The 119162-nt window shown below is 37.1% G+C and overlaps 4 protein-coding genes and 2 long non-coding RNA genes across 12 annotated transcripts; 4 read left to right on the top strand and 2 right to left on the bottom strand.

Annotated features, from left to right (window-relative positions):
* The first annotated feature begins 20203 nt into the window (after nucleotides 1-20203).
* Nucleotides 20204-21562, top strand: LOC131304622 (uncharacterized). The gene is made up of 2 exons (XR_009192443.1): nucleotides 20204-20479; nucleotides 21246-21562. It is a non-coding gene; the product is annotated as an uncharacterized LOC131304622 (long non-coding RNA).
* Nucleotides 21563-36671: 15109 nt separating this feature from the next.
* On the top strand, nucleotides 36672-38699 carry LOC131304621 (uncharacterized). The gene is made up of 2 exons (XR_009192442.1): nucleotides 36672-37536; nucleotides 38298-38699. It is a non-coding gene; the product is annotated as an uncharacterized LOC131304621 (long non-coding RNA).
* Nucleotides 38700-42490: 3791 nt separating this feature from the next.
* Nucleotides 42491-82783, bottom strand: LOC131304620 (protein SWEETIE-like). Of its 6 annotated transcripts, none has more exons than XM_058331934.1 (48): nucleotides 82619-82783; nucleotides 82311-82518; nucleotides 80592-80698; nucleotides 79835-80071; nucleotides 79669-79758; nucleotides 79477-79561; nucleotides 77485-77549; nucleotides 76625-76729; nucleotides 73553-73642; nucleotides 73360-73440; nucleotides 72314-72382; nucleotides 70268-70393; nucleotides 69191-69294; nucleotides 68763-68895; nucleotides 68583-68689; nucleotides 67642-67752; nucleotides 67309-67476; nucleotides 67087-67176; nucleotides 66762-66855; nucleotides 66176-66244; nucleotides 65949-66071; nucleotides 65790-65858; nucleotides 65584-65688; nucleotides 65018-65106; nucleotides 64670-64826; nucleotides 64079-64228; nucleotides 63917-63966; nucleotides 63541-63640; nucleotides 63405-63461; nucleotides 62651-62718; nucleotides 59093-59186; nucleotides 56661-56857; nucleotides 56299-56443; nucleotides 56137-56205; nucleotides 54833-54889; nucleotides 52510-52596; nucleotides 52293-52421; nucleotides 51835-52038; nucleotides 51247-51705; nucleotides 50023-50088; nucleotides 49395-49492; nucleotides 49190-49286; nucleotides 48913-49048; nucleotides 45254-45564; nucleotides 45028-45162; nucleotides 44773-44940; nucleotides 44567-44692; nucleotides 42491-43675 (listed from the first exon to the last, which is right to left on the bottom strand). In XM_058331934.1, exons 1-48 carry the CDS (start codon nucleotides 82781-82783, stop codon nucleotides 42863-42865), a joined length of 6663 nt encoding a protein of 2220 aa, XP_058187917.1. In that variant the 3' UTR covers nucleotides 42491-42862. The 6 variants fall into 6 exon arrangements, with proteins under 6 accessions (XP_058187917.1, XP_058187919.1, XP_058187918.1 ...); XM_058331936.1 differs by having other exon boundaries at nucleotides 44776-44940; XM_058331935.1 differs by having other exon boundaries at nucleotides 67087-67173.
* Nucleotides 82784-88610: 5827 nt separating this feature from the next.
* On the top strand, nucleotides 88611-96229 carry LOC131304619 (T-complex protein 1 subunit zeta 1). 2 transcript variants are annotated; one of them, XM_058331933.1, is made up of 16 exons: nucleotides 88611-88824; nucleotides 89213-89353; nucleotides 89795-89858; nucleotides 91063-91198; nucleotides 91482-91633; nucleotides 91743-91790; nucleotides 92011-92103; nucleotides 92446-92552; nucleotides 93026-93140; nucleotides 93232-93318; nucleotides 94065-94269; nucleotides 94436-94530; nucleotides 95249-95317; nucleotides 95427-95534; nucleotides 95624-95742; nucleotides 95932-96229. In XM_058331933.1, the coding sequence occupies exons 2-16, from the start codon at nucleotides 89220-89222 to the stop codon at nucleotides 96005-96007; spliced, it is 1608 nt and encodes a 535-aa protein (XP_058187916.1). In that variant the 5' UTR covers nucleotides 88611-88824; nucleotides 89213-89219; the 3' UTR covers nucleotides 96008-96229. The 2 variants fall into 2 exon arrangements, with proteins under 2 accessions (XP_058187916.1, XP_058187914.1); XM_058331931.1 differs by having other exon boundaries at nucleotides 88662-88824; nucleotides 89210-89353.
* Nucleotides 96230-99992: 3763 nt separating this feature from the next.
* Nucleotides 99993-101997, top strand: LOC131304618 (putative pentatricopeptide repeat-containing protein At5g43820). The gene has a single exon (XM_058331930.1). The coding sequence runs from the start codon at nucleotides 100043-100045 to the stop codon at nucleotides 101726-101728; it is 1686 nt and encodes a 561-aa protein (XP_058187913.1). The 5' UTR covers nucleotides 99993-100042; the 3' UTR covers nucleotides 101729-101997.
* Nucleotides 101998-108814: 6817 nt separating this feature from the next.
* Nucleotides 108815-112923, bottom strand: LOC131304617 (uncharacterized). Its single transcript, XM_058331929.1, has 3 exons — nucleotides 112731-112923; nucleotides 110651-110798; nucleotides 108815-109184 (listed from the first exon to the last, which is right to left on the bottom strand). Exons 1-3 carry the CDS (start codon nucleotides 112783-112785, stop codon nucleotides 109115-109117), a joined length of 273 nt encoding a protein of 90 aa, XP_058187912.1. The 5' UTR covers nucleotides 112786-112923; the 3' UTR covers nucleotides 108815-109114.
* Between the last annotated feature and the right edge of the window lie 6239 nt (nucleotides 112924-119162).

The raw sequence follows: 119162 nt of genomic DNA, 5'->3' as shown, positions 1-119162 counted from the left end.
TTCAATCCTTGCATAAAGGTTTGCACGTGCATGTGGATAATATAGTACACATTTACTTGGGAAATAACTCAATATTAGTCCGGTTGATTGGTGGGTTTAATTTTCACACAATTGATATTGAGCGGATCGATTCATGTGGTTAGATCTCAAGAAAAAGTAATTTCTTGTGAATTCTTTAGTTCCGACATGGATTCCTACTTTAACCATAACAAACTTCTTTAACTTTTAATGCTCGATATGTGTTTGGGTTATTTAAACGTGGATGAAGATATGGACAACGTATTTTGGGGTTAAAGTGTAATGAGTTGATAGTTATGGGAGTTGATAAGTTGCCGAGTGTAAGTGTTATTTGGTATAAATATACTCCCTCCGTTCCAAAATGTTTGTCCGGTCTGTAAAATAAGGACGTAAAAATAATACAATTTTTGAAAAAAAAATTTAAAAAAATTCAACAACTCACTAGATATCGATGAGTTCTTTTAATTTATGAAAAAAATTTAATTTTTTCTTAAAAGAAATGGATTATTTTTGAGTCATCGTTTGGCTGATTAGACAAATATTTTGAGACAAAGGTAGTACATGAATGGTCACGAGGGGAATTTCAATCTTATCCTCCCTACCTATCACGTTACACACTCTCTCTCCTTACGTCTCTCTCTCGGCTCATCTCTCCTCTCTCTTGGATCTTGCTACAACACCTCAAATTCGTGAGAACCTAATTCGATATCAATATATTTGAGCGCTCTAGACTCTCAACCTTGGTGGGCTTCGTCGAATCTAGTTTGAAGGAGGTGTAATTGGTGGATTTCAAGTTTGGAGCTTAGGGCTTGCTTGGATCTTGGGTGTTTCGCTCAAAACCATTTAATAGGAATTTCTCCTCTCTCTCTACAAGAGGTAAATATGTAATTTACTAAAGTTTAGAGACAAAACTATAATTACCAAAGTTTAGGGGCAAATCTATAATTTTCTAAAGTTTAGGGGTTTGTAATTTAATTAGGTTTAGGGTGAACATGTCATTTATAATCTAGTAGGACCTAAATGTTAGGCTTAATGATCAAGGTTCCCATTTTGTAATTTGTACATAGATTAGAAAAAATAATTATTCTCTCGTCCCAAATTGCTTGTCCCTTTTGGAGAAGTTATATATTAGATGACAGGTAATGATTGCACCAAATTCAAATTGTGATGCATGACTTTATTACATTGTCCATGCATTCTATCTATTCAACACAATGATAACTACTTTATAGAGACAATTTTTTGTAGTTTGACTTTTCAAAGGGACTAATACTCTGAGACATCCAAAAAAGGAAAGAAGAACCAACAATTTGGGACAGAGGAAGTATTATTTATCGTCTTGGAATCCTTAAACTATATTTTTCTTATTAAAAATAATAATGCTAATTTTTCTCTCACCCAAAATTTAGATATTCTTTTTATTTATAAAAGATACCTTTATTTTCATAATTCCACCTTTACCTATACATGACTATATTTTACAACAAAATAATATGAAGACCATTATTGTTAGTTTATTACTATTACTATATTTCTAGTAAATAACTATTTATCCCTTGTAAGTAGTGTTCAAAATATTGTACTCCTATTAGCACAAGTTTGAGTAATTTCTTAAAACTCACTTTTCCTTCAAAATAAATTAGCGTTATGCGATGCACAAGACAAACAAAAAATTATAGTGGTGATTTTTCTGGTCCCGTATCAAACGAGTTGAATGCTAATTGATAAAAAAAAATAGTTTAATATTTTTCCGGCCCCGTCACAATATCATATTTCCATTTTATGCATGGGAAACAAAAATCTGTTTTGAATTAAAATTTTAAAGTGCAAATAAAATAAATTCAATAATTAAAAAGCCTATATTTATTTATCTTTGCTGTCTAATAAAACTTACTTTCTTATTTCCCCTTAACAATCTCTCTCTCTCTCTCTCTCTCTCTCTCTCTCTCTCTCTCTCTCTCTCTCTCTCTCTCAAAATAAAAAAAAAAATCAAAACTCTAGAAAATTAAGATTAGGAGTTTGGAGGCTCGGGAGGCACACACACATTTGCATAGGATATTGATAGATAGATATTGTAGTTTCTCCTAAAAAATTTCGTATTTCCCAATCATACATTGCACTAGCATTTTATTAAATCTCCTACCCTTCATTTACAATAAAAATCAACTTTAATTAAACAGTAACTAGGATCATGTCTAAATAACAAACAAAATGGAATATAACATAACCGAAAACACCAACACGTATAAAACACAAAATGCAAGGTTTTGTATTCTGGTCCAACTTGCAGAATGCAAGGTAGTTCCAAAATCCACTTTTCTTCCTCTCTCTAGAAATTCTCCTTCTCTCTCCTGAAATAGACTTACAGACTCAGCTTGCTTTCTGATTTTTTTTTACTTTTTTTTTGGTTTTTGTTATTAAATGACTGTGTTCATCAAGTGTTGGATATCACAAATTCGTTTACTATTGTTTATCAATTTTAACTGATTTGTAGTTGATGTAGCTTTTTGCTCTGTTTTCTACGCTGTCATGACTAATGACTACAAGAGAACGAATAAAAAATGGAGAACTAACGTTCTCTTTTTTTATTTGTTATCGAAATTGTTTATAAACGATCCCGTTTTACCATTTTTGGGAACTCTTTGCCGTTGATAATTTCCTTCATTGTCCTTACTGTCCTCCCCTACTATTGAAGCCATGGAATCATACTATGCGGAAGAGGACTCAGCCTTCCATTACATGGTTCTTCCTGACACAAGATCACTTCAAGTTGAAGAAAAGGAGTCAATCCCTAGAAAATCGTTTCAGACAATTGAACCTTCTCGAACTATTTCTTTTTAAGAATCAAGAAGATTTGTGCCAAAACAACAGATGCTAAGAAGAATAAAAGGCCGACCTTGAAGACGTAATAGATCTTGAAGTACTATTTTTGCATCTCCCTGACCAAATCCGCCTACATTAGGATTACTCGTTAATGGTTGATCAAATTTGATAGATTCCCCTTCGGAAACAAGAGGTTAGCAAGACCGTTATTCAATCTTTTTTGCATTTGTTGATTTCGAGTCAATTTTTTGTGGACTATTAGTTTGTCTCGACAATATAACTATCAAAAAAAAAACAGTAAAGAATCACGATCGAAACTCAAAGTAACATCGATAAACGGCTCGATGTTCATTCCTATCCGAGAAGTGATGTTTCTAAACATAATCAACTTAACTATCACAGACCTGAGCATTGCTTGACCCAAACTGAAGTGCAATGAATTGAAATAAAAGTGGAAGCTCTCATCCCCGTTCTACTTAAAATGGAGAACACCAGGCGGCCGAAGCTCTCGATTTTTCGGTAAATCGTCCTCTCTTTCGCCAAAAAGTTAATGAGATAGATTCAGAAGTATTATGCGAATCAAGCATACCTAATCGTGTTTCTCCTCAATTTAACCACATTTTCATTCCCAAAAAAAAAAAATAGAAAAAATCCCAAAACGATGAATGCCCTGGACAAATTTTTCCAAATTAATCGAAATTCCGATACCAAAGACTGTATACTGAACGTGAACAACAATAGTGTTTTTCCAGCCAAATTTATCTAATTAATGTCTTGCACAATTGGTGGGTAGTACTACACACAGTGGCAGGGCCAGGATTCGCCTAGGGGGTGGCATTGTAACTTATTCATACAAGTATAAAATTGACGTGTTAATTTGTGAATTCAATTTATATGTCAATACACACCACACTATAATTCGTAAAGAAACATGAAATAAAAATACCAAACTTAAAGGAAAAGATCTAATGTCCAAATGGGTTACATTCCTCGCCAATTAGTGAAAAGAATACAAACCTTGTTGGGATCCTACCATGCAAACGGTTGGGATCCTACCATGCAAACGGAGCTCTTCACTCAATGTCCAAGGTTATCTAAACCTCAATGGTTCACTGGAAAAACTAGCAACGGTTACAATGTGTGACCACATACAGTGGATGAGAGAGAAAAGTGGAAAAATAATATCGTAAGAGTTATTAAGCTTGAAAGAGAACATATAAGGAGGCAAACATATAGATACTAGTGCTAGCCCGTGCCTACGGCACTACGCATTCCAGTTGGAAGGGGATGGCAGTTGTATGATTTAGATGAAAACTATGGGCACTTAACCGGGGAGTGGGAGGATGCACTATAGCCTTTGGATCAAATGAATCTAAGTTGTTCCAACAACTTGTCCCCACACTCTTCTGTTTTATAATTGGTGATCTATCCAAATGCAACCAGACCCAATCTTTAAATGCTCATATCACAAAATAGTACAAATTCATATTAGCTCATTATTGTATTGTATATCATTTCCCCATATAATGGCTCTCATCTGTACTGATTAAGATGAACGTAAATAGAAAAACAAATCCAAATCTCAAAATGAGTTTTTGGGCTTCTTATTTTCAGCAAAAAGATCCTTGTTTAAACTGAAATTACATAGACTAAACCAAATGTATTGATCTGCCAAAAACATAGCATTGAATCATGAAAACGGACAACCAATGTCGGTTATTTCGAAGGGAACAACAAGCATTTCCAGTACACTGTCCCAGTTGTAGGCAGCAAAACCACCAATTGTCTTCGGGAGACTACCAAGTATCATCAAGTCTTTAACCGGGGTTGCAACTTTGGAAAGTGCTTTTGTGACACCTGTCTTTAACCAGCTGGGGTTGCAACCTTGGAAAGTGCTTTTGTGACACCTGTCTTTAACCGGGGTTGCATCTCGGAAGGAGAAACAAACCGTATTCGAATCACACCCACAAAACAAGGCAAAACAAAATTGAAATCCATCGTTTAACCAAAAAGCTAACCTAGATTACATATGCAATATTGGACAGATAGCATTATATGTGTCTAATAGGAGTTTCTATAGTTTAGTTGGACAAGATTTTTGAAAGGGAGAATACTAAAGACAAGAGTGAAAAATGAGAGTATTTGTATTAGACTTGAACTCAAACTTTTGTTTGGCTTGGTACAAAAAGGCTAGAACTCATCCTTATTTATACTACTTTATGGAAGGCTCTAGTACAAACATATTTTCATACAAGATAATTTTTGAGATTATTCTAGAATTACACATATGACTAATTCTAACAAAAATCTCTAGATATTTCAAAAGAATATTCTAAAGCTAGATATTTTAAAATTTCTGAAAACTAGATATTTATATCTTCTTTAATAATATCTTTCATCTTTGGATTTTGCCAATGGATCCATTTAGAGCCATTTTTGAGGCCAACATTGCTAACTTTGTAAACATGTTGCTTTTGGTTATGCTATTGAGGATGCTCTAAAATAAACAGAAGCATTGGAGAGCCATTAGCCTATTACTATTCCAGGACCACTTAGACATTGGGCCTTGTTACAGCGTTAAGGCCCACTATGATTATTCATTTCAGTCCATAAATGTCCAACTTTGTATATTTATGAGGCCCTTAGCCTTTGTTGCAGTTTCAATACGCCTAGATGGGCTCATTAGGCCTTATTATTGGCCCACATAACTAAGGCCCCGTTCCAGAACTTGAATAAGTTCTTATTTTTTGTTCAATAATAAGGCTTGTTCCACAAAATAAGAAGTAAATACTTATTTTTTGGTTAAGGCAATTTTAAGCTCAAAAATCATGTGTTTACGCAAATAATTTTCCTATCAATATGGATCTTATTTGATAGATTTCATTGAGATTTTTAATACGGTGAAAAAAAATTGAAAAATTATTTTTCATTTACGTTATTTTTGAGTTTGAAAATGTGAAATAAGCTGCTTATTTGAGTTTTCTGGAACAACCCTTCTTATTTTTCTTTGAGAAGTTCCAAAATAAGTACTTATTTTTTAAGAAGGTTTCTGGAACGGAGCCTAAACCAATTTGATCAGCCGCACACATGCTCTCCCTCATGGTCTATACAATCGCAGAAAATCAAATTTGTATTTTTTTTTTAATCAGCAAAAGTAATATTTTATTAGGGAAAGAGAAATGGAGTCCAACCAAAAGTTGTTACTGAACAGCCTGGACAAAGCCCAATATAACACCTGAGAGTCTAAACTGCCCAGATAAAAACAATGAAAATCATAAACAACCCAAAAGGCCTAAAAAGCCCATATACAAAAACAAACCCTGGCCCGAAGAAAACCCAAAACCTACACCGCTTAACCACATACTTTCACGCACATGGGTAGGGTTCGATTTCCGTAAACACTCATCATTTCCCCAAGTCTCTTAAAAATAGAGTATATTAAGTTTAACAAATGGAAAAAAAAAAAAAAAAACAGGAGACAAGGAAAGGTTCATGGTGGACCTTAACTTTTTGTTAGTCTTTCTTCGGCCCAGTCAATTCTGGCAACCCAATTGGTGTTTTGCCTTTTCCGAAGTCCGGCCATTTTTTTTTTCAATTCCTAAATTGTTCTTGCGGTTCCATTACTCTTAGTTCAACTTTAAGGGCAAAATTATACACACCAACACAATTCTACACAATAACTGTTTTACGCAAAGAACTACCACAATAAACTGCTATACTCTCTCTCTCTCTCTCTCTCTCTGTACAAACAGATGAGTGCTCTTTGATTCCGACTTCCCTAGAGCCTCTAGTAGCACATTAGCTACTGCTTTCGATAAGCCAAATTTGCGTACTGGTATATAACTCAGATCCTCTTTTCGAACACAGTAAAACAGCAAACTTTTTTATTCATTGCAACCCACTGTATATAAACTAATAAACCCTATGAAAAATGATGCACACACATGCTATGTGCGCCACCTTCTAGTCTTTCCTCTAATTGTGCGGCTCCTAATAAAAATTAAATACTGTACTAACCGACTTTTTCCTTAACTAAAGTAGACAAAAATAAATGAATCAGTCACATATTCTCTTGCCACGGCTTCGACAAATTTACTTGGTAGCTTAGTAATACCACCCAACAAACCAACTGATTCATAAATCAATCTCGGCTCACTAGTAAGGGGCAAAATTATATCCGGAGCAAAGTCTCCTGCCTAGGGTTGTAAATAAACTGAGCTGTTCGTGAGCTGTTCGAGACTCGACTCGGTAAAAGCTTGTCCGAGTTCGATTCGTCTACTAATGAACTAAACTTGAGTCTCAATTTTAGGCTCGTTTAAGAAACGAGCCGAACATCAACGTAACAGTATTTGGCTCGATTAGGCTTACGAACCTGGAGTATATGTATATCATGGGAGTTTAATATAGTTACACTGTGAAAATTTTAGAACTTGTACAAGTCTAAACATTTACATTTACTACAAACTTACTTATGTATATGTTTTTATCATTTTTTATATGTATATGAACGTATTTATGTAAATACTAAAAACTTTATTTGCAGATTTAGACCTGTATAAAAGTATAAATAAATATATGATACCAGTGTTTGTCCGTGCCTGAAGGCACAACTCGAATGCTCAATTAAAGTTCTGCCATATATGAGTTTTACTTCCATAACAAATAAAATCAACATGGATTGTGCCGACTACCATATATATATATATATATATATATATATATATATATATATATATATATATATATATATATATCAATTAAAGTAACAAATAAAATCAAAATCAGTCCTTTTAGATAAGTGTTTGGGGAATTGATCTTAGTCATTGGTAGCAAAACATAGATGGTCTAGATTTATAGAAACTCTTAATACTTGCTAATCATAGGATTTAGAAAGGAAAATGATATTGATACTCCAAAAATTAATGCAGGCACTCCAAAATCAGTGTAATTCCAAAACCACTTTTCTTTATTTTTTGGAGTGCCTGCATTAATTTTTAGAGTGTCAATAATGAAGGGTCTAGATTTATAACTACGTATATAAGATTCAAAAACTGAGCTCCATTATTATATAGATTATTAGGTCGTTAAGGCTCGTAAATAAGCTCGAGTTCGTCTCAAAACAAGGCAAGCTTGGTTTGAGTTCGGCTTGTCATAATTTTCATTGAGCTCGTCAAAAACTGAGCTCCATTGCATTTTTGGACGGTTCGGATTTGAAGAAAGAAAAATGAGAGAGAAAATGTTAGGATAAGAGAAGAGTGAAGGGTTCAATCCGAGTCGTCCAAAAATATATTAAACCGCCCGAATATACCGGACGGACACCCCCGGATGTACACCCATCCAACACCGAAACATTTCTCCTCCATGGGCGATAACATGCTATATCGGCTAACCTTTTCAATGTGGATGTGGGCCATATCCCTCGTATAAAGCCCCGAAAACGAAACCCACCCGAGAGTTCACGACAGACGTTTCACGTGGCGTAACATAGCTCTGGCCCACCTCGTTGGATCGTCTGCAATTCACGCTAACGTAAGTTGACAGGAAAACGTTTTTCTTTTTCTTTTTCGTGACGAAAGAAAAATTATACAAATCACTCACTCACACCCTAATGTGACGGGGTGGGTGCTGTGCAGGCTGTAGTACCATCCGAGCTATCTATTCGGTAATTTAATGGTTCAGATTTCATCTCAATAATGAATGGTTCTGATGCAATAAGGTGAAGATGATATTTGGACTATTGAATTGTCGAACGAACGACCACATTTATCCTCACAACTGGTTGCTTTCGCTGTCAATTCTCACTTAACGTTTCTGCTGTAAATTGAAAGTGATGCATAAAGAGAGAGGAGAGAAGAGTCTGCTAGTGGACAACAGGTCTAATATAGAATAAAGACGAAAAGATTGGCTTATTTCTATCTTTATTTTTAAAAAATTGGGTTTCAATCGTTTTTTTTTTTACTTTTTAGATTATTCTCATCATGACGAAGCAATAATTCTCAAAATATTGACGAAAAATTAACAAATGCTAATTTTTTTTGAATAAAAAAAACATTTGACTTATTAGGCCAAACAACTCTTAGGAAATTTCCGTTTGACAAAAAAATATAAAAAAAAATTCCTAGGATGATTTCACAGCTAAAGCCACAAATGAGAATTTCTTACTACTTAATCCCAAACTTTACATTTAACGAGTACCCGTAGTATTGACATATTTGCAAGCGTAACAAATTTATCGTACTTTTTTTTCGCTACAGTAATAGCATTAGCGCGCTAGACGCTAGTGATTATTTAGATACAATTGCTAGCAGACAAATATTGCTCCATCAATTCGGACCGGAGACTTCACCCACAGACAATTATATAAAGATCCTCTAAGATCCTTTTTTGATTTTTTGGAGAGTCATGGTTGGGGCCGGCCTATGGCCAAGGCAGAAAAAGCCTGTGCTTCCGGCCCCCCAAAAAAGTTTAAAACGAGGGCCCAAAATTTTAGAATCCCTATATATATATACGGGGCGGTTTAAGAGATATCCAAAAAAACACTTCAAATCTCAATCTTATAGTTTCCGATCAAATTTTTATGATCCAAACCATTCAATGTGTGTAGAATATGATTTTAAGGGTGCTCGCAAGAAATTAGCCAAAAAAATGATCGGGAAAGGCTTGATTTGAGCAGTTTTTATTTGAACCGTTCAGTAAAAAACTGTTCGAAACTGTTCGAATCAAGCCCTTCCCGGTCATTTTTTTTGCTGATTTCTCGCGGGTACCCTTAAAATCTTGTTTTGATCACATTGAGCTGCTCGGATCATCAAAACTTAATCGGGAAATATGAGGTATTTTTTTAGGTGTTCCCGAAACCGCCCCGATATATATGGAGCGGTTCAAGAGACACCCAAAAAAATACCTAAAAAAACACCCCAAATTTCAATCTCATAGTTCCCGATCAAATTTTTATGATCTGAACCATTCAATGTGTGCAAAATGTGATTTTAAGGGTACCCACGAGAAATTAGCCAAAAAAATGACCAGAAAATGTTTGATTTGAGAGTTTTTATTTGAACCGTTCAATAAAAAATTGTTTGAAATTGTTCGGATTGAGTCCTTCCCGGTTATTTTTTTTGCTGATTTCTCGCGTGTACCTTAAAATCACGTTTTGATCACATTGAGCGGCTCGGATGATCAAATTTTGATCGGAAACTATGAGGTATTTTTTTAGGTGTCTTCGAAACCGCCCTGATATATGTGTGTGTGTCCCAAAAAAAATTTGCACCAGCCTCCTTTACACAAAATATGCACAATTGAAATTTAGAAGCTACAAAATAGCCCCAAATGATGGAATTACTCATTAGAAACACAAAAGCGTTAAAAAAAATAATTAAAGGACAGTAAGAAGATATATTGCGCGGCCAATAAAAAAAAGAAGAAGAAAAAAACGTAGCAAGCTGCAAATGCTTCATGCTTCACGCTTGAGGAGTCGAAGGGAAGGGAAGACAATGACCGACGACCATGGATGGCAAACACTTGCATACGGAATTTCTTGAGACCCCATTCAAGAGGTTCGCTTCCGGCCTCTAAAACTTATGAGCCAGCCCCGGTCATGGTGTCTTAATAAAGAAGGTTGAAAGATAAGGAAAATTTCCCTCAAGGTGGAGAGAGAGCAAAGTCCTCCTATTGTATTTGTACGTGTGTTTACAAATAATGAATGATTAGGACGATTACAACAGTGGTGTTACGAAAATCGACCGACTAAAAAAAATTCAAAAAAAATCAATCGATCGGTTCGGTTTTTGATTAGGGGTGATGGCGGAATTTTTTCGGACTGGACCCAAAATCGGTTTGGTCTCGATTTCCTGAAATTTTCACAAGACTGAACTGACCGACTATATATTTTACAATAAACGAAAAAGAAAATATGTGGCGATTCTGACCTTCCATAGATAAGTGAGGATTGAGATTACCCAGATTTTTTGCCGACTGATAAGATTGATTTTTCCTTATTAGCTTCCACTTGACTGGTTGTGATTTGTGCTCCAATATTCTTTTATGTGCATTTCGATTAATTTCTTTTCTGGTTTGGTCGAATGTAGCACATTCATGCTAGAACTAGAGAAAATTCATAAGAAATTCTTGCAACCTAGCCCGCAATCGAATCCGCCCAGGTTAATTGTACGGAGAGTAAATCCACCGATCTAACCCCGGAGGAGATCCAAGAAATAACGTTGTACTTTGATGTGACAGGACGGAGAGAAAAAACAAAACAGGTGTCGTTGTGGTTAATTGGACACAACAAGAGAGAGAAAATAACATTGTACGGAGTCCTGTACATTTTTGTTCTGAAGAACAATCAAAAATTATACTATGCCCTTGGGGCATGGTCATGTGGTGCCTCAGATACTCTCTGCACCACCAAATATGTGGTGCAGAAAGCCCCTGAGGCATTACATGACCATGCCTCGTAGGCATAGAATAATTTCTCGAAGAACAATGATAGTACTAGAAACAACGTTGTACGGAGTGTATGGATTGAATGCTAATCTACACGGCATGGCGGAGGGTTACTTTTAGTGGGCCCAATGGATAGCCTAGGCTCCGTTCCGGTACTCAAAAAAAGCCCTTATTTTTTAAGAAGGCAATTTCAAGTTCAAAAATGAGGGGCTTAGTGAAATCTAAAAATATGCACTATGGATCTTATTTGAAAGATCTCATTGAGATCTTTTATACGATGCAAAAAAAATTTAAAAATTATTTTTCATTTACATTATTTTTGAGTTTAAAAATATGAAATAAGCTGCTTATTTTTCAAAAAGGTTTCTGGAACGGGGCCTATTTTTTTTGAAAAAGTTTCCTGACTAGTTCAGAGAAATTTAGAGAAAAAAGATGTTTACCTAAGAGCATGTACACCAGTTGGGAGCAAAAATGCCTATGAACAGTATTCAATATTTACTTTACCGATTCATTTTCTTCTCCCACACTGCACCAGTCTTCCTATTTTACCTACACTGCACACAATTGTTGACAACCTAGTCACAGGGAGGGAGAGAGAGATAGAGACAGAGGAGAGAGAAACAATAGTGTTTTACTTATACCTGTGCTACAGTACATCGCCAAAACTACGGAGCAAAAATTTCAAATGTATTTTACCTTTCTTTTTACCTAGTCTGTTGTACCCTCATTTTCTCATTTTGCATAGGTAAAATACCTAAAATTGGGTGTTTAACTAGTCTTGTGTACATGCTCTAAGTGGACAATTTTAACCTTCATTTTTCCAACCATTAACAAATCTCCAATACTAAAAAGGATCCAATTTTAGATGTGGTGGGCGATTTTCCCTTTAACCTGTCATTTTGCTTTTAGGATACGTACAAACTATTTTCTTCTTTGGCTTAGTTTGATGGGAAATTTAGTTTAGTTTAATTTTGGTAGTGGATAAGAAGAGAAATAGAGTAATGATTGAAGAGAAAGGTAATGATTACAGAGATGAGAAAATAATAATTAAAAAAATGGATAATAATTAGAAAAAAAAGAGGAATAATGATTATAAAACAAAACTAAAACTAAACTAAACTGATAACCGAATAAAGCCTTACTTTTCTACTTTACTTTCCACTGCTTACCATTTTAACCCGCCTCCCATTTTCAACTTGAAGAAGAACTGGGGAGATTTGGAGAGTTTTGTCCCTATTTTAGAGTTTTTTTGGGGGGAATTTATATAATGCCAAAGACACTTTTTTTTTTTTTGGTTAACCTAAAATCTTCTTTTGTTTTTTATTTGATAATTAGGTGTCCGGGTCATTTTATGCACAAGTCAACTAATTTTAGAAGATCATATATTCATCGTGTACTAGCGGGGACCCCACTTGAAGTTGGGGCAAATGATTCGTATGTACTGACTCCAATAGAGTAAATAACACCTAAAAGGTTTTGAACCTTGAGTTTTTGAAGGAAAGAAATCCCTAACTCCTAGGTAGGGCAGTAAACGAGCCGAGCTGAGTTTTGTCGACCTCGAGCTTGGCTCGTTTACTAAACGAGCCCAAAATTTGAGTTCGAGCTCGGCTCGAGCCTTAAGGAGCCGAGCCCTTATCGAGCCGAGCTGAGTCATTTACTAAATTAACGAGCCTCTTTAATCGAGCCAAGCCACCCTTAACGAGCCAAGCTTCTGTCAAACGAGCTAAAAGCTCAAGCTCGAGCTCGACTCATTTACGAGCCGAACCGAGCCTTAACGAGCCAAGCTCGCGAGCTGCTTGGTTCATTTACTGCCCTACTCCTATGCCTTGATCACCAGATTGAAATATTCCCTTGTTCCTATTTTTTAGTCTTGGGCTTCATAAATTTTTCGTTCAATTTTGTAACAGAAAATTAAACAAAGAATTGATCAAGTTCTTACCGATATCCAGCTGAGCTAACTTTAACAGGAATCCCACAAAGTGCAACTCCCATAATGATTATCTCTACAAGAGGAATCGAAAAAATAAATTTTTTTTACTTTTACGAAAATATTTGGGAATATCTACTTTTCATCAAAAAAGTAAAAAAATAATTAACTTTTTTGATTTAGAATTGAATATTTTCAAAAATGTTTAGGTCAAAGTAAAAATTACATTTTTGATTTTTTTCATCAAGACGAATCAAATTTACAAAAGTTTGACGTAAAATTAATGAGTTTATTTTTTTTAATAAGGACAAAATCTAAAAAAAAATGCTAAAAGTTAGGCAGAACTAAGCCTATTTTCCTTTTGATGCAGCGCACTTTGTTCGAGAAAAAGATGTGGTGGTATCAGTTACGCAAATAAAAACAGTAGGAAACTGATAATCGCGCTCTACTTTTTACTGATGGCGCTCAACTTTTAACATGAAGTACTAAAATAAAGTGGAACGTCATCAGTAAAAAGTTGAGAGCGAATATCAAATTCCAAAGGGTAAATTTGGAACAAAAAATTGCAAGACAGACAATGAATATTTTACAAAGTTAGCAGTCAGAATGGTAGGTACGACGATAATACAATTCCTCCATTAAAGAGAAAGACAATTCTTAGCATTCGCTTATTAGGCCATCCATAGTGGTATAATAAAAAATGGATGATCAAAAGTTGACACATCAGCTTTTTATTATTCATTTAAGAGGTTGCTAAGCTTGCTAATGTTGAAGTTCACAATAGTCGCTTCTAGTCCATAACCAAAATAAGAGGTCCACAATAATTTCACACTCTCTCTCCCCCTCTGTTTCCTGCCATTCACTTCTCTTCATTTACGTTTTTTTTTTGGCTACATCAAATCCTTCCCTTAATTTTGCAGAAAAATCGGTGACTTCCTTCCCTCCTATTATGAATTTTCTTTTGGGAGAAAAAATAGAAACGAAAAAGAAGAGTGAAATACCTTAATCCGGCGTCGACGAGTTGAATTGTAGATGATCGAGAGATGTGAACTTCACTTTTGGAGAGAAAAAAGAGAAATAGTTTTGTGGGTAAAGTAGAGAAGATATAGAGTTGGCGAAAAAAAGAAGAATAAAATACCAATTCAAATATGCATGTATACGAATTTTAGAATTAGTTAACTTATGTGATGTGGGGTCAACAAATTTTGATTATTGAAAAATATTGCTAGTTTTGGTTATCCAAAATCTAAAATTTGATTATTTCTAAGAATGTTGCTAAGTTTGATTATACAATTGTGAGCCATTTTTTGCACATATATTATTAACTTTAAAAATAATTGACTTTTGATTATACCACTATGGATAGCTTTAGAACATCTCATGGTAATAAGCAAATGAATGTGAATAAGCAAATTTAATAATAGTACTCAAAAAACGTCCACATCGTAATAAGCAAAGTTACAAGTCTTTTAGTAAACAAACAAATTTCATTCATTCCATAACCAAATCTTAACAACTTTTACCAATAACCAAATTCAAAATTCAATAACTCAAAAATATCTCACTCGGAATCGTCTCATCGAGACGAATAATTTAATGTGGTCGAGTGCGTGATTAAAACTTGTTCACGATTGGACAAATGTGCATTGTGTATTGTGATTTTTTTTTGTTAGGGATGCAAAAATAATCAATGTGGAGGTAAGGGTTGTTAAATTTCATTATGAACTAAATGGATAATCAAATGCTGATGTGGCACATTTTAATTATTGATTTTGATTATTACCATTACATAAACCTTCTTAAGAAATAAGTACTTATTTTGAAACTTCTCAAAGAAAAATAAGAAGGGTTATTACACAAAATCCAAACAAGCAACTTTACATTTTCAAACTCAAAAAAAATGTAAATAAAAAATAAATTTTTAAATTTTTTTTGTACATTATTAAAGATCTCAATGAGATCTATCAAATAAGATCCTTATTGATAGCAAAATTATTTGCGTAAGCACATGATTTTTGAGCTTGAATTATCTTCTTAAAAAAAGTATTTATTCACCATTTTATGGAATATACCTTATTATTAAACAAAAAATAAGTTCTTAAACTCATTCTGGAACGGGCCTTGGGCGGATAAATAACATTGTACTTTTAACATGACTAGACAAGAGGAAGTAATGACAACCACTGCTTAGTGCAGTTGGTTAGTCATTGCCTCCCTTTTGTGAAAAGTCTTGGGTTCGCGCCCCACAGAGAGCAAGCCCTTTAGGGAACCAGGGCTATGGATAGCTTCTGGTATTTCCATGCTAACTCTATCACCCCCACTAACACCCGCTGATGTATATCGCCGTGGCAAAAAATAAATGGCTATGGATAGCTTCTGGTATTTCCATGCTAACTCTATCACTCCCACTAACCCCCACTGATGTATATCGCCGTGACAAAAAATAAATAGAACAAGAGGGAGTAACTTGATAAAGACAAGAGGGAGTCAAAAACGACACAGGTAATTATGCAACCATAAAACTATGAGAAATGTTAGGTACAAAAAAAATTTACTCAGAAAGTATCCCGAAAAAAGCAATTAGTGGTTGAGAATCACTTTGATGTGTGCGATTCAATCATCAAAATGATTCTCAACCACTAATTGCTTTTTTCAAGATACTTTATGGGTAAGTTTTATAGGGATCAACCGGTCCCCAACCGAAATCGTATTGACGGCCGCGCTGGGCCGTCTCCAGAGCCACCGGACGGCCGATCAAGTCGTCCAAAAATTCTATAAAAAAAAAACGAGGGGGCTAACGTGAAAATCAACGACATCCAATGAGTATAAGGTGCTTAATCCAAAAGTCGCGCGATTTTGGTCGTCCGTTTCGGCTTTGAATGGTCTGAATTCTAATGAAATTTTTCCGGGGAAGAGAAATTCGACGGGTCTGGATTTTAATAAAACTTTTCCGAGTAAACTCTCCATCGGAAAATTTTCATTAGAATCCAACTGTTCAAAACACTTTGGACACTCAAGATTCACCCCGTAAGCAAATTCATAGAAGGCTTTGTGAAAAGTTTTTCTTATGTAAGTTGAGGCAGTGTTGGCAGGTTTCGGTTTTTTAAGGCAAAAGAAACTTTTTTAATCATTAAAGTAATCATAAAGATTTAAAAAGAACAAGAATGAGACGACATCATATTCTTAACCAAGTTATGAAACAAATTCTTAAGGGGGAATTGCATTTCAGTGGTAAGAGAGGCAAAAAACTCCCCACTCATGGACCAGTTTTTCGGAATTCCCAAGTCATGGGAAGGAAAACAATAATTCCCAAGACATGGTATTGAAGACAAAAATATCCCTCCCTCCTGTCTTGAATCAGGGGCAACTTCGGTATATACACAGGGCAATTTAGGTTCATACACGGGCAATTTAGGTTCATAAACGAGACAACTTCTGGAGTAACTTAGTTTCATATATAGGGCAACTTATGTTTATACACGAGACAACTTCTGGGGCAATTTAGGTTCATAAACCGGGCAATTTAGGTTCATACACGGGGCATGTTACAGCCTAGCATTTTTATTTATTTAATTAACGACGTAGCCATTTATTATATGTGTGTTATGGTTGGGTCCCAAATAATTATTTTGCGAGTGTTATGGGTATTGTTGTCATGATTGTAATCTTTGTAGTATGTAATTGATTTTGGATAAATACTGGTACTGGAAGGTAATTCTATAAATTGGTATTAGTTGGATGGCCGTATATATAAGAAAACATATTTTGCCTTTTATATACGTAAATTCTAATTAACTAATCAGCTAAAATTTAAGGTGCCACGTTGCTAGTGGGAAGTTTATAAGAGGGTTTACTTAGACCAATATTCATAAGTTTGATTAGGGTTACTTTTAAGAGAACGTTGAGAAGGAAAGACAAAGGTTTCGAGGTCGCCCTTGTACTCGTCTTCAATCGTGGTAAGTTTCGAATTAATCTTATTGCTTCACTACTCAGAGTTTGGTTCAGTAGCAAGATAATTGGATGAAAATTATTCTATGATGATTTGGTGGGTGCCAGCTAGAGAAAGACAGTGCGAGTGTGCACGGTTTGTGACGGTAAAAGTTATGAATGGAGATCAGGATGAGTGGTGTGTTGTACGCACGTGGTTTGGGTGCATGAAGTTGGGATTTGTAGGTGGTGGTTACCGATGGTTTGGAATTGAAAATAAGGTTTGATAATTTGGTGGCTAATTATAGTAATTTAGGATTTGGGGTGGGATTAAGAATTTAATTGATCTGCTATTCTTAGTTTGTCGAGTCAGTACTAAGCTTTGATTAGTTTGTCATTTCGTATTGTTCTATTGTTCAGGTTAGCTTTCTTGTTGGTGTTCGATTGCATTTGCTTTGGACCCAAGTGAGTGGTTAAGCATATTACGTACTTTCGAACTTCCCTGCGTCCCTTAAATTGTTGTTTTGGAAAATTTACTATTAAAATTGGAAACACATATTTGTTTATATTTGATTATATTAAATTGGCTTGCGGTATCGGTGAAACCATTTGTTGTTCGAATAATTTTTTGGTGAGAATTTTGTGGATATCGATGGGAACATATTTTGGAAGTCCAAGGAAATTAATCCTTTGTGTGTGGGTGACTCTGGCCATTAGGGAAGAAGCCGGATTAGGCCGGTGACCCTAATGCTCAACGGTTGTTATTGACCGTATCATTCTTTGGGAAAAGTTCCACGGGCTGCCTATTCATGGTGACTCTAAGATTCGATAGTGGATCCAATTATGAAACATTTATTCACTGGCACTTGGTACTATTGATTTTGGTTGTGGTTCCCCATTGTTGTTGGAGGTTGTACGGTGATTATCATTGAAACTTATTTCAGATGAATCATTAATTGGATTAATTGATTATTTTGTTATTCACTTGTATGCCAAATTTATATTGACATAGTAAATTATTTTGATCCCTGTTTCAAAATTTTATTCTAATATACATGTTTGGCCATTCATTGAGCTCGTCAGCTGACGGGTTTATTCTAACTTCTTTTTCAGGCAAGTTAGAGAGTTAGGAAAAGACTTTGGCGGCATCTTGGGGACTTCTTTTAGTTTGACCTCCTTAGGGTGTCTTATCATACTTTTATTTTATTAATCGTTTCCGCATTTGAAACATTTGTCGGTTATTGAATTCTTTTTATTATTGGTGGATCACTTGGTATTATTTGGTTCGTGGGATGTTTGTGCCCCATGCTTTTGTCTAAACCTTTTTGGCTGACACTATTTTGAATAAAATTTACTCAGTGATTCAAAGTTTTGGCATTTAATTTATTTTCTTTTTAGGCTGCGTGTTCTATGGGTTAGTCTCATGGTTCACGGCCGGTCACTTACCATTTTGGGGTGTGACAGGGCAACTTAGGTTCATACACGAGACAACTTCTGGGGCAATTTGGGTTCATACAAGGGGCAACTTTGGTTCATACACGGGGCAACTTAGGTTCATACACGAGAAAACTTATGGGGCAACTTAGGTTCATAAACAGAGTAACTTAGATTCATACATGGGATAAATTTTTTATATTATCGAAAACCCACTTCACCGAAGTCAAGTCTCTCTGTCTGATCGTCAGGGCCGGAAGACTTCAATAATTGACTACGGTTCTCAGATCACATCCCATTTTCTTCCCTTATTTCTTCAATTTCTTGTTTGTTTTAATTTTTTTGGGACTTGAAGAAATACAGAAAAAGTACGGGGCTAAAGATATCCTTGTCTCTGCAATCTTAAACCCCCAAAAGTCTATCTCGTCTCTGTATTCAGTCCATGTGAGATTTTGATATCTTGGCAAAGGCTGAAAATAGAGTCCTAATAAATTAACATGAGAGATCTGTAAGGAGAAAAAGGGGTCTTGCCATTTGAATTAGAAATTGAAGAGTTAATGTCGACAAAACAGGGAATATAATCAATTAATCACTTCAAATAGAGGTAGGTTTGTTCCAGATTGATAATGGCGGCCCAATTTCTATGTTCGAATTTGAAGGACCCATTTATTTTTGCAAGCTATGAGAGAGAGAGAGAGAGAGAGAGAGAGAGAGAGAGAGATTGGGTCGCTGGAGATGAGAGCTGCCGGAGATGGTGTCGCTGGAGATGGCGTCGCCGGCGTGGGGAGGGGAGGGGAGGGGAGGGGAGGCAATCGGCTAGTTGTTTTTGATGAGGGTAGAGAAAGAGAATGAGGGTGTAATAGTCATTTTAGGTGGTTCTCTCCATGTATTGAAAATTACTTTTATCATTTTCATATTTAGATGAATTTCTGAAAAAGTTATTCATGAATTGAGCATTTTTTGTCCCTTTGTCCACCGAAAAGCAATTTCTCTAATTCTTTTAAACAAGCTAACAACTCAACCACTGGTTGTAGTTGATTGGATGTGACACTGAAAAGCAATTTCCCCAATTCTTAAACAAGCTAACAACTCAACCACTGGTTGTAGTTGATTGGATGTGACACGTGTATAGATTTTTCAATAATGCTACATTGATAACAATTCAAACACAATACCATTCAAACACCTCATAGACACGTTGAGTCCACACATTAGTGCATGTGGGCCTCACATGTGTGTGAGGGTTGTGAATAATGCTGTATTTGGATTGTTGTGTAGATTTTTGTTTTGGAGAACAACCTATCATGGTGGAGTAATTATTTAGTGGTTTTGTGTACCTCGCATCCCTCGTTCACTATACGTTTGTATAAGGTTCATACACAAAATTCTGAATCCTAAAAAATGTGTGATTTAGATAGAAATTAGAGCGAGTGCATAAAATGAAGAATTATGCTACCTATGATTTGTTACTAGACTTGCACTTCTTGGAGAAAATAACGAAGGCATAAAGAAAGAAGTAAAAAAAAAATGGAAATTAGAAGAAACAAAAAGAATTGATTTTCACTCTTTTTTCCTCCAAATGCACCTTTTTTTTTAGTGATGTGAAATTCCATGATTACCCTTTTCATGTGTGAAGGAAAAAATGCATGAAGGGTAGTTTACTAGTTTTGTAATTTTGCATGGATGAAGACAAAAAAAAAGAGTGCACTCGAACAAAAGAGGAGTGTGAAAATCAATTTTAAAAAAAAGAAGAAGAATAGTGGAGTACAATTCACCCCAACCCCTATAAATAGAAGCCCAAGGCACATATTCTAAAACATGGAAGGAGAGCATCATAAAGCATATGGCATTTATATACAAGAAGGGAGAAGATTACCAAGCAAGAATACCATGGTGGAAACATTTCAGGTGTCCTATTTTTCCAAAAACTTTTTTTTTTGTAATTTTTTTTTTTTTTGCGGGGGGAAAAAGGAATTCTCCACGTTGTATCATGATAAGTCAATCTAAGAAAACAAAAGCTTTTCACAATATCAGTCACAAAAAATATATATCAAACGACAAGTATTGTAAGATTTATTTATGGACTTGCTTAACTTCAGAAAATCTCGCTCATCTGCGCATATTTTCTATGAGGCGTTCCGCGCGGTTAGTTAATTTTATTTTTTTTTTGGGGTCAACAGTGCTTGAATTAAATGTAAGATTGTTAACACGGATATCTCGGATGAGTACTGGTATGAGTACCGACCGGTGCCGTAGAGTAATCGTACCGACGGCCGCGCCAGGCCGTCTCCGGCCACCGGATATACATATATACATGAAAAATATGGTGTTTAGATCAAGCACCTACACACATCGGATGCCGTTGATTCCCGTGAAGGCCCCCTCGGTTTTTTTTTAAGAATTTTTGGACGGCTCGGATCGGCCGTCCGGTGGCCGGAGACAGCCCGACGCAGCTGTCGGTACGATTTCCCTACGTTTTGGTCGGCACGTATATCATTTTCGATCTGGGATGACTGGATGAGCAATATAACAAAGCATGGAAGTGAAAGCTAAAGTTTTAATTTGGTGTAGAGATGAAACTAGCTTCGTATTTTTTACATGGAAAATGCTCTGTATGTTCTTTATTGATTCCATCTTATATAACACTGAAACACCTACTTGGATGGTATTGCAGGGTATGAAGGTTAAAGAACGCGTGGAATACTCATTTGAGCAAGAAAACAAACTTAAATAGTGATTTAGAAGAAGGACGAGGTTAGATGGTCTTAGGGCCTCGACCTCGGACCTTCACCATGGCTAGGTCATGGCCATTAAACACTTGTTGGTTCTTAGGGCCTCGACATCGAACCTTCGCCATGTTCAGATCCGTGAAAATACTAGCTGATGTCTGATCCAATTACTTAGATGCTAGCTAAGTTTTTGTGATGTATGCTGATCTAAGTGTATGCATGTGTACGGAACTTAATAAATATGCTCAAGTTTGATCTAAAAGTTCAGCCGAGAGGCTTAGTTTGACAGTAGTTTGATGCTGTGATAATTTCGTGTTCTTTCCAAATTGAAGCAAGCAAAACACTCTCATGAGTCACGGCTGTAGCTCAACGCAGATGACTAATGATATACAAACAAAGAAAATTTGCACATAATGTCTGTACAAGATGATGTGGCTCAATGTAAATGTCGTTGTGGCTGATCAACGGCCGTGTAGCGCTCTTTTGAAGTGTGAAGTCTAATGTTCGACTCCTACGAATAAGAGGATGGCAATCAAAATAATCTAACAAATACTGACATATTAGTGATCGATGTAATACAACCTGAAGAAGAAATGGAGCCAACTTGCTATGCACACCACAGCCCCTATTGTGACTCTTCTTTTGGGCTCTTCATCGAATCAACGTTATGACTAAAGTCGTTCATTTTATTTGTCTCATAGACATCATCATCCATAGAGTAAAGTTGATCGGGCATCGTTAACCATAATGACTAAAACACATTTATCTCACCACATAGCAAACCCCATTATACACTACCTAATGTCCAATTAGACTAGCTAGCTAATTTTTTGTTGGACAATTAAATCGACAAATCTAAAAAGTAAAGAATCTAAAATTAAAGATCTCTGATCAATTGAATGGTCTATAGTGAGCCCATCTCACCTCAGAAGGTGGAGTAATTATTCTGTTCTTCTGGACCACCGTCATGTAGCTCTACACGGTCTTTTTTTCACCACATATTTTGTGATGACTAGGCAAATTTGTGGTGCAAAATGCCACTGTAGCGACACATGACGTTACTTCAAGAGTAATAATTGCCCCATGACGTTGCTTCAGGAGTAATAATTTTGCCAGAAGGTGACCTGCATCCATGTAAAACGTGGACAGCAATTTCATATGCATACATCTGTTTATTTCCGCAGAGGAAAATTATTTGGTGGTTTTGGGGCACTGTTTATGTGGTGCCCTAACACCCCTTAGCACTATACTTTTTTGTAGAGCTCAACACTAATTAAGTGTATGAACTCAGCAAAAATATGTGATATTGAGGAACGTTGAGGCACTTGGCGGCGTCCGAGGACCACTGAACAATTACTCACGTACCTATTGCAGAAGAAGGCTGCAGCACAAATTTCCATTGTTTTTCCTCCCAACACGACTAAGCCCCACACTCAAAACCTTGGGTTTATCTACAGTGTCTGGTCACAAATAGACCACGTCCAATTTCTCCCAATTTTTGAAAAAATGGCCACGTACAGCCACACTCAATGAATGTGCAGGACTATAATCCTAGGAAGACAAATATATCTTTGTTGATTTTTTTCTGGATGATATGACTTTGAGAATACAAACATACTTTTGATCATATCACTATCGACGTCCAATATGATGGTATTGCATGTGCTACCCAATTAAAATGAGTGGTTCAGATCAAACTAATGAGCCCAGAATGGACGTGAATAGACCCCACAACAGCCTGTTCTGTCCTGGCATCCGTCCAACTTTTACCCCATAAAAAAGCTTATTCCCTATTACTACGACTGATGCCAAAACGCTGGGTGCATGTGGCTTTTCACGACAATTTTTCTTCAGTGCTCGAGGGGCTTCCGCCACCACACATTCACATAGAGTTCATACATTTAGTACTAGGCCATGTGTAAATATGTGGTGGTAAGGCCTTTAGAGCACTACGTGGCTCGAAGAGCATTTAATAATTTTTCTTGGATGATGCTATGGTGTCCCCGGTCATTTTGGGGACACCGTAATTTTTGGCATAATTTTACCATTATGAGCATAACTAAAACCCATTACAAGCATAACCAAACCCAAACAAGGTATAACCAAGGAATATCCAAAAAAACCAACCAAGGCATAACCATACCCAACCAAGGCATAACAGACAAGTTATGCTTTGCTATGGTTCTGTTATGCTCATAATGGTTTTGGTTATGCTCATGATAGGTTTTAGTTATACTCATAATGGTTTTGTTATGCAAAAAGTTACGGTGTCCCCAAAATGACCGGGGACACCGAAGTCATTCCCTCCATAGGTAATGATCAATTTACTATCCTATGGCTTGACAATTGGCACTCCTACGGGCCTCTCAAAACCTAGTTTGGTGATAGAATGGATAACAATTTGCTTCTTCTTCATTTTTAAAGGCGGTTTTTTTTAGGGATGATACTATGGTGTCCCCGGTCATTTTGGGGACACCGTAATTTTTGGCATAACTTCACCATTACGAGCATAACTAAAACCCATTACAAGTATAACAAAACCCAAACAAGAAATAATCAAGGAATATCCAAAAAACCAACCAAGGCGTAACCAAACCCAACCAAGGCATAACAAACAACTTATGTCTTGTTAAGGTTTTGTTAAGCTTGTAATGAGTTTTGGTTATGCTCATAATGGTTTTGTTATGCCAAAAATTACGGTGTTCCCAAAATGACCAAGGACACCAAAGTCATCCCCCTTTTTTTTTTGGGAATGACTTCGGTGTCCCCGGTCATTTTGGGAACACCGTAACTTTTGGCATAACAAAACCATTATGAGGATAACCAAAACCCATTATGAGCATAACAAAAACCATTATGAGCATAATAGAACCATAGCAAGACATAACTTGTTTGTTATGCCTTGGTTGGGTTTGGTTATGCCTTGGTTGGTTTTTTGGATATTCCTAATTATACCTTGTTTGGGTTCTGTTATGCTTGTAATGGGTTTTAGTTATGCTCATAATGGTGAAGTTATGTCAAAAATTATGGTGTCCCCAAAATGACCGGGGACACCATAGCATCATCCTTTTTTTTTATTATTATTAATCCTTGAAATTGTTACAAGATTAAAAGGATAAGGAATTATGGCATCAAATCCTAAGCAAAGCTAAGAACTATCATCTGCCCACCCGAGACCCAAAACCTAGGTTAGCAAGAAACCAACCCAGGAAAATACCCATTGAGAACAAAGTCCCATTACACCATTGGACAACAATTTGCTTAGGACTCTGCACTCCAAGGTTGCCTCTGTTATTAGAAATAACACTTGGTGTGTTAGGCCAGAAGGAGGAGGACTATGTTTTATTTTTATTTAGAATTGGATGTCCAAGTCAGCTTGCTCGCATATTGACTAATTCTGGGGCCCTGAATTTAACGATCGAGCAAACCCTTCAGTGGCCCTATGGTTTCAATGTTTGGCCTCTGTGAGATTCGAACATATGACCTCATGGAGGACAAGCTCAGAAGGACTCTGTTACTTGGTCTTTGAATGCCAATGGAGGTTGTTCTATAAAACCAGCTTGGCAAGCCATCAGACCTCATTTACCAGAAGTTATTTTGCACAAACTAGTTTGGTTCAAGCATTATGTGCCAAGGTGGGCTATATACTTCAATGGATGGTTATTTGGGGGAGGCTTTCTACAAAGGATAGAACGCATTCCTCGGAGTAATTTGCTGATGACAATTGTGTGCTATGTGATGGTGAAATGGAGAAGTCGGAAGCCATGATTATTTGTTCTTTGCTTGTCTATACTCTTCTCGAGCGTGGGTTCAGTTGTTACAACGGAACAATATCGATGAAGTCCCTGGAAGTCTGTTGCAGGAGCTGGAAAGGATTGGTCAACAACATTGGGGGTGAGGGCCTGCTGCATACCATCTACAAACTCTCACCTGCAGCCATTCTGTATCATTTGTGGAGGGAACGAAATGCTAGGATATTTCAGGATAAGAAGGGGTGGAAGTGGTGCAGAAAATCATCATTGATACAAAATACTACATCAGTTCTTGGAGGAATTTCAAGAGATCTTCCATCTATCAGCACTTGCGTCTGGTTTAGAATATTTCACGCAAACTTTTTGCTGTACCATGAATCCTAGGTTGTTTGCAGACCTTAGAAAAAGGCTGCTATTGGTTATGTTGTTTTTTCCTGGCTTCGGTTGGAGCTTAGGGTTCCCCGTGCCTGCAGTGTTAGTAGTGAAAACAGGCCTAGTAGTTTGCTTCTGGATCTGGTTCGTCTCTGGTGTTTGATTCTTTCTAGTGGTGTCAGTTGGTTAGGGTGCTTTGTTTTGCTGTTTTACAGGGGCAGTGATCATGTCCTCTATTTTGTTTCAACAAAATTTAACTTACCACACACACACACACACACAAAACCAGAATAACCAAGATTTCAGTAAATCAGGACCCCAGAACCAACAAATAATTGTACTCTCCAGCAATGCGATACATACACATCTGTAGATTATCTAGAATGTCTGGAAAATGCAAAGGTGAGCTCATAGTTGTATGCTCTTTATGTATAAGTCAAAATCTAGTACAAACATATTTTCGTACAAGATAATTTTTGAGATTATTCTAGAATTACACATGTGACTAATTCTAACAAAAATCTCTAAATATTTCACAAGAATATTCTAGAGCTAGATATTTTAGAATTTCTAAAAACTAGATATTTATATCTTTTTTAATAATATCTTTCATCTTTGGATTTTGTCAATGGATCCATTTATAGCCATTTTTTAAGCCAACATTGCTAACTTTGTAAACATATTGCTTTTGGTTATGCTATTGAGGATGCTCTAAAATAAACAGAAGCTTTGGAGAGCCATTAGCCTATTATTATTCCAGGACCACTTAGACATTGGGCCTTGTTACAGCGTTAAGGACCACTATGATTATTCATTTCAGTGCATAAATGTCCAACTTTGTATATTTATGAAGGCCCTTAGCCTTTGTTGCAGTTTCAATACGCCTAGATGGGCTCATTGGCCTTATTATTGGCCCACATAACTAAAACAATTTGATCAGCCCCACACATGCTCTCCCTCATGGTTTATACAATCGCAGAAAATCAAATTTGTATTTTTTTTTAATCAGCAAAAGTAACATTTTATTAGGGAAAGAGAAATGGAGTCCAACCAAAAGTTGTTACTGAACAGCCTGGGCAAAGCCCAATATAACACCTGAGGGTCTAAACTGCCTAGATAAAAACAATGAAAATCATAAACAACCCAAAAGGCCTAAAAAGCCCATATACAAAAACAAACCCCGGCCCGAAGAAAACCCCAAACCTATGCCTCTTAACCACATGCTTTCACGCACATGGGCAGGGTTCGATTTTCGTAAACACTCATCATTTCCCCAAGTCTCCTAAAAATAGAGTATATTAAGTTTAACGAATGAAAAAAAAAAAAAAAAAAACAGGAGACAAGGAAAGGTTCATGGCGGACCTTAACTTTTTGTTAGTCTTTCTTCGGCCCAGTCAATTCTGGCAACCCATTTGGTGTTTTCCTTTTTCGAAGTCCGGCCATTTTTTTTTTCAATTCCTAAATTGTTCTTGCGGTTCCATTACTCTTAGTTCAACTTTAAGGGCAAAATTATACACACCAACACAATTCTACACAATAACTGTTTTACGTAAAGAACTACCACAATAAACTGCTACTCTCTTTCTCTCTCTCCCTCTCTATACAAACAGATGAGTGCTCTTTGATTCCGACTTCCCTAGAGCCTCCAGTAGCACATTAGCTACTGCTTTCGATAAGCCAAATTTGTGTACTGGTATATAACTCGGATCCCCTTTTCGAACACAGTAAAACAGCAAACTTTTTTCTTCATTGCAACCCACTATATATAAACCCTATGAAAAATGATGCACACACATGCTATGTGCGCCACCTTCCAGTCTTTTCTCTAATTGTGCGGCTCCTAATAAAAATTAAATACTGTACTAACCGACTTTTTCCTTAACTCAAGTAGACAAATAAATGAATCAGTCGCATATTCTCTTGCCACGGCTTCGACAAATTTACTTGGTAGCTTCGTAATACCACCCAACAAACCAACTGATTCATAAATCAATCTCGGCTCACTAGTAAGGGGCAAAATTATATCCGGAGCAAAGTTTCCTGCCTAGAATTGTAAATGAACTGAGCTGTTCGTGAGCTGTTCGAGACTCGACTGGTAAAAGCTCGTCCGAGTTCGATTCGTCTACTAAATGAACTGAACTTGAGCCTCAATTTTAGGCTCGTTTCTTAAACGAGCCAAACATCAACGTAACAGTATTTGGCTCGATTAGGCTCACGAACCTGGAGTATATGTATATCATGGGAGTTTAATATAGTTACACTGTGAAAATTTTAGAACTTGTACAAGTCTAAACATTTACAATTACTACAAACTTACTTATGTATATGTTTTTATCATTTTTTATATGTATATGAACGTATTTATGTACATACTAAAAACTTTATTTGTATCTTTAGACCTGTATGAGAGTATAAATATATGATACCAGTGTTTGTCCGTGCCTGAAGGTAGGGGTGGGCATGCCTGACACGAAAAACAAAATAAATTCATATAATTGAGCTAAAAATAAATATTTTTATGGGTAATTCTATACATTGGACATTAGTTTGATGAACTACCAACTAAAAAAAATAAAAATTTAGCGAAAAGTAGGACTTTTTGACATGACAACACTACTCGAAAATGACACGATCCGAAATGACATGAAAGATTTGTTGATAAGTTGAAAAATATTGTGGAATTTTATAAATAAGATTTTGATATATAACACGAAAATGACACGAAATTACCTGTTACCCACCCCTACCTGAAGGCACAACTCGAATGCTCAATTAATGTTCTGCCATATATGAGTTTTACTTCCATAACAAATAAAATCAACATGGATTGTGTCGACTACCACATATATATATATATATATATATATCAATTAAAGTAACAAATAAAATCAAAATCATTCCTTTTAGATAAGTGTTTGGGGAATTGATCTTAGCCATTGATAGCAAAACATTGATGGTCTAGATTTATAGAAACTCTTTAACACTTGCTAATCATAGGATTTAGAAAGGAAAATGATATCGGTACTCCAAAAATTAATGCAGACACTCTAAAATCAGTGTAATTCCAAAACAACTTTTCTTTGTTTTTTGAAGTACCTGCATTAATTTTTGGATTGCCAATAATTAAGGGTCTAGATTTATAACTACGTATATAAAATTTAAAAACTGAGCTCCATTATTATATAGATTATTGGGTCGTTAAGGCTTGTGAATAAGCTCGTTCGTCTCAAAACAAGGCAAGCTTGGTTTGAGTTCGGCTCGTCATAATTTTCATTGAGCTCGTCAAAAACTGAGCTTCATTGCATTTTTGGACGGCTCGGATTTGAAGAGAAAAAGTATTAGGGTAAGAGAAGAGTGAAGGGTTCAATCCGAAGCGTTCAAAAATATATTGAACAGCCCAAATATACCGGACGGACGCTCCCTGGGATATACCCCCATCCAACACCGAAAAATTTCTCCTCAATTGGCAATAACATGCCATATCGGCTAACCTTTTCAATGTGGACGTGGGCCATATCCCTCGTACAATGCCCCGGAAACGAAACCCACCCGAGAGTTCACGACAGACGTTTCACGTGGCGTAACATAGCTCTGGCCCACCTCGTTGAATCGTACGCAATTCACGCTAACGTAAGTTGAAACAAAAACGTTTTTCTTTTTCTTTTTCTTTTTGGTGACGAAAGAAAAATAATACTGTACAGTAAATCACTCACTCACACCCTAATGTGACGGGGTGGGTGCTGTGCAGGCTGCAGTAACATCCAAGCTGTCTATTCGGTAATTCAATGGTCCAAATTCCATCTCAACAATGAATGGTTCGGATGTAATGCGATGAAGAAGATATATGGACTATTGAATTGTCGAACGAACGACCACATTTATCCTCACGACTGGTTGCTTCGCTGTCAATTCTCACTTAACTTTTCTGCTGTAAATTGAAAGTGAAAGCATAAAGAGAGAAGAGAGAAGAGTCCGCTAGTGGACAACAGGTCTGATATAGAATAAAGACGAAAAGATTGGTTTATTTTTATTTTTATTAAAAAAGATTGGGTTTCGATCATATTTTTTTTACTTTTTAGATTCCTCTCATCATGGCGAAGCAATAATTCTCAAAAAATTGACGAAAAATTAACAAATGCTAATTTTTTTTGAATAAAAACAAACAAAAAAAAAACATTTGACTTATTAGACCAAACAACTCTTAAGAAATTTCCGTTTGACCAAAAAATATATATATATTCCTAGGATGATTTCACAGCTAAAGCCACAAATGAGAATTTCTTACTACTTAATCCCAAACTTTACATTTAACGAGTACCCGTAGTATTGACATATTTGCAAGCGTAAAAAATTCATCGTACTTTTTTTTTTTGCTACGGAAATAGCATTAGCGCGCTAGACGCTAGTGATTATTTAGTTACAATTGCTAGCAGACAGATGCTGCTCCATCAATTAGGACCAGAGACTTCACCCACGGACAATTACATAAAGATCCTCTAAGATCCTTTTTTGATTTTTTTTGGAGGGTCATGGTCGGGGCCGGCTTATGGCCAAGGTAGGGAAAGCCTATGCTTACAGCCCCTCAAAAAAGTTAAAAATGAGTGCCTAAAATTTTAGAATCCCTATATATATATATATATATATATATATATATATATATGTGTGTGTGTGTGTGTGTGTGTGTGTGTGTACGTCTGTATGTGTCCCAAAAAAAAATTGCACCAGCCTCCTTTACATAAAATATGCACAATTGAAATTTAGAAGCTACAAAATAGCCCTAAATGATGGAATTACTCATTAGAAACACAAAAACGTTAACAAAAATAATTAAGGGACAGCAAGAAGATAGATTGCACGGCCGATAAAAAGAAGAAGAAGAAAGAAACGTAGCAAGCTGCAAACGCTTCATGCTTCACGCTTGAGGAGTCGAAGGGAAGGGAAGACAATGACCGACGACCATGGACGGCAAATATTTGCATACAGAAATTCTTGAGGCCTCATTCAAGAGATTCGTTTCCGGCCTCTAAAACTTATGAGCCGGCCCCGGTCATGATGTCTGAATAAAGAAGGTTGAAAGATTAGGAAAATTTCTCTCAAGGTGGAGAGAGAGCAAAGTCCTCCTATTGTGTTTGTAAGAGTGTTTACAAATAAGGAATGATTAGGACGATTACAATAGGGGTGTTACGAAAACTGACAGACCGAAAAAAAAACCTTAAAAAATAGATCGTTCGGTTCGATTTTTGGTTAGGGGTGATGGCGGAATTTTTTCGGACTCGACCTGAAATTGATTTCCTGAAATTTTCACAGGACTGAACTGATCGACTATATATTTTACAATATATATGTTACAATAAACGAAAAAGAAAATATGTGGCGATTCTGACCTTCCATAGATAAGTGAGGATTGAGATTACCCAGATTTTCTGCCAACTGAAAAGATTGATTTTTCCTTATTAGCCTCCACTTCGACTGGTTGTGATTTGTGCTCCAATATCCGTTTATGCGCATCTCGATTAATTTCTTCTTTGGTTTGGTCGAATGCAACACATTCATGCTAAAACTAGAGAGAATTCATAAGAAATTAAATTTCTTTCTTGTGACTTATGCTTTGTATGGTTTGTGTTTTGAAAATTTTTAAAAAAAATAGTGGAGATAATAAGTGGAGAGAGATAGAGAGAGAGAAATATTAAAAGTAGAGAGAATTTTTTGAAAAGGAAAAAGAACAAAGCATTAGCCAACATAATCGAATCCGGCCAAGTCTGTACAGAGAGCAAACTCAACGATCTAACACCGGAGGAGATCTAAGAAATAACGTCGTACTTTGATGTGACAGGACAGAGAGAAAAAACAAAACACGTGTCGTGGTTAATTTGGACACAACAAGAGGGAGAAAAATAACGTTGTACTTTGATGTGACAGGAGGGAGAGAAAAAACAAAACAGGTGTCGTGGTTAATTGGACACAACAAGAGGGAGAAAATAACGTTGTACGGAGTATATACCGTAGATTTTTGTTCTGAAGAACAATGATAGTACTAGAGACAACGTTGTACGGAGTGTATAGATTGAATGCTAATCTCCACGGTCCGGCGGAGGGTTAGTGAAAAAGTTTTCTGACTAGTTTAGAGTAATTTGAGTTTGAGCTCGGCTCAAGTCTTAACTAACCGAGTCCTTATCGAGTCGAGCTGAGTCATTTAGTTTTTATCAAGCCGAGATGAATCATTTACTAAACGAACCTCTTTAATCGAGCCGAGTCACCTTTAACGAGCCAAGCTTCTGTCAAACAAGCTAAAAGTTCGAGCTTGACTCATTTACGAGCCGATCCGAGCCTTAACGAGCTAAGCTCGCGGGCTGCTTGGTTCATTTACTGCCCTACTCCTAGGCCTTGATCACCAGATTGAAATATTCATTTGTTCCTATTTTTTAGTCTTGGGCTTCATCAATTTTTCGTTCAATTTTGTAACAGAAAATTAAACAAAAAATTGATCAAGTTCTTACCGATATCCAGCTGAGTTAACTTTAACAGCGATCCCACAAAATGCAACTCTCATAATGATTCGTCTCTACAAGAGGAATCAAAAAAGTAAAAAAATTTTACTTTTACGAAAATATTTGAGAATATCTACTTTTCAGCAAAAAAGAAAAAAAAAATTAGCTTTTTTGACTTAAAATTGAATATTTTCAAAAATATTTAGGTAAAAGGATAAATTATTTTTTTGATTTCTTTCATCAAGACGAATCAAATTTACAAAAAATTGATGTAAAATTAATGAGCTCATTTTTTAATAAGGACAAAATCTAAAAAAAATGCTAAAAGTTAGGCAGAACTAAACCTATTTTCCTTTTGATGTAGTGCACTTTGTTCGAGAAAAATATGTGGTGGTATCAGTTACACAAATAAAAATAATAGGAAACTGATATTCATGCTTTACTTTTTAGTTTTTACTGATGGCGCTCAACTTTTAACATGAAGTACTAAAATAAAGTGAAACGTCATCAGTAAAAAGTTGACCGCGAATATCAAATTTCAATAGTAAAAAGGGTTGTTTTCGACTTACAGAGAGTTTCAGCAACAATAATTGAATAAAGGGTAAATTTGGAACAAAAAATTGCAAGACAAACAATGAATATTTTACAAAGTTAGCAGTCCGAATGGTAGTTACGGCGGTAATACAATTTCTCGATTAAAGAGAAAGGCAATTCTTAGCGTTCGCCTATTAGGCCATCCATAGTGTTATAATAAAAAATGGATAATCAAAAGTTGACACATCAGCTTTTGATTATTCATTTAAAAGGTTGCTAAGCTTGTCAATGTTGAGATTCACAATAGTTGCTTTTAGTCCATAATCAAAATAAGGGGTCCACAATAATTTCACACTTTCTCTCCCTCTTTGTTTCCCGTCATTCAGTTTTCTTCATTTACGTTTTTTTTTTTGGTTATATCAATTTCTTCCTTTAATTTTGGAGAAAAATCGATGACTTCTTTCCCTCCTATTATGATTTTTTTTTGGGAGAAAAACAGAAACGGGAAAGAAGAGTAAAATACCTTAATCCAGCGACGATGAGTTGAATTGTAGATGATCGAGAGATGTGAACTTCACTTTTGGAGAAAAAAAAGAAAAATAGTTTGTGAGTAAAGTGAAGAAGATATAGAATTGGCGAAGAAGAGAAGAAAAAAATACGAATTGAAATATGCGTGTATATGAATTTTAGAACTAGTTAACTTATGTGATGTAAGGTCAACAAATTTTGATTATTGAAAAATATTGCTAATTTTGGTTATCCAAAATCTAAAATTTGATTATTTCTAAAGATGTTGCTAAATTTAATTATACAATTGTGAGAGCATCCACAGTGGAATAAGAAAAACAAAAAATTGTTCAAGTTAGCAATGTTTGATCAAAAAAATACTCACATTGGAATAACCAAACCTAACAACCTCTTAACAACTCATTAAATTTTGGCTCTTCAATAATCAAAGCTAGCAATATTTTGTCAATATCCAAATTTTATCTCTCAATTAACTATACCAACATTACACAAAAACCTTCTCTCTCTCTCTCTCTCTCTCTCTCTCTCTCAAGAATGTTTTCAAAAAATAATTTTCAAAAACTGTAACTTTCAGATTTTTTTTTCTGTTTTTTTCAGAAACTTTTTTTTTACAAAAATTTTAAAAACTATAAATAAATAAAGTGTGTTTTTCAAAAATCTATTTTTGAAATTTCAAAACTCTTTTATAGAAAACTATTTTTTACACAAAATCTGTTTTTAAAAAACTGTATTTATAGTTTTTAAAATTTCAAAACTATTTGTCTAAATATAATTCTTTCAAAATTTCTCAAAATTGTATTTACAGTTTTTAAGTGAACAAAGTGTTTTTTGAATTTTTTTTTATTTCAAAAAACTAATTTTTTTTAACTGTTTCTAACATAACATGTTTTTTTTTCTTCAAAAATTTCTTTTTCAAAAAATATGCGTGAAATGAAGGAAAAAAGTTTGGAGGGACCATTGGTTTTGATTATGGGCAAAAAATAACCAATGTGAGATTTGACATTGCTAACTTTAGTAACCTTTAAATGGATAATCAAAAACTGATCATGTGGTATGTTTTGATTATTCATATTTGCTTATTCCACTGTTGATACTCTGAGTCATCTTTTGCACAAATATTGTTAACTTTAAAAACAATTGACTTTTAATTATACCACTATGGATAGCCTTAGAATATCCCATTGTAATAAGCAAATGAGTGTGAATAAGCAAATTTAATAATAATGCTTAAAAAATACCCCACATCGTAATAATCAAAGTTACAAGTTTTTTAGCAAATAAACAAATTTCACTCATTCCATGACCAAACTTAATAACTTTTACCCATAACTAAAACTCAATAACCAAACTCAAAACTCAATAACTCAAAAACATCTCACTTGGAATCATCTAATTGAGATGAATAATTTAGTGTGGTCGGGTGCATGATTGAAACTTGTTTGCGATTGGACAAATGTGCATTGTGTATTATGAATTTTTTTTCCGTTCGGGATGCAAAAATAATCAATGTGGAGGTAAATGTTGTTAAAATTTCATTATGAACTAAATGAATAATCAAATGCTAATGTGACACATTTTGGTTATTAATTTTGATTATTACCATTGCGCAAACCTTCTTAAAAATCAGTACTTATTTCGGAACTTCTCAAAGAAAAACAAGAAAGGTTGTTCCACAAAACCTAAATAAGCAGTTTATTTCACATTTTCAAACTCAAAAAGAATGTAAATGAAAAATAAATTTTTAAATTTTTTTGTACTGTATTAAAGATCTCAATGAGATCTATCAAATAAGATCCTTATTAATAGCAAAATTATTTGCGTAAGCACGTGATTTTTGAGTTTGAATTGCCTTCTTAAAAAAAGTATTTATTCACCATTTTATGAAACATACCTTATTATTAAACAAAAAATAAGTTCTTAAACCCGTTCTGAAACGGGCCTTGGGCGGATAAATAACGTTGTACTTTTAACATGATTAGACAAGAGAGAGTAAGGTTCCATTCCGAAAACCTTCTTAAAAAATAAGTACTTATTTTGGCACTTCTCATTCAAAAATAAGAAGGGTCATTCCACAAAATCCAAATAAAAAGTTCCTTTCACATTTTCAAACTAAAAAATAATGTAAATGAAAAAAAGATTCAATTTTTTTTGCACCTTATTAAATATCTCAATGAGATCTATCAAACAAGATCCATAGTGGTAGGAAAATTATTTGCGTAAATACATAATTTTTAAGCTTGAGATTGCCTTATACAAAAAATAAGACTGTTGCTATGATAATGGGCGTCGGCGGAGGGAAATCGTACCAGCGGCTGCGCCGGGCCGTCTCCTGCCACCGGACAGCCGATCCGAGCCGTTCAAAAATTCTAAATAAAAAAAGGGGGCCTATGCGGGAATCAACGGTATTCAAGGTGTGTAGGGTGTTTGATCCGAGCACTTCTTTTCCGTGAATATATGATCAAGCACCCTACACGAAAAAGGAGTGCTCAGATCAAACACTCTACACACTTCGGATGTCATTAATTCCCGCAATGGCCCCCTCCGTTTTTTTTATAGAATTTCTGGACTGCTCGGATTAGCCGTTCGGTGGCCGGAGACTGCCCGGCTCGACCGTCGGTACGATTTTCCTCCCTGGCGCCCATTAGTACCTATGTAAATTCTGAAAAAATAAGTACCACCTTCTTATTTTTTTGGAACAACCCTTATTATTGGACAAAAAATAAGTTCTTATTTGTTTTCTGAAACGGACTCTACCTTGATAAGACAAGAGAGAGTAAAAAATGACACAGGTAATTATGTAACCATAAAGCTATGAGGAATGATAGGTACAAAAAAAATTTACCCAGAAAGTATCTCGAAAAAAGTAATTAGTGGTTGAGAATCACTTTGATGTGTGTGACCCAATTATCAAAGTGATTCTCAACCACTAATTATTTTTTTGGGGATACTTTATGGGTAAGTTTTATAGGGACCAACCGGTCCCCAACCGAAATTGTACCAACGGTTGTGCTGCGCCGTCTCCAGCTACCGGACGGCCGATCGAGCCGTCCAAAAATTCTAAAAAAGAAAACGCGGGGGCTAACGCGGGAATCAACGACATCCGATGAGTGTAGGGTGTTTGATCCAAACATCCTATTTTTCGTTTATATATGTATATATGTGATACCGTTGATTCCAGTGTGGGTCCCCTAATTTTTTTTTTTATAGAATTTTTAGACTGCTCTGATCGACCATTCAATGGTCGGAGACGGCCCGGCGCAGCCGTCAGTACGATTTTGGTAGGGGACGTCGGTTCCTACAGGGACTCATTATGTAAGGAGATAGAATTATTCACGGAACTGTTGTAAACAGGCTGTTTACGGAGTCGCGCAATTTGATCGTCCGTTTCGGCTTTGAACGGTCTGGATTCTAATGAAACTTTTCCAGGAAAGAGAAATTCGACGGGTCTGAATTTTAATAAAACTTTTCCGAGTAACTTCTCCATCAGAAATTTTTTTTTAGAATCCAAACTGTCCAAAACACTTTGTACACTCAAGATTCACCTTGTAAGCAAATTCACAGAAGGCTTTGTGAAAAGTTTTTCTTATGTAAGTTGAGACAGTGTTGGCAGGTTTCGATTTTTTAAGGGCAAAAGAAACTTTTTTAATCTTTAAAGTAATTATAAAGATTTAAAAAGAACAATAATTAAAAACATATTCTTAACTAAGTTAAGAAACATATTCTTAAACAAGCTAACAACTCAACCACTGGTTGTAGTTGATTGGATGTGACACGTGTATAGATTTTTCAATAATGCTACATTGATAACAATTCAAACTCAATACCATTCATAACACCTCACAGACATGTGGGGTCTACACACCAGTGCATGTGGGCTCCACATGTATGTGAGGGGTTGTAAATGATGTTGTGTTTGGATTGTTGTGTAGATTTTTGTTTTGGAGAACAACCTATCATGGTAGAGTAATTATTTAGTGATTTTGTGCACCTCGCGTCCCTCATGCATTATACATTTGTATAAGGTTCATACACTTAGTTCTGAATCCTACAAAAATATGTGATTTAGATAGAAATTAGAGCGAGTGCATAAAATGAAGAATTATGCTACCTACGATTTGTCACTAGACTTGCACTTCTTGGAGAAAATAACGAAGGCATAAGTAAAGAAAAAAAGAGAGGAAATTATAGAAGAAACAAAAAGAATTGATTTTCACACTCTGTTTTCCTCCAAATGAACCTCTCTCTTTTTTAGTGATGTAAAATTTCATGATTACCCTTTTCATGTGTGAAGGAAAAAATGCATGAAGGGTAGTTTACTAGTTTTGTAATTTTACATGGATAAAGACAAGAAATAGAGTGCACTTGGACAAAAAAGGAGTATGAAAATCAATTTAAAAAAAGAGAGAAAGAATAGTGGAGTACAATTCGCCCCAACCCCTATAAATAGAAGCCCAAGGCACATATTCTAAAACATGGAAGGAGAGCATCATAAAGCATATGGCATTTATATACAACAAGGGAGAAGATTACCAAGCAAGAATACCATGGTGGAAACATTTCAGGTGTCCTATTTTTCCAAAAACATTTTTTTTTTGTAATATTTTTTTTTTGCGAGGGGAAAAAAGAATTCTCCGCGTTGTATCATGAATAAGTCAATCTAAGAAAACAAAAGCTTTTCACAATATCAGTCACAAAAAAATATATCAAACGAGTATTGTAAGATTTATTTATGGACTTACTTAACTTTAGAAAATCTCGCTCATCTGCGCATATTTTCTATGAGGCGTCCCGCGCGGTTAGTTAGTTTTTTTTTTTTGGATTAACAGTGCTTGAATTAAATGTAAGATTGTTAACACGGATATCTGGGATGAGTACTGGTATGAGTACCGACTGGTGCTGTATAGAAATCGTACCGACGGCCGCGCCGGGCTGTCTCCGGCCACCGGATATACATATATACATGAAAAATAGGGTGTTTAGATCAAGCACCCTACACACATCGGATGCCGTTGATTCCCGCGTAAGCCCCCTCGGTATTTTTTTTATAGAATTTTTGGACGGCTCGGATCAGCCGTCCGGTGGCCGGAGATGGCCCGGCGCGGCTGTCGGTACAATTTCCCTACGTTTTGGTTGGTACGTATATTATTTTCGATCTGGGATGACTGGATGAGCAATATAACAAAGCATGGAAGTGAAAGCTAAAGTTTTAATTTGGTGTAGAGATGAAACTAGCTTCTTATTTTTTACATGGAAAATGCTCTGTATGTTCTTTATTGATTCCATCTTATATAACACTGAAACACCTACTTGGATGGTATTGCAGGGTATGAAGGTTAAAGAACGCGTGGAATACTCATTTAAGCAAGAAAACAAACTTAAATAGTGATTTAGAAGAAGGATGAGGTTAGATGGTCTTAGGGCCTCGACCTCGAACCTTCACCATGGCTAGGTCATGGCCATTAAACACTTGTTGGTTCTTAGGGCCTCGACATCGAACCTTCGCCATGTTTAGATCCGTGAAAATAATAGCTGATGTCTGATTCAATTACTTAGATGCTAGCTAAGTTTTTGTGATGTATGCTGATCTAAGTGTATGCATGCGTGAAAATACTAGCTGATGTCTGATCCAATTACTTAGATGCTAGCTAAGTTTTTGTGATGCATGCTGATCTAAGTGTATGCATGCGTTCAGAAGGCAATATATATGCTCAAGTTTAATCTAAAAGTTCAGCTGAGAGGCTTAGTTTGACAGTAGTTTGATGCTGTGATGATTTCGTGTTCTTTCCAAATTGAAGCTAGCAAAACACTCTCATGAGTCACGGCTGTAGCTCAATGCAGATGACTAATGATATACAAACAAAGAAAATTTGCACATAATGTCTGTACAAGATGATGTGGCTCAATGTAAATGTCGTTGTGGCTGATCAACGGCTGTGTAGCGCTCTTTTGAAATGTGAGGTCTAATGTTTGACTCCTACGAACAAGAGGATGGCACTCGAAATAATCTAACAAGAGGATGGCACTCAAAATAATCTAACAAATACTGACATACTGACATACTAGTGATCGATGTAATACAATCTGAAGAAGAAATGGAGCCAACTTGCTATGCGCACCACAGCCCCTATTCTGACTCTTTTTTCGGGCTCTTCATCGAATCAATGTTATGACTAAAGTCGTTCATTTTATTTGTCTCATAGACATCATCATTCATAGAGTAAAGTTGATCGGGCATCATTAACCATAACGACTAGGACAAATTTATCTCACCACATAGCAAACCCCATTATACACTACCTAATGTCCAATTAGACTAGCAAGCTAATTTTTTGTTGGACAATTAAATCGACAAATCTAAAAAGTAAAGAATCTAAAATTAAAGATCTCTGATCGATTGAATGGTCTATAGTGAGCCCATCTCACCTTAGAAGGTGGAGTAATTATTCTGTTCTTTTGGACCAGCGTTATGTAGCTCTCTGCACGGTCTTTTTTTCACCAAATATTTTGTGATGAAATCCAGGCAAATTTGTGGTGCAAAATGCCACTGTAGCGACACGTGACGTTACTTCAAGAGTAATAATTGCCACATGACGTTGCTTCAGGAGTAATAATTTTGCCAAAAGGTGACCTGCATCCATGTAAAACGTGGACAGCAATTTCATATGCATACATCTGTTTATTTCCGCAGAGAAAAATTATTTGGTGGTTTTGGGGCACTGTTTATGTGGTGCCCTAACACTCCTTAATACCACACATTTTTGTAGAGCTCAACACTAATTAAGTGTATGAACTCAGCAAAAATATGTGATATTGAGGAACGTTGAGGCACTTGGTGGCGTCCGAGGACCACTGAACAATTACTCACGTACCTATTGCAGAAGAAGGCTGCAGCACTAATTTCCATTGTTTTTCCTCCCTACACGACTAAGCCCCACACTCAAACCTTGGGTTTATCTACAGTGTCTGATCACAAATAAACCACGTCCAATTTCTCCCAATTTTTGAAAAAATGGCCACGTACTGCCACACTCAATGAATGTGCAGGACTATAATCCTAGGAAGACAAATATCAAAATCTTTGTTGATTTTTTTCTGGATGATATGACTTTGAGAATACAAACATACTTTTGGTCATATCACTATCCACGTCCAATATGATGTTATTGCATGTGCTACCCAATTAAAATGAGTGATTCAAACCAAACTAATGAGCTCAGAATGGACGTGAATAGACCCCACAACAGCCTGTTCTGTCCTGGCACCCGTCCAACTTTTACCCCATAAAAAGCTTATTCCCTATTACTACGACTGATGCCAAAACGCTGGGTGCATGTGGCTTTTCACGACAATTTTTCTTCAGTGCTCGAGGGACTTCCGCCACCACACATTCACATGGAGTTCATACATTTAGTACTAGGCCATGTGTAAATATATGGTGGTAAGGCCCTTAGAGCACTACGTGGCTCGAAGAGCATTTAATAATTTTTCTTTCACGGGAGGGAAAAAAGTAATCAAGCTCTACAAATGGTCAGCCATAAATGTCCTCTTTTGTGAACAGATTAAGTAATCAAATAAGATGGCTTGCAAATAAAAAAGATAAACGGTTATGACAATGACATTACAAAATCACACGACTGAGCTAGGTTTATTGCTAAGAAGGCTGATACTTAGTAGATTAAATGGTTCCATGAAAATCTTCAGTTTGAGACACTTTGTTCAGCCATTGATTAAATACATCTATATTATAGGTAATGATCAATTTACTATCCTATGGCTTGACAATTGGCACTCCTACGGGCTTCTCAAAACCTAGTTTGGTGATAGAATGGACAACAATTTGCTTCTTCTTCTTTTTTAAAGGCGGTTTTTTTTAGGGATACGATGCTATGGTGTCCCCGGTCATTTTGGAGACACCGTAATTTTTGGCATAACTTCACCATTACGAGCATAACTAAAACCCATTACAAGCATAACAAAACTCAAACAAGGAATAATTAAGGAATATCCAAAAAACCAACCAAGGCGTAACCAAACCCTACCTCGGCATAACAAACAACTTATGTCTTGTTATGGTTTTGTTATGCTTGTAATGAGTTTTGGTTATGCTCATAATGGTTTTGTTATGCCAAAAATTACGGTGTCCCCAAAATGACCGGGGACACCAAAGTCATCCCTTTTTTTTATTAATCCTTGAAATTGTTACAAGATTAAAAGGATAAGGAATTATGGCATCAAATCCTAAGCAAAGCTAAGAACTATCATCTGCCCACCCGAGACCCAAAACCTAGGTTAGCAAGAAACCAACCCAGTAAAACACCCATTGAGAACAAAGTCCCATTACACCATTGGACAACAATTTGCTTAGGACTCTGCACTCCAAGGTTGCCTCTGTTATTAGAAATAACACAAGGTGTGTTAGGCCAGAGGAGGAGGACTATGTTTTATTTTTATTTAGAACTGGATGTCCAAGTCAGCTTGCTCGCATATTGACTAATTCTGAGGCCCTGAATTTAACAATCGAGCAAACCCTTCAATGGCCCTATGGTTTCAATGTTTGGCCTCTGTGAGATTCGAACATATGACCTCATGGAGGACAAGCTCAGAAGGACTCTGTTACTTTGTCTTTGAATGCCAATGGAGGTTGTTCTATAAAACCAGCTTGGCAAGCCATCAGACCTCATTTACCAGAAGTTATTTTGCACAAACTAGTTTGGTTCAAGCATTATGTGCCAAGGTGGGCTATATACTCCAATGGATGGTTATTTGGGGGAGGCTTTCTACAAAGGATAGAACGCATTCCTCGGAGTAATTTGCTGATGACAATTGTGTGCTATGTGATGGTGAAATGGAGGGAAGCCATGATTATTTGTTCTTTGCTTGTCTATACTCTTCTCGAGCGTGGGTTCAGTTGTTACAACGGAACAATATCGATGAGGTCCCTGGAAGTCTGTTGCAGGAGCTGGAAAGGATTGGTCAACAACATGGGGGGTGAGGGCCTGCTGCATACCATCTACAAACTCTCACCTGCAGCCATTCTGTATCATTTGTGGAGGGAACGAAATGCTAGGATATTTCAGAATAAGAAGGGGTGGAAGCGGTGCAGAAAATCATCGTTGATGCAAGATACTACATCAGTTCTTGGAGGAATTTCAAGAGATCTTCCATCTATCAGCACTAGCGTCTGGTTTGGAATATTTCACAGCAAACTTTTTGCTGCACCCTGAATCCTAGGTTGTTTGCAGACCTTAGAAAAAGGCTGCTATTGGTTATGTTGTTTTTTCCTGGCTTCGGTTGGAGCTTAGGGTTCCCCGTGCCTGCAGTGTTAGTAGTGAAAACAGGCCTAGTAGTTTGCTTCTGGATCTGGTTCGTCTCTGGTGTTTGATTCTTTCTAGTGGTGTTAGCTGGTTAGGGTGCTTTGTTTTGCTGTTTTACAGGGGCAGTGATCATGTCCTCTATTTTGTTTCAACAAAATTTAACTTACCACACACACACACACACACACACACAAAACCAGAATAACCAAGATTTCAGTAAATCAGGACCCCAGAACCAACAAATAATTGTACTCTCCAGCAATGCGATACATACACATCTGTAGATTATCTAGAATGTCTGGAAAATGCAAAGGCGAGCTCATAGTTGTATGCTCTTTATGTATAAGTCAAAATCTACTCGACTCACGCCCATAGGCCATATTCACGTATAATAGGAATCTGAAATTCTACCACTCATGCCATGGACACTGGATTATAGACTGCCCCAAATTTGGAACAAAAATTGTATTCAAAGTAACAAATAACTCACCTTTTGGCAGTGTCGCTAACCACTTCCGTTTTTTCAGTCTCATCTTCTGAACCTTCTTCAGTACTCTTGTTGTTGCCTTTTATTTCACTTGGTAATGTCTGCATCATTTTCCGCATTTTGCTTCCTATGTATCCTATCATCTGTTTCCCCGGGGTGTTTGGAAACATCAGAACCTGAAATTTCAGGAAGTGTACTTTCATCGTCTGGAATATAGGTTTGGACAGATCCTTTTGTATCTTCTATCGACACAAGATCAGATGAGGCTGGATCACTTCCTTTGTCAGCGGCAACGGTTCCATCTCTCTCCTGGTGGTGATCGCCTAATTCTTCAGTATATTCGTCGGGATAGGCAACAGGTTTAATATCAGAGACCGGGTCGTTTTCACAGTTTCCTGCTGCTTCAGTTTTCTCCTCATGGTGGTCATTAGATACTTCTGGACAATCAACATGTTCTTCCAGTGGATGTCTTCCACTTAGTGAATCAGTTATCATTTCCGCATCAACAGCTGTTTGATCTTCATCAATGGATTCTGCTATTTTGTTTGGAGGCATAGGACCCATATGCCCTTGGAAGTTGTCGTTTACAGAATCTAAATCAGAAACCAAAGCCTTCTCAACAAAGTCAGGTTCTTCTGAGGCACTTTCAACTTTCGAAATTGACATGACTTCACTTGTAGAGGCAGGGAAAGACTGGAAAGCATCCCAATCATCATCCTCATCTTCTTCTTCCTCCTCTTCTTCACTTCTATGAGCCGCGTGTTCTGTTGGGATTGATGAGGTGGGACCCTTTTGTCTAGCTTCCTCTGTAAGTGCTGGTAACTTTATCTCCAAAGATGGCATAATGGATTTCGTTTGTGGTGTGTCGTGTTCTTGAGTTACTGAAGCACGAATGATACCCTGGAAGTGCAAATTCATAACTTCATATGAACAACTAGTATGAGAACAAGCTAAATGCCAACTCTCTGCTTCTTAAAATTCTCCATGTAGCTCTAAAAGCAAAGGACAAAAGTGGAAAAAAAAAAAAAAAAAAACTTCTGATATATGAACAAAATATGTTTATAACCACTACTAAAATGTAATTCAGATTTCGCTCCTTGAAACTCAAAAGCCAGAAGCTACATAGCTGTGCCTGATCAATGGTTGGGGGTAAGGAGGGATAAGGGAACACTCATAGAAGACTATTTTTATTACAAAAAGAGCAGAACCGATTATCAAATTTTGGTTTAGATTTTAGACCAAGCCATAGCCAACATACAGCATGTTTTTTTGGTTCATCCCAACCAGAAGTAGTCAAATAGCAAGACAATTTTCATGGAAGAAAACACGGTAACCCAAGAGAATATTGCAGAAACTCAACTCCCACAGACTACTACATAGCTTAATTTCTGGAGTTTTCTGACAACGTGCAAAAAGAATGATGATATGATATCCAAGAAGAGATGCGGAGGGTACATGTTAAAGAAGTAAAAGATCTAAATAATCCTTATACGTGGTCAACAAGGAATGGTAAACAAATGTTTCTGCTGCAGGAAGGTGGTGATGTCAACAATGCTAAAAACTCAACTCATTGAAACATGCACCCGCATAAATGGGTAAATTTTCAAAAACATAGGAAGCAAGAATGTAATCTTATTTCAAATTCCTGTCAAGACATCATTACTATTCTCCTAAAAAATCATAACACTAAAGATGATCCCACAGGAAAAAGGTGTTTCTCGAAGATAAAATGAGACTGCAGCTTTAATTCTTTTACTTTTGCCCCCCATAATGAGTTTGAAAGAAAAGCACCTGAAGTTGCTGCCTGTTTGCTGCTGGCATATCTAACAAGACATCCTTCAAATAAACTGCGGAGGAAGGAATTTGAGCAAGTTGAGAGACAAGCTTTCCAGCCATGCTTCTTAAATCTCTGAGTTCCTGTCATTGATACAAATAATCAGCATGATGCTGACAACAAACAAAATTACAAAAGTGAGGTGAAATTTGAAGGTTCGTACTACCAGAGAGAGACCATCATCTGATGATGAAAAAACCATGACAATAGCTTCCAAAAGCAGATTCATCAGACCCTTCTGGCTTTCACTCCCTTTTGACAATGTTTGCAGAATAGCCAAGATTCTCAAACACTCAGTGGCAATAGCCACTGCTTCTCTGTTTATGGGTTTCTGTCATGAACAGCATCGAAGGCTCCTTAAAAGTGACGAACATTGAATTTTAAAACCAAGTGAGAAATTATCTGAAAGAAAGGATACCTTTAACATTTTGTCAAATATGCCGAAAAAGTCTCTAAGAAGCTCCCCACTAAAGAACAATACAAAGTTGTAGCTTTCGGAACTGGTGCCTCTCTGTACCATGCTTTTCAGCACTTGTAACCCAATTGATAGAACCTGCACACAAGAAATCCCCACCAGCTGCCATCTGTACCTGACGAATGGTATATAAAATGGTCCAGATACTGCATGCATACAAATTTCTTACCTGCGTGTTGGTATCAATAAGAACCACGTGGATACATCTAGTGCAGTGTTGGATGACAGTAAATAAGATGGGGCCATTCTCTTGGTTATTTCCCAGACATTCAACTTCGTAAGCCAGCTTAGCCAATGAGTACATTTGTTCGACGGCAAAAGCAAGTTTCATTTGTAGAAGCTTCCCTGAGCCAGATCTTTTCCTTTCCACTTCATGAATACTATCTATACAACCTTGTGTTAAACTAGAAATCACGTCCAAACAAGCTCCAAATATCGTTGTCAGGTAGCAAATGACATCAGCATCTAATTTAGATTCATCTGCAATAAGCCATCAAATTAGATACCTAGTAAAATTTTACGCTTGAAAATGACATCAAACCACTGGAAACAAACTATTGCCAATTATATAGTTCTTCAGCAATATTTCATTCCATGCAATATTTTATTTGTGATCCAACATAGGGAAATACCTAGCAGCGACAACACTTTTTGTGGGTTTGTGAGTTATAAGGTTGAAGAGGAGTGTGAGAGTTTTCAAGTATGCTGTAAGTCTAACCACTTTGGGAGCTGTTGGAAAAATATATGTTATTTAAATTTTCATGTTGGGTTTCAGGACCACCTCCCTCTTGAAGAGAATTCATTTCTTCTCGATTTAGAAGAGCTGGAAACCGGTGTTTGTTTCGGTGGAGTTCTTGTCCCGCTTTGTTCTTTACACTTCTCCTAGCTCTTACGATGAGATTTAATTTGTCACTGACAAACAAAACAAGAAACGCCGTAAAGGTACCATAACCGAAATGAAGCCGGGGTGCTCATTTTCTATCATACAAAAGCTATCTTAGGAGCGGCTAAGCCATTAATCAGCACAATAAGCGTAAACTATGGGAAGTCGATTGATCCATCTTGCATCCAAGCATAGGGCTAGCTCATTGACATCAAAGTATGCCAATGAAAGAGGACAATCTGAAAGTACACATCCATGCCCGAGAAAGTATGGTAAGCAAGATGAAGACGGGGTACTTGTGTTTTCCTATCATATAGCATCCGTCGAAGAAGTGGCTGAGCAATGTCATCGTGAGCAAAAGAAAGGTCCAAGCACAATCGGGCCATCCAATGCCCTATCCAAGCATTGGGCTCCTATGAAGCACCGATAACTCTAGAGGTCGACGTATTGGAGTGTTAAGACGCGGGACACGTATGGGACACATGGCGTATCCCATAATTTAATTTAAATTTTTTGAGGGGGACACGGCGGGGAAACCGATGGGAACACGACGGGGGTCAAAGTGTAATTTTAAAAAAATTGGAGGTCAAACTGTAATTTTTTTAAAAATGGGGGCCAAATGGTAATTTTTTTAAATTTTCAGGGGTCAAACTGTCATATTAAACTTATGGATGTCTTGTTTGAATGGTATTGGAACAATGGATTTTTCGTTTTGAACACATTTTGCCATTTAAACTTGGAAAAAAATTGAAAAAATATATAAATAAATAAATATACACAAAGCGTGTCCCCCGCCGTGTCCGTGTCCCCATTTTTTTTAAAATTCTTGTGTCCCCATGTCCATGTCCATGTCCGTGCATCATAGATTGAGCTTGAACATTTTCATTAAAGCATGGAATCCAAGTTCATTCATCAACTGCATTTTGGTCAACTGGCAGATAAATCAGTAGGCTCTGACAGCATCGACAAAGATAGGGCAGGAGAAATTATACAGCACCCATCGATGTTGTCGGAGCCTACCGATTTATCTTCCAGTTGACCGAAATCCTATTGATGAATGAACTTGTATTCCATAGTTTTAATGAAAATGAACAAGCCCAATGCCTCGATAGGGCATTGGATGACCCAACTGCACTTGGACCTTGCTTTTGCTCACGATGACATTGCTTAGCCACTTCTTCGACGTATGAAACTTTAACGAGTCCGTATCGGTAGTTTTTTTCACTTATTTCTGAAGTTTCTCCTCCTATTTATTAGTCGTTTGCTTCCCCACCAGCTTTGTTCATGAGCCTAGCTTTCCCTTGATGAACGCACATGAGCGCTGTCCCTTCCAAAATACACTGTCACATGCCCCTTTATGACTTCTATTCTTCCTTCTCGTCAAGTGGTCAAGCCTAGCTGTCGTGTGGTCTTGTCCTTTGATATTTGTGCCTAGCCCTTGGTGACCTACTATAGGGCCTCAAGTGCTTTGATGCGAGTAAGACCATGCATTTATCATTCATACCCTTCCCAGATTTGGCATTTCCAGATATGGATTAGGGTAACCTTTTTATTAGTGGCCCAACCACGCCCGCTCGTGGCGTCATGGAGATGGGCCTTGTATTTGAGAGTTTGATAACCCCTATACTCTGTGGAGAGTTGTTTTTTGGCATGGGGGATTTCGGGAAACAATGGGACTAAGTCCATTAAGTGGGGTCAAAGGGTTGGCCGAGTCCATCAAGTGGGGTCACGCGGAATAGGTCTTGGTCCTTCCTCTGAACCTTCTTAATGGGCGCATGAGCCCTTTTTACAGCCGATCGAGGTATGGCATTTCGTCTTGCTTCGGTCTGCCTCAGGCTAGAGGGGAGCAATCTTTCGATGTTCGGGCATTTGGCACTACAGCCGTTGTTGACCGTGCATTGGTCGTCGACCCCTTCTTCCAATCTTGGTCCATCGTCGCCATGCTCTGGAAGCTTCTAACGATCACCTTCAAAGTGCATCCAAACGGTCAGGAGGAATCTGACTAGCCATCTGTCAGTAGCTCCTTGCTAGTAGCATTTTGGCGGTTTCATGAAGGCAAGACTTACCGATGAAGGATCTGTCTGCAATCGATATGACTTATATATTCTAGTACTCTTCTAATTTATGAACTTTTCCCTTGAGATGCTGCTGAGTAATGCATATTGGTCGGCTGTGAGATCTAACCTAATGTCCATTATGATTATTAACGTTCATTACTAATATATCCCTTAACTCTGTGTTTGTGGATCGCGTGTTGTATGGGTATTCTTCAGTTCTGTTAACTTTCAACATTTTCTTAATTTGACCTTTTGACCACTAGACTGCGGTTAGTCAATCATTGACCGATGTGATTTTCGCCTCCCACAGTAGGATTCATCAAATTTCCATAGATGTTACACACAAATATTTATAGCACTTGGTACTACTCTTGTCTTCAAAGCTAAATGGCGTTGACAAGGTGTCATAAAAGATGTCGGGCATAATATGGGAACTTTTTTTCTTTATGCGCAGTCCTAAGACAAAATCAAAGAACTAAATATGCTTCCTAGGTGAATGTTCAAGTTAAAACACCGGAAACATATCCGTACTCTTATCAAAAGGGTCGAGCATTCGACAAGAGTATGTTTATACTTTTGAAGAAGTCCATGTAATATAGTGTAGGAATATGAAAGTAAATCACCCAGAGGAGATGATATCATAATTTCAAATCCTGCACAAATAAAACGCATGCAGCAGTAAAATATTTTACCCTAAAAACAGCTGTAGAAAACATATTCAAGGATTGAGGATCGGTTCCATTACATTCCATTCATTACATCTTACATATTGAAATTTGTCAAAGGTTCGTTGAATAGATACTGAGAGAGAAGGTGAAGTATCGATGTTGCTTCTAAATAAAAAGCATTTATCAGGGCAAAATTAGGTTATTAATCCCAAGAGCTTACCATCAACATGCGTCTTCAATGAAACTCGTGTGCACTGGACAAAGTCATTAGCTTTTGAAAAACACAAGTCTGTTGAAGCTTCTGTAACGCATTTGTAACCAATTAACAGAAATGCCAACATGGATTTGAATTGCCTCTGCATACCACCAACATCAAATTAACACATCAAAAAGAATCTCCACCTTCAAAACTTTAGGAGTAAGAATATCCATCTTGGGTGACAAGAGACTGGGTCAAAGAGGAATAAGAATTCTAAGAGTGAAGTGCTTTAACTTACCTCAGGTCCAAGACGTCTAATGAGTGTCTTTGCAGTGGCAAGTGATACAGAAATCATATTCTCCCAGTTTGAATTATCTGAACAAGTCGCACCACCACTGAGAACAACACAGGGACGATCTTTCAGATTCCATGAAAAGCTTTGGGCCAAGAACTTGTAAATTCTTGTTAAGCAACAGAAACAACCAACGTTTACAAAATGGTACCTCTGAAATACTTTAAAAAGGTAAGCCAAACAAACTTCCACGACCAAAGATGCAAAATTTTCAGTTTCGAGGAAATCTTTGGGGCAGTGCTGCACAATCTGGTAAACAAAAGAAGATTCAATAAATAATCCTAAGGTTTTGACATGCTAAGCATTGAATTGACGTAGAAATATCCACATAATGTTATATTCTGAACAATATCAACCAACAAAGTAAAAAACTTCATAAATGAAAAAAAGCCGTCCAATTATCCCAAAAGCTACTGGAAATGACTCCAACCATTTAATCAAGCTAACACCCTCTTCGCATGAATCTCGTCTCATATGCGAGAGATAAACATACTGACTTGAAAAAGACCCATGAAACTCCAGACCAGAATAGAAAAAAAGCACAATGATAGAGATAATGGGTTAAGAAGAACTGAACCAGGACCTTCTAGCGACAGATACTTCTTCCTGGTAAATGAGAATTTATTGCCAAAAACATTAAGAAAGAAAGAAGATATGCTACCTAAAGGATCTAAAATAAATCATTCTAAACAGATACCAACCTAAATATCAGTATTGCAGATGCTGATTCAGTATTAAATATAAAATGCAAGTCAAACGAAGTTATTTGCAAAATTTGCCTGTGAAAGAACTGAAATTGCAAGACTGTCCCACGCATCCTCCAAGCATATGGAATATGATAAAACCTGCATCCATAGATTAAGAAAAAATGCTTCAAAAAGTGCAATAAGTGTGGGAAAAGAATAGAGCATTTTGATAAAGGTATCCGTTAAAAATCCCAACTCAACCAATTGGGGATGAGTAGAAAAGCCGCCAGGCTCATATATAGTTTTGGAGGTTACGATTCACCAATGTGGGACAAACTCTTACACTACCCCGCACGTGCAACCCTGGACCCGCACACGGAGAGGTAAATGAATGATGTATAACATAGGTATCATAATGAAACAAGGCACACTTAAGGCACAATAATATCAATCAAGAGAGTCTTGTCCAGAAGCCTCCGAAACTAATTGGCAATGAGTGAGAGGCTGCCAGCACAAATACTAGTTTTGAAGGTCACAATTGGCCAATGTGGGAAAAACTCCAACGGTATCCTAGAACAGTCATGGTCAGTGCATTCGACCACTGTTAAAAAGCAAAAGTGCATGGTGAGAATAAAAAACATGGGATCCCGACCTTTCTTCCACCTTTTTCCTTTTCTATTGTTGTTTCCTTCTCTCCTTTTGGAAGGGGTTTGGAAAAAGGTGGAGCGCTCAGGGGTAGTGAGCTGTAAAAGTAAATGTCAGAATCACACTCCTGAGGCTCGATAACTAATCTAGATGATTCATGATTTCAACAAAAGCAAAGGGTGGTAAGACAAGGAAGAGAATAGGTGAACAAAGCAGCAGTTCAGGAGTCTTGCATGGTTTATGGTCAAGACTTATCTTAATGCCCCGTTGCTGATTTGTGTAGCTGGGACAGCTTATTCTGTCCCTTGCAAGGTACTTTGCATTTGACTTGAGCCAAATTACTGAGTGCATATTGTACACATTAAGCCCATAAGGCCATGGTGCTAAATTGAAGTAGAATAACTATCTAGCACATAGGAAAATCCTTTCAATAAATTTCTTAGAAACGTGATATTTGATGACACCTCTGCACTTGATGTTAAACTTGAGAAAGCAAACAAACAGTAGTGACATTCTGACAAGCTGGTGGTCTTGCACAGTGAACAAGTTGAATGAAAGAAACATGAACATTGACATTAGATGAGTTAACAGATGAGATAGACATGAGAGATTAACTGAAAAAATAAGTTCATATACATTAAGCAGGTGAAATAATAGTTCTAGACCACCCACCTGCAGCAATTCTCTACAGATATCCATAGTAAGAAATCCCATGCTGAAAAACCTTTCCATGGAGAGAAACTGGAACACTGGTAGCACAATCTCATATGACTTCAATGTTAGAGGATTTGTATCTTCAACTTGACCATCACCACCTAATTTGGCTTTAGCAGAATCAAGTGGTACCAAAGGCTTATGGAGGACTGGATTTTGCCCCTCAAATAGAACAAGCAGAGCAAAACCCCAGAGAAATCGAAATTCCTCTGGTTTCAGTTGAACCATGCTGTATCCAGAGATGAAGGCATTCTCTGATGTATTCTCAGTTGTTTGGGAAGATAGATTCAATTCAAAATGCAAAGGAACCGCATCCAGTGCAACTGCTTGAAAGATTACTGGCCAGGCTGCTTCTAAACATGGCTGCAACTTCGCTGAAACCAGGGGTGACTGAATGCCGTCAAGGAATGGTTTCCACTGCAAGCAGGGCACATCAAACACAGGAAGTTTACACACAAACTACCATAACATCGCTAGGTGGTATGGTTACGTTTAAGATGGAAGAAGGAAGCAAAAGAGACAATCTTGCATGAGCATTGAGCTTACATTTTGTTTGAGATGCAATCTGAAGCGGACATAACTGTAGTCCTTCAAAGTTGAGATCCAGTACTTCCCTAAAACGCTCGAACTTTCAGAAAATAAAGGTAGTTGAGCTAGATACTCGTCTGGAACACCAGCATGTTGTTTCCTCAAGAAGGCATAGGTATAACATTTGAGAGAGGCATGGGCAGTTAGAAGCCTTACTTTGATCTAGGGAGGGGAAAAGAGTAGCACATGTTAAAACAAATTAAACTCAATTTGCATAGGACAAAAGACGCAGAAGACAGACAGATGGGCCATCTTAAATCAAAACATGCTTTTATAATTCGGGGAAGTGGAAACATATACTTTGCACGATACCCATTCTGCAAATGATGGATAGGACAAAAGACGCAGAAGACAGACAGATGGGCCATCTTAAATCAAAACATGCTTTTATAATTCGGGGAAGTGGAAACATATACCTTGCACGATACCCATTCTGCAAATGATGGATAGTAAAGGTCCTCAAAGTTTTTTAGTGGACGTGAAATCAACGAAAATATTCTCTTAACTGCAACTTGATCTCCACTTATTATACCATTTGTTAGTATCTGAAATTTTAACAAGACACCATTAGCATTAACATGCATCCTTTAAATGGAAATAATAGTAAGACACATTTACGCTATAGTTCTTAACCTTTGTAGCCAGCTGTAAGCCTGTCTCTAACAGAATAGGGCCAGATGATGAGTCTAATGCAGTCCGGACTGCAGATACTAGTTGGGCCTAAAAATCATACAAAACATATTTTAGCAAATCTAATAAAGGAACGAAGTTACGAAAAGATATGTTAAAGCAATGAGAAATCTAAATCCTTAAAAGAGTTCATAAAAGTGCAGAGGAATTTTTTTTATTTTTTTTGATAAGTAATTATACTAGAAACATGGCATTAAGGGAATGCCGCCCGTATACAAAAAAGGCCACCAACACAAAAAGGCCCTATACACCACCCCTATTTGACAAGAAAAACCAATCTAACAATTGATCAATAGAGGGATTACATTCTCCCTTATCCCAACTATACAAACTAATAACCACAAAACTTTTGATTCTAAATAAAGGCTTTTCAACCCCTTCAAAGCACCTCGAATTTCTTTCGCGCCATATAGTCCACATCAAGCAAAGAGGGATCATGGCCCACACACGCTTCATTCTCTTGCCCACTCTAGCCCCGTTCCAAGTAATTAATAGTTTCATAACATTTCTTGACATGGCCCATTTTAAACCAAACCAAGAAAACACCACGGACCAAAGCTCCCAAGCTACCGGGCAATGAATGAGAAGGTAATCCACAATCTCCGCATCCCTTTTACACATGCAACACCTATTGACAATGATTCTCCACCTCCGAATCAAATTATCGATAGTGAGGATCTAGCCTTGAGCCGTGCACCAAACAAAAAAACTCACCCTCAACGGCGCCACTGTCTTCCAAATCGCTTGCCAAGGGAAAGAAACATTTCCACGTCCACCTAACGCTTGATAATAAGATTTCACTTGAAAACATCCTGACTTAGACAGTTTCCAACGCATCTCATCCTCCCCTTCTCCTATTCCTTGCGTGCCATACACTCTAGCATAAAAAGCCATCAAATCCTCTTCCTCCCCATCTTGAACTTGCCTTCTCAAGCGGATGTCCCAAACTATAACCCCCTCGTCCAGAAGAGAGATAATCTGCAATGGTTGCATCTCTATCACATGCAAGAAGGTAAATGTTGGGAAAAGCAACCTGCAAGCTCACATCCCCTCACCACACATCATCCCAAAACATCACCCTTCTCCCGTCACCAACCGCCTTATAAGTGTTATCTACAAAGGCATCCCACCCGTTCATGATACCCCTCCATAGCGCCACCCCATATAGTAACCTTACATTACGAGTAGACCACCCTCCCCTCCCACACCCATATTTTGCTACAATCACCTTCCTCCACCATCTTTCTCTTTCGCATGCAAATCTCCAAAGTCATTTCCCCAACAAGGCTTGATTGAATAACTTTAGCCTTCTCATTCCCAACCCTCCTCTAATGGGGGTACACACTGTATCTCAATCAACTAGATGATACTTGAACTTTTCCCCTACGCCTCCACAAAGAAAATCTCTATGCAACTTCTCCAAGCGCTTAACAACTAAGACCGGAATGACAAAAAGTGACATAAAATAAGTAGGCAAGCTAGAGAGCGTATGTTTGCATTAAGCTAGAGAGCACTTAATGCAAGTCTTCTACATTGTTCAAGCTTTTCAGTATTTGAGACTGAACTTTCTTGGGATGTATAAGGGGTGTTGGGCTATCTATGATAGTTACTGTTAAGAAAATACAATCCCACATTACACGATGATAGACCGAACAAAAAGCTTGCGCGATGATAGACCCAAAAAGAGGCTACACGTGACGGACCTCAAAACGGGAATGGGTGATCACTTAATATAATGGTGGAACCTCTCGACCTAATAGCTTAAGCTTTTGGGTTGGATATAAAGTTTCCACAATTACTTTTCTTCCTTTTATTTTTCTTAGGTGATATATACAACGGTGGATCTAGAAATCTAAGCTAGTGAGGTACATAATGGTCAGTGAAAAGCACTAATTATTTTTCAGTTATTTATTCTATTTTTTTAGGTGAACTTAAAAAAAAAGTCCTTGAATTTATAATTCCTTACATCAATGTTTACAGGCGACTGTAGATTTGATATCTAACTCCACCTTGTAATAAAAAGAAGAGCACGGGAAAGGCAAAGGAGGTTGTGAAATTTGTCACTCATAGATGTAACCTAATAAAGATTCAAATACAAGGAATTCAGTGTAACTTTTTTAGGGGCGCTACAATATTAATTTTAAAAACTTGAGTGGGGTGGTGCCCCCATAGGCCCCTACATCGGCTTGCCTCTGCAACAAGTTTTTCAAGTTGAAGTTTATTTGCTGCTGAACAAAAACAACTAGTGCTAGTCAAATCAGCATACCTGGTACTGCTCAAGTAGAAGGTGTCCTGGAAGGTCAGGGTCTGGTATCATTTCAAACTGTAATCCATATAACACAAGATAAAACTGAACAATCAGAGCACTACATAAAGTTTGGATTTTTGAAATGGCAGCATGGTATCAGTGAATGGAGAGTAAGACAACACATTTCAACAATTAAGCCCACAGAGTTGTAAAGAATGGAAAAAAGACCATAGCAAATTGTTGCATAGGTTAATTGTGTCACTCCTTAATAAGAGTATTCTAGTCCTTCAGTTGTCATTACCCAGTCCATAGAAACTTTGAAACTCAGAACGTGTCAGGCTATTTCTTATTATCAGCTCAGTAGAATAGGCTATACAAGGACTGCTAATGACAACTTAAGGAATTCAGAGAGACAAACAAATTCTTGCATGTGCCTATGCTTCTTGATTGGTTATTACTTGTGACGAGACCAACACAATGTTATCTGAGTTTTAGTAGTGAAGATGACTTTTTGTGGCTAACTGCATTTTATCTGAGTTTTTGTTCCTTCATTGTTTGTTCAAGTTCATACCTTCATTAGGTTACCCTTTTTCGGGCTTCCCTTGTGGGGAAGCAAATCCCGGGCAGGAACAAGGAATTTGCTCAAGTTATACAATTACTAACAACATAATCCCAGATGGTCTAGGGAACGCATTTCAGTAAACTAGCGCCAAAAATGCCCACTAATTTCTACTGCTCATGCAAAATTAGTGCCTATGACAACAAGGAGTTGGTTAAGAAATTCCAGTCCCTAAAGATAAGTAGAGATCCTATTGTCTTGCGAGCATCTTTTGTGAATTCTGAGTGATTCTAAAATAGACTTTCAAGTTTTGATGGAGTGATGCTGAAATAAATTCATTCACTAATGGGACTAAAGTGTGTTCTATCAATGATATCAACACTTATCCACGATACCATTTTGTATAACCATATAAAGCTGCCCAAGGGGTTGCAATTGACCCAGGATGGAAATGCATAGAAAGGCTTCTAGACAACAACTACGAAGGATCTATGAGGTAGGCTCAGAGCCTTGTAGAATCAATAATGCAATTTTAAAAGGTTAAATATTCAGGATGCAGATTTGGCAGCTCAAGCTGCGGTTAAAGAGGATAAAATCAGCAAACGAGTATCCAGTAAGAAACCAACGACAGTGTCAACAAAATATCTATAAAAGAAAATAGAAAAAAGAACAATATAAAAATATTCTCGCATAAATCATTAACTACTCTAGTAATAGTTGAAATCCCCCAACAAAACCAAATCAGCATTTCACAGACCGATACCTTGTCCATAATGGTACTTAGAAGTCCCATGCCAATGGGCCGCATGTTCTCAAACTGGATTGTGCTTATCTACAAGTAAGATGTCAAGATATTGTCAGCTTCCATAAAAATATCAAGTCCTAGAAATAGATTCAAATACTATGATGATAACTCCTTTAATACCTGATAAGCAAGCGATATAAGCTCTTGCACATGGAGGACTAGCCAATCACCCGATGCCTGTCCACTAGCAGTTTGTCTTCTTGCCAAAGAGAGGTCAAAATGAGCAGGATCCTTCCCAACAGCTGCAGGTAGATGACTCAAACACCTAAAAGAAGATGCTTTATTAAGATAATTAGATAAGTAGATCAGTAATATAGGCTATAGGTGGTCTGAGGTGCAAATAAGTGCACGCATCCAACACAAGGCAACACCATTATATCTAAGTCACAGGAAATGGTTCCCAGAGGATAAAAAAAAGCTCTAAACTACTAAGTTGTTCAAATTAATCAATCCAAAGATCCAGCAAAAGCAGGTTCACATACTCGGCAGCAAAAACACGGGTTCTATATCTGAGATGCTTATCGCCTGTTGAACCAAATCCATGACTTTGAAACGACGAGGCTTTAGAGCTCGAAACCATGTTCTCACCATCCTCAGAATTGAATCTTGCATCACCATTAGGATCATTTTCTAATTGGCTATTGGTCCCAGAATCTCTTCCTGTTGATGTAGCAAGAACCTGGGCAAAAATGTTGAGATTTATTTCCATGAAAAATATTGGATTTACAACAAACTATAAGTGTGTGCGTTGCCAGGTATGCAAACCACATATATGACACGTATGGACTAATTCCACAAGAAAAAACCACATATAACATTACAACCAATTGGATTACTACCAAAAGCATCCTGACTGTGCAGAAAAATGTTGAGATTTATTTCCATGAAAAATATTGGATTTACAACATACTATAAGTGTGTGCGTTGCCAGGTATGCAAACCACATATATGACACGTATGGACTAATTCCACAAGAAAAAACCACATATAACATTACAACCAAGTGGATTACTACCAAAAGCATCCTGACTGTGCAGCAAAGTAGTGAATTGGTGCTGCTATACTCTGTCATCTTACTTAGCATAAAAATGCATGGTGTGTCTCACCCCCAAAGTCTGGTTCTCCTATTTACACATACTCCATACAGTATAGAACACACACACGTGTGTGTTTCTGTGTGTGCATTTAATTGGATCCCTTGATTGCATCGGCACGAATTTCATAGAAATTCAAGAAATTTAGAACTGATAGTTCATCTTAAAGAGCAATGTTTATTAATTTCAAAGAGCCAGAGGAAATCCTGTTTTCCCTTTCCCCTTTCTGTCTAGTTAATGAGCCAACTCAACTCAATTATAAAAGCCTTGTCCAAACTGTTAGGATTCAATAGCATCATCTCATTTAGCCTCCTCTATTAAAGGCCATAATGGCATACATTCATATGCTCACGGTCTCAACCCATTCTACTTTATGGACCAACAGTCAGGCCCACTCAATACGAGTCACGGATTACTAATCGAAACAAGGCAAATCACTAGTGTCCCATGATAAGTCTCAATGCGTTATATTTATTACTACTGGGATAGATCACTGAAAACGGGCCCAAAACAAGTCAGTACATAGCACCTACACTCAAGTTGGGCTGCAATGATCCACAGGTCTCATAAGGGGAAAGCCGAACATAATACATGACAGAGGTGCCTGTAAAGAAAGAGACCTAAGGAGAAGATCATTCACTCTTTAATTGAGCTACTCCTCATTCTATTTTATTCCTTCCACGAACACGTGAGGAGGGACAACAGAGCCACTTTAGAACACATATTTCACATTAACTCCCTCTTTTACCATCAACCTCTTTTTTGCAGCCCCTAGACCATAATTCTTATTGCATTGGCAGCAAAAGAACCAACACTATCACAACTCAAGAAGGAAGAACTCCCACCTTGCCCAAGGGTGAGAGCCTCAAGCTTTCTTATCCACCCCAAACAGACATCCTAAACACTTTTCTGACCTTGAAACAACCTAATAACATAAAGCTACCCTCTTAGAACACGAACATGATCCCACTTGCAAAACACAGAAAGTTAGACAATTGAGACCCAAGCCTATCGAGTTTTAACCTCAAAGGCCATTAACTAATGGTACTCTGAAGTCTGAACCCGCAAGAAGTCTCCATCTTTCAAATGAAAAAGGAAAGGATATACAAATCTCTCACATTAAACCCATAAATATGCCGAGAAGAGGTACCTATGCAAGAAAAGACAACAATTGCAACACAAGCCCTTGAACCAGGTGATACAACCTCCTAAAAAGAACTAGAAAGTAGTTAGGTGTAGGGGTACACAATATGCCAAGAATCAAGATGTTTTAACAATTGTTTAGGTGTAGGGGTAAGCACAAACCCTAGTCAGACTACCCAAAGCTAGGGGCAGTAGGTAATCTCTCTCCGCTAACATAGCCTCTGCCTTGCCTCCTACCTCCAGTTATTTCTAGCAATCTTTGTGCCTACTAATTCCCCATAAGGCTCACCATCTACACATTTCACCTACCAATGTCCATAACAGGAATTATATAAACCTTTGAAACACATTCTGGAACCTTTTTGGCTAGAAATTCAATTCAGCTGCTGGATATACCGGGAAAAGATTGTCAGTATGTTAAGCAACGTTAATAGGTGAAGTAAGGCCAGAAATAAAACAACCACATGAATTAGAGATGAGATGGACCTTGCTACCAGGAAATATCCAATACATAGAAGGGGAACCGACTCTAATTACTTCAAAAAAATTCTCAAATGTAATAACTAAATGGAACAAATAGAATTAGGGATCAGTCTATATTTCTTCCATCAACTAGCTTATTGCAACTTTATAACCATTTTAAAAACAAAAAAGCAAACACAGAGATCGGAGCCTACCATGGCACGACAGATCGCCAGCCAATGAGAAGGACACAAAGGACTCGATGCGTAGAGCAAACGCATTAGTGTGGTACGCACCAAATTCCCAATCCTAAACAAAGCAAATAACATATAGAAGTTAAAGAAGTACTGTGTAGAATCCAATTCATCCGAAAAGTATAACAGCAGCAACTTGTCAAAAAAACAGAAAACATTTTGCACTTCACACACGAAGCCTGGAACATGATACAGACACCAACTCTCATCCATATGGAATAGACGACAAGTTTTACCCCCTGATAAGAAGAGACCTTACAAATAAAATTTAAGTAACACTGGAAAAAGAGCGCGATCAAAAAATGAATCAACAAATGCAAGAGCAAAATCAAAGGATGTATGCAAACTAACACAAATCAAAATTCAACAGCAAAGTCTTCTTAAACTTGACAAGTAAAATTTTTAACAAAAAAAACCGAAAAGGGTGGCTTGGTACATAATAAGCATACAAGGAAAATAGCCAACTGTCTATACTAAGATCTCCTATAAGGTCCACAAACAAAAGAAGATTCATGAGAAATTCCTATGGCAAAAAATGACGTGTGCGCTGAAAACAATTTTCATCAATGTACAACAATCTCCACATCATCAAAAGTGCACATTCCCCTTTCAATTGCAACAGAACAAGAACACAGAGGCCACTCCCCAGACATTCATCCTCCAATTCAAACAGCTATTGCTGCTCGTCTGGTACAAAGAATCATTCTGTCACAACTCACGTATTACTCAATAAGCGCCAAAAATAGACAGAAAAAAGTCCAAAACTGCATTATTCCCTCCCAAACATACCAATGAATAAAAGACAAAAACTCTCTCATCCCCTCTAAGACACATGCAGCACTAATCAGAAGCATCTTACCCCTATTCTCTGAAACACCAACTATTACAATGAAAATAAAAAAAAAGCACCTCAGATGAACCCAAGTCTTTGAAATGCTTTTTGCAGGAAACGTTCTGCACACTCATGACTCATCCCACAACAAGTGAATGCAAATACTTTACCAAAAATCACTTACCATTAGCTTTTCTCAACAACCTATTCAGCTTATTCTTAAGGTGCTCAAAAAACTGCTGCACAAGAGGAGGCTCTTAACTATTACAAATTCTAGATCCTTGACTAATTTAACCTAGAATTTTTTATCAACAGCACTAGAATACAATCCCAAAAAGACTAGAAAATAGAATAACCCCAAACAAAAGGCAAGCCAGAATTTGATTCTTCAGCCTTCCATCCCACAAGCTCACAAGTTTTTTAAAAATTTACTTAACCCTTTCCTAATTTTTTACCATAAACCAACTCATATGATTCCCTAACTTCCTAGAGGTCCACCTTCTAGCATTGAAGCCAAAATTACGAATCCACTCTCTTCAGCAAATAAATGTCCTCCATAGCCAATTCCCTAACAAACCTAGAATGTATGCTTTATTCATGAACACCGACGCCACTTGTCCAGCTTGTTAACCTAGAATGTGAATAAGATAACCACCGCCATATATAGCCGTCAAAGGTAAACACTTGTCCAGCTTTTTCCACCACCAAGCAGATGAAAAAACTCATCTAATAGAAATTTACGAAACCTTTTTTTTTATCAACTGACTTTATGAATCAATGCTTAGACACTCATAAGAGAGCTACTTAATCCACAAATCTGCACCCAGAAAGTTCAGCACTACCTATCTAGCATTAAATAACAAAGTTTTACTTTGATTAACCGTGGCCATTGTGCAACGTGATATAGGTGATCAAAGAGGAGTGAAATAAAGCAATAAAGATGATAGCATGGTGTTTCTCAATCTCTCTTATGTCTACCTCTCATTCTCAAGACTAATCAACACAATTTATAGCACAAAGTCGATTAATAAGAACTAACCAATTAAATCGTAAAATCTAGATGCTATACTTGGAAGTACAAGGGTTGTAAGTATCCAAAAATAAAGTTGAACGTGCAAGTTAAAATCGCTGAAAGTACAAGGGGTGTAAGTAAAAATTGCCCTAATCTTCCTCCCACATAATAAAGATCGTGTGAGCATAAGTCCGACTCTCAAATTTCCAGCATACCAAACAAGAAATATTTACAGAACTTTTGTACTGGTAAGGTTGTTGATTGAGGGCAGTCATTTAAAATATCTACCTACCAAGATGGCCCTTATCTTTTAAAATGTCACTGGTACATCAACCTACTATTACACAGTCTTGGGTAGAACTCACCCCAAAAGCTAACACTTGAAGCGAGGGTGCCCTCAAGCTTAGATGCTTCATATTAATTTGGTACCCAGGTGACGTGGGACTTCGCTTCACACCTAGGTGGGATTTCTCAATGATCTTTAAGACCAAGGAAGACAATACCTCAACATTAAAAAAAACTACCAAAATCACCTCCAGTTCCTTTTTAGACCCAAATACATTACAATTAAGGCAAGAAAAAGGAGACGGCCACCCCCCTACCGCCACGAAACACACTAATCTTACCCCGAAGTACAACATTTAGATCATTCTACTCAAGCCCTCAAACACAATGATGGAAAAGAGGAAAGTAACCGCTTAAACTAGCAAAGAAAATCAAAGGTCTGCCTGTCTTAAACCCTTTAAACCAGTAAAGAAAGACGAAGATAACAATAACCTAAAGATAAAACGCAATGTAGACATGAAAGACTTCCTCCACCTCTCCCTGAACCCCATCTGTCCCAATATAAACAAAGAGAGCACTAACTTGGCATGAGCAATCCTACTGAATCTCCTACTGAATCTACCAGTTTATAATCCACAACAGCTAACGCTACATTTGCAGGATTTGTCGTTGTTCAGCAACACAAGAGATTAATTGACAAGAAAGAGTACAGGATAAATTGAGGGTTAGAAGTCCACCAAAACAGGAGACACAAAAGAAAAAACTCCAATCACGTAAAACAGAGCGCCCTCCAATCTCTAGAAATGAAAGATACATGAACTCACGTAAAAGGAGGGGATACCGAATCCCAAAAAGAAGACAAATAACCCTCTTCCATAATGAGCCAGACAATCTTAAAGTTGCAAACTAATGCCGTATTTTCTGGAACCCCACAAATGCCTTGTGAAAACTGATATCACTACCAATCCACTAGCTCAATATCAGAGCCAACACCGTGGTCGTGCAATTATAAATACGTCACGAAAGGTCAACTTGTGTCAACTGCTTTAATATCACTGCAACCCCCCTTTTGTAAAGCAATGGAAGATGGACTCAAGTTTGCATCAAAAGATCCAGAACAATGGTAAGGAAGGTCCAGTATTTACAAAAAAAGATGCCAGTCATGCGATGAAACGGAATATGTCTTGCTAACCAATAACTATTGAAAAGCATAAACAACTAAGCTGAAGGTTTCCGGCAATAAAGAAACACACAGAGCATTCTAATTGGAACAATTCCAGTGCCAGCACAAGCGACCATAGGTATTAACATGAAAATTGAGGAAAATGGAAACCATATTAGACGAAAATCTATTATATACTGTACATAAAATAGTGTGTTGCCAACATACTCGGTGTCGGTTTCTTCGTCAAGCATATGGAACAAGGTATCTTCTATTTGCTCATCAATAATGGAAGCCTGCGAAAAATAATATCAGCACTTGGATCTGAAGAACTGATGGATAAATAACTAAAGTGGTAATTATTTAGAACATGGACTCCAGAATCAAGTTTCCTATCACTAAGAAAATAATTCCTGAAGAGTGAAAGTGGATCCTGCCAACATCATCTGATACATTAAGCACCAACTTTCTATAAGAAAAATAAGAAAGTTTAATTGCTGGACGGATGTTTCCCGATTACTGATATGGGACTTCAACTTGCAGGTGCATTTTTTGGTAACTTAATTTGCTAATGCATGTTAGCATTTATAATTACATAGTGAAATATAGACCTAAATTGAATGCTTGAAGTTGAGATGTTTTAGCAGGATCCTTGCACAATTAAAACCTCATAACTGGAACTGATTAATGTGTTTACCTTACAATTTGGATCAGTTCAGAGCAAGACAATGAAATCCACACATTCTATTTGTTGGTAGAAAAACTGTACATCATGAAACATAATAAAAAGGAGGCAGATTTCTTTGGCATCAAATCCAAATCCAATCACTATGAAACCATGAAAACAAATGAAACCGAGAGAAAACTGAATCTAGCAATTAGCCTGTGGAAAATCAGAATCATAGGACTTCATGTGATGTTCAGTATCTGCTAGATGCATAATTATGAAAAACAATAAACAAGCTAGATCTTAAGTACTGACCGGGTCTTTTTCTATGAGATGTCGTAGAGTGGACACAGCTAGATGCCTCAAGGTCGGCTGTCATGAAGGAAACACATTTTTTAAAATCCCAGTAACTATTACAGTAGGGAACATTCTGTAAAATGAAAAATTATACCTGTCTTGAAGATAGAGTTGGGAGGAGAGTTTGCACATGGGAGTGTACAGTAACAGCATGCGGTGCAAAAACAACAAGTTGTTGTGTAAACCTGACATTCCTGCCAAAGGACAGGTAAGACTCAAACCATTTCCACGAAGACAAAAAATGTTTCCACAGAATTCCTCAAGCAAGAAGGAGGCCAACGGAAAAACCAAATATTTTGACTACAGATGTCCTTTGGGATTAGACCCTATCTTCCTGGTATGGAGAACTATTAGCTCAGTAGAAAGGAAAGAAAAGAAACAAAATAGCATGAACGGAGATGAATGAGTACAGTACTATGTTACTAATCCAACAAAAGCAACAATAACAATCAGAACAATAGCAAACATACTCTAAGAGTGTTGCTGTTTCCTGCCGGCAGCTTATCTCTGCAACAACAGCCTGGAAGAAAATGTATTATTCAACAGATACTCAACAAAATACCAAATCAATCAAGAAAAAGAAAAAGAAAAAGAAAACTTGAATATTTATGTAAAACAGTAAACAAAAAGACCTTGCAACGAGAAAAGAAAATGCTGCCAGGGGCAAGTTCAGGACCAAGAACAGCAACAATGGCATTTATGAGACGGCCGACTCCTTGCTGAAGGTCAACCCATCCATTCTCCTCTGACAAAAGTATATCCGTAGCAAGGCCAAGTGTTGCCTACAGATAAAGGAAAACAACTAAGAAACTGACAATAGCAACGCCAAGGGCCGACTGTTGACCACTCAGAAAGAATAGCAACTAAGAAGCAACACATAATAGCTGAACATCTCAACCTACAGTGCAGGGAAGTGTAAATTATAATCACTATCACAATCCCCCGAACTAAAATAAATACAAGACAGCACAGATGCTTTTCCCCCCGAGCAGCAGAAAAAACTACCATGTCATTATCATAAAAAATTATATTTGTGTACACACAACTGAAATCATTTTTAAACAGCTTCCCACAACAAGTATCAAGGATCACAAAGGTTCACACGTGAAGACTACAGGGGATTCGGGTCTCTGGTTGTTAAGGACATGAATAAGTAGATGAAATGAAACTACAACCGCTTTCCAAAAGGTTAGTCTACCTCAATAGCAGAAGAAAAAGGATACCTGAACATGTGATACATAAGACAGGCCAGCAGCTTCAATAGTCAAAAGAAGACCATGCAAAGACCAGACCTGTAAACCAGCTACTGGACTCTTAGCTAGCGAAGAGAGAGAGCTCACAGTTGCAGGAACTAAACTCGATAATGCCATTCCTCCTGCACTGCACGAAATTTAGTTGAGATTGACAAGTTGAAGTCACCATCAAAACTTTTCAACAAACTACTCGCATATGACAACAAATGCATGGGATTAAACAAGCAGATTCAAAGATCGAAATCAACAGCGCAGAGGAGAAAATATATAGTATTTTTTTATATATATTTGTACATAATGGGCAGAAATCCTACTTACCTGCGATGAATACAACCAAGTGCAAAAGCAATTGATCCAGCATAGGATGAATCAGCTGCCCCGGTTAAATCCCCCAGAAGCATTCTTGTCTGTTAATCAGAACCAGTTCAGCTATGAGAACAAGTTTGTTCACAGAGAGAGAGAGAGAGAGAGAGAGAGACTTAAGCCAACTAAATACAGACTTGAATAAAAGAATTATCTAATACTCCCTCCGTCCCACTTTGTTCCGCCTGTTTCTTTTTTGGAACATCCCAAAAAATTGTCTATATATCACAATCTATAATATTTTTTATGATTTCGAAAACTTTGTTTAATAAAATAAATTAAGATCTATCAAACAAGATCCATATTGAATATATAAAATATTATAGATTGTGAGATATAGACAGTTTTTTAGGACGTCCAAAAAAGAAAACAGGCAGAACAAAGTGGGACGGAGGGAGTACAAGGTTTAACAAACCCAAAAACAAAAAAGATTGATTAGCCTCTAACTAATAAGAGGAAAAGAAAGAAGCATATTCTGCGTTTGTAGGAGAAGCAAATGCCCCATCAATAGTGGAACTGACCAATCTGGCTGCAAAGATATCATTCCCAAGGCGAGCTAGCAGACCAAGACCTTCTGATGCTGCTCTGCGTTGTGATGCACATATGTCCCCCTCTGCCAGAATACTCTGACAAAGTAAAAGAAGTATTACAACATAATGTACGGCAGAATGCTGAAGAGCTTCTAGGGTAATTGGGATGGAAGAATGGATCAAGAAGAGCTCAAAACCAGAAAAATAGCCTGTGCTGAATTCAATATATCAGATCCCAACGGTTGAGGTCGTAAAGCAAGCAAAGCCTGAGGAGGTTTAATAATAGACAAAAGGTTAGCCATGGCGAAGAATTTTTTACAGCATGCTTGAAGAAGATGGCAGAGAACAATCAGCACCTTTAACCCAGCAAGAAGCCCCACACATATATTTGTGACACTGGCGGCATGCCAAGATTGTTTTTTTCCAGCTTTAAGACATTGCTCAATCATGCCAAGAAGCGACAACATCCCACCACTATCCTGGGGTAAAATAGAATATTCCTCATAAGTAAATAAGATCCTTGCATCCCTTCATGAGTAACGCAAAGCTACCCAAGCTAAAACCGCCGACAATATTCACCTACCTCCGAAGCAAACATGGTTCCAAAACAAAGAAGCTTTTGGTTCACCGACATCTTGCTTACAGTCTCTGGCTTCATTTTAGGAATCCATACACAAGCAATGGAGTTAGGAGGAATAAATAACGTCTATAAGAAGTGAGTTGAGAAACTCAAGAAATCAACATTCAGAGCAATGCTTTCTAATATCTATTCCCCACGCCAACTATTTTTTCCGTTTGTACCATCCTACATAGATAAAGCCACCTTTGATGTATTTCATTTCTGTTGCTGCTGAGCAAACGTGACAGAAAACTGGTATTATTTCCATTATAGTCTCCGCAGATTGCCATCAATTCAAAAGGCCAACAGATGGACAGCATCTTTTGGCACCATTTACACAATAAAGGGAACAAACAAAAAACCAAAACCCCATATTCACCTGCTGCAGGGCTAGGGTTTGAAGCTTGTAGAAGAGGCTAACAGAAAATGCATATAAAGCTCACAGGGAAAAAGATAAAAAAGCAAAAGCTAACACAGTGCAATTAACAATTTGATTGAGGAGGTTGGCAACTAACAACTTCTCATTGATTAAAATCAGCACTACTGCTACCTGAGGAAAACTAGGAAGCTCATCCTCCCATACACAAGGTAAATCCCCATCTTTTCCACCTTGAAATGCACGAAGCTCGTCTTCGAGCCAATCCCTAGATTACTCACGCAAGATTAAACAATAGTAAAAAATTTGCAGAGAGTTGCAACTAGCCTAAAAGAACAATGAAACTATTTGGTGAAATAAAGCAAAGATTTTATTATGAACAGAATACTAAGAGAATCAAACCATTTTAAGAAAATTGAGGACTAATATAAGTTAAAAGGCATCAAAATAGTCAATGCTAAAGGAGAGAGAAAATGGGCAACTTAAAAACGCTAGACACCTTCCAGGAATCCAGGGACCCAACCATGCATCCCTCTTGTCTAACAACATCCTCAAGCACGAGCTTTCCTCACATCCAGAAGCATCCCTGCTTTTCCAACCCAATGGCAAAAGACAACCAAATTAGTTATTTATAAACAATACAAATACTTCTGTTCACTATTTGAATGATTTAAAGGTGCATACTACCAAAGTAACAATGAAATTAAAAGAAAAAAGTTACCTAAATGTACCACTACATATCTGAATAATCTGGGGATGATCGACCTTATATGCCATTGGATCAGAGAGCGACAGATAAGCTACCAGTGTTCTGAAGATGAACATATCCAGAGCTGGCTTCATATTTCTTTGCTCTTTGGTAACAACTAGTGATAGATAGGATAAAGCTCTGCTTTTCAGGAGATACAGAATGTCATACTCATAAAACAAACTCTTTCATTGGAGCTAAAAAAAAATACCCAAAAGACAGCGAGTAACATAAGAGAGAATCTCTGTATGACTAGCAGCAGAAATGATATTCAAAATGAGGGCATCTCAATAAAAGTGACAATACCGATTAAGGTATAGTAGCACTGGTTGAAGTAAAATCCCCTTGCTCCCAGCATTAGGACAAACAAAGCATCTTATAAATGCTGTCAGAGCATCAATTGCAGCAGACCACACGCTACAAAAGGAGATATATAGTTCATTATCAAACTCCAGTGACTTTGAAATTGCTCCAAGAAGACTGCCACTAGCCCTTGGGAAAGAATGAAAAACCTCCAAAAACATAAACCATACATCTTGAGAGAGGCTTGTACTAAGTCCAACCTTGAGTACAAGTAGTTTATTGACATGATTAGCAGAGACAATATATGACAGCCATTACAGGAAAAGTCACAAGCATAACTGATCATGAATAATTACATAAATAAATTTCCTAAATCTATATATCTAGGAAAGCATGCTATCAGTATCGTTTATACTGCGTATTTCAAACAAATAATACAGATTTGAGTACAAAATTAGGATCAAGTTAGTACAGAAAAATACATGAAACTCTTTGCTCTATAACAGCAGAATTAACCAATAAGTAGTTCCATCTAAGTTCGTCTTCAACAGGTAACGTTAGCTAGTCCAACAATCCAGGTAAGATAGAACATAGATCAACTTCTTTCAATATAAAAACTTGCTAAATTGGAGAGGAAGCTAAATACCAAAAGGCAAACAGTCAAACCATCTCACCTCAACCACTGACTCTATGAATTTTCTACATTACAAACAATTCTGGTAACTTCAACAGTTAAACCTGGAAACATTATTTAACTTCCAATAACTGAAGTCATACCAAGCTAGTTTGAGGTTCTGTCGCACGAGAATGACAGTTCTAGCAGCTACAGTCTCAGAAAACAGTGACACTTGACATAGAACTGGGAATGCAGTATGTACCATGTGAAGCCAGTGACAAGGTAATGTAAAAACTCACAGGAAATAACAGCAGATGAATTAGCTAACCATATAGTAGAGGTCAGATCTTCAGTTTGCTTGATCTGATTTTCTGCATTTCCAGTAAACAATGCAGCCCACAAAGACAGAATATCAAAAACCTGGTCTTCAAGCTCCTGCAAACATCATAGCATGATAACAATCAAACATCAGAACATCCCCAATGCAAAAGTGAAGATGAATGAATACCTCCTTCGGCATGGAAGCCAATAGTGAAGACAATAGCAACCATCCGGCTTCAGTTTCAACAGTAGCAGCTGCAGGATTCCTACTAGATTCTGTCAACATCTTTTTAGAAACTTCAAGAACTGATCTGGGCAACCTGTGCATAATAACAAGACACTGTTTAAAACCACCACACTGTCAGTGCAATCACGTCGTTTCAAGGCCAACAATAAGCATAATAAACATCCACTGTCAAATTACAACGTGACCTCCAGAAAACAAATAGTGGAAAATGACATACTGATGCATCTTAAAAAAATTTCAAGTTTCACAAACCAATGCAAAAGGAAACCAAGGGTGGTATCTTTTGTGTTTATTTCAGACACAGGATAACAAAAACAGTATGGATTCTTATTATGTAACATGGGTGCAATAGACAACAAAACCAATACCTGGCAGGGTAACCAAGATGAAGCTTCGGGGCAATAGACACCAATGCTGCTAAAACTGTAGTTTGCCCATGAAATGAATCCAGTTCAATTATAAGGTTGCTTCCCTACAGAAAAATGGAGTCTACAATCAAAAGAACACATATATGGCATAACTAGAAAAAAATGAAAAGAACCAAACTTCCATGTATAGACTTGAGGACAACAATATGCAGTCTTTTCTACCATGCTGAGATTGTAATTAAGATTGTAATTAAGTCACGTAATACAACAATATACAGTCTCTTTTTACTTTAACCCAAACTGAGTACAAATGAAACTCTAAACTTGGAAACACAAAAGAAAATAATAAAAAAAGACACTCCACAAGCATATGTCAACATATTTTAGCCATCCATTTTGCATGGCCTGGTTTAATTAGCAAGCAGGTACAATGTTGGAGTTAAAAACAAAGGTTTCAAGTCACCCAAGATACTGCGATTCATCAAAGCATTATGCCAGAGGGTATGTGTCTTAAAAGTGGTGAAATTACAGCAGCCCAACCACCTGAGAAAAGTAAGAATGGAAAAGGGGTACAGGCAGGCATCGAATTGTGACTCGACAGAGCCGGTTGGGACAACGTACACAGGTGTATGGAATATGGATACAGTTCTACCATATAGTAGGACCCCTCTCAAAAGTCTAAGCGGCAGAATTTTGTTTCTATGCATATTATATTAACTCCTTTGTGTTTGGATCTGTTGCAAATTCCAACTTGAACATAAAATTCTCCAGCTTTTTCTGTAAGTCTTGCACGTCAATGGAAATATTAGTATCACTGCATCTTACTCCTAAAAACACGATACAAAATGAAACAGAAACACCAAATGGAAACCCGGTGCAACAAGAGAAAGGGTATCTGCACAGTGGAATGTCCTAGAAAAGGTACATGTTGCCAAACACAAAAAACAGATAAAGATAAAGAAGAAAATGAAGCAGACAGAAAAACCGCCCCGAATCCAAGAAGAATTAATAAGCCCAGCCAACAAAGTACAATAAATCAGGTACTGTCTAACATGGTTTTCGGTTTTCAGACAATACCTTTTCAAATGACAAATTTTCTCTAAGTGCACTCAGCGTAGTTACCCCATATGAAATCAAACCACCAACACAAGTAGGATCAACCTCAGCCAGTGCACGCAAAGTCAAAGCAGCTTCAACTCGTACCTGGAAAATTCCAATTATTAAAATGTTGGGACCATGACAAAATATCAAACACTTTTAGAGCTAGAACCTTTGCTATAAAGCAAATGGATTATAAAAAACCAACAGTTAATAGGAGAACTTCAGTTAAGGTATTCGACTTGCAATTTTAATGATGAATCTTCATCATCAAAACCATAGGCAGTCCTACACATAGATGTCTTTCTCAGTAGGATTGCAGCCTTAGATTCCATTCTTTTGACTGATGATTACGTGGAGAAGGGGTTTACTCCCACAAGTTGGTACTTCGTATCATCAAGGAGTTGGTGGATCGTTGTAGGATATAATGTGAGCTCGCACAAGAGCCATGTGTTACACTCTATGTTCAGTACTTATCCAGTTATGACGGTTTTTGTTCATCAATCGCACAAGTGTTAGGCACTTAAGCTGTTGTGTGCAATTACGAGAGAGGGTGAAAAACCTAGATGGTTGAAATCTTCTGCTGATGTGGAGTGTTTACAGAGCAGAATCAGTAAAAATGCAGAGGAAGTACAAAAAATTAAACAATACATATTCTTTGCTGCACAGTTCTCATTTTTGGCCTAAAAGGAATCTTTGGAATCCTCATGGTGAGGTAAGTTTTGCTGAAGTTTTAGCTTGGTAGAAACCTAATGTTAAAAGTTGTATTGGCACCTTTAAGGGCATCTAATTTACCTATCACAGGTGAGATACCTCAATCATTTTCCTGTAGAATTATATCTGCTTTTAATATTAAGTTCTCAAACCATGTTCTTCATAAGTATCCACAATCAATTCTCTGTTACAAAGCCTTGTTCTTAAGAGCCACATTGCCTAATCAAACAAAAGAAGTATTCTGGAATTGAGCTGCAATCTTGTAAGGGCGTAAACTATGAGAGAATTAAAAAAGTGAAGGTACTATGTTGAAGACAGGAGCACAGAGTGGGAATATGCATGCATAATCTAGGCAGTTACAATAAGGGAATCACAAACCATCTATTGCTCTTGCACTAGATAACAGGAGTACGGTTTGTTGGATTCGGCTGGGTTGTTTGGTTTCAGACTAAGGGTCAAACTTGGGCTGGGTTATAGACTTAACAGGTCTATGGATGAGGTTCAAGTCGTTCAACAATGGGCAGGGATATCAAGCTCTTTGCTGCTAGAGGTTCAACGGTAAAGGTGGGTTGGTAACAGACCTCAGGGAGGTATAGAGGACGCCAGCGAGAGAGGGTGGGTTTCAGCTACAGTTTGGTGGCAGTGAAGAGCGGCTGGTGTTCATGGGACAGGGCTGACGCAATAAAGATGAGAAAAGAAGAGCCTATACCCCTGTATTAGTCGTATTGGGTCTACAAAGTGGCCAGGATAGTCCTGGCGAGGCTTGAGGGTTGCAACTTGCGAGCGATGCTGATCATGGCTGGTTGCCAGTGTGTGGCAGGACAAGGGTCTGCAGTGGGATTGTGATGGCGATGGAATATCAGGGAAGGTGCAATCTGATGCAAAAAGGGTCAGCGAGCCTATGGGATGCTCCCATATTGTCGCAAGAGCTGCAATCTGTGAAAGGGATCTGCAACGTCAGACATGTGACTGAGGTCAGAATGAACATCTGTAGTCAGGTGATGCTAGGATTCCAGATGTCTTTGTTGTAGTCGGTGATTCCAGCAACGCTATATGACTTCACACTCATAAGTTAACACAAAGAAAAAAAAATTCATATACTAAAATATCTCTTTAAAACCTCACTTAATGTTAAAATCATCTGTTACTGTTGACAAAGGTCAAACTCCATTAAGAAGAGCAAGTCAGACTTAAACGCAACAAATAGGAAAACCAAGACTATGACCAAAGCGTGAAAGGGGAATTACATAGCTTTATATATCTAATTGAAAATTAAAATGTAAACTAAGAAAACCACAGTCCACATCTTACAAGAGGTGAAGAATGAGATAATGCTGCAACTACAGTGTTATCAAGAACTTTTTTGAATTCATGTGGAACCTGCAGATGAACAGATCAAAGCATTACTCCTTAAACACAGTATCTTGCAAAAATTATGAATTCAAAAGATAGAGTTCATCATTGTAAATGAACCTGATATAAGAAGCATATGAGGCATAACAGTCTTATCAGGCCAAATCAAATAAGTCCACGACACTAATCGAAGATGCGAAACCCAAGCAAAGGATAATTCACAGTTTTAAGTGTACGTCTTATTTTCAGCCAATTTTTTTTCCTCCATCACCAGAAGACACCTACGGAGATCTCTTGCAGATGTTATGATAAAAACAACTTCTGTGTTCAACATCCATGGTTAACATTATGGTTCACATAGATCACAAGATACATAAAGAATGATGATTAAAATTGTCAGCCATCCAATAGCTGAACTACTCGACTGAAAAACTGGGACAGGAAAGATTTCCAGGGATCAGTAGACTCTGTAGGGAACTTGTTTGTTCCTGTACTTAACTAAAAGTTTCCTAGAGTATGCCTTGTATGCAGCAGAAACGATAAATTTATTTGATTTTCCAGCGATGCCTTTTCATTTGATTAGTTTCTTCACTATCAATTGATAACATCCTTCTCACAAAATATAGTTATCAAAACCAGAGAAAATAACCTTGCTTAGGCTCTCCGCAATGTTCATTTGTACCAACAACAACAACAAAAAAAGCAGCCCAAAAGATTTCGCAATCCTTTTAATGTCGTCAAGTACTTTATGGCTTTTCCCAAAATCCCAACACAACACATAAATTTGCCACTTTTCAGGGGAATTTAAGATATCAATATCAATATATATATATATATATATAAATAAAGAGCCCAAGGTACATGACAAGATAGCCTCAGTAAAGCTCAGTGCCAAACCAAAATGCTTTGTCCACCGCGTTGTAGCTAATATGTAATATCCAGCATTCTTACTAGACAAAAGTAATAATTGGCAGCATCTCAGATCAATATAAAGTAAAGTGCACCTCTCCGAGCGTTTTGAGACCATACGACAAGGTACGTAAGGCTGCGACTTGCATGGGAGGGCTGGCATCAGGAGACTGAAGCTGCACCACAAAACATTTGTGCAATGTCATTGAACAGAAATCATCTTGATTTTATACTTTATATTGAAGGAGGCGCACCAAAGTCATTTTAAAGTGAATCCCTTCAGCAAACCTGCTTCGACAGAACAACCAGAAAGCTCCTTTGAGTAGGTTCTGTCATTTGATCAGTAACCCCGACACGTAGAACATAAAGAACACATGCCTTGAAACAACAAGGAAATGCTTTAGAAGAGGCTTCATTTTGGAAAATAGATCATTAATGAGATGTCTCACCGCATTCTCCTAAGCATTACTGACAACATAGACGAATAATATCAATCATAGCAGTCCAAAATAAAAATGCGGATTGAAAACATACAACATTTAGTTTCAGAAAGTGAAATGTCAAACTAGTTGGCAACTAATTAATGGCAGAATCTACTCAAACTATTTAAAGAAAGAAGAATAAAGAACAATATGCCTGGTAGTTTATACCTGCTTTTTGAAGCAAATCCCAATGCCACATATACGGAAGAAACATAATCTCCAACACAATTATGGCATAAACAAGTTCAGCAAAATCAAATGTGAGGTTATGCACATTCTACTAAGATCATATGCCCAGATGCACCAAGGTCCTACGTGAATAAAAGCAGGTCAACTGCATTGGCGGCGATCTGTTCTTGAGAACTCCCATAAAACAAGTCATATTTTCTATGTAGAAGGGGCATTTGATAAACTAAAAATGTAAGTGTATAACAAGGATATATTAAAGATAAGGTCTCTGTCACAAATAATAATAATAATAATTCATACTCCAGCGGACCTGATTTCTAAAGTGGCAAACGCTTTAAAAGTTTCTTGGAATCATTAGAATTTCAGTTATTGAGCAGCACCCAAGGCACTAGCAAACAAAGCTGCTCCTCTTCAGAAAGTTCTGGTTTTCCCAGGAATTCTCACCAAAGTTCCATTGATCAATTGCATTTGCATTCATGGTCACTAATTTGCTAAGCTAATTTTGGTTGTATACATACATGTCAAACGTCAGCACTCCTTGTGAACAAATATCATCAGACTCCATCGGATAGGATTTCTCAAGTGATAGCCAAATAGGTGCAATTTGACTGCTTTAGAAAATCTTGGTATCAGTTTTCTTGGAATCAGTTTTTCTTGGTGTCAGTTATTGAGCAGCACCTGAGGCTCCACCAAATAATGCTACTCCATCTCAAAAAAGTTCAAGTGTTAGCAGGAATTCCACCAAGAGATACCATTGACCAATTGAATCTGCAACCACTGGTACTTGCAAAATGTAAATAAACACTTCTCTGTGAACTTTGTACACTAAACCATTAACACATGAAAGATTTCCATCAGAATTGTTATACTAGACGAGTCAATGTGTTAGTGCAGTATCATTTTCAAGTTGCACAATAAATTTAAGCATACTGATTCAGTGTTTACTGGTGTGGCCATGTCATCTCGCATAGTTTGAGTTTTCTATGAAAGACGGGACATCAAAATCCAAACGATGCAAATAGAGACCTTTTAAGTGGTTTTTGACTCTTTATAATTTGGCTATGCTAGCCAAACAAGGTTGGCTGTTGATGACTCACGTCACTCACCCTCATGGGTTGATGGGCAGAATATTAAAATGTAAGTCTTTTAAAGATACAATTTTCACAAGTTGGGCTCATATCCATCTTGGGTCTGGAGGAGTATGTCGGTTCGTAGAAGGTGATAAAAGCTAGTATGAGGCTTTCAGTGGGGGATCGCCGCTCCATTCAGATTTTTGAAGATCCAAAGATTGCCACGCCTTGGACCGTCAAACCCTTCTCTTGTGGGAATGCACAAAATGTTGTGTCCATGTCCCCACTTCACTGATCAAGAGTCCCGCAAATGGAAGGAGGAATTCCCAAGGTTCTGTGGAGAAAAGTCTCATATTGCCTAATTAAGGAGAATTATGGGAAATGTATAAGCATGAGGAAACCCTCACCTCGACTGCTACATTTAGGTTGAATAAATGTAACATGGTATTAGAGGCAGCGTACCAGGGAAGAGTGGGATATGCATCCCATGCGGCAGGTGCTACCAAGTGAGCAAGTTGAGCAGGAAGATGGTGTGAAGTTCGAGTCCCACATTGCAAGATATGAAAATTTTTTGCTGTATATAAGTTTGAAAACACCTCAATTTAATAGCTAATGTTTGGGATTCAGTTCTATCCAGAGGTCAAGTACTATCTAAGACCATGTCATCATGTAAGATGGTATCAAAGAGCAAGAATACAAGGGAAAGGTGGGTATCCCTCACATTACGCGCCAGGTGTTATTGAATGAGCTCAAGGAGAGTGTGAAGTAAAGTCCCATATTGCATGGCTATGGTAACAACAGGCAATAGATATGCACGATGGCACCCACGCCTCAACAACTAACTTTTGAGGTTAAATTCTACCCAAGACCGGGTAACATTGTATTAGAGTCAAAGTACCTGGAGTGGGAATGGTACGTGTCCCTGTCCTGCACACGACAAGTCTACCAAATGAACATGTCATGTGAGTGAGGATGTTAAAGAAGTCCCGCATTGCTTGGATTATTGGATACAAGAATGTCTCCAGTATAAAAGCTCTACACTATGTAAAATGGTACACAAGTACCAAATGGGGAGGGATGTGTTTTCCTAGCCTACATGGGTCAGTTATAACTATGGGATTACAAAGAGGTTCGTCGACAAAACCATAGTCTTGAAAGGGACTTGAGGTTGGAGCCAATTCTGGTTGGTCGACCAAACTCAACACACCTTCAATACTCCAAAATCTCATTGACTTTCCTCCAAGGTCAAATCAGGTTATCCAAAATTCTTCCATGCGTCTTTGAGCGATCATCCAATCTTCCTCATCACAAGTGAAGCTCCCACTAAGCACACTAATTTGATGGCGAACTTCCAAAGCATCAGAAGGTCGCCAACTCCCAAGGCCAAGGGTGTGAAATGAAAATGTACCTCCCAGTCTCCTCGAAGTGGCTCTACCTTACGGACACACATCAATATCATAGAATCCCCAAACTATGCTATAGTCCAAGCATTAACAATTCTAACAATTCTCTGCTGTCGCTCACACACCCACACAAATCGAACAATACAGACTTTGTCTGATCTCATCATTAAACATATCTCCACAAAGTTGAAGCAGCAAATAGGTTAGAAAACATACCAAGGCTTGTGCATCAGCAGAAGTATCCACACGGAGCATTTCCATAACCTGCAAAGCAAAGTTGTGAAGCTCGCTATCTGGATGCATATACTTCAGACGAATGGCCTGCAAGATAAGCAGAACTAAGAAAAACATATATAAATAGACAGAAGATTCAAAGACTCTAATATGACTTCTAAAGCATAACAAATAACTTGAAGGAACATGGACAGAAATTAATAAACTTCCTCCAAAATAATAGCGTTATTATATACCACAGCAAATTGCCGGCATCATACGGAAAGTTAAGGTCCAAATTAATGGAAGTCTATCCAAAATCATGGCAAGAGAAAGGAAGAAATTCAAAGTGAAAATCTCTAAGAGATCAAAGAAATCATAAACGGGAATCTACGGCAGTTGTTGCTAGGCCATCAAGAAAAAACAAGAATACAAGATATACAATACTTGATCCATGACCAACTTATTACAATTCCAAACAACTTGGTTGAAGCAGAAAATTCAACAATGCTTACAAGCATCATAAACCCAAAGACCTAAATTGCCAACCCAAAAACTCATATCATCCGGGGAGAACAGAAAGCACAAAACAAAACATAGAAGAAACAGTTAAACACCTCAATAGAAATGTAGAAAGTTGTGCAGAAAATAACACAAGTAACTTGTTAGACAAATAGAACGATTTAGCATGACCAACCATTTCAAAGTAACTCCAATGACACACATGTACCGATGTACGTATGCTAGTATACTTATGCATTTCAATAGAAAATCCAACTCCAAAAGGCCACTCCCACTACCATAAAATGGGAAGCTGGGAAAATTAGAAGAACAAGCGAAGGTGGACTCCTATAAGAATCTACCTGCAAAAGAGATACCCATGACAAGGTTACGCCAATACGAACGTCTTTCAGCCGAGGCCCACTTGCTGCAATTCGAAATATATATCAGGTATAGGTGGATGCCAAGTCATCAACAGCATATTAATAAAAATCAATAACGACAAGAAGAGATATTTAGAGAGTCGCTGACTCGCTAGAGTACATGTTATGAAACAAAAACTCTAGAGAACATAAATCAATTACAGCCAAACAAGTGCAGTGGATATTAATTGTAGACTTGCATCAACCATAGGCCACAACAAGCAGTAAAAAGTCCAAACATGCATAACTAAATAGAAAGCAGTTTTTTCAACAATTTAGCTTGCAGTCGAGTCACACAAATATTTCTACCGTTCTACGTACCGTTTTAGTAAACAAAGAGAAGAAACCTCCCTACAGCTGTCCAAATTTAGTCCTCCCATCTCACGTTCTTTTTCTCCTCCCTCCAGTAAACAACTCACACAAGACCTCCATTGGTAATAAAACGTGCCTAAAGTAATTCAGCTCTACGGTCCCTCTCTTCACTTCATAATACTCATCTGCAACCCGGCATTTGCTTTGAAAACAGAATAGGTTCCACTAGCAGTTTGCATTCGTCTTACTTTTTTGTATAGTGAAGAGCATGCTATTGTTTTCCATAACAATGAATCAAGTTCAGGCAGTGGAACTTATATTACGAAATCATAGTTCTAATAACAATCATGTGTCACAGAACGACTTCGATTCCCACAAAATACTGAACAGTATAGGCTATTAACTTACAATTACATAACAAAAATTTAATTAACAGAAGCGGCCATCACATGGGTTTTGTGAATGGAATGTATCTTGGTGTAATCTCCGTGTATCATACCGTAATCATATTGTATTGTATTCTCCCCATTTAAGGCCGCGTAATCATATCGTACTGTATCTCTCTATTTAGGGCACAGATTAGGCTTGATTAGGTTTACCATGTTTTTATCATTCCTAGGGTTATTTATACCCAGCTTTGCGATGTACGTTTTAATCACTCAGTTAGCAATATAATCAGTTCTTTCTCTTCTTCTTCTTCCGTAATAGCCACGTTCTGTAATATTCTCAGGTTCTAATTAAATGAATACCAATGTTACGGATAAGAAGCTCTGAAGCTTTATTGTGCTTCCAACGTCTATGAATTTCGGTATATTATGAACTTCTATAGCCCAAACCAGTTCCGTAGAGCAACTGTTTCATCAGCAAAAATCACTGCTCCAAGTCACCAGCATCCCCATATTTCCTACTTTTCTTACTGTGAATCATAGCACTCAAGTCTCAAACCGTTTTGTTATCCTTGCAAAAACCTTAAAAATCATCTTTTACCATTTTTAGCCCAATAACTCACCAAACCTGCCCATACAAGTCCATTTAACCATTCTCTCACTAGAAGGCATTCTAACTAGTAAGAGAGTGTTATTCACAACGTCCTTCATCACAACCCATATCTAGGTCCATCAGAATCCCGATGACAGGAAGCTGCGTCAATTAGCATGTAAGGATGCTTTCTCGTACACTTCAAAAATGAAATAAGACTTCTCAAAACCAAAAAAAAAAAAACAGTTGCTTACCAAAAAAAATAAGAAGCCTTTTGTTGACAGCAAAAATGCTATAGTCATAGGCACACATAATAGTTTATTATGTTCACGCAGCAAATGAGATAAGGATGTGGAATTCTTATCATACTAACTGTAAATTTAAAATGTAATAATCCCTATCAGTCTCAGGGATCCTATGGTAGGATAATGTCTCATTCTTTTGGGTTGAAACTCTCTTTATAGGCCCTAAGTATGGGTTAGTCTTGTTCAATATTTCTCCCATAAACATCCTACACCACTAACCATTCAAAATTCACCTACTATTTTGAGGACCACAGCCACGGTATTATTTTACCCTTTAACTCCCGTTTAAAGTTTGAATACAAAATGACAAGCAGAGCACTGGTACAAATGGAACTACCTTTCATGAAGGGCAACACTAAGTGCCTCTGCAAACCCCCTTCAAGTTTCTTAGGGGTAAATTGACCTTTTCCCCTTGCTTGCACCTAGTAAAGATAAAGAAAAGACTGAAAATGCATTAAAGAACACACAAATGGAATGTAGCAGCATGAAAGAACACTCAAATGGAATATAGCATTTTTAAGACAAGCACCTGTGCTTCAGGATTCATTCCAAGAGCAAGCACTGCACCCAAAGCTTCCGCAAAGGCATCACGAACAGATGAAACAGGATCCTCGAGGGCCTAATAATGTTGCCTCCATTATTGATAGACTGATTTCATAAAGGAACCACCAGGAAATGAGACCTAAAACACCTACCTTCACACAATAAGAAGCAGAATTGTCCATCTCTACAACTCCTAAACCTGGACCTCCGATATTTGCAAATGCCTTTAGACATCTTGCAGCAGCTATTCTTACTGTGAAGGATTTATCCCCAACAGCTAACCGCATTATGAGACGAAAAGCCTCTGTATACGCCGAAGAAGCAGCACTACCACCACAGCCTTCCAAAGCATTCTGAAGCATATGCAAAGCTTCTTGTCTAACAAAATCCTGAAGATGCAAGTAGTTAATTATTGAAGTAAACAAACAAAAAGCATAATAGTTGGAATATGAACAATAAACACCATCCCATATTAAGGACTACTAGTTTTGAAGCAACAACCTCTGAACACATCCCAAGAAAATTGATTAAACCTTTTTTTGATCTATTACCCACAGTGGTTCCTTGATAGTCCAATTAATAATGGGGCATCTCTCCAAAAAGATTTGGGATGAGGCATCAAATAATGTATTTCCTATCTCAACAAATATTTCCAACCATCAAATTTATGCTGGGGCATCTCAAAAATTGTTTTGCTCTATGGAGAACTGTTGATGTTCCATTCTCATTAACATATTAACCACACTAAAATTCTTTTAGAGAACCAACCCCTAGTTTCCCATGGATCTTTTCTCATTACATAAAATGAGAAGGTTAAAAAATGCCTTCTAAACAAAAATGGAATAGGCATACGATAAGTAGTAAATATATAACCGGTTAATCCAGAAAAGTCCTTTCGAGTGGGACTACCTCATTAAACTTCATTAGTTTTGTAACGATAGTAGTTGTTTCAAGTAGACCAGACGTAATTCTTCTCCCAAAAAGGCGATACAATTCCCCCAAGCATTGTGCAGCACCTACAAGTTTGTCCCAAGAACATCATATGTAAATATGCAACAAACAAAAAAGATAGAACTGAAATTTAGAACTCAATCACATTACATAAGCACCTAAAAAATGAACAATAGGAATGTAAGTTTGGGGCAGAGTTTTTGGGTCCATGAGTACCAAGCACAGAGAAAATGACATGAAAAGGATGGTTCTTTATACCAAGTAACCACATTTGAGCACTACTAAGGCAGATATTCACTATGCCATTCAGCTACGCACTCAATTAACTTTGCATCCTCCTTAGGTTTACACTTGCATGATTCTATTTTGTAGCAGTGCGAACCCCCAACCCCCCCGCCGTAAGATTCGAAAAGCATGTAAAGACACCCCACATCACTTGCAGGTCTTATTCTTTTCTAAATAATATGTGGCAATCCCATCCTTTTCCAGAACAAAAGCTCAACGGGATTTGGCTTAAAACTCAAGTCAACAGAAGCTTCACACCAACTACTGGGTGGTTGACATAAATTCCTTTCCCAACCTAGCTATATTGTGTTGCATATGCACTATTGGATCATTTCTTAACCACTTCCATTTTGGGTCTGACATGGTATTTCTAGAACACGATAGGTCCTTTTTCCATTAAAATACATAGGGAGGTCATAATCTCTAGTCTCTCAGTTTCCATAAATTCCTTGTTTGCATTGGATTTTTTTTTCTACAAATGGATGTTTGCATATCAAAGTGCAAGCATAAACTTTGGGAACAATTGGTCATTTAACTTCGAAAACCAAAATATTTTATTTGAGATGTGCATGTTCAAAGCCTTTTCGTCATAACCCAAACCAAAATATTGATGAATCCACCAGCAATTCCCCGGAAGTGTAGTTGTCAGGTAGCTAATCGCATTGTTGAATCAACAATGCCTTTCCCTGAATCGTAGACTGGATTAAATCAATCATAGCTTTGAAATAATACAAAATACTAAAGAATGGAGATATATCGTCAAGAAAAAGCATTAGAAAATAAGAGGATTTCACCCTTTCCCAAGTTGGAGTCGAGCTTTACCTAAAGGAACTATCATGAGCAAGAGGGATCAAATCCCCCATTCTCGTCTATTTAGGCATACCCATATGGCTATACATGTACATAACTAGTCTTAAATTCGTTCTGCTTTCCTTGTTATTCTTGAATATGATGTACCTTTGGCTTTGTAGCCGTTTCACATGGATTCCTTTGTTAACAATCAAACACATGCTGCAAAAATATTATAAGCGTGAAATAGTTTCATCCAAGTACAATGAAAATCTACAAGAAGACCATGTAGTCTAACACGTAAAACGTACTTATGGCAAAAGTATCCATCATTTTTGTGCAAAGATGTTCCGAAACTGGAAGATTCCTCACCTATTTTGGGTTTACTATAATCACCTCTAGATCCTTACCGGCTTTGCAACAGCCTTGAATAGTACATACACTTTAGCATTAGTAGTGAAACATTTCCAATACCATTCATAAAACTGTATCAGCATAAACCCTACATGACACTACATCGCACCACTCCAAAACACAGAATTTAACAAATTATATTCTACTATCTCGGATCTTATAAAAAAAAATTAGATAATTTCGACGAACCAGCAACGCGTAGCGCCTCGCTTTTCTTCCCGTCGGAAAGAAACCCTTGGAGACTACTCGCCCTCGAGTATATTGAAATGCCATCTCCCTTCATTATAATCCTTGCCATCGCCACCGACGCCAGATGGCGCACGGGCCGCCGCGCGCCGAGGACGAGCAGAGAGTAAAGCGCGTCCTCGCATTTCCTCTGCCACAACAGTATAGACTCCTGAAATTTCGAAAACCGAATGCGTAAACGTAAACAGCGGCTTTATAATCAAACGGAGAATGTCGAGAGTTGTGAGGAGAGAGAGAAGAGAGAGAGTGACCTTGGGCTCTTCGTCGATGGCGGAGACGAGATCGGAGAGGAGATCGAAGCAGAGGAGGGAGTCGGGGGGCTTGTGGGCGGAGGAGGCGACGATGGACTCTAGCTGGGCGACAAGGACGCCGAATCTGGATAGGGGGACGTTGTCTCGCACGTAGTTCTTCGCCATCGCAGTTGCATAGAGAGAGAGAGAGAGGGAGAAGAGGAGAGAGAGAGAGGAGCGTCGGACGATGACTTGAATCAGATCAAGCAGGGCCTCGAAGAGAATTACCGAGGTTAATGACGTTGGGGTGGGGCCCGGTCAAGCTGTCCAATAAATATTGCGTAGAAAATACATCCTTTTAATGGAAGCTTAAAGCCTTAAGGAAATTTAATTTTTTTTCCCTTTTGTAGGATTATGTTTGAAATTTAAAATCTGTAAATTTCTTTTCGTTTTTTTGTTACCAAATCTGTAAATTTCTTGGTCGTGCTTGTTTTGCAGCAAAATAAAGTCAAAGATATGGATCTCACACAATCTTGATAACGGTATACTAAAGATTCTTGACAACAGTATATATTAAGAAAAAAGAATTAAGCATTTTTTATATTCAAATTTTTTTCGCGTTTATTCGTTTTGAGCTAAATTTTTTTTAATTATTGATTGATCTCGGAAAAGTAAAAAAAATACTTTTACCCAAATATTTGATATTAAAATATAAAAAATAACTTTTCTGATTCTTCTCGTTAAAATGAATCAATAATCTTTATAAAAAAAATGGCGCAAAACTAACAAATACCAAAAAAATATGCTAAATTTGCTTAATAGAATACCACCTAAAAAGAGTTATAGAAAATTTAATTACTCATCGTTCACCATCCTCTTTTTGGCAATTGAACAGTTTTGACATGTTCTTGTCACCTTTGGTGTTAACAAATTATTGTCAGGGATTTTGGGGATCCACTTTCGATTGGATCTAACCTTGAAATTTAAAAATAAAAATAAACTGGATAACGGCTCTGACAATTTACTCCAGTGAAAATTTTAAAAAAGTGCAATCGGTTGGAGAATGTTGTCCTATGAAATTACTTCCAATGTTTAAAGATTGTCCTTCGACCCCTTATTTTGACCTTCGGAATTGAGATCATATGCTCTAAGCTCCACCTCGATGGTACACTAGCGCCTGCACCCGGGGTGGTTTGTAGGGTGACAAGTGATATGGATGAAAAGGGTGGATGCAAAAATTGAATAGCGGAAGAGAAATACTCCGTACAACTAGACTCTCTAAGAAGCCACGCCCAGCATATTCGCTTCAAGCAACTCACATACCATTGTAAGTTCAACATCCAAAATGTATTTTTTGGTCCTGGAAGGTCATCCACCGAGTATGTCTTTACAACATACTGCAATTCAAATGGCCCTTTTGAAATCTGGCCAAGTTTTGTCAATAGTTATGTTTTCATACCTGGTATTTTACAAACTCCTTTCCATTGCAAATAATGGTTATTAAAGGTGAGCAAAAAGAATCCAATTTCCATCACCCTACGATTTTTCTATCCTTGTAAATTTATTTTTGTTCTTCGTTTTGTGTGTTTTATTCATTTTTTCTAAAATTTTTGATAAATTCGCGTGATATTTTTTTCAATTACTCATCTGTCTCGACGAGAGAAGTCTAAAAGTACAAAATTATGTTCAAAAGCAAAAAAAAGAGTTCACTAAAGACGAAAAAAATGCAAAACAATTGTCTTACTTATTTGTCTATAGTGCCGTATTATTTGAATTTTTTCAACATTGGTTTATATTTTCAAGATTTTCCGATTCGTCTCATCAAGACGAATGATTAACCCCAAAAATTAGGATGAAAAGCTAAACAAAAATTTGTGAAAAGTAAAAAAAACGAAAAAAGTTTCAGACCTATAGGTTTACGAAAACGCAGCCATAGATATATACAAGAAGAATAGGAAGGGAAACCTAAGAACACAATCATGTGGGTTAGGCTCCGTTCCACGAACCCAAATAAGTACTTAAAAAATAAAGACTTATTTTCAAGTTTAAAAATAACGGGCTTACGAAAATAATTTTTCAACTTTTTTTTGCAGGGTTTGATAGTTCTATCAAATAAGATCCATATTGTGTGTGTATATATATATATTTTAGTATGTCTATTATTTTTAAACTTGAAAATTATAAATAAGTACTTATTTTTTAAGGGGCATTTCTGGAATGGGGCCTAGTCACTTCAAAATTTGAATGGTACAAACCAAGAATCAGTTTTTTGAAAAGTGAAAGGAAATTTGCTTAAAGAAAAATATAAGTTCTTGTGAAATGGTAGAGAGATGTATTAGTTCTTCTTGCTCAAAATATGAATTACTTGTATTATTTATTTTTTAAACCAATAACACAACTCGTATTAAGTCAAAAGGAGTATTTAGGACTTGTTCGGATTAATAAGCCATTTGTCTTATTTTTTTTGTCTTCATTCAAAAAATTTCACATTTTTTAGTTTTTCATCAATTTTTTTGAGGATTATTGCTTCGGGGTGATGAGAGAAATGTAAAAAGTAAAAAATTATGATCGAAACCCAATTATTTAAAATAAAATAAAAAATAAGCCAAATGTTTTTTTGTCTTTATTTTAAAAAAAAAGGTTTCAATCGTAATTTTTTTACGTTTTAGATTCCTCTCGTAAAGACGAAGCAACAATTTTAAAAAAATTAACGAAAAACTAACAAATGGGAAATTTTTTTGAATAAAAACAATAAAAACCCAAATGACTTATTAAGCCGAACAAGCCTAATAAGTCAACGATCGAACAACGACGGTTCCTCTTTGGTCCAATTACTTGTATTGTTTGGTCTTATGGAAATATGTGACCATGTCATCAAACATCTGATCACAACATTTATTATTAGAGCCCGTTTCAGAACACCTTTATAAAAAATAAGTACTTATTTCACATTTTTAAACTCAAAAATAATGTAAATGAAAAATAAATTTTCAAATTTTTTTTGCACCACATTAAAAATCTCAATGAGATATATCAAACAAAATCCATATTGCATATTTTTATATTTTAATAAGCCCATCACTTTTTAGGTTGAAATTGCCTTTTTAAATTTAAGTATTTATTTCACGTTCTGAAATGGGTCTTAGGGAGCTAGGAAGACAACAATAAATCAAGGAATGGTGTGTCCGGCAAGCCTAGAATACCCCCCTGTTAACCGCAATATGACGAATGTTTTTAGGTTGCAATATTGGAGTTGCAAGTTCTTCTTCTTCACGTAAATTCTGATTCAGGTTTTGTGGCTAAACTATCACTATTTTGGAATCACGGATAATGGGCATATTTGGCTAGCTACTCATCCCGTCGTACTATATCCAAAATAAAAGGGAAAATTTCAAAATGGCACCTGAACTTTGCACTAAATGTCACAAAGACACCTGAACTTAAGTTTATTTCAATTAAACACATGTACTAACAAAATCTCCAAATTTAGACACCTGTACTTAAGTTTATTTCAATTAAACACCTGTACTAACAAAATCCCCAAATTTAGACCCCCGCCGTTATATTTCGTCTCAAAAATTGCTGACATGGCATCTCCAACCAGTTTAAGTTGCCCCATTGCACTGTTTCCAATAGGGGATGATGAAGTTTGCCTATGGGTTTCGCTTGGGTGCATCGTCCCTTATTGAAAACATGTGCAATGGGGCAACTTAAACGGGTTGGAGATGTCATGTCAGCAATTTTTGGGACGAAATATAACGGCGGGGTCTAAATTTGGGGATTTTGTTAGTACAAGTGTTTAATTGAAATAAACTTAAGTTCAGGTGTCTAAATTTGGGAATTTTGTTAGTACATGTGTTTAATTGAAATAAACTTAAGTTCAGATGTCTCTGTGACATTTGGTGCAAAGCTCAGGTGCCATTTTGAAATTTTCCCAAAATAAAATTGTAAAATATTGGGGTTATCTACTGCTTTGTAGAATAGTAGGTGAGATCAACTATCCCTTCTTCATAGACCGAATGGGACGCGGGGGGGGGGGGGGGGTTGCTATCCCAATTTTGGGGCCCACCCCGGTCTTGTTCTGATAATCTGAATCGTTCACTTTGTAGAGCTCATCGAGTAGAACAACTATGCAAAAAATCAGCTTAATTGAATATTATTAAATCCTTGATCGGAGCCCATATAACTCTCAGTCCATGGGTTACAGTGGATTTGATCCAGTGTTTCCGATCCATTCTTTTTAAGATAAAAAGGTTCCGATCAGGTACTTAATAATATCCAATTAAGCTGATTGTTTGCATAGTTGTTCTACTCGACGAGCTCTACAAAATGAACAATTCAGATCATCGAAGCGAGACTGGAGTGGATCCCAAAATGAAGAGCAGCAGCATGCTGCTGTCCCTTTGAGGGCAGCAACATGCTGCTGTCGCAGCCCCCCTCCCTCCGACGGAATGACTATAAGTTATAAAATTCAATTAACTTTTGACGGTTTCAGTTACGAGTTAGGGGTTGTTTGGCCTGAATAAGCCAAATGACTTATTTTTTGTCCTCATTTAATTTTTGTGTGCATTTGTTAGTTTTTCGTCATTTTTTTTGTGAATTATTGTTTCGTCATGACAAAAGCAATCTAAAAAATAAAAAATTACGATCAAAACCCAATTTTTTTTTGAATAAAGAGACAAAAAAATAACAATTAACCAATTTTTTTCGTCTTTATTAAAAAGGGTTTGATTATGATTTTTTACCTTTTAGATTTCTCTCATCATGACGTAACAATAATTCACAAAAATTTGACGAAAAATTAACAAATGCGCAAAAAAAATTGAATAAGGACAAAAAATAAACCATTTGACTTATTTAGGCCAAACATCTCCTAACATAAAAAGAAATCTAGCGATTTTGTTTATGGTTTTGATTGTAAACAGAGTTAGTTTTTTGTCTGAGGGGGGACGATTTAAGGGAAATATTTTCGCTTGAATATGTTCTCAGGCCCCATTCCAAAAATCATTTTAAAAAATAAGCTGCTTATTTCACATTTTCAAAATAAAAAATAATGTAAATGAAAAATAAATTTTCAATATTTTTTTGCATCGTATAAAAGATCTTAATGAGATATTTCAAACAAGATCCATATTGCATATTTTTAGATTTCAATAAGTGCATAATTTTTGAACTTGAAATTGTCTTCTTAAAAAATAATGATTTTTTTTGCGTTGCGAAACGGATATATCACATAAGTTTTATAGTATAATAATAGTACATTCCACATGATATTATTTTGTATTTTGCCGACAATCACAACGCCTATGCGTGCTTATTTTTCGTTTATAAAAGAAATTGAGAAAATTTTAGGCGAAAATGCAAAATAATTTCAATTTCTAACTAGATTAAATCAACATTACTTAAATTTTCAAAAATTTCTGTACTAATTACACATTTATAATCTCATATAGTAAACACTTAATTTTGGGGGCCCAGGCCACATCAGTCACTTACCACCCGTTCCGCTTTTGGTCCTTAAAAAATAAGTACTTCTTTGTAATTTTCAAATTTAAAATAAGCAAGCTTAATGAAATAAAAAATTATGCAATATAGATCTTGTTTGATAGATTTCGATGAGATCTATCAAACCCTGCAAAAAAAAAAATTAAAAATTATTTTTGTAAGTTCATTATTTTAAACTTGAAAATATTTCATTATTTTTCAAGTACTCATTTGAGAAAGTGGAACGGAGTTAGCTCCGCCAATGCTTCCGGTTCTGAATTTCGATCTTCATTTTACCATAAACTGAACAAGTATTCCACATTCACACACGCAAACATAAAAACTCATCTCACACGAGAAGTGGGGCCCACACACATATGTGAAAGGAATTTGTGTGTGTGTGTGTGTTTTTTTTTACAAGGAATTTGTGTGTTTGAGTGTGTGTGATTGAAAATTAACCGAACCGCACTGCCCCATTGTCGTTCGATGAAACAAAATCCACCCGTTTCATTTTTGGGTTGCGGGCGGGTTCAAGAGTCGGACCTAGTACTAGTACATTGGAGCAACATCGTCAGCCGCTTTAACGTTTCAAACCACCACCACATTCCAGAACCAAAACCTAAAACCTCCTTCCCAGTTCCCACCCTACTTCGTCTCTCTCTCTCTCTCTCTCTCTCTCTCCTCCCTACTGACACAGCTCCCATCCGCAGACCGCGATCTGCTCTCAGTTCAACTGTTCTCTGGTAATCACTCCCACTTGCTTCATTTACATACAGATTAAGCACTTCCGTGTACATAATACACTTGTGTATCGGCGTCGGTTCACTCAAAATACGGTCCGGAAAAACACGATCTTGGCCTCTCTCGGCGTATGTATTTACCTGTGAAAATGTATATCTCTCTCTCTTCATCTTGTCGCTGCCTCTCTCAGTAGAATCTCTGAGAGATGAATGTTTTGCATGTGCTACTGTAAAAGGAACGAAGGAGAAAGTCCTGGATTTCAAATTGTAGATTGACGATTTTTTTACAGAGTAAAATCGACGCTGATACACTCGTGTATCCGAGTATGTATATACACAGGCTTTGTTTGTCGGTAGTTATATTCTCATTTCTGTGCTTATTTTCCAGCAGCGAAAAAATGTCGATTCGATCGTTGAACCCGAACGCGGAAGTACTGAACAAGTCTGCCGCGCTGCACATGAACATCAATGCCGCCAAGGGCTTGCAAGACGTCCTCAAGACCAATCTTGGTCCCAAAGGCACCATCAAGATGTGAGTACTCATACGTCTTCTTTTTAAAATGACACATTTCATCTTATTTTTCGCAACTTTTTACGTATCTTATTAGTTAGATGCTCGTGATTGGTTTCGTGTTGCGCGGAAACTTTGTGGTAGAAATCTAGGTTGTCATTGGGAAACTGATATAGAGACCGAAATCAGTGATACATTAGTCTAAGATACCCCCTCGGTCCCAAAAAGAATGTCTGGTCCGTAAAACGGTAACTTGAACAGAATATATTTTTATTCGAAGAAATTCTTACCTTTTTTTCAATTAAAAGGACTCTATATCTAGTATCTTGCTGGAAAAAAAAGTTTGAAATCTTTTGAATGAAAATGCATTTTTTAAAGTTCTCATTTTGCGGAGGGTCAGAGGGAGTATTAGTTTTAGTAACCCTTGTCTTGCATTGTCTCATTTTTCTCTGTTTTTTCCAGGCTTGTTGGTGGATCTGGGGACATTAAGCTCACTAAAGATGGTAACACACTCTTGAAAGAAATGGTTTGTTTTCTAATATCACTGTATCTCACTTGAAACCCTAGTTTTCCTGATTTGGTTAAGTTTTAGCTGTTTTGCAACTTTCTGTTAGATGATACTTCAGTGTTTTCTATGCAACTGAATGTAATAGGAATGATTTTTGTGTTCTTCCGGCATAAAGGTGCGGGATGGTCAAAAGGAGTTCTTTCACCTGTGAGGTTGTTATGGATTAGAAGTAGTAGTAATGAGGCGTCACTTGGGCTCTGTTCACTTGTTAAGAAATTAGTGCATGAAAAGTATTTCCGAGAAAATTATAGTGAAATGAAATAAAAGAAAATAAAATGTATTTTGCTTTATCCGTTCATTAGATGTAACAAACTTAAGAGAAAGTTGAAAAGTAGTAGTTTAATGTGAGTCCCTCAACTTTCCTCATAACTGAACACATAAATACAGACTAGTTAAACATTCCCATACTTTCATTTCCTTTCCTTGCAACTGATTGGGGCGTTAGGGAAATCAGATCATTACATGATACAGTATTGTCCATAGCCGGTGAATTAGTTGTTCAGTTGAAGAACAGTATGGATGCAGTTTTATATTTGTGCAAACCAATAAGGTTTGCTCGTGTTTAATTACATTTTCATCCCTTTAGCATATCCTTCAAAATTTCCGTAGTGAGCTATTTCAACTTCATTTGAAGCATGAATAAATAGTTGAAGGGCAGCGAAGGCAAAGGAGCATGATGTCAAAACTTAGCTGAGATTGTGCTAGTTTTTTTTGCTTACTTTTTTATCAGCAAGCAATGAACAATTATCAATAATATGTGAAAAGCACAAATGGTAGGGGACACGATAAAGAAACCCCTCAAAACTGCATATTACAAACTTCTCTCCAACCTCTAGGAGTTCCCTTTAAGGGAGGAGAAGCCAACACCCAAGATGATGACAGATAGCAAATCCTACCCCATAATGCTTCAATGACGTCATATTTCTCCTTTAATGATCCTTGCATTGCAATCCGACCAAACAACCGAAAATTTGGAAAAAAGGCACAATTCCAAAAAGCTTTAGCTTTCTTGTTGTGTCCAAGCTTTTGGACTCAAGGTACTGGAGCCACCCCACTAATATCCAGCATTTCCATCTTATTCTTTTTGCTTTGGTACCAGTGTTTGAGTTTTGCAGCTTATTCATGGGGTACAGGACACTGAATGTTTTTTTTATGTTTACAGCAAATCCAAAATCCAACTGCAATTATGATTGCAAGGACTGCAGTTGCCCAGGATGATATTAGTGGGGATGGAACAACTTCCACTGTCTTGTTCATTGGCGAACTTATGAAACAATCTGAACGTTGTATTGATGAAGGTCAAAATTCTGCTTTGATATAGCTGTGATTTTACATTCAATGTGTACTGTTTTTATGTTTTATCTTTGGTTATGGACCGATTACTATAGTGTAAACTTTAACTAGTTGTTTTGCATGGGGGTGGAATGCAACCCTATTTTTTCATGTCTATATGTTAAACTATAGTTTTTGGTTGCACAATAAAGATGCTTGATTGTCAGGTTTGTGGGGTGAAGTAATTGCTAATTTATTCCCTTGCTTCATCTTGTTAGTTTTTATATAAACAGTAATTTTTTTCCGCAGGGATGCACCCTCGTGTTCTGGTTGACGGTTTCGAAATTGCCAAGAGAGCAACACTGCAGTATCTTGAAAAATTCAAGACCCCTGTAGTGATGGGCAATGAACCTGATAAAGAGATACTTAAGATGGTAGCAAGGACAACCTTAAGAACAAAGGTTATTCACCTTATTATCTTATTTTTCTTGTCCCACCCTCCCCCTTCTGGTTTAACATCATCAGTGTTCTGTTACATTTTTTATCGTTTCATGTTGTATTCTCACGCAGTTGTATGAAGCACTAGCAGATCAATTGACGGACATAGTTGTAAATGCGGTGAGTGCTCCCAGTGATTTCACTTTGCATTTTGGTAGAAAAACTGATTTCTGTTTCAGGAGTATTAGGTTGACTGTGTACTAGTCCAGTTGTTTCTGCGTCTCGTGATAGCTATCTCTCTACATCTCGTAATCTTGTGTGATTATTTACCAGTTTTTGGTAGTCTACAAATTATCGTCACCTTTATCCGACTATGATTCAACTATCTGTGCGTTGACAGGTACTTTGCATTCGGAATCCTGAGGAAGCTATTGACCTGTTTATGGTTGAGATTATGCACATGCGCCATAAGTTTGATGTAGACACCCGTTTGGTAGGTCTAAATTTTCTTGTCGTCCCGTTACATCTGTGTGTGTGTGGGTTTACAAAGTTGAATATCATGCCAATGGATATGCCAGCTATGGTTTCAGGTTGCAGCATATGTTACTTATTTTTAGAAAGGTTACATCTATGTTGTAACAGAGTGTCGAGGGCAAAATATTGTCCTCTGGAAGAAATATCTTGTGTGTAACCCATTACAATTATGGTCAACAAGGAATACTAAATTTTGGGTGCTATATTGTGCATGTATGGACGGGCGTTTGTGTGTGTGTGTGAGAGAGAGAGTTGTTACCATGAGGTCTTGTTTTCTCACATTATGATTAAAATTCTCTAGGTTGAGGGTCTTGTCCTGGATCATGGTTCAAGACATCCTGACATGAAGAGGAGAGCTGAGAACTGTCATATCTTGACGTGCAATGTAGGCCTGGAGTATGAGAAAAGGTAAATGCTGTTAAGCCATGTTGGTGGGAAAGGGGGAAGGTGAATTTACTTTTCCATATGTATGTGTTTCTTTGTTAAGATGAAGAAAAGTTTATTTGGAGAGGAAATTCAAGTTTTTGATTTATTGAACCCTGGGGAGCTTAAAATTGAGTTATGGTGCAAGTTTATGAAGGTATGACTGCATTTGAGGAGTTATGGGGGAGCATTGTAAGGTTTAGGTCATCTAGACAGGGAAGCATTCTTGCCTACCATCTCAAATTTTCCGTAGTGAGAATTTTGCAATTTTTCAAGGGGGAGGTGGATTTGCATAAGTCAATGTTACTACCTAACAAACTTTGTATCAGTCATTAACAACCTCGAACTACTTATTAACTTCACACTCTTTTCTTTTTTTTCCCTATCAACCTTTTTACTTAACATGCTTGATTTACCGTGGGCATGCCAAGCTGACATGTATTTGTTTTCTATCTCAGCGAAGTAAATGCAGGCTTTTTCTACTCAAGTGCAGAGCAGAGAGAGGCAATGGTTACAGCAGAAAGGCGTTCAGTCGATGAAAGGGTGAAGAAAATCATTGAGCTAAAGAACAAGGTGCTGACTTAAGCATGTAGAACTACTCTCATATTGTTGTCAAGGCTTTCTAAGTTTGATGTCTCTAAACAAGACTTTGCTTGATGTTTAGGTTTGCTCCGGTAATGATAGCAACTTTGTTGTTATCAATCAGAAAGGGATTGATCCTCCATCCCTGGACCTTCTTGCTAGGGAAGGGGTAAGCCACGCTTACTCCCAGTTTATTGTACTTGTTATCACTGATGTTGCCAGTCGTTATTTGATTTAGAGTAGTTTACTTTTCCCTGAATTTTTTCAGGTCTCTTGACTCTCTACCCTGTGTGCAAGTTCTGCTGCTTTTGACTTAATATTCTAACCTTTTAGGGGACTCCAGAGCTCACTTATAGTGTTCTTTCAATTACCATTACTGTGTGAACTGATAATCAGATTGCCAAATTGGTTGTTATCTACCAATGGATGCTTTTTTTGTAGATTGGATGATTCATTTTCTCTTTTCCCAATCACGTAGATAGAAAGTGATAAAACAATGAGTGAAAAATTGGAAATGACTAACAGCGAAGAAGAGAAGGCAAGAATAAGATTACCTCACCTCAGCTAAACAACTAACAAGTTATTTGCCGCATAGGCTAAACTAAATAATTTTTTAGTGCATTTTATGTCTTGTCCATTCCGTGAAACAGCAGCAGGGTAGGAGCACTAGAAGGGCTTCTCTTAACCTGCTGCAGCTACAAATCCTATATTTAAATCTTGCTAGTTCGTTAATTAGGTGGGTCTTTGTGAATTAATGTCAAAGATTAGGTTTGTACCAATCTACCCCTCTTATACCCTGTAAATGGAGATACAATGGGGTATAGTATTTTCCTTCCTGATTTGGTGTTGAAACTGAGCAAGTTTTTTGGTTAACTTCCCATCTTTTTTCAACTTGATAAATCACTTGTTTCTCAGATAATAGCTCTTAGAAGGGCAAAGAGGAGAAATATGGAGCGTTTGGTCTTGGCTTGTGGTGGGGAGGCTGTCAACTCTGTTGATGATTTGACTCCTGATTGCCTTGGATGGGCGGGACTCGTGTATGAGCATGTTCTTGGAGAAGACAAGTACACATTTGTGGAAAATGTGAAGAATCCTCACTCCTGTACAATCTTAATAAAAGGTACTTGAAATGCTTTCCTAGCTTTACTGAGTCTACGATATTTAATTATACCATTTGGTTGATTAGACAGTTAATTTCATTGAAATTGTCCATATATGTTCAAAGTCCTATTGCTTTTTGTCAAACACAGTAGCGATTCAGTTCATTGCCATGCTTGTTTGTGCAGGACCCAATGATCATACAATTGCCCAAATTAAGGATGCTGTTCGTGATGGCCTGAGAGCAGTGAAAAATACAATTGAAGATGAATCTGTAGTCCTAGTGAGTTGAAATCTTAAACCTATGTCTGCTATCAATGTTTCACATTTTTGAACATGTGAAGCATCTGACTCGCTTTGCAATTCATCAATTTGCAAACTCTACGGCATGGATGAGCATTCACAGATATATTGTACTTAGAATATGCAACAAACAGTCAACTAAATTACATTCCTTTAGGGTTTTATTCTTTTGTTTTATTTTCTTCTCTCTACTGTTTTAGTCATGAAAAAGATTTTTTTCTTGGTTTTTTAAATTAGCAATTTTTGATGCACTTTGAATGGATCTCGAAGCATTGTTGGTGTTCATTTTTGTAATGGGGTGGGTATCTTTGTGTTTGCTGCATAAGGATACGACGACACTCAAGCATATATGTATACATTTGCTTCTTTATATAGTAATTTTTTGCATATGGAAATGGAAATTGTAATAGGATGGAGAAAAGGCTGTAGAAGTTTTTCCCGAATATTTTATCTTTGGCATTTAGTCCTGCTTAGCCTTTTCATAAAAAGCAGTGACTAACTGATTGCTCGCTAGTCGCTATTTACTACAGGGAACTGTAGAATTTAGGAATGTTCTTGTCAAAATTAAGCCCCTATTCTACATTTCCGAAGCTATTGTTTGCACTCACCCAAAATCTTGACATTCTAGGTTTTCAAAAGATTTTTAATTCTTCCCTGTATTGTTTTTTCAATTATGACATTTCTTGCTTCTTCTTCAGGGAGCAGGGGCTTTTGAAGTTGCAGCCAGACAATATCTAGTGAATGAAGTAAAGAAAACTGTTCAAGGGGTAATGAGAATTTTCTTTATACCACGAACGGTCCCATTCTTAACACGTTTTACTAAGCCCTTATGTACACATATTGTGACAATCGCTCGTTTTTACAAACTTGGAGCAGCGTGCTCAACTTGGCGTTGAAGCTTTTGCTGATGCCCTTCTGGTGGTTCCGAAGACACTAGCTGAAAATTCTGGCCTTGACACTCAAGATGTCATAATTGCTCTTACGGTATTCAATTTGTGGCAGAAGTGATCCTTTTTCTTAAATTCCCTATGAAATTGATTCAACCTTCTCATGCTATCTGGATATTCGTACAGGGAGAGCACGATAGAGGAAATATTGTGGGATTAAACCAACACACTGGAGAACCTATTGACCCTCAAATGGAGGGTATTTTCGACAACTACTCGGTCAAGCGCCAAATCATAAACTCTGGGTACTTTGTAAATCATTTCTTCCTTGTGTTGTACAAGCATATCATGATGATCATTCATTTGCATTTGTGCATTCTGACATTGCTAGCCTCTTGTGGTTTTCCATCAGACCACATGTTCATACCCAATTTTGCTTTCTGTGCGTTTTCTTTTCTTTGGTTATGTATCTCATAGTTTTGACACTTCCACAGGCCTGTGATCGCATCCCAGTTGCTTTTGGTGGATGAAGTGATTCGTGCAGGGCGTAACATGCGGAAGCCAACTTAGTTGTTTTACGTTTGCCTATACTTTTTTACCAGGTTTTGTCTTCTTTGTTGGAGGGCATTGGAATTGCCTATGTATTGTTTTCAACTGTATCTGCACAAATGAGACTGGTTGTCGTTTTTGAGGTTTGTGGAGGGCTTCTTGGTCATGATCCCTGGAATTTTGTTTAGAATTGGTGAACCCTTGGTATTACCATATTCTCATCTTTTGTTCATGTTTACACCATATGATCCGCTTATGTAGGTTGTGACTAGTTCTAAGTACTTATCCGCCATTGCTTTGCCATGGTTGTTGCTCATGGCATATTTTCCCCAAGTTTACTCTGCTTTGCTACCACCACCACGCAACCACCATTACCTCTCCATATCCCCACCACCTTCCACTGCTACATTAACCCCACTTCTTCACTAGCAGGAATACACTACTACTTTGTACCATCATCACTTGCATTGCCATCCGCCACTGCTATCTCTCCGTCACATTACCTCTGTTACAGCCCGTTTCGATCCCGTCCACGAATGAGGACTGACCTAAAGTATGCATCAACCCCTTAATCCCTCAGCTTCACTACCGTTTTGATAGGTTTAAAGAAAGGGACCAATCCCTCAGCTCCACTACCGTTTTGGTAGGTTTAAAGGGGTTGATGCATACTTTAGGTCAGTCCTCATTCGTGGACGGGATTGTGACAGGAAAGCTTGGCCAGGAGTAGTTTTTAGGCGGTTGAGGGGTGCTCTTCCTGATGCCATACCAAACATGCACTACCTATTCTGTGTAAAGATGATCGAATGTGCCTGAGAAACTTTTCAGGGAATGTGGAGAAGTTGATTAGGCACGGCCCATTTGGGTTTCAACAGCTGGAGTTCTAAGAGGTAAGTTTCTACATCCAGTCATTTTTTATCCAAAGGGAGAAATGAAAGGTAAATTCTAATTTTTAGCAAACTCATATTCATGGAGAAATAAAACAAATTAAGTGCTACTACTCTCTTAGTATTTGTTATTCGATTTGGTGCAACCCCTTGTATTTTCACTACGAATAGGACATCCTTAAATGCCAACTAATCTTCATGGCATCTAGGCCTTTTTTCCAGCTCTCTGACCATGCCAAGGACTTGCTAACTCATACGACTTGGGTTCTGGTTAAGTCCTTTTGTCCTTTCATAACCCCTACTATCCTTTCATAACCCCTACAGTTATGTCCCAAATTGAACCTTATGTCCCAATTGGTTGGCTTAGCTACATGAATTATCTTTTGCTTCAATCGAGGGCTATACACCTGGTTCAATTAAGCATTGGTTTCACCGGTGATCAAGTGATTAGATATTATCTATTGATGGTGATCAGTACTTGTGAGTTAGTTTAAGCTTGATGGTGGTGTTGGTACATGAACATAAATGTTATCGGCCCAAGCAATCCTAAATGTTAAGTTAAGCCTTTGGACCTTCTTGAGGCTTTTGTGGCTTGAGTTGCTTAATGCTTCTGCCATTGTGGCTCATCTCCGAGAGGGTCCACCACTACACCTCATGAGTTGGAATTCTAGTTAGGAAGCTTTGATATGTCGGGTCAGTCGGGTTTGAATGAGTCAAGTTGTGGGCCATGTAGATAGCTTAAGGCACATGTTAGATGGGCTATGAACCACATATACAGTATTGTTAATAGGTTAACTTTGATATGGAAAAAGCTACCAAAATTAAGGTACATGACATGTACGACTGGATGTGCCCTTGGAAATTTTAATATTTCAATCTGGAAGGTACGTGTACATATTTCACTGAACCTTCCGAACCTCTTATTGGATATTTCTAGATGGTTAAAGTGAATGGAGTCTATCGTCCATCTTGTTTGTCTGGCTAATGTATAGGTGTGCTGCAACTTTTGGGTGAATTTGTTTCCTGTGGTTGGTAATAATATGGTTTCTGCCTGGATTGAACCCTCACAGGCACCATTTCTTGCTATGATTGTGTTCGTTATCTGGCTAATGTACAGTTGTGCTGCTTGTGCATAAAGATCGTGCAGCATTTTTGTCATTTAGACACTTTGATTGTGGGGTTTATGTAGAAACCCAACCCTTTGGATGGAGAGATTTTAGGAGAAAATAAACCAAAGGGTCATGGTTTTTAGTCAAATCATTCATTTGGATAGAGTATTTTGACGAGAAATAGAAAGAAAATGGAAATACTTTGGTTGACATCGACTCCATTTCCTTTTCCATCTTGATTCATCCATGCTGCTGGCTGGCATGCATGTTGCTTCGCATTCCCCCATTCCGGTTACTCTGTTTACATCTTTGTAGCCTGTTTATTAGTGATGATTTTGTGGAAAGTTATTTAGCTTTGCTAGATATAAGATGAAAATCTTGAAACTTGATGTTGAAATATGATAAATCATGAAATGTTGATAAATGAATGCGCATTTTGTACAGGTGCACAACTATACTTGTATTGTCCTGTAATTTCATTTGACACTTAAGTACACCATATGATTCGTTTATGCAGGTTGAGATAAGTCATCATTTTATTTAGTACTTTTCAGCTATTGTTTTACTGTGGTGGTTGCTAATATAGTAGCAGATTTCTCCCAAGTTTACTCTGTTATGTTAGCCTAATAATGGCACGAGTCAGAAATCGATCTGGCATGCTCGGTCACGTGCGTAATGGGACCTGGGTCCTTATGTGCCCCCACAGGGTGCTGTGCTCGTTGGATAAGTCCCGTTCCAAGCCAATGAGATCTGGACTTCATTTTGTTTGGCCCATTGAGTTTGTTGTCCGTGCCAAAATAGAGATTGATCAGAAATAACACAAGAAAAAGTGTTTTGTTCATCTGGGTTTCGATATTCAATCACATTTTTGGCAGGTGGGACTAGCTTGACGAGCCAAACAATATGAATGGTTTGGATTGCACTAATAGTCAGAGATGGACCCATCCAAAGAGCTCACCACCATGCTGTGTGTAGTAGAGCCCCCAGCTGCTGGTTATGTATTTTTAGAGTATAAGCTAAATTTACATCACATGCATGAGCTTGATTTTTTTTCCCTGTCAAATAGACATGGAAATTCAACTTTCAAATAAAACTGGTTATTTATTTTTAGAGCCACAAACATCTGAATCTTGCCCTACCACTGTTCCTGGACTAGCTTAAACCGTGCAAGGCCACTTAAGGCCAAGATATAAAATTTCCTACGGCTTTCATGGTATTTAACTGCTCAGTTTCTGTTAGGATCGTTACACACACGTACACGATTTATGAGTTTAAAACAGTAAAGAATCAGCGCAGAGATATACGTGGTTTTTCAAAATCGGGTACGTCCGTGACAGCGAGAGCGGCTACTGTTCTTTTATTATCACAGTATGAATTAGTGTTTACAACATAGAGTATTTATAACTACTCTATTCTAACCCTAACCAAATTTGGCCTATATTCTAAAAATACTCTTGTACGATACCGTACCGATACCGCTCCACTCATTGTGCTTCGCTCCACTCATTCCGCTCCGCTACACTTCGGTATCTGGTCTTCTTTCTAGAATTCTTTAATATCTCTTCATACTTAACATATGAGCCACAGTTGTAACAGTGTGTTATTCTAATTCAGAATAGATACTTATCGACATCGAATTGAGCTGATTTTGGGGGTGTTCCACTTTCATTTAAAAGGAACTTTTAGAAAAAGAAGATAATTTCAAGCTCAAAAATCATGTGTTTAAGCAAATAATTTTTTTACCAATATGAATCTTGTTTGATAGATTTTATTGAAATCTTTTAAATGGTGTAAAAAAAATCAAAAAATTATTTTTTATTTTCGTTATATTTGAATTTGAAATTACTTTTTTGTTTAAAAAGAAGATTTGGAAAGAAAGCGGAATAAGAGCCCTCTTAAAAAAATTTATGAATATTTTCTTGTATTTGTATGGGACGTGGGGTGTACTCCACGTGGACGTAGTATAAATGTGTAGTACACGTAGGAGTATATATTGTTTTGCCCGATCACCATATTTCCGAGCACCAAAGCTTAGTAGAATCAAAGATGTCGTAGTTATATTCATGGCCGTACAAGCTCGACGAATCACGGCCTGTCTCGGACGCTTGAACTCAATCACGTACAAATCCCAGTCCCTTTGCTCCTCAACTTCCCAGTTCCAGTTTCGATTTTCGACCTTTAATCTGCTTCCAAACCCATCAAACAACGAATTCCAAAACCCACCAACAATCCAACCTCCCATTGACGAATCCCACGTCCTGAACCATCTCTCTGACCTCTTACCAATCCGTCGCAGCGCAACAGTTCCAGAGCAGTTTACTTACGAGCAACTGGAGGTTAGGGCCGTCGATGGGTTCTTGACACCCGAAGAGAAACTCAGAGGCGTCTTTCTTCAGAAACTCATCGGTAAAACTGCAATCGAGCGGGCTTTATCAAATACCCATGTTGAATTGAGTGTTGATATCGTTGCCAAGGTAGTGAACAGGGGAAATTTGGGAGGTGAAGCAATGATTATGTTTTTCAATTGGGCAACTAAGCAACCGACGATCGCTGAAGGTATCGATTGTTATCATGTGATTCTTAAGGCACTTGGGAGAAGGAAATTCTTCGATCACATGGTGGGTGTGTTGCATGATATGAAGATGGAAGGAACGCGTCCTGTTTCAGATACCTGGGAGATTGTAATGGACAGTTATGTCCGGGCTCGTCGGGTGTCGAAAGCTATCCAAATGTTTGGACAATTGGAAGAGTTCGGGTCGAGATGTGATACGGAGTCTCTCAACGTGCTCCTACGGTGTCTGTGCCGACGGTCCCATGTGGGTGCTGCGAATTCGTTCCTTAACAAAATCGAAGGGAAGATACCCTTTAATAGTATCACATACAACATTCTTATTTCTGGGTGGTCGAAATTTGGAAGAATTGGTGAAATGGAGACGAGTTTGAGAGCGATGATGGAGGATGGATTTGATCCTGATTGTCTAACGTTTAGTTATCTTATCGAGGGATTGGGAAGAGCTGGTCGAATTGAAGATGCGGTTGAGATCTTTGATAGTATGAAGGAGAGGGGGCGCGAGCCAGATGCTCGTGTTTACAACGCGATGATTTCTAATTTTATTTCAGTAGGCGATTTCGATGAAGGCATCAAGTATTATGAGTGTATGCTGAGAAACAACTGTGAGCCAAGTATGGATACTTACACCAGATTGATTGCTGCTTTCCTTAAAGCTCGCAGAGTGGCCAATGCGATTGAAATGTTTGATGCGATGTTGTGCCGAGGATTGATTCCCACTTCAGGGACCGTAACCTCTTTCATTGAACCTCTCTGTAGCTATGGTCCGCCGCATGCAGCTTTAATGATCTACGAGAAAGCAAGAAAGGTCGGATGTCGGGTATCACTGACCGCGTACAAGTTGTTACTCATGCGACTTTCTAGATTTGGTAGATGTGGCATGCTGTTGAATGTGTGGGATGAGATGCAAAAGAGTGGGTACCCTTCTGATGTGGAAGTTTACGAGCACGTAATTAACGGCCTTTGCAACGTAGGGCAACTGGAGAATGCCATCCTTGTTATGGAGGAGTCTGTTCGAAAAGGTTTTTGTCCGAGCAGGCTTATTTACAGCAAATTGAGTAACAAACTATTGTCTTCAAATAAAGTTGACATGGCTTACAAGCTTTTCTTGAAAATCAGAGTTGCTCGTCGTAGTGAAAATGCTCGAAGACTTTGGCGTGCTAAAGGGTGGCATTTCTGAGTTTCCAATCTTTATCAGCCTGCAAGCACAAGTACCTGATGGGCCCGTCTGCCTCGTCGTTCTGGATACAGGTAACTTGCCTGCTAAAGGAGTAGTACTCGTAAGTGTAATGCTTGACTTTTGTAGGATGATCTACAGCTTATAAGCGCAGTGGCCTCGCTCATGTTTCCAATTCTTAGCTTCTGTGTTTATCAGCTGGCAAGTGCTGCAGAAATGTCATCGTCCTGTCTTCCTTTCGGTTATATTTTACGCAAGAAACAGATACTGCACGCTTGGACATGTTTACATACTGTAAAAGGTGATTGAACCATGACAAACTCCCACCTTTTCTTTCTTTGGGACTATGATTATCGTGCTGATAGATTTTTTTACCAACAAGAAAAATAAGTATTGGAATCTCCCTCCGTTCACACTCGTTATCTGCTTCTTTTCTATGCTAGTGCTATTAGATTGTCGCGACAGGATAGCTTTCCGGTGATAGCTTCACACTATGCTTGTGATATTTACCCATTTCTGAAGGCATGGTTTGCTTTTTTTGTTTTGCAAGATCTAAAAATACCACGTATAAGCGTAAACTGAAAACATTCTGAATGGCTTCACAGTATTCGTACAGAAATATGAATTCAACCCATTGAAATTCGAAATGAAAGGGCTGATTTTCCTTGTATAGCCCAGCAGGAGGACGCACCAGATTGCACGATTACTGCATGTCTCCGCCCTCAGATGAATCCTAGGATGGTCTTTGGTCAGTTTCGGAGGTAGGGGACGAAATTGCTCTCCCACTTAAGAAAATTTTCTGAATATTATTGTCACAAAGTGTCGATCAACTGTCATGTGTCCCATTTTGTCTCTGATTCGGGAAATGTGGTTCAAGAAGCATAAGTGTGACAGGTTCCGAAAATATGTCCAACATTCTTGTAGTCATGGAAATATGGAGTGCTTTGATGTGATATACTCTCGGTAGTTCCGTACTCTTTGGGACAACTTTCAAAAGAGCTCTATCGCGACTTCGGGTCTAGAGGAGGTCCATAGTGATGTAGGAAAAATTGAGGAAGATCAATTGTTTTATTTTCATTGTTTTGGAGTTAAATTTTGTCTAGTTGTTTTCTAGCCTTGGTTTCTTGAACACATGAGCTTCCCATTGTGTACCAAATTAAATTTCCTAGTTTTAGGTTTCTGGTTGATAAAGAACTAGGCTTAATAATTAGGACAATGTATAGAAATGGTTCCTCTAGTAACCGAGTCTCATTTTCGTTCCCCTAGTGTCAGAATACTGTCAGAATAGTTTAAATTGCTACTAGGGGTACGAATACGATTTCAGAGTTTTTTTTTTCCTGCAAGATGATGTGGTTGGGGCCCGCGCATTGTCATGTTAGCGTCGGGGGCTGAGTTGGGAAAACGTAGACTTATTGCTGTTGTGTAGGAGAAATTATTCATTGCCCCAAAGGCAACACCTAATCTTTAACAGGTGGTGCCTTTTACCAATTAAAATTTGCCCAATTGAAAGTGTCAGACTTCTAAGCAACCTCTCACTTGACGGGATAGAGGCAAACGGAAATGCAGTCTACCTACCCCTTGTCTTTTCAATTTCAATTTTAATTTCTCCCCCTATCCCACTAGACACACAGTCTTTTCTCTAAAATTAAGTGTTTTAAATTTCAATTCGTTTGAATGGATGAGAAGATTTTATTTTTTTTATCATTTAATTCTAAAGGATCATAATTAAATTTTGACTATAGGGCTCTCGTTGATTAGCCCTAAGAAAGTCGTAGAATCAAATATCTTTTAGGACTAACCAACGAGATCCCTAGAGTCAAAATTTAATTATGACCATTTAGGATAAAATGATCAGAAAACTAAAATCTTTCTATCGGTTCAAACGGATTGAAATTTGGAGCACTTAATTTTTTAACCATATTTTTTAATATATAAACTGAAGGTTGAAAAATTAATTGTTCTAAATTTCAATCCGTTTGAATGGGTGAGAAGATTTTATTTATCTGATCATTTAATTTTAAAGGGTCATAATTAAATTTTGACTATAGAGCTCTCGTTGGTTAGTCCTAAGAGATATTTGATTCTACGACTTTCTTATGGCTAATCAACGAGAGCCCTATAGTCAAAATTTAATTATGACCCTTTAGAATTAATGATAAAAAAATAAAATCTTCTCACCCATTCAAACGGATTGAAATTTAAAACACTTATAATTTTAAAGAAAAGGCTGTGTGTCTAGTGGGATAAGAGGAGAAATTAAAATTGAAATTGAAAAGACAAGGGGTAGGTAGACTGCATTTCCGTTTGCTTCTTCTCCGTCAAGTGAGAGGTTGCTTATGTGGCAGAAGTCTGACACTTTCAATTGGGCAAATTTTAATTGGTAAAAGGCACCACCTGTTAAAGATGAGGTGTTGCCTTTGGGGCAATGAATAATTTCTCGTTGTGTAGCCTACATTCCTAAACAAATAAAAGAAAAGGAAAAAAAATAGTACTCTCTTACGTAATTGGTACAAATGATGAAGGGAAATGATTTTTACACTTTCCTTTTAACCATCTACACTTCATTTTTTTTTTGTTTTTATCCACATGAATTTATAATATTGTCCTTAAATGTGTGGAAAAATTTATTGAATAAATGGTAAGATAATAAATTCAAGTGAATAAAGACAAAAAGTAATGTGAATTGTAAAAAGAAAAGTGTAAATCAATTCTCATATGAATTCGTACATCCATCTACATCATCAATCAATCAATCAATACATACTCTATACAAATGTGTTTTGCCTTCAAACGCCTCCAAACTATCATTCCTAATTTTCCAGATTTTTAATTTTTTTGTTTAGTTAGAGAGAGAGAGAGAGAGAGAGAGAGAGAGAGAGAGAGAGAGAGAGAGAGAGAGAGAGAGAGAGAGAGAGAGAGAGAGAGAGAGAGAGAGAGAGAGAGAGAGAGAGAGAGAGAGAGAGAGACTGAGACTTGGGGGTTGGATATAGAGGAAAAATTATTCTAGGCACCTGTAGGGGTACCATCACATAGTACTCTAAATTCATTTTCCACCAAACATGTCTTTCAGTGCATAGAATGAGACCAATGCTAGCGTGCATCGAATATGGGACTGAAAGAATATTAAACTATTCTTTTTGTCACTAACATTTGTGCTCGTTTGATACACGAGGCCGAAAAAAATCAATGTGATTTTTTAATCTCATGCATTGAACAGGCACAAACGCTAGTTTATAGTATGTGTATGTGTTTTTGTTTATGCATTATGAGACTAGCTATTCAAAGAGTGAAAACGTGTTTGTATTGTTTCTTTATTACGAGACTAGATTATGAAACCAAAATGCACAAGATCGAATATCAAGTACTTGGAAATGGAAAAACTCAAGTTTATTGGACATCATTAGAAGTGGCAATCCTAACCCATATTTTTAATCCGCCCAAATCCGCCCACTTTTAACCCAATCCAACCCGCCCATACTGTATAATGAGTTTATTCCATTCCGAAGACTTCACTGAAGAAGTTCCCCTCACTCCAGCCTTTAGCCTTTTGACGAACTGAGCGGTGGGGATTTAAACGTAGCCATTCGAATAAAAGCGCAGTCACCACAATTTCCCTTCAGAGGTTAGAGTACGAAAGAGTTCCAGCAGACCACCCATAACAGTTAGAGTAATAGAACCCCCAACAGTGACTCTTTAGAGTCAAACTTGACTGGTACTCTTACTCTTTTGAGTCCAATCCCGAGCAGAGTTCATACGTGAAGTTTTATGATTGAATGAAGGTGAGTTCAAGGGCATCTTTGATCGGGAAATGCACGCACTTCTTTTGTTGTCGTTAAGGTCCCTTCCCCCCTGAGTTCTGAGTTCAAGACGTCCCTTTCTCTCATGACCCAAGTTGGATCATGGTAACGGCTCAGGTGTGTTAAGATCTGTTTGGAAAAAAATAAAGAAAGAAAGAAAAAAGGCAGTTCAAGTTAGGGAAATACTTATGATCTCAGCGAATACAATTGTCTAAATATATTCCACATTCATTTACATTTACCTAAAGACCTTTTGGGGAATTTCTCCCAAGCAGACGCCGATTCCTTGTACTTGGGGACTTCCAAAATTGAGAGGCATAATTTTTGCACCAAGCCTCAAAAGAAACCCCGATTTTTGAACGGCCCACTATATGTGAGCCGTCCAGAAATTTGGGCTTGAAAATCTTATTTCCACGAAGTTTTCATATTAATGCATCTTACCTTCTTCATTCGTCTCAGTCATATATCAAAGCATCTTCTTCAAGATCATTTTTTGAACTCGGAAAGGATGAACAGCCACGATGCACGGTTGATACCCTCGGACTATCGACATTTAATTTCAACGCCTCAAGATTTGTGTAGCGGCCGGAGAGAGGCAACAGTTTCAGCAGCTATGGACTACAAATAAAGAACAAAAAACTAGAACATAAATATCAAAAATCAGTCTTTTTTGACTTAATGGGCACAAACGCTAGTACATAGTATGTGTATGTGTTTTTGTTTATTATGAGACTTGTGTAGTTTCTTTATTATGAGACTAGATTATGAAACCAAAATGCACAAAATCGAATATCAAGTACTTGGAAATGGAAATTAGTTTTTAATTGATAACCTTGAAATAAATTGCAAAAGTGGCGGTGAAGGAGCTGAATTTATTTATAGGAAGGATGATGACTAGGTATTTACAGAGAAATAGGGTGAGCGAACTTGTTTTCCGAAAACTTTCAGGCATATTCTTAGAAGATTAGAGATGGTTTTAGAGGTTTATGAAGGTTCTACAATATTCTTGTATAGCACAGTCTCCATGGAAATTTTCACAAGGTTTCAAATCCTATACATAATGTAGGTCTTTCTAATATCTTTGATAATCTGCCTCTCCCTCGTACTTTTAACCCAACTCAACCTGTCCATATTGTATAATGGGTTTATAACTTTATATGGGTTTCTTATATTTAGATGGGTTAAAAATGGGTTTAACATGAACAGAATTTGTTGGGCTGTTCCCGACTAAACTCTTTGATCTTCGGGTACTAGTCCCAACATAATTCTAGTTGAGGCGGGAAAAAAATTTAAAAGTTCAGGAAGTTAGGCCCTGTAAGTTTCGCTTTTTTCCTGCTATTCGAATTGCTTACTAATTTGTATATCCTTGTTTATTTGATAAACTATTTGGACTTTATATTAGGACCACTTCATCTCAAATATTTCGTAACATAATTGATAATATAAATTATAGGTGGAAGTAATAGTGGGTTTGGATTAAACAGTATGGAGTGATATTTTTTTCGTCTTTATTCAAAAAAAAAATTGCATTTGTTAGTATGGTTTGGATTAAACAGTATGGTTTGGATTAAAAATTGCATTAAACAGTATGGTTTGGATTAAACTTTTATGATTTATTGGTTCGTCTCGAGGAGATAAAAGTAAACAAAAATTGATCGAAACTCATAATTTTTTTTAAAAAGACAAAAATAAGTCAAAAGGACAGCTTTTTGACTTTTTCAAAAAAATTATGGGTTCCGATAAAAAAAACTTATACTTTTTCGGTTCCTCTAGTCAAGACGAACAAATAAGTCACAAAAGTTTGACGTAAAACTAACAAATGCAAAAAAAAATTGAATAAAGACGAAAAAAGACTTCATGAACAAAGTGGAGTGCTATCAGTAATTTTAAGAGCGCGAATATCAATTTCCTAAGTAAATGCAATATCAATTTTTGTGTTAAGGATTCGGTTTCCTAGGGCATGAATGAATACTATATTGGAAGCGTTACGTTGTATTTTACAGATTTTATTAAATTTATAGTGTGTCTATATATATATATATATATATATATATATATATATATATATATATTAATGGGCTTCTTATAGGGGATCCCTTATGTAGCTTATGTAAGGACTTCTAATTTGGACCCTTGGATCTCATCCAAGGGCTGAGAAAAAAGAATCCAACTCGCGGGTAAAAACCCCTCACGGGTCGCTGGTTATGGATAAAAATCCCAAACCCCTTTTGCTCGTAACTTTTTACTCGTTCAAAACACACACAGCCAGAGGAGAGAAGAACGACAAGACGAAGATTGAACGACTGAAGGTATCAAATCTCTCTCTCGAATCTCTTCTCACAATCTCTCAAAAACCTTAATTTTTTTGTAATGGAGAGCAACCCAAAGCGACGAACCCAACATTCGACGTACTGAGAAGAAGAAGAAGATTGAACGAGGTATATCTCTCTCCTCTCTTTGGCTCGTTCTCTCTCTGACTCTGACTCGTACATCTGAAATTAGGGCTTTTTCTGTAAAAACATTTTGGGTACATTTGTTTCGATTTTCTGAGAACCCTAACCCTAATGTCTGACATTGGGTTAGGGTTTGTGAAGACGGGGCTCTCTTTCTCGTTCATGTTAGGGTTAGGCTTTGGATTTGTGTAAATTTTCTAATTTATGTAAAAAATTGGGGAAATTCCAGTTTACATGGACAACCTACAACACAAGCTGATAACACAAACCGATACGCCATATACACTAGAATTTCCCCAATTTGTTACATAAATTAGAAAGTTACACCAATCCAAAGCCTAACCCTAACATGAACGAGAGAGAGAGCCCCATCATCACAAACACTAACCCAATGTCAGACATTAGGGTTAGGGTTCTTAGAAAATCGAAACAAATGTACCCAAAATGTTTTTACAGAAAAAGCCCTAATTTCGGATGTACGAGTCAGAGAGAGAACGAGCCAAAGAGAGGAAGAGAGAGATATACCTCGTTCAATCTTCTTCGTACGTCGGATGTTGGGTTCGTCACTCTGGGTTGCTCTCCATTACAACATGTCCAAAAAATTAGGGTTTTTGAGAGATTGTGAGAAGAGTAGAGAGAGAGAGATAGATTTGATACCTTCAGTCGTTCAATCTTCTTCTTCGATCTTCGTCTTCGTTGATCTTCTCTCTCTGGCTGTGTGTGTTTTGAACGAGTAAAAAGTAATGAGCAAAAGGGGTTTGGGATTTTAACTCGTGTGGGATTTTCAGGTTTGTCAAACAACCTAGTTTAAGCTAGAATTACCAGGCTTCATCCGGCAATGGAAAATCATATGCATTTCCCATTGACAAAAACACCAAAGCACAAAAAAAGTCTTGATGGCTACAAGTTCATGGAAATGTTGGAAGATAGTGCAAATTCCGTTGAATCTAAAGTGCCCCACATAGTCTACCTCCACTTGTTGAACTAAGACAAAAAAAGGAGAGAATGATAAAAATGTTCCGTAACAGCAGCCAGGAATAATCCAATGACCTACATAGAATCGTTGCTCCAATAAGTGTAACAGAAATCATTGGGTGCTCTGGATGCTCCTTGCTCAAGAGTATGGAGTTGTTGATCCATTATAGAACTTTCTTGTCCTGTTCAAGCATATATCCTTTCTTCATTTCTTCCAAGATGGAGTCATTGGTACTGCAAAAGAGGAGAATTATGGACCTTACAGTTACAATTTACAGACTGTTCATTATGTAAAGTGTCCAAAATGATCTGACACTGATAACCGATTCATATCGTCACATTTACCTAAGAAGTACACAGTAAGATGATTGTGCAGTATTAACACGGATTCAGGTTATCTTGAGGAAGCCTTCCCGAGAACTATCTGTTCATTTTTCTGACGAAATAGTCATCTATCACGCAGGAGAAAGGAAGCCTTCCCAATCAATGTGCACACAAATCGCTAGTCACTTGTAAGTTGTAAATATGTTTGGTGCATTGTACATTGGGATTTTACATGGGGTATAGACTCGAGTTTTGCGTCATTCATGAATAGACATCTGAAGAAACAAGAGCAGAGCTCGTAAAAGGGTGAGGTACTTGTGGGGGTTTGACTTATAAGGGAATTGCTTATGAAGGGCATTATGAAGATCCCTAGATGATTTCTTGTCTCTTTAAAGTTGCACAGAGGCCACAAGGCACAGTTTTACTAGGATATGTGGCAACTGGCATCGTATTGACCTTTGATGGAAGTTCTTTACAAGATGTTTATCGGGGGGCAATAGGTAAAGGAGCTGCTGTGGAGAAATCTATTGGGAGGCAGCATCAATTAAGTTTTTTTTTTTTTTTTTTAGGCTTCATTATTGCCAATCAAGGGCAGCGAAGCATTGGAGGCAACTTATGTATGTTTTGGTGCCTATGGAGGAGAGAGTATGAGCACTAGAGGCAACTTCATTGGTCAAATGGAACGAAGCCATTTTTCCTTCGGACTAGGGGTTATCTTTCCTTGAACCTTTGCATAGTTTTTCTGGAATTCTATATCATGTAGAGATAGAAAGGCGTGTTTGGATGTACATTGAGCTCATATGTCTGAAACGATTGTTTTCAGATTTTAACAACTAACTTTCCACACGTAAAAAAAGATAACCTTATAGAAAGAATCACTAACCAGCGTATGATAGATCCTATTTATCACAGATTCACAGTTTTGAAACCAATGTCAAGTTATACTTATACAGTAGTACCAATGGAAAACTGGAAATCTTAAGCCTTTAGTGTGGTTGACAAGCAAATGATAACATGAAATTGCTTTGTTAATGGATCTGCTTATTGAGGATAATAAGCTATTACTCCTTGACTGGAACTACCATGAAGGGAAACATAGACACAAAGTGATTGACAAAGTTATTGCCTTAACCATGATAGCACAATAAACCCCAAGCCAATCGGAAGGGGGAATTGGAGCGTTGCCACACTAAATGGAAAACATGAGGTGATAATTGAATTTTACAGTATGCTTCTACTATTAACAGAAAAATATGCTCTATTCCTCAAGAGCTTCCAACAATGATATGCCAAAATAAGTATCTAATTCATAAAGTAAAACAAACAAAATATGAGACAAAGAAATTAAAATAAATAGGTGTCATAGATGGACTTACTACTGATGAAGACATTCATTTAGTTCTTTAGCTTGCTTACGGCATTGCCAAACAACTGATAAGGTCCTTCCTGAAGCACACTCTGCATATTTAATAGTGAACTGATCGCATTCCTTTAAAGCTTTCTGCTTCATTTTGCTGCGTAAAGCTGTATATTCAATATGGAGATGTCAGTCTATTCATCTCCAATACATTTCTCATTTGAAAGTAACATGTTCAGAAAACTAAGTGTCATATATGACATCCGAATTACACACCGGAAAAACTGCCATAGGAGACAAAATAACAGAAGAGAATGTGTTCTCATTCTATGTGAAAAAACAGAAGAAAGCTGATTGACAAATGTACGCGATTCCTCAAGCCCTTTAATGGAAACAATAAATAAGCTAAATGATTTCTGCTCACAGCAGATACTAGCCACGGACCAAAGCCTGTTAGTGTTAACCAACCATCCAGTAACTATAAGTTCTTTTGCAAGCCAAGCCAATATGCCTCGACCGAGCCAAATAAAAAAAAGCCAGTATACCTTGATCTGCCCAAGGAGAAATAAAGTTGGAAATGGGACAACAAAGCAGAAGTTCATACGAAGTTTGAAGACTGGATAAAGAAATTAAATTGTGTGGAACGAGGTTATCATGTATACCTTTAATAATAACTCTTATAAAATAAATCAGTTGCTATTCTATATCTGCCAATCATGCGTCAAAGAAATCCCCAATAAATCCGACAGACACAGGTTAATAGCCTTCAACTCTTCCATAAAAGTTTAGATATGAAAAAAGCAATAAAGCTTGCAAAGTAATCTTCTTCCTCAAGAATCCGTGATAATCAACTTTCCAGTCCCCTCTTGCACAAAAAAGTATATAAGATACAGTACTTAAAAGGTGAAAATCGTAGATAACCGACAAAGAATTTGCATTTACTCTTCTATTACTCCCTCCTTCCCAGAAACATAGTTCCCCAAGAAAAACAAGGATTTTAAAAAGTATACATTTTGTCTTTTTTGCAAATTGAAAAAACTCATTGATAACCTGCAGAAAGAAGTTAGAATTTTTTTAACAAAAATGCATTTCTTTTAAGTTCTTGTTTTGCATACGGGACAATCTTTTTGGGATTGAGGAAGTATTATTTTCTCGTATCCCATTCCTCCTCAAAATCCTACCTTTAAGTCGTACCTTCATTTATTCTTTATGTTTTTACTTCCCCCCATTTCCCAGACAGTTCTTTCCTTCTATGCCTCTACCTTTAAATCATCGTTCAGTAAACCTACTTTCTGCAACCCTTTTGGAAGTAGATCAGTAAACAATAAGCATGTTTTGCTTGAAATCTCTCTTGTAATCCACCGCCCCAAGTTCACCCTTCATTCCAAACTTCAACAGCCAACCCTAGTTTGTAATTCTCATTCATTCTTGACTTAGAGAACTTAGTTAGCAACCCCTCTGCCACTCCAAAAACTCACAATACAGAGGGTGATCTCAAAATCAAGCCGCCCCCCATTTGCTCACATATGAAAAGTAAACACATTCCACTTCTTCTTTTTGTACAAGAATAGATGGTTGATTCAGGTTGAACTTTAGAAAACAACTGAGCAACCAAAAACCAATTACTTTTTCAATACCAATCGACCTAAATCGATTTTTCTTAACAAACAGGAAAAAAATATATCGGTTTGCAATTAGAAACAATAACCGAGAAATTAGGGGGGGAAATTTGTTGCAGATGATGGAAATGGTGTTATGGTCTAATCTTAGTCACACAATCTTTCGAAATGGCATTTGCTTGCGCTCTCACTCCTCGTACTCAAGAATTTTAGTTGTTTAACTTGTTTGGAGGTTTTTCAAAAGCGCTTCTGCACTCGCGCACCCGCCCCGCCTGCGCATTATGTGACTCAGGGTCTAATGCCTGAGGAAATGATGCCAATGCTGCAAAACCCTAGGTTCAAACCCTCTCAAAATTGATATTTCACATGGGATTCCATCTCATATAATTTTACACGGGGGAAGACCCAATAACGAACAATTCTACGGCTCCCTATACGCCAGACTAAATTGAGGTAAGATTTTAGGGGTTTAAGGAATACCTTCTTCGACCTTCTTCTTTACGTGATTTTCTCTGGCTTCCTGTACAAAACCCATGATAAGATTCTTTCTTCTCAAAACCCAGTGCTTGTACTGTGTACCCAAATGGGGATTTTGGTTCCCAGTTCAGAATCAGTCGCAAACTCTTTTTTTTTTTTTTTAACCCCGCAACACTGAATTGGGAAAACAATGGAATAGGCAGAGCAGCTTCTTTATTTCATATTTTTAAATTAAAAAAATAATGTAAATGAAAAATTTTAAAATATTTTTTCAAATTTTTTTGCACCGTTTAAAATTTTTCGAGATTTATCAAATAAGATCTATATTGATAGAAAAATTATTTTGCGTAATAGTGTAAGCACATGATTTTTTAACTTGAAATTGTCTTCTTAAAAAATAAGTACTTTTTTCAGTTCGGAAACTCCACTTTCTCAAATAAGTACTTAAAAAATAATGACCCATTTTCAAGCTTAAAAATAATGGACTTACGAAAATAATTTTTCACTTTTTTTGCCGGATTTGATAGATCTCATCGAAATTTATCAAACAAAATCCATATTGCATATTTTTTAATTTCGGTAAGCTCATTATTTTTAAGCTTGAAAATTGAAAATAAGTATTTATTTTTTATGGGGCCAAACTGGAACGGGATACTCTGGTTGGTTTTTTTTTTTATCCACCCCAGGTTGGTTTGATCGGATTCGGTTCTTGGAGTTAGGTTACAAGCCACACATTTCTTGTCAATTCTCAAATCCCAACTTAAGCCCAATGTTTTAAAAGGCACTGAGGGCCCGTTCCAGAACCGAAATAAGAACTTATTTTTTGTCTAATAAGAAGCCTTGTTCCGGAAAAAAAGAAGGTTGATACTTATTTTGGAAGAATTTATATAGGTACTGATCGGCCGGGAATGGAAATTGTACCGACGGCCGCGCCGGGCCTTCTCCGGCCATCAGATGGCCGATCCGAGCCATCCAAAAATTCCAAAAAAAAAAAACTGAGAGGGCCTCGTGAGAATCAACGACATCCGAGGTGTGTAAGATGCTTGATCCGAGCACCCTACACACCTCGGATGCCGTTAATTACCGCGTTCGCCCTCTCGGTTTTTTTTTATAGAATTTTTGGACGGCTCGGATCAGCCGTCCGGTGGCTGGAGATGGCCCGGCGCAGCCATCAGTACGATTTCCCTCTGCCGGCGCCCATTCTCATAGCAACAGTCTTATTTTTTATATAAGACAACTTCAAGCTCAAAAATCTTGTGTTTACGCAAATAATTTTCTTATCACTATGTATCTGATTTGATAGATCTCATTGAGATCTTTAATACGGTGCAAAAAATTTTGAATTTTTTTTTTCATTTACATTATTTATGAGTTTGAAAATGTGAAAGGAATTTTTTATTTGAGTTTTGTGAATGACCCTTCTTATTTTTTAATGAAAAGTTCCAAAATAATTACTTATTTTTTAAGAAAGTTTCCGAAACGGAGCATGAGTGCTAGTTGGACAGTCAGACAGTTAGCCACCTTTAAGTTAGTCGGATCTAATCGGATAGACTTTGCCAGCGATTAATCGCGAATTAATTCCTTACTCCTATTTTACAACATTGCTTAAGCCTGGCTTTGACCAGAGCCCAAAGACATTTTGGAACTGGAGAAAAATAAAAGAAAAGAGAGTGAGGAAAATGAAAGGAAAATTTTAATGTATACAAATATTTGAATTTTTTTTCCTCCCCCCTTTCTTTCCAAGCCAAAGAATATAAGGGAATTTTATTTTTTTTTAAGTTTCCTTTCTTTTCTTTTCATAAGTTCGAAACAAACTCTTAGTTGAGGTGTGCGTAAATTGATCCAAACACTCTTGTTGCCAAAAAAAAACAATTGGAATGGCCTTAAACTTATGCAATACAGTTTTTTGGTTGTCCTATTCAATTTTTTTTTTTTTTGCGTTTGTTAGTTTTACGCCAAATTTTGAGAAAAAACGGGTGAGTAAGGTCGAGAGGAATCGGAAAAGTAAAAAATTATGACTTTTACATAAGTATTTTAAGAAATATCCAAGAAATTCAGTTTTGAACTTTTTTCTCGGATATTTCCCAAAATACTTATGTAAAAGTCATAATTTTTTACTTTTCCGATTCCTCCCTACCTTACTCACCCATATCACATAAAAGCTTGGCATAAAACTAACAAATGCTAAAAAAATTAAACAAGTTTGAACCAAAAAATTATTCTACATAAGTTAATCACTAACATAAAATGATTACAAAGTTTCAACCAAAAAATTATTACAAAGGAAGGTCGTGATGTTTCATGCGGTGATGTGATCATCTTCTCGAGGGAGCCTAAAATTATTCCCAATAACATGTGAAATCCATTTATTATCTGGCGAATAGCGGAGAACATGTGACACGTGTTAACATAGACAGTACACAATACAAATGTGAGAGTGAGCTCATGAACGTAAAAGAGGATAATTTAACCTCTTAATTAGGGGCGGAGCTAGGATTCGAACGCGAGGGTGACACCGTTCAATGAAAATCTCGTTACATGTTGGGCGGGAAAATATGAAGGAAAAAAATTAAGTGTGAAGTCGTATGGTTAGGTTTTGCTGTGAGTTTTTGTTTTTTTGTTTTTCTCTAGAAAGAAATAAAAGCTTTCTTCAACTATCTTGTGGTATACAAAAGACGTTACGATATTAATTTTCTTAGTCCGAATCTAATTTGCATTTCTTAAGAGTATTCGTATTAGTTTTTTTTTCCCATACCCGTAAATACCTAATCGAACCACATTAGTTAGTCTATAAAAAAAAAAGTGTTCAAATGGATCATTGAAAAATTTAATTTTCAAATGGGTCACCTTCCTTTCCGATTAATGGAAAAAAATTACAAATCTTGTAAAAACTTGTGCAACAAGTGAGAGAGAGAAACCCCCAAAAATATAGTCCACCAAGGGATTCGGACCCCAGCAATCTGAACCTCAAAAGAAGTCACATTGCCACGTGACCAAGCAAGCTGCTTGTTTAGAATTCTTCACGTATTAGTAATATTTAACCTTATTATGTGTTTTATTTTATTTTTTGTATTTTTTAAACCGGGTGGCACGCGCCCCCTCACCCCCGTCCTAGCTCCGTCCCTGACTCTAACCCCCATTGAAGTGTACGGCAAAAACTATAGGACAAAATTAAATTATGACAGAACACGATACGGTAAGAATGAAATGGATGGAGAAAAAATGTTTCTATGCGCAGACGTAAAAGCTCAATCATTTTTTCAGGAAGAATTGTAACGACCCTAAATTTTGGTGAATAAAAATTTCGTTAAATATTTGAATTTTATTTAAATTACTTATTTTCTCTTGAGTGTTATATGATTTCTTGTTAATATTCGTCGTAGTTAGATTTTGGTCCTTGGTTAAACTCTTGACTAGAAAAACCTACGTGACCAATTTAGTTAATTTCCAACCGACTACTTGGAGGAACCGAGCAACCAACTCACCTAGTTACTAGATGAACCTTTTGGACCTTTTGAAACTCTTGAACCTTTGTCTTTACCCATTGGTCCATAATAGTTAGGGTAATCTTTGTCCTTTGGACAATAGGCCCCCCATTTAAATATTTTGGTAAAATACAAGATATAATATTTTAATGGTTTATAAAAACATGTGTTAGTACTTATATGCATTGTTTATTGGGGATTCTCCCACCCCTCCATTATCCATTGGTTAATAACCACAAGGGTAATTTTTTGTCCATTGGATAATAAACTTTTTATTATAAAAGTATATGTAGTCTTTCAAAATCTTATTTTAAAAAAATAAATGGTACTTGTACTCTTTTGTCCAATGGTTATTAACCGCAAGGGAAACTATTATCCATTGGGTAATAACCGTTAGGGAAGTTAGTGACCCTTGAATAATAGAGTCTTTTGACCAAATAAAGTACCGATGTGACTAGGGAACCTTCCAATAAAGTTGATGTGACTAGTCAAACTTTTCAACCCTAGAAAATTACTTATTTATTTCTTTTTATTAATTTGGTTTTATTCTTTGTCCATTGGACAATAAAAGTTAGGGGAACTATTATCCATTGGATAATAGAAACCCAATTCTTTATATTAAAAGGGTTTAATGAAAGATTTGAGCAAAGTACTTGAATAGACTTTTATAATTATTTTGAAAAGTACTTTTGATTATTTTTCTAATAAAAGTACCCAAGTAACCTTGGACCATTGGACAATAACCGTTAGGCTAATCTTTACCCATTGGACAAAAGTCTTTCCTTTATTTTATTTGGTAAGTACATTTATATATAAGCATGTGTAATAATAAAAAGAACATGTAGTCTTTTTCAAAGACTTAGTTTAATATTTAAAGTACTCTTACCTTATTATCCTTTGGTTATTAACCGTTAGGAATTTTATCATCCATTGGGTAAAGGGTTTATTCTTTCAACAAGTACATGGGTTCATTAAAACTAATATTTTCTTAAACCCCATGTGATGATGTACCAATATTGAAAGTACCCATATTTTATTATGTAGCCTTTAATGTAGAGACCCGAAAAATTTTAATTATTGAAATGTTTATTAAATGCCTAATGGGAAAAATAGGATTTAAATGGTGGTTATTAGAATTAAGGATTGAAGTGAGAGAATAGAATATTGAGGGAGTATGTGTGTGATTAAAAGATATAAGAGTATATAAAGTGGGTATGTGGTGTGTAGGAGATCATTTTCTCCCATTCCTCTCTCTCATCCGTTCTCTCTCTCTCTCCCAGCCAAACCTCTCTCTCTTTTGCTCATTCTCACAAAACTCCACCTTATACCTCCAAAACCTTAAAGATCAATCTTCATTCGACCTTCTAATTGCGTTCTTAGGCTCGAAATTCCTCGGGGTTAAGCTTGGAGGAGAGGATTTCGGTTGATTTCAAAGGTTTGGAGCTAGGGCTCATTTGAATCTCTTGGGTTTCGCTCCTTGAATCGAGGTAGGGATTTCTAACTTTCTATGTATGTTTATGAGTTGATTTGGTGTCCAAAACTTGCTTTGGATCGTTGTTTGGAAGCCTTGTGTTTGCCCATGAAAACTGTAAATTCGAGCTGAAAAACCCAGGTGCTACATGTACCAGCATTTACCCGGTACATGTAGCAAACCCAGATTTCTTTGATTTCGTTCATTGGGTACATGTAGCACCCTTAATTGCTAAATGTACCAAACTCAGATTTTTCATTCTGTTCGCTGGCTACATGTAGCGCCCTTAATTGCTACATGTAGCAAACCCAGATTTTTCATTCTGTTCGCTGGCTACATGTAGCGCCCTTAATTGCTACATGTAGCAAACTGGAAATTTCTAAAAAGTTTTCCCCTTCATGGTTTGGAACCTCGATCGCTTCTAAACCCTTTCGGACACTTCCAAACCTATCTCAAGAACATTCAATTGAATTCCTACAATTGATTAATGTTACCTTTGGTCCATTGGTATTCTGTTAGTAAGAAACGAATAGAGAATTACATGGTTAAGATTTTGTTATAATGCATCCTATTAATTGTTGATTACTTGTGAATGTTTATGGCTCGTATGTGACATTGTTGACATGTTGTAAGATGTCCCTTGTATGAGTGTGATCGTTTGGAAGTCATAGCTAGCATCGTGAATAAGAGAGTAGTCGTATGTGTCGGAAGTTGGGATAGGGAGTCTCGTAACGCAAGGGGTGGTAATACGGAGACTCAAGTGGGTCACGTAACGCAAGGGGTGGTAATATGGTGATCCAAGTTGTTAGGGTTTACGTAACACAAGGGGTGGAAATACCGATGGTGGGAATTGGCGATAGAGAGTCGCGTCGAGATTGCTAGAGTTGTTAATGTCTTGTGAACTAGTTGGCACATTAAGACAAAGGCACATCTTAGAATGATCTTATTGGCATTCTTGTGAGTTCGTTGTTGACCATTGATTAAGCCGAATCTCTTGACTTCATCCCTTCTACCCGTATCATTATATTCATACATAGAATTGTTAGAGATTTTTCTACTGGGCTAGTGTAGCTCAACCTAATCTTTCTTTTCAGGTTCAAACGATGGACAATAGCTCGCATGCAATGTGTGCTTGTGAATGAAAGACTTTTTGGAAGATAACCTCATGTAGTTACTTAAACATCTTTGTAATTGACTTTCTTTTGATAAAGATGGGTCTGTAACTATTCATTCAAGACTTTCCTTTGACAAAACCTTTTGAAACTTGTCAACTTGTTCGTACTCGTACTTAAGTTTATTTGGGGCCGGAGTGCCAAAGTTGTAAATCTTTAAACTTGGGGACTTGTTTGTAAAGTTAAACAGGTAGGAACTCTTTTGGGTATTATTTATCTTATGCAAGGACCCCTTTATTGAAATTGATTATTTATATATGTTGAAAATCGAGGGCGTGATATTTAAAGCCTAAGATTTTCCTAAGTA

The sequence above is a fragment of the Rhododendron vialii genome, chromosome 10a, assembly GCF_030253575.1.
Source record: "Rhododendron vialii isolate Sample 1 chromosome 10a, ASM3025357v1".
Lineage (NCBI taxonomy): Eukaryota > Viridiplantae > Streptophyta > Magnoliopsida > Ericales > Ericaceae > Rhododendron > Rhododendron vialii.
Note: the sequence above shows the minus strand (reverse complement) of the source record. Positions and strands in the feature narration are given on the sequence as shown.

Excerpts from the sequence above, each read along its gene's own strand:
- LOC131304620 (XM_058331934.1), bottom strand. The coding sequence starts at position 82,783 with ATGGCGAAGAACTACGTGCGAGACAACGTCCCCCTATCCAGATTCGGC. Across the intron at positions 66,245-66,761 it reads AGCTTCCTAGTTTTCCTCAG|CCAGAGACTGTAAGCAAGAT; the intron begins GTAGCAGTAGTG and ends CCTAAAATGAAG. Across the intron at positions 56,858-59,092 it reads TGGCGATCTGTCGTGCCATG|GTTCTTGCTACATCAACAGG; the intron begins GTAGGCTCCGAT and ends ATTTTTGCCCAG.
- LOC131304619 (XM_058331933.1), top strand. The coding sequence starts at position 89,220 with ATGTCGATTCGATCGTTGAACCCGAACGCGGAAGTACTGAACAAGTCT. Across the intron at positions 92,104-92,445 it reads TTGATGTAGACACCCGTTTG|GTTGAGGGTCTTGTCCTGGA; the intron begins GTAGGTCTAAAT and ends AAAATTCTCTAG. Across the intron at positions 94,270-94,435 it reads CTGTACAATCTTAATAAAAG|GACCCAATGATCATACAATT; the intron begins GTACTTGAAATG and ends TTGTTTGTGCAG.
- LOC131304618 (XM_058331930.1), top strand. The coding sequence starts at position 100,043 with ATGGCCGTACAAGCTCGACGAATCACGGCCTGTCTCGGACGCTTGAAC.
- LOC131304617 (XM_058331929.1), bottom strand. The coding sequence starts at position 112,785 with ATGGGTTTTGTACAGGAAGCCAGAGAAAATCACGTAAAGAAGAAGGTC. Across the intron at positions 110,799-112,730 it reads AAAGAAGAAGGTCGAAGAAG|CTTTACGCAGCAAAATGAAG; the intron begins GTATTCCTTAAA and ends TTGAATATACAG. Across the intron at positions 109,185-110,650 it reads AATGAATGTCTTCATCAGTA|TACCAATGACTCCATCTTGG; the intron begins GTAAGTCCATCT and ends CCTCTTTTGCAG.